Raw genomic sequence first — 144,179 nt, 5'->3', positions numbered from 1 at the left:
GACATGAGATTTATTTCAGAACCATAGTCCACCAAAGCAACTATTGGTTCTTCTATATCTCCTACCTTCACCAATACCTCAGTAGTTGCCCTTGCCCAATGCTTTCGAGTATAATGGCTCAAAGTTTCCATTTCCTTGTCACTAGAATCTTCGAAACGTACTCGCTGATTATACCCATTCTTTTCATTTGTTGGTTGCTTGTAACCAATATCAACCTCTTCTTCATCTCTACATATTCTTGCATCAATAGCATGACTCATTCCAGTTTCGCTCATTAATTGCCTCTTTCACTTAATGCTGTCAATGACAACATCATGAAACTCCTTCTTTGCAATTCCCAAGACTTCTTTCAATGTGAATTCCACCTTAGCGTTTAATATACGTTCTTCCAACACCCCTTTCAAATTTGTTGCCGCTTCAATGTCAGAAAGTAGCTTATAAGCAATTGATTTGCCCTTATCTTTTGTCTCCGTTGTTTTTTCTCCCAATGATGCTGAGGTATCCTTTACAGACAATTCTTGTGAAGCTGCCTCCCAAGCCTTGTCTCCTCGAGTTTGCCTCTTAAAAGAATTTCCTTCTCTAGTATCATCAAAATTTCCTCGTCTTTTTTCTTCCATCAAAGCTTCATGTTGGCTCTTAGCAATATATGCATGAACTGAAAGAGACTCAACAGGATCCTTCCAACCTGTTCTTCCTCGTATTGTAGCTGCAGTTCTCAATAACGCTTCTCGAGGTAATTTCCCTTCTTGCATTGTAGAAACGGCAGAAGCCCAAAACTCACTAGTTTCTGTACTTCCACCAATTTCATCATCTACTCTAGCACCATAACTTGCACTTTCTCGTACTACTGTTTCATGCTCTTTTAAGTAATCTTGAACCAATGCTCTCATTCCTCCCTTGCCAAAATTGGTTTGAAGAAGATCCTCCCTATCTTTCAATGCTATCTTCCCATCTTTCCAGCAAATAATTCCCTGCCGTATCATATTATTAAATTCATTGCAATCTTTTCTAGTGTGTGAAGCATCATCACACCAAATGCATCTTTGTACATATCCTTGTTTTGAAACATTCTTCAAATTATTTATAGAAGTATTCTCTTCAAGTCTTGCCAATTTGATTTGAAGATCTCGCATTCCTCGTATAATTTCTTCCATACCCATATCTGCTTTCTTTGACAAGGATGTCGAAGGTTGAACTGCAGGCATTGTCGGTGGTGTTGTACGTACTGGAGCTTTGGGTGCTTGTACTGTTTTCGAGATATTGCTCCTATCCTTCTTCCTTTCATTTTTTGTAAGCAACCCCACCGCATCTTCCACGTTCTTCCACTTCATTGTCAATCCTTCATCTTCTTCTTTGTCTTCAAGAAGGGGTTCTAATTTCTCTTGCAATTCTCCATCAGCAGCTTGAAGAAATAGATCAACTTTGTTCGGCTCCAATGTCAATTTTTCTACCTTTGATAATTGAGAGTACTGCCTCTCAAATTTCCTTAGTAGCTCTGTTGCTTGCAAATTCTTATTGGGCCGTTCAATCCATCCCAGAAACAGCTTCTTAGTAACGCGATCAGCATCTTGCAAGAAATATTTGTCTTTCAATGCATGTGAAAAATCCTCCCATGAATTCCCACAACGATCCGTAATCGATGTAAGGAGGTCCCTTATCTCTGGTATCGTGGCAAGTCCAAATAGTGCAACCATTTTCTTCTCAGAAACCCGATTTAATTCCATTTCACGAACATAACATCTTAAATACCTTGAAATATTCTTCCCATCAAATTGATCAATTTTATTGACCACTGCTTGCAATGCTTTGGTTGCCAAAGCTTCCTTTCGATCATTGCTTTGCTGTTTCTGCATTGACAATGAGAAGGCTTGAAACAAACTAGCAATAGACGGATCCATGTGCATACCTTGTCCTTTAGAAGACTCCCCACCAGAAACTTCTCCCAAAAATCCTTCAAAATTTTTATTTTCGTTTTCCATAAAAATAAAGATAAAATCAACCGAAATCCAATACCTTCCACCTCAAGCTTTCACGTCGGGTTCACCACTTATGTCGTATTACGTGCTTTCCTGCTCGAGAATGCGCCGGGCATCTGGCTGTAGAAGGTAGTATGGAGATTCGCCGATAGTCAAGCAGTCTATCAGTTTTTGACTGCTGGAATATAAACGACTGCAACAATGTACCGTAAATCTATACGGATGCTCATCGACTGCTTGTCGAAGTCTTTTTTTTTTTTGCCCCAGCCGATAGGTCTCTAGGCGTTACAGAGAACCCCGAACAATCCAAACTGTTAATCTTCAATACCCCTTTGTACTTACGATCTTGTATCCACTGACTGTCCTGTTAGATTAACCCAATAAATTTCATTCACTCCGCATACTCAATCCTATAGACACCCCTTTAATCCTTCAATCACAGACGTAACTCGATTTTACAAAACAGTCAAGAGTATTCAAACCCACTTCATTTAAAAATCCCGATTCACCATTACAACACTGACTTCAGCAGTGATTGCCTCAGTCTTCCCAAAACTCTATGAAGAAGAAAAATCCAAATTCTATGTCTTTCCTTCCCCGACCCGAAGCATGAAGCTCCTCTCTCTAATTCCCTTGATCTTCAAAAACCTCCAATTAAAACCGAACTGGTAACCTTGCAAAAGCTTGAAAACTAGCTTCCCCCCCCCGATTCCCCGAAAAAAAAAACCTCTCCCCTCAAAACTATATCCCCCCTAACCTTATCCTCTGAATTTCTTCAATCTTCCGTCTTAGATCCGGAATTGGCTCCCACCTCAAGCTTGGATCCGAAATTGGCTCTCGCCGTCAAGCTTTCTCCTCCGTTTTTACCTTTAAGAAATCCATTTACCGAAAACAACGTTCCCTGAAACGGCACAGAGAACAGGACAGCCTGAAACAAAATCGAACCCCGTAATCGGGACCACATTGAGTCGCCCGACCAATTCAGGTCCTATATTGGGAAAGATGCCAGTAGTAACCTGGATGTTCCCATAATTAGACTGCATTGGATTGACCGGCCAATTCAGGTCTCATATTGGATAAGAGGACCCGGATTGGATTATCGAAATTGGATCCAATTGGCTCCTCGAACCCGTCGTGTGAATTGGTCCTTCTCTTCCTGCTGACTCCCGTTATTGGAATCGAACGGAGCATTTCAGTATGCCCCGGCTGACTGTAATGGAGTGACTGAACCTGACCACTCAGTATTTGTACTGGAGTTGGTCGATGCTCCCAATATTCGAGGTAACTGAATATTAATAAAATTCCCCTTTCTTTTTATTTTCACTGTATACTCGTGTTACAACACGACACCGTCCTCTTAAACTCACTATTCTATAGACTATTAATCTATTTTACCAATATCTTATAAAAACGACCTAATATCTATTCTACAGTGTAATAGGGAGATATCTAGGTTTTGATACAAGAAGGTATTAGAAGTTAGTAATTTGAAGTTAGATAGGATTCTTATGATATATGAAGATCTACTAATCAGATCAAGGTGAAATTTGGCTTCGTGATAGAAGACTTTAGGATCAAGCCATATACCAATTTTGAATTAAAGTTAATAGTTAAAAAAGGAGAAATCGCTATTCGAGCATCTACATCAACTTTTAAGTTGGCAGCCAAGTGACATTAGTGTAATTTTTGGGCTTTTTCTCACAATCTGTAAGTTGGATTAGGCTAAATTTTTCTAAGCATATAAAAGACTTATAATGGCATTTATTTGCAAAATTTTGTATCAAATGGACAATTAAATTAAGAGTTACAACTTATCAAAGTTCATTGATTAAAGTTAGGATTTGTAAAGAGAAATAAAAATTGCTTAATTATGAAAGTAATAAGGCAATTAGATTTTATGTATACTTGAGGTTTCTAAGAAGATTATTTTTAGGAACTTTGTATTAGCTTTAAATACTTTTGAATTAAAATTTAAATTATATTCTTTTTATATGGACAAAATCTATTAGGGTTTCTTAGATATTTGTAAAATACAACTTTACCTTCTACAATCAAGTGCGCAGTGCATTTTCAAACAAGGCAATACATAATTTGACAATGTATACTTGATCTTAGAATTTTATACTTATTCTGTTAATATGTTCTTTAAATTTGTTACTACTTCAATATCAGAGAGTAGTTTATATGCTATTCTTTTATATTTATCTTTTATCTTCTTTACTTTTTCTTCTAATATTTTTGAATTATCCTTTATAGGCAATTCTTGTGAAGTTTCTTCATGATCTATTTTTTGTGAAGAATTTTCTTTTCTTATATCATCCAAATTTTCTCGTCTTTTTTCTTCCATCAAGGCTTCACATTGATTCTTAGCAATATATACATGAACTTAAAGAGCCTCTACAAGATCTTCTCAATTTGTTGCACCTTATATTTTAGCTGTAATTTTTAATAATGTTATTTGAAGATTCTTTTCTTTTTGCATCATAAAAATGGTCAAAGTACAAAATCTACTTGTTTCTATTTTCATTAAGTCATCATCTATTCTAGTACCATAACTTGTACTTTCTTATGTTGCTATACCATGTCCTACTAAATAATCTTAAATCAATGCTATTATACCTTCCTTACCAAAATTGATTTGAACAAGGTTCTATATATCCTTTAATGCCATCTTTCCATCTTTTCAAAAGATAATTCTTTGTTGCACTATATTATCAAATTCATTACAATCCTTCCTAGTATGAGAAATATCATCACACTAAATGCATCTTTACACATACTCTTCTTTAGAAATATCTTTCAAATTGGTTGTAGAAGTCTTTTCTTCAAGTCTTATCAATTTGATTTGAAAGTCTTGTATACCATGTATAATTTCTTCAACTTCTATATCTTCTTTCTTTGATGTAGAAGCTAGAGATTGGATAGTAAGCATTGTTGGTCATATTATATGCACTTGAATTTTAGGTACTTGTGCTACTCTTGGAATATTAACCTTGTCTTTTTTCTTCACTTATTTTGCAAGCAAATTCATAGTAACTTTATCATTTTCTCACTTTTTAGACAATCTTCTATTTTCTTCTTTATCTTTAAGAAGTAATTCCAATTTTTTTTGTAATTCTCCATGGATTGCTTGAAGAAATAATTCAACCTTCTTTGGCTCCAATGTCAACTTCTTGATCTTTGATAATTAAAAATATTACCTTTTAAACTTCTTTAATAGCTTTGTTGCTTATAAATTCTTATTAAGCTATTCAATCTATTTTAAAAATAATTTCTTAGTAACACAAATAGTATCTTTTAAGAAATGTTTTTCCTTTAATGTATGAAAAAATAACTTTCATGAATTTTCATAATGCTCCATAAGTGATATAATATATTTTTGCATCTTTGATATTGTAGCAAGTCCAAATAGCTTGATCATCTTCTTTTTGGAGACCCAATTTAATTCTATTTTCTACACATAACATCTTAGATATTTTGGGATGTTTCTTTCAACAAATTCATCAACTTTATTTATTATAACTTATAATACTTTGGTTTCTAAAGCTTTCTTGTAATCATTACTCTTTTATTCTTGCATATATAATGTAAAAGCTTTAAACATGCTTGTAATGGTTGGATTCACATATATACCTTATGCTTTAGTAGAGACTCTCCTAACAACTCCACTTGATGCTCTTTTTATAGCTCCTTCAAAACTCTTACTCTTATTATCTATCAAATAATAAAAAATAAAAATAATTAACTCTAATACCTCCTATCTTAAGCTTTCATATTGGATTAACTACTTATGTTGTATTACATGTGTTCTTACTTGAGAATGCATTGGGACCTAATTGTGGAAGGTAAGTAGAAATGCAACAATAATCCTATCAAGTCTAATAGAATCATAAATATATTTTAAATAAACCTTAATAATCCTAATCAAAATTTTATTAATGTAAAATAAATTTAAAAGAAGTTATAAAAGAAATACAAAAAAGTCCTAAATTAATCTCAAAAAAAAATTATACAAAAATTTAAAAATAAATATTTAAATAAATAATAATAATTTTAAATAAATATTTAAAGAAAAAATAAATAATAATAAATAAATACTAAAAATAGATATCTTAATTGAATCTTAATCAACTCCTAGATAAAATCTTAATGTAATTTTGATAAAATCTTAAATTCTAAATAAATCCTAAATAAACACTAATCAATCCTTAATCAAGTTATAAATCAAATCTTAAGAAAATTCTAATCCTAATCAAACTCCAAATCAAATCATAAGTCCTAATTAAACCATAGATAAATCCTAAATCAAATTCTATAGTAAAATGGAATTTCAACAAAAAATGATCAAACTATTAATATCAACTCAATATTTGCACACTTCTTAATATTTTAATTAAAAACAAGTACAAGAAAGATGAAATCAATCTCACTTATTAATCAAAAAAAAAGCAAGATAATCTAATCAGATGTTGAGCATCTTCCTACTCTAACTTGAATACTAAACTTCCAACACCAATACCTCCTTCTTGAACTATTAAATTGTTCTCAAATTTCACTTAAATGTTGAAAATTGAATCTAGTATTTATATAAAAAAATTCTATTTCAATCCAATTAACAAATTGCTAAAGATCTTAGAAACACTCATTGATCCTCAAACTCCAATGTCTAAGACCTCAACCTACAATAACCTTCACACACTTTGATCTAAATATTTGATTAACTTCAAAATTTGAACATACGTTTAGAACTAGCACACCAGCATATTATCTAAAATTTACTTGTATACACATTGCAAAACTTAAGAAAACCTCAAATTTGTAAACATATTTTTATTTTTCAAAATCTAAACTAACCAAGAATATTTCTATCTTCAAAAATTCCTCAAAAATTCAATATTGATAAAATTGACATAAAACCAAGGCCTAAAAATTTCTTCTTAAGTCTTCTCTCAAATGTCACTCTCTAAGCTTTCAAAAAATCTCAAAGTTATTATATGAGCATAGTTTTATGCCTTAGGATCTGATTTTGATACTAGTTGATAATTTGTCCTTTTCAAGTATCAATTTTTGATAATTTGAAGTTTTTCTTTATCCTATTGTTAACTTTTTTCTAAATATTCTTATATCAATTTCTTTTCTTATTTACTTTGATTTAGCTTATTTATGTCTCTACAAAGCAAATAGAAGTTCTTTCTACAAAAATGTAGTATTAAGTCTAAATCTTTTACTACCTTTCTATTATTTATCCTTATTTTTTTATTATATCTTTTTAGTAGGCTTCCTTATAATAACCTCCATATTTATATTTTTTACTATATAGTTTTATTATCACATGATAACATGGTAAATTATTTGCCTTTGGATCTAATGAGATAGGATGTGCGGATCCTAATGTTGTTGATCCTATGATTATCTTCACAATACCACATGTGCATTAGAACTTTAGGCCAATTTTTGTGCCAAGGGCATACTTGCCTAAATTAATAGAATTATTGAAAAAAAAGATGCAAATGAAGATTTTGGATCCTTTTTTTGTTTTATATTCTAATCATTGGTTTATAGTGCCTAAGAAAAATGGATCATTATGTTTTATATAAATGTAGTTACTATTAAAAATATAAATATAAGATATAAATGGATCATCAATAAATGTAGTTACTATTAAAAATATAAATATAAGATATTTAATAGATGAATTTACTGAATCATTTGTAAGAAGAGCAATTTATCCAATGGATGATTTATATTTGGGCTATAATCAATTTCAACTTGTATATGGAAATAGAAATCTAATAATGATGAAAATTCTACATAGATTACTTAAAATGTGTATTCTTCTACAAAGTACTATAAACTCAATTATACACATGATGAATGGTATAAACAAGGTATTAAGAGACTTCATTCTTGAAAAAACTATGCCTTTTTTAGATGATGTTTTTATAAAAGGATATAAAGAAGAAAAAAAAGATGAAACTTTAGATGAGAGGAGGTGTTGCTAGTATGTTGTTGATCATATGTAAGATTGTGTAAAACATTTATTGTAACTTGAAGAAGTTCATCTTACACTTTTGAGAGTAAAATCTACATTTGGAGTAGAAGAAGTTATCATTGTTGGATATATGTATAGATTTTATGGGAGAAAATTAAATCTAAGAAAAGTTGATGCAATTAGAAGAATGAAGGATATATGTAACTCTTTAACAAAAATATATAAGTTTTTAGAAGCTTATATATTTTATTGTATATGGATTTTTTATTATAATCATATAAGTGATCTATTGTATAAATTATTATATAAAGATTATTGATTTAAATAAAAAAAAAAACATATTAAAGTAATATAAAAGCTAAAGCTATTTTTATTGATATTTCTAATTTTAAAAGAATTAATTATGAATATAATAGATAAGTAATATTTATTATAGATATTAGTTCTATTGCTATTGAATGGACTATGGATGAAAATGATTCAAGTGAAAACAAATTTGCAATTTGATTTTGAGCTAAAGTTTTAAGTACTTATCAATATGTATATTTATAAGTTAAAAGAGGATTATGGAGGATTGTTTGACATATAAAAGCTAAAAAAGATTATTTGATTGGTGCAATGATAGTAAATAAACAAATTTCTTGCCATTGCTTAAAATGATTACTAATTGTTCAATACTACATATTGTAATGCTAAGATATATTGTTTATATCAAATCATTAAATTCAAAATTTAGGCATGTTGTTAAAAAGGACAATTTGGTGGCAAATATGTTGTCTTGAATAGCATATGAAAGAGAAGATGAGATGGTTGAAGACATTGGTGATGTAAGATCAAAATCATATTCAATATCAAATCTTAGCAAAGAAGATATTTTTTGAAGAGCTTTATGAAGAAAAATTATTGAATATTGATTATTTTTTGAATACCTTTATTAAACAAGAAAATTTATTTATGAAAAAAATTAAACAAATAAGAAAAAAGATACATGGATTTTTATTTTAAGTAGGGTTTTTGTAGAAGAGACCAAAGAATGGAATTTGGATATCACAAAAAGTGATAGGAAATATGGAAGAGCAACAAAAATTATTAAAAAACTTTATGATACTTTATGGATACAAAATTTGAGAATTTGGGCTACTTTTGTTAAATTTAAAGAGAAATCTTGGTAGAAAAATATATATTGAGATGTGATTTTATTTATAAAATTGTGTAAAACTTATCAAAGATATTCTAATATATGACATTGAGATAGGTTATATCCAATATATCTTTTGGCTATTTATTTTAAATGTATTATTGATTTGATTATTATGCCAATTAGATTATAGCAAATAAGATATTTTGTCTTGACTCATAAATATTTATCAAACCAAATAGAAGGTAGAGCATTGAAAACAAAGTCTACAGAATAAATTTGTAGATTTTTGCTTAAAGATATTATTTGCTACTATAGATGTCTAAGAAAAATCACTAAAAATTATAGAAAATTATTTGTACAAGAAGCTTATAAATTCTTTGAAAGATGTGAGATTAAGCTATCATTGACTATTCCTTATAATCTTGAAAAAAATACAAAATGTGAATATAATCACCAACCAATTATAAAAGTATTAGTTAAAGCTTGTAATAGAAAGGTTAAAAAATGGCCTTGACTTTTATTATTTGCATTATAGACTAATCAAACAACTCATAGTTTGATAATAGGACATATGCCTATTAAAATCATGTCAATTTAAAAACTTATTATGCTAATTGAAGAAAAAGTACTAACTTGGAGTATGCTACTATATGAAGATGAATTGATAAGAGTAGAACTTTTAGCTGTTAAAATTCAAAAACTTGAACAAAGACCAAAAGATGTATAAATAGTATTTGAAAAGTTTAAAAGGTAAGGTTAAAAAATAAGGCATGATTTGATAAGCAACATTAATTGAGACCTATGGCAATTAAAGAAGATAATTGAGTTTTGGTCTATGATAATAGCTTAAACAATCAACTTAGCACTTTAAGAAAGTTTTTTAAATAATAATTTGAATCATATGTAAAAATAATTACTTATAATAATGCAAATTATTCATTACAAGAGCTAGATGGAATAAGTTTAAAAATATTATTTGCATAGAAGCAAGTGAAGAAATTCAAGTGAAAAAAAAATGGAAATAAATATATAAGACCTTATTGAAGATAAAAATCTTTTAAGACAAGAAGATGATTTTGACTTGGATAGTTAAAATGATGATGGAAAATTAGATGAAGACACGAAAAACATAAATATGAATCAAAGAAGATTTTAATTATTTAGAATCAATCAAAAGATGCATAAGTTTAAAGACAGTGGATGTTGTGTAATAACATGACTATATGGTGAAAAAAAAATGGATGTTATTATAGAAGAGCCTAATAGAAAGATGTAATAAAAAATAATGATAAATTATAAAAATTTAATAAAAAATTTAGTATTAATATTTCTTTCTAGAAAAAACTTTTATTTACTTTATAGAAATATAAATGAGCCAAATCAAAATAAATAAGATAAAAAATTAATATAGATATATTCAAAAGAAATTTATAATAGGTTAAAGTAAAAATTACTTCAAATTATTAAAAATTGATACTTAGAGAGAATTGATTATCAACTTGGATCAAAATTAGATTCTAAGGTACAAATCTTGTACATATAGCAACTCTAAGGTTTTTTTTATAAATTAAAGAATAGACTTTGAAAGAAGACTTTATAAGATTATTTTAAATATTAATTTTGGACGATTTGAATTTGCAATGACTTTATAAGAGCTTTATAAAGTCAAGGTTATTTTTGGTGAGTTTAGTTTTGTGCAATAAAAAAAAATTTATATTTAAGAGAATTTTGTGAGTTTTGTAGTAGATCTATAGATGATAATTTGTAGGTTTGTGACTATAGTTTTTATTATTGCATGCTGTAAATTTAAGCATAATAAAATAGTTAGATTGATGGTTATTAAAATTCAAGTGGGTTGAGGTCTTGGAAATCAAGTTTTGAAGATCAATGAGGGTTTTTTAGATCTTTAGCAATTTTATTATTAGATTGAAGTAAAATTTATATGTATGTGAATAATAGACTTTGATTTCCAATATACATATGAATTTTGAGAATTATTTCATAATAGAATTCAAATATTTTAACCTAAGGAGATAAGCATTAAGATTGGAGAAGGAGACCAACCAATACTTGATTGTATTTTATGATTTATAATCAATTTGGTGTATATGCTCTCCTTCAATTTTTTTGTACTAATTTCTAATTTAATTTTTATAAGATGTATAAAATTTAAGTCAAATTTGAAAATTCAATAATTATTTATTAAATTTTTACTTTGCTATAGGATTGTTAAGAATTTTGTTTAAGATTTAGGATTTGATTAAAGATTGATTAAAATTGATTCATGGACTAGGATTTGGTTAAAATTTGTTTAAGATTTTATTAAAAATATTTAAGATTTTGATTAGAATTTTATTAGGATTTAGTTAAGATTTAATTAAGATTTTGCCTAAGATTTTATTAAAATTTGGTTAGTATTTCATTAGAATTTTATTAGGATTTAGTCTAAGATTTGATTAGGATTGATTTAAGATTTCATTAGAATTTATCTAGAATTTAATAGGAATTGGTTTAGAATTTTATTAAGATTTTTTGAAGGTTATATTATAATTTGGTTGAGATTCAATTATAATTTTTATTTTTAATATTTCTTTAAGATTTTTCTGATATTTTTTTAGAAATTTTTATTATAAATATTTTTTTAAGGATAATTTATGATTTCTTTATGATTTTTTTGTAATTTTTTTAAGACTCTTTTGGAATTCAATTTAAGATTGATTAATATTTTATAATTTAATTAGAATTATTTAAATATTCTATTAAAATTATTTGGATCTTCTTGTTGTAAGTTCTATTTTACTTTCTACATCCAATTATTTAGTGTATTTTTAAACAAACTTTATAAATTACAATAACATCATTATTTAGAAGGTACTTTAAGTCTAATAATTGTATATATGGATCATAGGAACTTCAAGTAGTTTATATTAGCATGTGAATTGAATCATTGCCATGTCTATTAGAGCATGTTTTTATTACGCTTTGATTTTAAGATCACTTATTAGTTAGAAAAAAAAATGTTAAATATTTTTTTAAACGTTTTTTATCTTGGATCAAAAGAAATAGATGTAGCTTTTGATCAACAATAAACTATTATTTTAAAGCTTGGCTTTCTATTAGTATTTTTTATATATTTTAAAAATTGAACTTAGCTGCTAATCTCACTATTGATTATTGTTAAAGAAACTTTAGACATGCAAATTTTGTATTTGGAAAAGCCAATAGAACTTCTTTCATTGAGTCTAAAGGCACCTCACCAAAGGTTGGGCCTCTTTGACTCAAGGGCCTAAAAAGTAGTCACATTATGATTCCATGCTATAATTAAAGGATCAATGTCATGTCATAATACGACTATATGGTAAAAAAATAAAAATATGGATGTTGTGATAGAAGAATCTAATAAAAAGATATAATAGGAAAACAAGGATAAATGATAGGAAGGTAGTAAATAGTTTTCTTAATATTACCTTTTATAAAAAGAACTTCTATTTACTTTGTAGGAGCATAAATACTTCATATAAAAATAAATAAATAAGATAAATAATATATATATATATATATATATATATATATGTTTATATTTCTTAAAAAAAATCAATACTAGGTTTTAAAAAATTATCTCAAATTATCAAAAATTAACATCCAAAGAAGATGGATTATCAGTTTGAATCAAAATTAGACCACAAGATACAAAACTGTGTATCTATGGCGATTTTAAGATTTTTTTGCTAATCAAAGAGTAGAATTTGAAAGAATTCTTAAGGAAAGATTTTTGAAAGTTGGTTTTATGTCATTTGGATCAATATTGAGGTTTAGAAGGATTTTCAAAGTTAATGATGTACTCAGTGGATTTAGATTTGAAGAAATAAAATTAAGTTAATAGATTTAAGGATTTTGTAAGTTTTTTAGTATATTTGTAGATATAAATTTGGAAATTTTTTATTTTACTTGTTGTAAATATATTTGAAAAATTTGAGATCAATCTAATTGGTAAATTGAAGCATATAAGAATTTTTTTGGATTACAATGTAAGAAATTGGAATTTAAAGGACTTGTAAAGATTTCAAGATAATTTTCAATTTGCTATTTGGATTAAAATACAATTTCTTTTCAAATAAAAATAACTTGATTTACAACAATTGTGTAAAGTTTGAAACTAATTGAATGATAAAAAGAAGAGATTATGGCTCGAGATTATTAATATTAAGGTTGGAGAAGGAGGTTGGCTGATACCTAAGTGGAATTTAGGAGTTATTGTCTATCTGGTTTGTGTAATTTTTTTCAAATTTTTTGTACTTATTACTAATTTAGTTTTTACTAATTTTATAAATTTTGAGACAAAAGAAATAATTCAATATTTTGTTATTAAATTTTTAATCTACTATAGGATTTTATTAAGAGTTTTTTGAAATTTGATTAAAGATTGATAATGATTGATTTGTGATCTGATATTCAATTAGAATTTTCTTAGGATTTTATTAAAGATTTGATTAATATTTAAGATTTTTTTAGGATTTCATTACAATTGGTCTAGGATTTAAGATTTAATTAGAATTAGGATTTGATTAGGATTTATTGAAATTTAAGATTTTATTAGGATTTCATTAGGATTTTATTAAGATTTAATTTAATATTTGATTAAGATTCATTATGATTTTAATGAAGATTTGATTTAAGATTTGATTAAGATTCAAAAAGATTTCAATTAGAATTAAATTAATATTTTTTTATTTCTTTGTTTTGTTAAGTCCAAAAGTAATCCATAATGTAAGCTTCTTCATTGATAGTATTGTATATCTCTTTGATGCACACATGGTTACATGTACATGGTTAGCTTTCTTCTAAGAGCTCTTCATACATCTAAAAAATCAAATTCAACTATCTATCTCACTATTTGTTGTTATCTAAGAACCTAAAGACATGATAATTTTCTATTTAAAAATACCAATACAACTTCTCTTGTTGAATCCAAAAGCACCATAACAAAGATTGATGTTGTAATGTAATATAGCTAATAGGTGAAAGAATAAAAAAAAATATTATATTATAAAAGATCTTATTTCAAAATATTATAAAAAAATTATCTTATAAATATAGATAATAGTAAAAAGATAGTAAAACTAAAAATATAAATATTACTTTTTATAAAATAGACTTCTGTTTATTTAATATGGTCACAAATAAGAAAAAGTAAGGTAGATTAGAAAAATAAAAAATACAAGCATATATAAAAGGAAATTAAGAGTTGATTTTAATTAAAAAAAATTACTGTAAGAAAATAAGAATTGATATTTGGAAAGGACCAATTATCAATTAATGTCAAAATCACACTCAAAGCACAAAACTATGCATCATGACAAGTCTACGATTCTTTTGCAAATCAAAGTATAGGATTTGATAGAAGACTTTAGAAGATTTTTTTGAGCATGGGATTTGAGAAATTTGAATTTATGATGACTTTATAAGAACTTTGCAAAGTCAAGGTTTTTTTTAGTGAATCTAATTTTGTGAAATAAATAAATAAATATATATATATAGATATATATATATGGAAGAATTTTGTGAGTTTGATATTAGACCTACAAGTAAAAAAATTTCGGTTTGTGATTATAATTGCTTTTATCATGTTCTATAAATTTGAGTATGATCAAATGGTTAGATTGAAGGTTATTGAAGTTCAAGTAGGTTGGAATTTCAAAAATAGGATTTTCAAGGTTAATGAAGGTTTCTAAGATCTTTGGAAATTTGTTAGTTGATTTGAAATGAAATTTATGCATATGAATATTAGACTTGATTTATAACATATATGTGAATTTTGAAAAGTATTTAATGAAAAAATTAAGAAATTTTGACTTAGAAAGATTGGCATCAAGATTGGAAAAAAAGGCTGGCCAATATCTAAGGATTTTTCTTCAATTTGATAAGTTTGATCTTCTTTAAAATGTTTTTGCTTATTGTTAATTAAGCTACTCAAAGGTGTATAAAATTTGAATTGAAATCAATGATTTAATTATTAGTTATAGAAATTTTAATTTTCTATAAGATTTGTTAATACTTTATTTAAGTTTTAAGATTGGTTTAAGATTTAGGATTTTATTAGGATTTGTCTAAGATTTATCTGAGATTTTATTAGGATTTGTTTAAGATTTGTCTAAGATTTTTTTAGAATCTATGTAGAATTTGTTTAAAATTTGATTAAGATTTGTCTAGGATTTGTTTAGAATTTTTTTAGGATTTAATTAGAATATTTGAAAGATTTTTCTAGGATTTGATTAGAATTTATCTAGGATTTGTGTAGGATTTGATTAGGATTTGTTTAGAATATGGTTAGGATTTTTTTTAATATTTGATTAGAATTTATTTAGAATTTATTTAAGTTTTGATTAGGATTTGATTAGGATTTGATTAAGATTTTTTTTAATTGATTTGGATTTGTCTAAGATGTTTTTAGAATTTAACTATGATTTATCTAAAATTTGGTTAAAATTTGTATATGATTTGATTAGGATTTGTCTAAGATTTGATGAAGATTTATCTAAAATTTGATTAGAATTTGTTTAGAATTTATTAGAATTTGTTTAGGATTTGATTTAAATTTGTTAAGAATATGATTAAGATTTTTCTAAGATTTGTCTAAGATTTTTTTGGAATTTAATTAGGATTTTTTAAAGATTTTTCTAGATTTTATTTAAAATTTGTTTAAGATTTGATTAAAACTAAATTAAGATTTACTTAGGATTTATTTGTATTTTTTTAAAATAAAAATAAAAATTTAATTGGACTTGATCAATATTTGATTATATTTATTAAGTTTCAATTATAATTTATATATGATTCTATTAGAGTTGTTAGGACTTGTTGTAGTTTTCTTTTATCTTCTACAACTAGGTGCTTGATGCATTTCCAAGAAAGATTTGACATAATATGACATCAAGTCCTTTTGGCTTAAGAACCAAAGAGTTATTGCATTGTAGTGTTGCACTATGTAGCAACTCAAGGTCACAATTTACTTTATTGCCAAATTTTGTATTGAAGTTTTGTAGTGTCTATAATTGTAATTCCATAAAGAACTTGTTACTTGAATTTTTCTCTAATCTAATTAAGAAAAATTAGAATGTAAAGACTATTTGTACATTTTTTTTTATTGAATTTTAATTCTTATTCATCTAGTATTGCAAAAATTATAAGAAAGAACATTAATATTGGTAGATAATAAGATATGATGTATAGATTAACTTAATGAGATGGACATCAAAGATTAAGTGTATTTCTTTCTATTAGTTTATATGCTAGAGATAGTACCATTAAATAGAAAATTTTATAAATATCTAATGATTTATTTAGTGGCATCCAAATTTCAGTTATAATTATGGTTTCTGTAATATTTGTATGGATTTTTCATTAGCTTAAAAGAAGACAAAAGAGTCTTTCAACATAAGACTTTTAAAATACTAAATTATAAGATTTAAGAAAATATCTAGTCTTTAGGTGAAAATTCAAGAGATTATAAAATAAAAAAAAATAATAAGTATAATCAAAGCTAATGCATACGCTATTACATTAAATAATGCTTATACATCTATTCTTATAGGTGTTGATCCTTCAAGGGCTATTATAATAAAAGTCTAAACTTTGATTGAAAGAAAGTAAGTATTTATTAGTTTTATTGTAGAATTAGTTTTAGTTATTTATTTACTCATTTTTACCTTAAACATGGTTATTATAAACATCTATTTATAAGATATCAAAATAGCTCTTGTTTTATAAATATAATACAAGTTGAACATAAATCATATGGTGATTGAAAGATTTGCATGGCAGTTATTCTACATTATCATCAAGTATTAAAAACACACTCATATCAAGAATTGCAACTTAAGTCTTAAATTCTCCAAACTTGTTATCGTACATATCTATTTTTCTTTTTTTCTTCCTTATAGTCTTTACATGTGTAGAAAATCTACCTCAAAGAATGAAAAGAGGCTTGACCTTTTTTCCTTTCCAATCACTTAAGTCTCTTCTTTTAGCTAAAGAATAAACTAATGTAGCAAGGGAAGGTTAGAGCTTTTTATCCTTTAGTTTTTAGAATAGACTCAAAATACAAAATTAAGAAGGAATCACTTTAAAGCTTTTTCTTAACTTCAAGGTATTAAAGAAATATTTCATCATTGCTCAAATAACTCTATTCCAATAGTAAATTTATTGCCATTATGATTAATTGCTTGTTTGTTTGCTTTTAAATAAAAATATATCCAACTACAAAAAAATAAATAAAAATAAAAATAAAATAATTAATTCAAAAAAGAGCTACTCTAAGTTAGCCACTGCTATGGAATATCGTGTTATCTTCCTTAATAGCATCTAGTAACTCTCCTACCATTGCATTGGCCATGAAAAACCGCATTGCTCTTCTCTTCCTTTTTTTGCTCTTTCACTCCCTACAACCAAGCAACCACAATATAATAGTCGTCATAATTTTTATTTATTTATTTATTTATTTATTCGTACCTCTTCTTCTTCTATCTTCATCTCTTGTTAAAGCTAAGCTTATTATATTACATAGAATTCCTTACCTATATAAGTTTCTAAAGAAACTCAAAAAATATCTCCATTAATCTTTTATTCAATGTCAATGCTTTTTTAAGCTAATATAAAGACTTTATATATAATTGTATAAAGATTTCTATGCTTTAATTGTAGTTTATATAATTATATGGTTTCAAATATAAAAATTAATTAAAGACTTTATACAATCATGTGACATTTTTTCAAGATCAAAAACTCCTTATCATTGACCTTATAAGCTTCTTTAGCCATTATCTATTCTTAAACAACCATGGTCTTTTGCTTCTATAGATTTTATCATAGATCTTTTAATTTCAAGTTCATAGGATTCTATATTAATAATTGTAGAATGATTTACCAAGATGGCATATTTTGTACCATATACAAAATCTATTATAGAAATAACTAAATTTTTTTTGCAAACATCTATTGCTATCATAGATTACCAAAGGATTTTATATTAAATAGAAAGATACAATTTGTATCAAGATTTTGGATAATTTTTTTTAGATATAGAAAGTAGATATAAAATTATCTTTAATTTTTTATTCTCAAATTAATAGATAAATATAACATGTTAATGAAGTTTTAGAATAGAATATATGATATATTATTAACCATCATTGAAATGATTAAATAAGTCTTTTAACATTGGTAGAGTTTGATTCTAATAATATAATATATTTTTCTATTCAAAAAATAACTTTTTTTATTAATTATGGATATCATCTATAACTCAATACTTTTTACTTTTCAAAAGTTTATTATCTTTTTGCAAAAGATTTAGCAAATTATTTATCAAAGCTACTGTAGAATGGATAGGATATTTTTTGTTTTACAATACATAGTATGTAGCATTAAGAAAACCTAATAAACTAATAAATGGATAGTTTAGAAGGTAGGTTGGATGATGTAGTCAGAAAAAGTAATTATCATTGGTTGTATAGTGGTTGGCATTTTGAGAAATGCATAAGTAGTTTGAAGAAGAAGTAGAAAAGGCCAGACTGTGACAATTATGAGCCAAGGTAAGCTTGGTGCTACCTCTTGGTTTCTTTGTTTTCTTGAAGAAGAAGAGTAATGGATAGAATTTGAATAATATGAAATAAAATTCTAGAATGAAAGAAAGATTTGATTTAGATGATGTCAAATGAAAATTTAAATTTATTATGTGCTGAATTATAAGTGGAGGATTAGAAAGTTGATAATAGAAGATATTTTTGAAGTATGGGTATAATTGGAAGAATTATAATACATTGAATATTGAGATTTAAGAAAAAGTCTGTGGAGTTTGGAATTGTGTGAAGTAGATTATTGGGAATGGCAGTTAATTTAGAGAATTCCATTGATTGAATTATAGAATATTTTATGCAGTCTTTTAAAATAGTATAGTATTACCTATTGTTATTATAAATTTGGAAAGGAGAAGAGACAGTGAATATATAAGATAGGATTATTGATTGTAATATTTTCTTTGATAGAATACTGAAGACATATAATGTTCTTGGCTATTTTAGTTGATCAAGAGACAGTTAATTGTGTGACCCTAATGTAAAAATTCATACAAATAGTCTTTTTCCCTGTTTGAATCCTTCTATACATATTTATTCCGATTAGATTAGTTTAGAATAAGTAAAATGACAATCATAGCTACATAAAATAATAAAGAGACAATTAAAAGAAACTTAAGTACAACAAAAGATCAATAGAAAGTCTATAAAGATCTATGCCATATTCTATATATGTCTTCTTGAGCCATATAAGTTAGTAGATATATTAGAAAGAAGACAAATGTCACTTTATCTTATAGAAGTAGACAATAATTAAGAATATAAGATTGAAGAAGTCCTAGACTCAAGGTGGCACCAAAATAGGTTGAAATATCTTATCTATTGGTAGAGATATGATATTAATGAATGTACATGAAACTTAGCCAAAAATATTGTAAACACATCAAAAAAAATTTGATATTTTTTTTTATTGATGACATCCATCAAAATAAAGATAAAGAGTAGCAATCATTTATTTCTAAAGAAAGAAATTTGAAAAAATATTATTTTATATCTTCTACCTTTGTTTATAATATTTTATATTTGTGATTCTAAAAATTTGAAGAAACAAAAATTATGATATTTAATTTAAGATCTATTACATACTGAGTTAACAAATAAAATGTTACAATTATTACAATCTTCTAAACAACATAATAGAGATGAAGACCTTCAAGAAAGACATGTTATTTTTAAAATAAATAATATAATAAAATATGTTTCATATCACAACTTTAGAAGAAAATCTTAATGATTTGTAGTTTAATTGGATATAGTAATGATCCTTGAAGATCATTTAAATATTTTTGGTTGAGGTTATCTATCAATTACCTACAAAGAGAGGAAAGATCAAAGTATGTGGCGACTACAATTTGTCACATCTTGGACTTCTTTAATATATGATTATTGTTTCTTAAGGAATTCATTTTTAGAAGAGAGATTTATGTCATGGATATATATAAATATTTATCAGGATTAAAAGAATTAAATAGAAATAATTAGAAATAAATAAATTTTATAATATCTCATAAAAAACTTCATAGATGTAACTTGACTTTATACATATTTGTAGATGATTGATAGGTTAAAATTTGGCCAACAAGTATGCTATATATTACATATATTAGCTACTTATAATAGAAGTTTGTCATGCAATGCATATGTGTGAGTATAAAATTTATTTTTTTAATCCAATTACAAGATGGCTTGAATTAAGAGTTGTTTGTAATGGACGTTGTGAAGTGAAAGTAGGAAGAATAATACCAAAAAAATAAAACATAAAATAAGTAGAACAATTGCAATCAAGCAATTTTACACTATAAAACTAGTCACAATCTGTTCACTAAGTTTTTATCCATTAAAAAATATAAAGTAAAAGTAAAAAAAATTAGAAATTTAATTTTTTTTATCTTTTCAATGGTATAATAATATATAAATCTGAGTTACTTTGAGTAAGTTATGAAGGATTGAAAAATAATAAGAAAATAAATAAAAAAATTAAGTAAATAATTTTACCTCAAGGATAACTTGCTTAAGAAATCACGAGTTTGAGCCTCACCTAGACTCACAAGTAGTGTATATGGGACTTTAAGAGAGGCCATGAGGCCATAGTCTTATCTTTCTAACTATCTTCAAGGTGCTACAACCTACATGGTATTTAAAAACTTCCAATTAGCCTAGAAGCCTAATGTGGCCTTCAAATCTTACTCCATTTCTTCATAATGGCTTCCGAAGTGTTAAAATTCATTTTTACAAAAGTCTTAAAAATTACTCTAAAAATACCTAAAAAATTCTAAATAAATTCTAAAAATTCCTAAAATATTTTTATAATATTAAAATCAAGTTGAAGCTATATTTTCTTATCTTGATACTTTTTATAGTAATAAAATCTATTTAAATCTACTATAAATCCTATTTTCTTGATAAATAACTAAAAAGATATGAGGTTCTTTTTCATGCTTCTTCTAATTATTAAATAATATTTATAGTTTTTTATAAGTAAAACATATAGATAAAAGGTCAATATAGATATTGATCTTAATACTACTACTCACTACTCAATAATAAGTAAAAATCCTAAATCAACTAAAATAATTGCCTCTAAGATTTATTAAGACTCCAGTTCTTCTCCATTAATACTATTTTCCTTCATTTAATATCCTCTAAGCACATCTTCACCTACAAATTAATTTTTTTTTAACTCTAAATGCATTCTTTTATCTTAAAATAATTAGTAAATCAATTTGATGATTTACACATGGCCACTATCTGGAATGACTTACAAAGGAGAAGAATCTAGAGTCAACCTTTTATAATGCTATTGAATAAAAAGAGGCTTTGTCTATGAAAGGTTTTAATAACTATCTAATACAAAAGTGAGTGAATTGTGACTAATCTAAGAAAATTAAAATAAGTTCTGTTTTACAGATATAAACAAAGAAGATAGAATAAATTCAAAATTAACTTTTAAAAAACTAAAAATTTTAGAAAAAAAAAATAGAACTAAGGCTAAGGATTAAAAAAGTGGTATTTTAGGACTTTTCTTTATTATAAGAGTATTTTAATATTAAGCCTGTAAGGCCTACGTATCTATTGAGTGTACAACATTGGTCTTTCCTGCACTAATACTAGCTCATTGGAATAGCCCATTTTTCCAACCAGATTCAAATCTGAGACACTCACTTAACAACCTCTCACATGACCAATACTTCTATAATTTTTGGATGTTTACTATAACACACACTCATAAAACCTATTTTTTTTTTTAGACATTCAAAAATTAAGTAAAAAGAGTTTAATTAAGTATTTTTTTTTTTAATTTAGAATATTTGTGATTTTTTTATGAGAGAATTAAATTAAAAGAAGGGAAGACAAATGAATACAATTATAGCTTATCTTTAATTCTAATATTTTATCTTTTTAAATTCTATCTAATCTTGATGATTTGTCACTTATAGGGTTGAATAAAGGTGAATTTAAGGATGAGTTATTTGACCATGTGTATGATGAAAATCACATTTTATATTCTTTACATCTATTTTTAAATGTCTTGATAGAAAAATCTTCTCCATTGAGTATTTGTAACCAAACTAAATTATTTGAAAAGACTTCTTTAATCAAGTAGGGGCCTAACTATACAGCATCAAATTTTTTTGAGAAGCCTAATCTTTTAGTATCTTATAAGAAGATCAATATGCTAGGCTTCAAGATTCTAACCTTGTATCATTTATCAAAGGTAATTTTTCTTCTTCTTTGAATTGCCTCTATATATTGAACACATTATCTTCTGGCTTCATTTAGACCTTATAATCATTCTAGCCTATCAATTATAGATTATTTAGTTGACAATCTTTTGGTCAATGCAATATAAAGGGAAGAAATTTTAAACTCGATTGATAAAATTGCTTCTATGCTATAAACTATAGAAAATAGGGTTGTTTGGGTTGTTACTTTAAATATTATTTTATAAGCCCATAAGGTTGCAAGAAGCTTTGTATTCCAATCTTATTTGAATGTTATCACCATTTTTTTAGAATATTAACCAAGGTTTAATTGGCCTTTTTCATATGTCTGTTGATTTAAGGGTGATAAGGAATAGTTTTTCTATGGTCAATTTTAAATTAATTGACCAAGTCTTCTATCACTTTATTTAAAAAATGCTAGCTTCTATTACTAATTAAAATTTTTAGACATCCAAATCTAATAATGATCTGTTCATAGAAGAATTTTACAACTTGTTTGGCATCGTTGGCTTTAATTACCTTTGCCTAAGCCCACTTGGTCAAATATTCAATTGCTACCACTATGTATTTTATACCACTAGTAGAATTAAGATGAACCTCTTCAATATAATCAATTCTCTATTTCTTAAAAGAAACTAAAGATAGAGACACATGGAAAAGGAGACTCATCTTTAAGTCATTCCTAACAAATCATTGACATGCATCACAAGTCTTGGTATATCTATGGGTAACTTTGAATAATATAGGCCAATAATAGCTATCTTTAAGGTTTTTTTTGGTTGATTAAGGTTCTTAAAAAATGTCTCCCACATGTACTATCATGACATGCCAATAGAATGGAAAGAATTTCTTTGCCCATCACACACCTCCTTAACATCTCATCAATTCCATGTCTATATAATTTGACTTCAATTATGGCAAAGTATCTATTATTGATTTTTACCTACTTACATTTTATTTTAGAAAAATGAGAAGGCATGGCTTGAGTTGTCAAAAACTTAGAAATTAATTCAATGGGAATTGAATTCAATGGGAATATAATCAATTAAGATGAACCTCTTCAATATAATTAATTCAATGGGAGTGGTTGAAATAATAAAGAAGGTTTTATCTATGAAGCTGTCATCAATTAGAGCTTCACCAATTTGTTTTGAAAATCTAGATAAATGGTATGCTTGCTTGTACATCTTTTCAAGCTTATATTCTATTATATAATCAAATTCTTCTAGTAGAAGCATCTATCTTGTAAGTCTATCATTCAAATCTACCTTATTAACTAGGTATTTGATCACCATGTAGTCTACAAAAAATACTACTGAGTTTAGAAGAAGGTAGTGTCTAAACTTCTTGACAAAAAAAACTATGGCCAGGCATTCCCGTTCTGTGGTAGTATAATTCTTTTTTGCAAGATTCAATTACCTACTTGCAAAAATTATAGGATAGTGTTTGTCTTTTTCCCCACTTGCTTGATATAAGGTACTTTCTATTGCTACGGATGAAGCATCACAAAGCACATTGAAGGGCAATGACAAATTTGGTGGTCTTAAGATAGAAAAGGTACTAAGTTTCTCTTTGAGGATATCAAATGCTTCTTGGCATTTTTTATTCCATTCAAACTTCATCTCTTTTTGTATTAGTTAAGTTATGGATATAGAAAGTATAGCATAGTCTTGTATGACTATCTGATACCACCCTATATATCCCATAGTCCTTTATACATCTTTTACCATGGAAGAAGGTTTTAATCTTATAATAACTTTGACCTTTTCTAGATCTGATTCTCTACCCTTTTTTGACACCACATATCATAGTAGAACTCCCTTTTGAATTGCTGGGAATATTTTGTTACAATTTAATGCAATCCGAGCTCTTCTATATCTTTGAAGATTAGCCCTTACACAATTTTGATGTATTTTCTTAGAAGAATGGGTGCTAAAATCATCAATGAACATTGTCATTCATTTGTGTAATAAATCTAAGAAGACATACGATATTGTTCTTCTTTCTGTCTCATAGAAATTGAATTAAAAAAGAGTAGAATATGATGTTGGATTATCTTAAGAGATATGCCCTTAATGTCTTTATAGGACCAAGTAAATACATCTCTATACTCCATGATTAATGATTTGTAACTTGTTAACTCATCCTTTTTTAATTGAATTCTCACTTTGATGAGTTTTGGATCTTCATTCTCCAAAGACACATCTATTAATTTATAGTCAAGGTTGTATACATGAGATTGTTTTGTGGGACTTCTATACAAATCATTTGGTATTAGTGGGTAGATGGCCATATCATTTCTAGCTATAAGACCACTAAAAGTTTGTATAAATTGTAGAGGGAAATTAAGGTCAAATTCTTCAATAATGTCTTCTAATTCTTGGCCTTAAATGCCATCAAAGTTCATCCTAAAGACGTCTTCAATTTTTATATCATCCACTAAAGTTGCTAAATTAACTTCTCCTTCAAATTTTTGCCAAGTAAAAAAACTATCTATAAAGTTGACATTCATTACTTCATCTCTACTTAAATTAGGGTGTTTTACTAATCATTGGATAAATTTCCCATCATCTTCTCAATTGTATAATTCGAGGCCCATGCAACTGAGTGAAGTAGGTTTCACTATCTTGTATTGAATCCACTCATTTTCTTCCAAATGAGCAAATCTTATTTTTTTCTTCAATTCTCCTTTAGATTGATGAGTGTGAGGTTCATCTTCATCAAAATTAATAGGAATTCTTTCTAATGGTAATCCTTGGAGTTGAATGAAGATTTTATAAAAAAAATTTAGGACTATAAATGATATGGGATTTTTTCGACTTTGATCAATTTTTGATTTAGCCACCCTTGGCCAAGGTCTACTTAGTAGTAATGGATAAGAATTCTTACTTGGATGCATATGAATAACTAAAAAAGTAAAAGAATATTTTTTACTATTGGTTATTATCCTACATCTATTAATTTAGCACAAAGGGGTGTTTTATCTTTAATTAGCTATGTTAATTATTTAGAAAGTAGAACCACTTATATTAAGGCCTAACTTCTCCTTCGTTTGTCTTAGGCATCAGTAGAGATTGCCATTACAATGAGTAACATAGTCAAAAAATTTAAGAAATTAGATCCAAAAAACTGCCAAAATATAGGAATTAGTACCAAGATAATATTAAAAAGAAACACTAGTCAGAATAGAGAACGAACAAAAGTAGGCACAACTCCTAAAAAAGGACCTACATTAGAGTAGAGCTACAATGAACAATCCTATCGAAAATATGGCGTGGAATCAACATAGAGCAAGAACGATTATAATAACAAATATATGAGAGAAGAAGTAGAAGTTGGAGATGAGCTTATAACAAAACAACAATACTAAGTATTTTAGACAAAGAATGCAAACTAATAGATAAGCTCTCCATAACTCCTTGTGAAATATAATAATACAAAAGACAACTTCAATAGTCCGGGTACATCTATAAGAATGTCTATGGGTAGTTTTCAATTCCAAGCATTCTACTTCTCAAACGCAAACTCAGATCATACCACCACATAATGATATAAATTATACAACAAAGACCTTATGCAACCATATGAGAAAAAAATTCGGCTATAAGAAATAGAATAGACAATCATACAAAATATCAATGGCGGAGAGGCCTCTATATACAAAAAGAACATAGAATGGATAATAGTCTTCAAACACCAGGAGGTCATGGAAACACTAGCTACAACAATAGAGGCACAGATCGCAGCAAACAATCATCTTGGTATAGAATAGCTCCATCTTGCCTCAAAAATTATAGCACCTCTACCCCTTAAACCTTTCATAGAGAAGAATGTTGCTAATAAAACTTTAGAGCTAGAAACAATATTACACAACTTTGTAGTGCAAGTCCACCACAACCTCAAACAACTCTTAAAGTCATGATGGGAGAACACTAAACAATTTATTCAAGCCCACCCTCAACTTAGACTGACTCACTATGCAACAATAGAGGAAGATCTAAGTTACATCATAAGTAAGCTAAAACCAAATACAAATTCCATCTTGAAAGTATGTGGAATCACACCCTAAGAGCTAGGAAATCCCAAGTTAATGCAAAATAGCATCAAAACAATTAATTATCTTCTACCACCCTCTAAAGACTACAAGATAATACAAATTACATACGTTGATAGGTCCTAATTGGGCATATTTATCACAATCCAATACCACAAGTATTCAGAGAATGTGCCTAAAAATCCTCCATCTAATATTCCAATCACTATCCACTTTATTGTGGACAAATCTTATAAAAAATTACCAATCAATTTGTAGAAGTCATATGGATAGACACCAAAAATAATTACAGGGAAAAAGCAATCGATCCTCGAGTATGTATTTTAATAAAAGATATGGACAAACTACCGACCAAAGTAAGAATATCATTCATGGATGGAATACAAATGAAATATCATATAGAATATAGTAATATGTCCATTCAATGCAATCATTACAAAAGTACTACACATCATGTTTGTAATATCTTCATTCCAAAACCAGTCAAGATGCATAAATAAGCAAGACCGACTAAAGTCTACAATCTAGAGCGAGAAGACACAATCGAGTCCAAGGACAACTAACCATATCAAAACATCCCAACCAATCTTCATAATGACAAAACATCCAAAAGCCTTTGATCAAGATTTATATGGCAAAAAAAGAAACTATCGACTACACTCATATCCAAAAAGCCATTATAAACAAAGATTAGATACAATACCAATAACATCTACCTTAACTTTTGGGCCATACTAGAGATACAAGATGTAAAGACAATTTCCAAAGGAGGCAATATTACACCTATTTTATTTTGAACATCACTAGACTATTTGATAGAGATCGTTATAACATCACAAGCAAAATGTAAAATATACCTCTGTACTGTAGACATCCAACATGTAGAAAGAAAGTACCAATAGTTTCTAGTAGGTGCCCAACTTTATATGACGAATACTGCAATGCAAGCCTTATGTAAGGAAGTAATCAATCATGTAATGGTCTGAAATAATATGGCTCTTGAGTCCACCAAAAAAAATACCGACCCAAGTATGGAATGGTACTCACTAATTCTATATAACTCAAAAGTAATCAAAATCAAACATCTCAATATTACATCAGAGAAAAGACTCAAAATTCCAACTAAGCTAGACCCCAAGTTACCACTATTATAGAGTTTACAAAGCTCCCTCTTGGCAAATACACCAAAATGTGAATGTAAAATTTACTTCTTAATCCAATTACAAAATGGCCTCAATTAAGAATTGCTTGTAATAGGTGTTGTGAAGTCAAGGTAGCAAAAACAACAACAACAAAAAAAAACAAAGCACAAAATAAGTAAAACAAGTGCAATCAAGCAATTGTATACTATAAATATAGTCACAATATGATCATTTATTTTTTATCCTATAAAAAATAAAAATTGAACATATATATATATATATATATATATATATATATATATATTTCTTTCCAATGGTATAAGAAACATATAAATCTAAGTTACTTTGAGTAAGTTATGAAAGATTGAAAAATAACAAGTAAATAAATAAAAAAATAAGTAAATAATTTTACCTCGAGAATAATTTGTTTAAGAGATCACAAATTCGAGCCTCACCAAGGCTCACAAGTAGTGTATATGGGGCTTTAAGGGAGGCCATGAGGCCTTAGTCTTATCTTCCTAACTACCTTCAAGGTACTACAACCTATATGAGACTTGTGCACCTCCCTTCTTATAAGAACTATACTAGTTGTTGGTCCTCCTATTTTCTACTAGTAAGTTCTATAATTTTGCATTTTTGACTTCACTATGGTATTTAAAAACATCCAATTAGCCTAAAAGCCTAATGTGGCCTTCAAATCTTACTCCATTTCTTCATAATGGCTTCCGAAGTGCTAAAATTCATTTTTACAAAAGTCTTAAAAATTACTCTAAAAATACCTAAAAAATTCTAAATAAATTCTAAAAATTCCTAAAATATTTTTATAATATTAAAATCAAGTTGAAGCTATATTTTCTTATCTTGATACTTTTTATAGTAATAAAATCTATTTAAATCTACTATAAATCCTATTTTCTTGATAAATAACTAAAAAGATATGAGGTTCTTTTTCATGCTTCTTCTAATTATTAAATAATATTTATAGTTTTTTATAAGTAAAACATATAGATAAAAGGTCAATATAGATATTGATCTTAATACTACTACTCACTGCTCAATAATAAGTAAAAATCCTAAATCAACTAAAATAATTACGTCTAAGATTTATTAAGACTCCAGTTCTTCTCCATTAATACTATTTTCCTTCATTTAATATCCTCTAAGCACATCTTCACCTAAAAATTCATTTTTTTCACTCTACATGCATTATTTTGTCTTAAAATAACTAGTGAGTCAATTTGTTGATTCATAATATGTGAAACTTGTCTCATAAATTTGTCAAGTGTTGTGCAAGTTGGATATATGTTGAAGGTCTTATATAATGTTGCTACATAGTTCTTAGTTAGATAGTATATAGAAATAAGAGTGATGCCTTCTTCACTCTTGTCAATATCTCTCTAATTTTTAATTTAGTCTTCATGATCTTTTATCTTCTTATCTTTAACAATAGTTATTCTAATTTTAATATTATACTAATTTTAAATAAATATTTATTCTTTTTGACTGACATAAGAATGTAATAAAGTTTTTTTTATTTGTGATTTGTATCCTTGATAATTAAATAAAAAATATCATTTGATTAAGATTTTTTGAATTATTTTGTATAAAATCCATATTTTTATAAAAATAGTTCAAAAATATATATAAAATTCTTTATAAAAAAATTCACCAGCTTGATTTATTTTATAAGAAAGTTGGACCAACTATCATTTATTTTAAAAAGAAAATATTTCTTTTAATTGGTCAATATTTTTTTTGAATGTTTCAAATAAAAAACAAAACTATGGATGTTAAAAAAACATCTTTAATGGTATTTATTAATACCAAGTGTATGCCAATATCAATGTTGATAGATTGAATTTCATTGAATAGATTGTATCAACTTCTAATAAAAGATTATTTAGGTTCTTTCTTAAAGAAATATAACCATAATTATAAAAGATGTGTTAAAACTTTTGATATATATAATATGGAGCATAGACATTCTAAATATATTTATTTTATATTTATAATTTATAATTATGCTATATAAAAATCTTTTTGTAAATTATATACATCTATGATAGACAAAAATAGTTTATTAACTTTATATGTCCAATTATATTTATATATGTATTGATATATAATGTCACAAAGATTTTATATTAAAATAAAAAGAAAAAAATGATTATAAAGATTAAATTCACAAAGACATTTGTACTTATTATAGACAATATATACAACAACATAACTTGTAGGCTTCCTTTAATATAATGCAATGACAATATTCTTTGGAACTACTATCATAGCAAGCATATGAGTATTTAATACTTTTTGTATATGTTGCGAGCAATGAATAATAGAATGTCTTCTCAGAAATGCAAGATAATTATAACTATAACTCCTATTTCAAATTAATAAGTATTATTATTTGTTAATATATAAACTACATATATAAGGCTCAAATATATAACTTGTTAATTACATAGCTAAGATCCAATGCTACACTATGTTGACATTAAATCTACTATAAGAGCAACCTCTATCTTTTTTAAAGACAATGCAGCTTCTATCAAAGCATTGTCAATAAACAACATAATTATGGGCATGTATAAATCTATCTAAGCTTTTTTTTATATTTTCAAATGTATCAAATGATTCTTTTAGTAAAAGATTCATATTGAGTAGATTTTTTTATTTTGGAATAGAACAATCTCAAAGTGGTTGATGTTTCTTTATTTCTTATCCAAATAATAGATATATCAATGGAGAAATGTAAAATTAAGATTGTTAAAGTATAATACGATGCACAAATTTAGAGTTGTAATAAACATTATAAACATATATCATTGTATTGTCAATTTTGAAGTTTTTTTGCTAATTATATTTTTATAATTGTATAATTTTTATACAACAAATAACCATGGTTATTATAATTCATCTTTTAATAATAGTTATAATAAAAAAGTACACCTTGACAATCTATTTTTTAATTTTTGATGATCAACTTAACAATTGTTGGAATTCATTTAACATTCTTCTTTAAAAAATTAATATTATAAATAAAATATTGATAAATATATAATTTAATTAATTATAAAATATAATAAATACTTAAATTAGATCTTTTATTATTTGAAATGATTTAAAGTTATTTATTAAGCAATATGGTTTTGTAATGTTTTAGCTTGAATCTATTTTGTATTATAATATATATCTATTAGACTATATATGAATATAAAGCTAAATTATAATTTAATTTATGTACTTACTAAAATTTCTTATTTTATACATATTATAATAAGACATATTATAATATATTATTTTAATTATAAAACTTATATATATATATATATATATATATATATATATATATATATATATATACTTTAATAAAAATGATAGTAGAATACAAAAGAAGCAAAAGAAAACTTATCACTTAAAAAATAACTTAAGGTCTCTAAATATATGATAAAATAATATTATACTTCTATCCATATAATTAAAAATCATTAAATATAATCATTGTAATTATTTAAGTTATAATTTTTTTAAAGTTTTTTATGAATTAGATTACATTTAAATAATTGTTCTTTGAAATAAATTATTTGAAACTCATAAAGGATAAAATTTGTTGTAATTAAAATTTGAAAGAATATTTTTGAGGATCTTGCTATAAAATATTTGTAGATAAAGAGATGATTCCTAAATTATAAAAATAAATATGTACAATAGAAGGAATGGATGAAAAAGAAGTAATATGGAGTAAAAAATATAAATACTTGTAAGATAATTTGGCATAGTAAGATGATTTTATAAAATAAATATAAATAGAATGTGTGATAAATAATAAATATTTTAATTCAAAGGCAAGAAATTAAAAAATTAACTTTGTCTAATGATAAAATTTATCAAATAAAATAATAAAATAGATATTAGATAGAAAGAAACAAGTTGGGAAAAACATAAAAGATACATTTATTATATTTATATATATATATATATATATATTTATGATTCTTTCTTCTAATTATAAATATTTATAATCATTTTATTACTAAAATAAAAATTAATGATTTTATAGCTTAATATAAATATAAAAATTAATAAAATAATTTTTTTTTAAAAATAATATAACAGAGCTTATAGTTTTGATAGAAATAATGAGGTTGAGAGGAACAAATTTTAATATTAAAATATTACTTTATTATATTTTTAAAAAAATATAATAAAATAATAAAGATAGTTTGTAGATTTGTTTTACTTTAAAGTTCTATATTTTATTTTTTTTAATATTATACCAATCAAAGCGAAATGAAATTTTATTTTGAAAACCTGGATTTAGTATTAATTTTGTAACGTTACAAGGATAACGTTAATTTGATAGATATACAAACTACAAACCAAAAAAATTATAATGTTTTATAGATTTTATTTATAGTTCTTATCATTATTATTTTGATTGCATAACTTAAGTAAATAATTGATTTTATTTCTTGTAATGTATATATGTAATCTTCTATTATTATATAACTATGTTTAAATTATTTACCAGCAATTTTACATAACATAGTAAAACTTAGATTTATATTTATATATTTTTTTATTTTTTTTTAATTTATAAATTTGACCATGCTTCTTTTTAATAAAATTCTATTAAATATCTAATTTATTGCATAAAAAATTTGTATCAAAATTCTTTTAGTTATTTCAAGTTGATATTATTAAGAAATTTTCCAAAGATATAATAAAAGTATTTTCTTTTAAAACCTTTTATCTTCCTTCTCATCAGTTTTACAATTTTTCTATTTATCTAAATAAATCATGAATCATATTCATTTTTTAAAAAAAATTGTATGTTACATACATACATGATTTTCTTAGTTTATTAATTTCTGCAGTTGTGATAGTTTATGAATGAACATATTTTTTTATTTTTTATGTTTTTCTTGTTTTAAAAATACTAATTATTTGTTGATTATAGATGTGACCAGTGATCAGCAGTGTCTAAAAAGCTTGACATGGTGTTGATCAACAATGGCTTAGAGGCTACTAATGACGGCAGAGGGCTTGTAGTTTAGGGGTTTCTATTGCTCAATTTGTCAAGCAATTGTGTTTGTTAGACAATTTCACTTTCACTTATTTTTTGAGGTGCCGCCTTGCTTTACATATGTTTAAAATTTGAGCTGATTTTCTCAATATTAAGGCAGGTCATTGTATCTTTTTCTGACTCCTTGACGTGAATTTGTTCACATTGACCATAATAAAACCTTTAAAGATGGTCATTAGTTGTGTGGAAACTTAATGTCAATGGTTTGCACTCATCTTAAACCTGATTTGTATTATTGATATGAAGGACAACATTGAAAGTTGCAAGATCATAACCAAAAATCCTAAAACTGTCGAATGTGGTGAATAACAAACAAGTCTCCAACACCATGCCACGAGAATGGCAAATGGGAAGGGAGAAGATAAACAAATGGAGAAAAACATGGTTTTGTTCTGCAACAATCAAAGTTCATGCATTTAAATTAGTTCAAAATTCAAAAGAATCGATGCTTATAAATTCTTTTTTCTTCCTGTACCTCTCAATGTAAATATATTTGCAACTAAAAATATTTCAAATGAAATATCACAACAATGAATACTATATTTTTTTAGCAATTTTCTAATAGAAATCTAAATCCACCAAAGAAAAACAATTACACATAAAGAAAAAATGGTGTATGTTTAATATGGGATGTTGTTGCTGTAATAGTCTTATTGTTAAACTACATTATAGTAAGTTTATATGTAATTAATACAACAATGGTATATATCTTCTATTATATATTTTCAAAGATTACATAATGATATTGCATTGAACAATAAAAAAAATAAAAAATAAACATAATTATACTTGTTCAAAAATATTTTTACCATATTTAGAACCACAAACATTTTATAAATATAAATCTTTATATTTAGATGATTTTTTTTAAAGAAATAATTGTAGCTTTTGAGATCCAATACAAAGACATTAAAATACATACATATATATATATATATATATATATATATTTGTAATTCACAGTAAAATTTCCAACAAAATCTTTCAATTTCAATGAATATGTTTTAATGGATTTAATATAAAGAATTGATGTAGGCACAACAATGTATTTCTAGAATTATTTTTAAAGTCACTTGTCTGAATATTTTCATGTGGTTAGATCAATAATGATCCAAACAAGAAAGCTCAGAAGAAAAGAAAAGAAAAGAAAGCTTGATTCATTAAGTGTTATCCATATAAATCCTGTCAAGTAATAATAATATTAAAAGAATTTAGGAGCCTTAGAAAAAATATTTAATTAGTTGAAATTATTATACAAATAAATGATTGTTACTTTCTAAGGAAATGTTATTTGTATATATTAATATATACATGAAACTAATAATCTTAAATGGCCACACATGACATTCAAAAATCCAGGTTGAGATTAATTTCTGGTAAAAGCTTTTATAGTTTTGTTTTTGTAAAGTTAACTTTTTGGTCTGTTTAATCTTTACATCCAAAACAGTTTTACACAACACAATGCAAGATGCGAACCAATCCTCAGAAGCTCCACATTTTTATGAAATAAAAGCTCAAACTTAAATGATCCAAGACGACATTAAACTACAAGAAGACAGCAGCTGGTACAAAAAAAAAAAAAAAAAAAAAGAAAAAAAAAGTAGAATAAATAAAAGAAAAGAAAAGCACACTAACTGCAGCAAAAGCCATTAATAATGCAATCCCAACAAGAAAACCCTCAGCGGGTCCAATGGAACCCAAACCAAGTTGCAAAGCGAACAAAAGAAGACTCAGACCCAACGGAGCAATAAGGAGCTCAGGAATGGAAGGTGCAGAGAGGATGAGAGAACAGGGTGGAATGACAAGATCCACTTCTGTGAGGGCACAAAACGAGGGATCCGCAATATTTAGAAGGTGTGCGGGTGGGGGGAACCGGAATTGCGGCAGGACGGGTCGGGCGCGGGGCCGCCGAGCGACGCGAGCGCGCGGCAGCCCCGCAGCCGGCGTCAGACGCGCTGCCACTTTGGATGGCTCCGGCGCATCGGCTCTAGCACGAAGTCCCCTCCTCCGGAGTATTGTGGCAGACAGAGCACGCTGCGGGTGCTGCTCGTGCTGCTGCTGCTCCTGCTGCCTTCAGAGTGTGCGCGCGTGCAGAGTCTGAGCCACAGGGACTATACCACAGCGGAGCCTTCGCCGTTCACTTGTGAGGCGCTGGTTGCTGGATGCTGTGCTGTTTATAGCCAGTTCTAGTGGGCGTGGTGGTGGGTGGGTTGCGGCGCTGTGAGGAGGAGGAAGAGAAGGAAGGTGGGTTTCTAGGGGTCGCATTGTGGGAACTAGACTGTGTTGTGAAGATGGGGAGCGTAGGTGGAAGTGGAGGTAGTGGGACGGAGGCGTGGGCGACGTGGGGGATGTTCTTGGGTGCAATGGGTGCTATGGGTGCCGGTGCATACTACATGCTGGTGATGACAGGCGCAGCGGAGCGGAAAGGCAAGCGGGCTGTGGATTTAGGAGGTGGGAGTATCACCCGGGAGCAAGTGAAGAGCAGTTACCAGAAATACGCCTCGTTTTTCGAGAAACCGAAGCAGATCGAGGCGAAGGACAACGTGCCGAACTTCGTGGATACTTTCTACAATTTGGTGACGGATATCTATGAGTGGGGGTGGGGGCAGAGCTTCCATTTCTCGCCTGCGGTGCCTGGGAAGTCGCACAAGGAGTCGACGCGGATACATGAGGAGCGTGTGGTGGATCTGCTGGGGCTGAAGCCTGGGGAGAAGGTGTTGGACGTGGGATGTGGCGTTGGCGGACCCATGCGGGCAATCGCGGCGTACTCGCAAGCGTTTGTGACTGGTATCACTATCAACGACTACCAGGTGGAGCGCGCGAGGAGCCACAATAAGAAAGCAGGGCTAGATAGATTGTGCGAGGTTGTGTGCGGGAACTTCTTGCAGATGCCTTTCGAAGACAACAGCTTCGACGGCGCTTATTCCATCGAGGCGACGTGCCATGCACCGGAGCTGAAGGATGTATACTCGGAGGTGTTCCGGGTGCTGAAACCTGGTCACCTGTACGTGACGTACGAGTGGGTGACTACCCCTCTGTTCAGGGCGGACAATGCTGAGCACGTGGAGTGCATTCACGGCATTGAGCACGGGGACGCGCTTCCCGGCCTGAGGAGTTACAAGCAGGTGGGCGAGATTGCGAAGGAGGTGGGGTTCGTTGTGCTGGAGGACAGGGACCTGGCATTGCCACCCGCGAAACCCTGGTGGACCCGCCTGAAGATGGGGCGTTTGGCGTACTACCGGAATCATCTGATGATCGCGTTGTTGTCATTCCTGGGTATTGCTCCGAAGGGCGTGGTGGATGTGCACGAGATGCTCTTTAAGACGGCCGACCATTTGACCCGTGGAGGGGAAACAGGGATCTTCAGCCCCATGCATTTGCTGTTGCTGCAGAAGCCAGAAAAGAGCTCGTGAGGGGGGAAATCGTGAGTGAAAGCTGACTGGCGCTCACACTCGCCGTGCCACGTTTTGATTTCCTTCTGTGTAGTTCCGGTCCCAGTAAGTGGGAGAAGGAGGGAGCCTTGTGATTGTAGCGTCAGAGTGGGTGGGTCGCCATCGGCTCCACGGGATGTGGTGCTTGAAAGCAGGGGCCGACTTGGTGCTGATGACATTCATGTACGAGTTGATAACTGGAGATTGGTAGAAGGGAGCAGTACACTCTTTTTGAAACTTCCTGGGTCGGGATAAAGACGCCGAAGGGGGATGGATCGTTCCATGCAATGCAGGGTAGAGAAATGTGAGATGTCCAACGTAATTGCAGCAGACCGCTGCGGCTTTGGGGCTAGCTGCATGTAGCAGCTCGGAATGAAGTGGAGTATGCTCAAGGCTGAGGAGTGCCCAGCATTAAATTGTAAACCATTTTTCAGAGGGTGGGTTTGACCCGAGTGTATAATCTAGCGCGGCCTTGGATGGCATGGCATTGGCATCAATTGATTGTTGTGATGATTGCTAATTGCTGACGATCAGGGTAGAGTACTGGACAGCAGTCGCAGGGGCATTTTTATTAGCAGCTACTGGTGAAGGATTGCTAAATGCTCTCTTGGAATTGAAAATCATGTCTTCATGTAGCGTGTGAGTGACATTTCACAAAGTTTTCCATGGTGTGTGGAAACGTACGTGGAGAATCGTTTTGGATTGGTTGCATTTGTCGTGCCTCCCCCCCCGCTCCCCCACACAAAATGGCAATTGTAACCTGTGAAACCTGTGCCATGCTGCTCACCTAAATGTGAACCCGAAGGCTGCAGCCCCACGAATTGCTCACGAAAACTGGGTCTAGTTTAGATTTGAAACCCAGATAGGCACAGCGCACAAGCGATTTTAGGAAACAAATACTAGTTATGTATGGTGGTGGAATTCGGAGTCTTCAAGATCTTTCGGGTCTCAGATGAAATAGCGTGTGTATTGCCAAATCCTATAAGGAGTGTGGGTGGGTAGAGCCGAAATTTTGTTTCAACGACAGATTTTACAGGCCTTACAGTTGTGTTTCTACCTGTTCTGTTATAGCCGTGTCAAAGATCTCGCAGTAGATCTTAAAGTTGACGCTCTAGACCCTCTGCAATTGATCATTCTGAACGCAGTGCTGTACCACATATCGTTTTGTAATTGAACAAAGTTGAAGCTTGTCACGCCGTGTAGCTTAAAACACTCTAACAATCAGTTTCTCATGTTGACCAAAAGCAGTACATTGCACGTGCACAATCTGTTAGGAAATCAGTACGTTGTAGGTGTGTTATGTTAGTTTCGGAACGTGCATTCCTCTAGGTTTATTTTTAGCAATAAGAAAGCAAAATTGTAGTTTGCTCTTGGGTCTGAAGATTAGACTCACAGCAGTTTGTTGGTGAGCCATCCAGCACAATTTATCTGGAATCTGTTTTAGTGTCTTGGCTCTTATGGCATGAGAATGTGGAATGATGATGTTAGATCAAAACAGTTTAATCTGGAAATGAGATTGTAATGTAAATTACTTTGTGATTGCGAGTAATACCACGCAACTTACATCTTCATTAATGATATTCATTTTGAACAAGATTACTTAAAATAATAGAGTTTTTCTTACTGTCTTCAGAGCTGTTTTCCTCCTACAGATTGTTGATGAATAAGAATGTATTTGTGGAATATCATAAATTGCATTCATAAATCATGTTTCTAGTAAACTGTTTGAAAGTTCTGACAACAATCAATGTCATCACTGAGGTAAATATTTGATGTGTTTTATTGCTTAACTTAGGACAGTTTTATACTATCCTATCAAGTAATCTGGCACATTATCAAAAGAACCTGTGATACCATACCTTCACATTCCTTGATTCTAAATTTTCGTAGGAACATAGAATATGACGACAAATATCTAGAAGTGTTGATTACTAAGTAAAAATCTATAGAATTTGAATTTGTTTGAATTATATCTTTTGAATTCACTTGATATTTTTTAAAAAAATCATGTAAGTAGTGTTTTTACTATTTTTTTAAAGAATATTGTATTATTTACCTGATTTTTTACATTCATTAAATAATGTTTTTCAATAAACGAAATGTTTATTCAGTATTTTCTTTTCTAGCCAATCGAAGAAAAAACATTTCTATCTCTACTTGCAAGAATAATACTTGACTTATTATAAACACTCCTTATATTCTAAATTCCACTTTAAACCAAGTTGTATAGATTTTCCATATCTCTCTTTATTGTTGATTTTATCCCAGAGTACTTTCATTCTTTTGGCAGTTTACTAAACCACAGTCTCCACACCATTTTTGAACAACTCATCTCTGTATCTGTGGTCTTTTCATCTAATTCACTTGTAGACGAATGGTGTGCAATGAACAAGAGCTAATACAATATTTTTAATTAAGGTCATTAAATTTCTTATTTATAATAATTGTAATTAGCTTATTCAACAATAATTCATTTTCATCGTGTTTAACAATAATAATTGGTGCACTCTCTCACTGTACACCTTATATATTTTCCCACACTTTTGTAATTCACTGTTAAATAAATGTTTCTTGTAAACCTTTGCACTTTTACTTCCTCGTATGAGTCTAGCTTCACATGTCGAAACTTTCCTCTAGTGTCCGTGCGTCCGGATGTTAATGATACATTTATTTCTTCAATGCATGTCTCGATGTATGTTTCATTTTGTGCACAGTTTACTAGGTCTTTTATTGTGACAAAAAAAGCAGGTTCAAACATTGTGTTTTGAAATGGTGTGGTGGATAATTCAGTCTCAAGGATCGTCTATTCAAAGAAGTTGCAAAGAAACAGCAAGTGATTATAAGTATGATTTGCAATGATCCTCTACAAGGGTATGGTGGAATAGTAAGGTGCTGGTGATGCAGGATTAGAGGCAGTGGTGGATCACGTCCATCAAAATATTCAGAAAGAAGATTCAGATTCATAAAAAAACTCCAGTAATAAACTGAGAACTTTCAAATTCGACATAGTCCAAACAAGATAAGCGGCACTAAGAAGTACATTAACAGTAGAATGCACACAAACTGTATCTGAATCAGAGAAGACTCTAATGTCATACATATTGAAAAGAATGATCCAGAATATTGTCTAAGCTACTGGACAATGCCACAAAATCTTGTGTACAGCTTTGTCTTCCAACTTATTTGATTAAAAGAAACAGGGACGTAATGGTCTTCTATCTTGGCTCCAGTTTCTGTGTAAAGTTTCTCAACTATTTGATTGAGATTTTCTGGATTTGCTGAGAGGCAACCCGCTCATGGTGGTCTGCTGAGAAAGTCGTACTTGAACATTGGAAACGAGATTTGAGTCCCATATATGGATAGAGTTAAATATCTGACCTGGAGCTCTTCATTCAAAATATTGAAGGTCTTCCGCAGATCTTTGGACTCCTGTATCAAAATCAAATTCTCTCTTTGGTTCAATGAAGCTATCACTGACAAGTATATACTGGTAGGTCATCGCACTAGAGCACAAAGTTTTCAAGAATCCCAATGCATTGCAAAGTCTGATCTTCCTGATCGCGTGGGATTCTCTCTGCACTTTGAAACTGATTTGTTGCAAATAGTTAGGATGCTGCACCACTCCTAATTAGATAGGACTAGGACATCTGTTAATTGAAAATTCCATTATACAGGAGATAAACTGGTAGCCAAGGTAGATGAAGGCCATAAAACATCCTAAAATACACACAACACATCAGGATCTCCAACATTACCAGCAGTGATTTCTGTAGATAGTTTCCTAAGGTCTAGTACTGTTTTTTAGGAAGTGGATTAACTGATCTCTTTTCCTGTTTTTGCACGGGAACCCAATGTTACTAGACTGGGAAGAAGGATCCGTGCAAGTTGTTTATTCCTTTGTGCATATACAAAGGCATTCCTCAACTGCAATTTTGTTACTAACGTTTCTAAAAGAGTCCCTCTGAGATTGTCGCCCACCTGTTTATAAGTCCCTTCCATGTATCGGCTTTCAGCTCATTTACTTCGCAACACTTGCCGAGGTTAATAACCTCTTCCATCTTGAATTCATCAGTCTGGGTGGGTTCACCCTTTGACAAGCTGAAAATATCTCTCCTCGAACGGCGAGTTTCGGGAGCGAAAGCATGTTTTTCCATTTTAAATGAAAGAGAAAATGGAACCTCTATTTTGATTTCTTCTAACAGTCGACCATGGGTAAGATTTACAGATCTCAGTTCTCTCGATGAATCGGCACCACTTACTGGTATAACATTAACGTCCCAGTCACCAGCAACGTCCACATCCAAATTGTCTACCACTGCAACCTATTCCATTTCTGGCTATATCACACGGCGACGTGCTTCTTCTTAGCCTCCAGTGTCAACATCCCCTGATTCATGTGTCACAAGCATCGCCAGAGATTTCTGTTTCATTCATTTCGTATCTTTCGATTGACGGCACGCCTGTTCCATGACCATTGAAGCAAAAAATGACGAGCACTTATATTGTTATCAAAATAGCATGTCTCACATGAATACACTTGTTGAACGCAAAAGTGATTTCCTAACGAAAACCCAATTCATAAACACCACCTACTAACGTCTCATGTTGCTTATAGGACATGCAACAATTCAAGCGTCTGAATTCCCTGTCTAATACGTGCATCTGGCTCAAAACAATTCAAAGCTTCACCGAAGTGATGCAGCTTATCCTTTAAAGAGTACTATCTCATCAACCATGCACTGGAAGATGACCAAGTTAAAACCCAACAATGCGGGTAGAAGGTCTTCACAAATCAGAAAACTACAAGGGTCAGCATCACAATTTGAGCATCTCTTTCATGAAATTGAGAAAGGAATTTCCACCCACAACCCATAAATCCTGACCTTAACGTTCTTACTGTCGTTTTCCATAGGCTTTTGTATGTGCATAATCTCCATCGTCGTCGTCATTAACTATCTCAACGTCGTCATTCATATGGTCATCCTCACTGTCAATACTGCTACCGTAACTGTCGTTGTCACTCCGCCCTGTCGCACCATTAATGATCCATCGGCAACTCATGAAAGTGGAAGCACTAGGAATCCTAAGAGTACATCACGGATCATGATAAAAACAAAGAGGATGTTAACAAGAAATCGTTATTTTGGGTAAATGTTCGATTACCTAGTTCCACTGCGACGAACACCACTATGTGAGCTTTCCGAATCACTGCCGCTAGAGTTTCTGGAATTGCTGCTTTCGATGCCGACATCGTTTGCTAGTCTTGCCTCCACTTTCGTGTGCTCGGAACAGACTCCTTTCCTTCCCTTTGAATTTCACCTCCAATAATCTCTACCTAGTCTCTCTCATTGTCACTCCCACTAATTGGCTTTGTATTAGGCTTTGTTTCATCGGTGGCAATTTTGGTTTCAGTGTTTTGAGCCGGCGTGGTCAGGATATCTCTATTCTGATCTGGCTGAGGCAGGTTAGAACTTCTCTTAAGTTTCATTAACTTTTCGTATTGCATGACTTATGGCATACATATCTATTGGCACTTACGAGAATCCGCCATCCTTGGCGAAAGGCAGACACTAACATACCAAGCCCAAGAATCATTATAGGACCATAAGAATGATCAGTTTCTTCAATTTCTACTTACCTTTCTCTGTAAGGGGAGGGTAAGGAATATGCCACTCCCTCCAGTACATGCTTTCCCGGTGTGTGATGTGATGGAATCTACAAGGAATTAGCATACATTGTGATAGATCATAATCCAACTACACAAACAAGAATAGATCGAAGGCGGACAAAATTCTAACAATCCATTCAATCCAAGGAGTACCATTCATTGTTTCAGACACACCACGGCAAGCAACAAGAGGATATCCTCTGGTTTCCTAAGAACATTCAAACTTCCCCAACATGTAGATGTCATATACGCTCACGGCTCAAATTGCCTTGTCGATAGTTTTCTTTTCATGTTTGCCATTTGGCTTTAATTCTCTAAGAGGTTTTTCCACTGCCTGTACAATACCTAGAGCATCAGAGACCTAAGCCTCACACAAGCTAACTCCAAAGGCGTATTATTTCAATTAAATAAAACCGGAACGGGACAATGGACTTGGTAGTTCCACTGACGCTGGTGCAGAGGGACAAACAGAGCTTCGGACTGTCATAAAATCAGAGCAAAAGATAGATGCGATAGGCAATAATGACTTTCATCACTTGTCGAAACCCGATGTTCCGGAACTGAGATCTGCTCCTGGAAGAGGTCTAGACGATGTTGTTCCGGAGCCACTTGGATCCGAAGAATCCTGTTCACATATATGAACCCACCACCATCAGAACTCTAAGTCGCCATATCTTAGCATAAGACTCACAACATGATTTTGAATTTGAATTGCGATGTAGATGGTAAAAGCACAGAGGACACTTTTCTTGCGCAGGTTTGGGTTGAAGTAGCACTGGCTTAACCAAGAATTACGTAACACAAAAAGATTAGGAGCAAGTCTTCAGTTCTTTTTTCTCTCTCGAACAACCCCACATGTAAACAACTTTCCATTACTTTAAGTAAAATCTTACATGAACATCCGCAGTGGAGTCTCGCAATCGGCTCATGATTCGGTCTTGCAAACGCTGAATTTCAAGGTGCAGGCTGTCAACCACATTGGGATCATCATCCAAAATTATACGGTATGGACCTTCTCTCAATGTTTGCATCGACATCCCTTCACCTCCACTCCCAACGTCGCCCCTGCGTTCAAGTTGGAGTTGCGTTTCAGGTTCACTCCCATCCGTCATAAATCCAGGCTGATCTGTAATATGCCCTAGTGTTTTAGGCCTCGTCATCGACACAAGAGCAAACGCCGTCTCCTGATCAGGTTGCGATATATTCCCTCTCTGCTGCAACACCGCTGAACGGCTTTCTTGACCCAGAAACACAGGTTCGCTTAGCTGCAAGCCCATTTCACTACTCGAATCCACAAGCACTCGCTCCTGTGCCCCAGATGACAAACCCATGTGCGGCGATGAAAGAGATTCTGCTTCTTGGAATGGCAAAATCTGCAAGGCCACACCCTCAGCCGAGTCTGATGAGTTCAGAAGAAAATGTTTAGCATCTGTGCCTTGACAAGGTTGAGATTTGACGCAGTCGGATATGCCGGATACGGATCCTGGAACTACACCTTCACCAGTTGGCGCATCCTCCCGTTGGCCGTCTTCGGCAAATGTAGTTAGAGGTTGCACTGCACATTCATTACATGATCGCTCTGTTTGCATCATTGCGTCTCCTACTGCTCCCGAGGTAGCACGAGCACTTTGGCGCAGTTTCTGTTGTTGTAGTGCGGTCGAGGCATCACCGAATTGGCTTTTGAACTCGTTAATTTGGAGAGAGTACAAGCCTCCTTGTGGGTGAGCACCCGCATCGGGATATAACTGTGGTGTTGCAGACAAGGAGGTTGAACTTGGACCAAACGTTCTCGACTTCAGGGCATTTTGTTCTGCAATTCGAGTATTAAAGTGTCAAAAGGTAGTACTTGATAAGTGAATCATATCCAAAATAGATATGCAATTGCAGGTCGGAAAAGTGACTGTTACAACAGTTTAGTATGATCCATTAAAATGCAAAAATCCCCATACCACCACTCTTAGTTGATGAATGTATGACACACAAGAATGTACTGATACATGTCATTAGAGGAGCGTACCAGTCATTAGCTTTAGCTCAAACTCCAATCTTCGTACACTGCCTTCTTTGGTATCCATGGATACCTCTAGGTCTTGTAATCTCTGTCGCACTTTTTGCACCTGCAGCACCAATTTCATAAAAACTTGTCCATTCTTGCCTCGGGAAAGACTAATCTTCTCAGTTGAAGTACTTTCGAAGACAGCTATATTGCATGCAAAAAAGGTTGAGAGGGCAAAGAAATTTAAAATCTCAAAACTGAAATAGACATGAAGCATTTCCTCAACAGATTGTGCAATATAGAAATTTGGAGATGATAGGATAAGAGCTGGCACATAGAATGGTCTATACCTCTTGCTGCTTATTGCAAAGCATGCTCTCCAGCTCTCGAACTCGATTGTCTCTACTTTCAACTGTTTCACTCAAAGTGCAGTTGGCCACTGCTAACTTGCGTTGCACCTCTTCTAACTCCAACTCACGCCTCTGTTATACGTTAATATATACACAATTACTAGATGTTGAAGTTAAGATATATCATCGGCAACAATGATAATATAGGTACATGCTTACTCACTTACCCGGCAATTTCCTTCTAAAGTGGCAAATTGGCTCTCTCGGTCCTCCAAAAGTTTCCTCAACGATCCAGCAATCGCAAAAGCGCTTGTGAGTTTCTCATGGGACTCATCAGAGGCCCCTTCAAGTCTCTCAGCTGTTTCTTTTAAAGCCTAGGATATCGTTAAACCCCAACAAACCAGTTAGATGAAACCAGAGAAACGACTGTGGAGACAATAATATCACACAATCGCATAAACATGCGCAAGTTGAAAATTTCCGAAGCACACCTTGGCATAAGAATCAACTTGAGAAGTTTTTTCAACCAATTGGGTGCGAAGATCTTTAAGAGCCTGTTTCAAGTTTTGTAGTTCTAAGGTATGGTGAACTTCTTCGGCAGTGTCCTCTGCATTCTTCATTTGAAGCTTTTTCTGTATTCAAGCGGTTTCAACAGTAGTGTTGGTTACTACTTTAAAAATCATACATGTTCAAAACATTAAGTAGCAGAAAATTGTGCATGAGAGTTTGCACAACATGCAAAAATGAACGAAATCCTTGCCTTGAGGCTATGAATCTCAAATTCGAGCTCCTCGTTGTGTGACTGCTTTTGCTCAATTTCGCCACGCATCGAAATTTCAAGCATGGTACCATCCTCTAAGGAACGATGAAGATCCTTCTCTAGTTTCTTCTTGTCATAAACTGAGGTCTTCAGAACCGCTATTTCCGATGATATTATGTGGAGGCGATCAATCAGTTGAAGGTTCTCCATGTCCACTGTGGTCAACTGATGTTTCTGTTCTTGAAACTGTGACTGCACAATACACAAAACAATTTCTCATGAAAACATGGGCAGAAATTAAGATGAAATAACCTTAACGTCCATTAATAAAAATCATCTTTCATGTTGTCACTACATTAGTAACAAGTAGACGCCCCAAAACTAGTTCTCCTACTCAAATTAATAGCAATCGTGTCACGATACTCCAGCTACCTTTACAATATTGAGTATATGAACAAAGCCCAGGTACTTGTTTAGTTGCTAGTTTTTGGAAGGTCAAAAAATCTGAACTAGATCAATTACTTCAAGCCATGTTGAAGAAATAGATCCAATAGGATTTCACAAGCTTGCCAGACGCTTAAATTTACTACTAAATGCGATGCTTATTTCCTTTCGGGGGACAACTAACACATACATACCCAAGAATGAGAGAACTTACAAGAAAAGAATCATCTTCAGAAAACATTGTCAATATTAAGTGTTTTTGGAAATTTGGCTTAATCACACGAACTTTCTTCGTACAATGACCTTCATATATTTGCTTCACTTGCAAGCTTAAAGGGTTCCTCCGATACATTTGTGCAATCATGCTAGTTCAAACACTTTCTCCTTACTAAAAGTTCTCCTTCATCTTAGTTCATTACAAAGGCATATGTTTAGTGATAATGAAATTCAACAACACTTGCTAAAAAGCTATGTAGTTTAAAGATTTGTTCACTGTGTATCTCAGACCACTCTTGAGTAAGGGAATATCGTAAATATCAAGCATGAATGACGTATGAGGGACGGTTGCTTATGGGCATCGGAGAAATACACACCTGCACTTCCAAAATATCCTCCTGATATTTAGAATTTGCTAACAGAAGGCCATCAACAGTTGCATGCATCCAAGCGTGCAGAATTTGGAAAAGTACAGTCCGACAGCGACGAGTTGTTAATAAGCAGTCCAACTGGCTGGCCTTACGCTTCCATGCAATTCGCTCCCACCACCACTTCAATATCACTTTTGCAAGCTGTGCAGATAATTATTCATAATTAATAACCCCACGCAGGAAGTGTAATGCAGCAGCTGAATTCTGCTGCTAATGTAATGAAGAGTCACTTATTGGGCAAAGATCAGTTTGAGCTACGAAGGCAAAACGCTTCAAAACAAACTAGCTAATGGTTTTACCTTTTTCTGCCTCCTGTTTCTATATGTCACAGCCCTGAATTCCTGCTTTTTCCTGAACAGACACGAAAGTAATCTGTAAATGACTAATTTTGTCTGCTGTGTGGGTAATTTAAACATCTTTGACAAATTCGTTGAGTTCTCTTATAAACAACCAAAACTCTACAAGGAGACATAGAAAGCAGTAGTAGAACATGATAATTCTTTTAACCAGTTAAGGGACAAGCAGCATTTCTGCGTGAATATTCTTGATTGTACTTTTCTTCTACTTAAATGGAAGAGGTTAGTATTCGTCTTGTTGTTCAAATACCATGTATCAGGCTAAAAATTACTCTATCCTGCAGGTCCTTTAAGAGATTGAATCTTACTTTATGGATTTGTACACATGATAGTCTCGCCAAAATACCATAGCTGCCCTTGTTAGCGCTTGATTTACTTCTGTTGTGGCTTTGTGTTGTGCCTTCTTGTAATTGACATTCTCTCTCCAAGTTCGAATACTCTAAAATTTGAATAAGGTATATATATATATATATATATATATATATACACACACATACACATATGTCCAAACGCCATGGCAATGATAATTAGAAAATTCTGAAATACTGATATGGCATAGTTTAGTAAAGTATTCACAAAATAAAATGTTCTTGAACGAGTGAGTCAAGCTCCACGAAATGGAGCTTGATTATCACAATCGAATAATTATCTCGGGTTCCGACAAGAACTTTGTAAAGAACTGACCAACTCGAAGGAAATGGGACTGCCCACAAAAACCACTGCTTCAATTTGAATGTGTTGATTCAGGACATGAACAGTTTAAGTCAAGAAAGGTGAAGTTTTGCAACCATGATGGCAAGAGAGCGAAGATACTGCCGGAAAGCCATTTGCTTGTAAATTTGCATGTGCATCTGATGCTGCATAAAATTGCGCCAGCACTGGAGTGCTAAGTGCTTTAGTCTGTGTGCTCTATATTCCATGGCTTGAGAATTGCGTAACTTGAAGGTTTTAATTTCAATTGTGTGTTGTCGCCACCTGCATCATGGCATCAGGAAAGATTGTTCAAAGTTGAACTGCAGTTTTGACTTTATCCAACCATTTGATCAATGTAAGACTTGACTTGTGTGGAGTCGTAAGGGGTAACTTGTCTGAAAGACGATGGCACCCATCTAAGGTCACTCTTGATTGTTTAGCACTGGAGAAATAAAATTTCCAAGAAGTTCAATCGTGCAATTGACCATCAATGAAGCTCTAAAAACTAAGACACCCATGAAAATGAAATAAACTCTGAAAGGTTCATCCAGAATCAAAACAAGTGTAATCCTACAGATATACTACTACGAACTATCCTGCAATTCTTAAATTATCATTGCATGCGGATCCATGGCAGAGCTCACACAAGGAAAAATAAAAGGAATAATTGAATGTGATGACCTGGCAGAAAAGCGTCTTAAGCACCAGTTTTTCCTAAAACTGGTTGCTTCATCATTTTTTAGGCGGGAAACCCATTTGACATGAAGCATACATCGCCATGCAGCTACAATTTGCTTCATTGTCATTTTATCGATGTGTGCCTGCACGACTGCAAATTTCAGCTTCTTTGGTCGCGCATACGTTGTAAGCCAGCCTTGCCACGAGACAAGATACCGACATAAAGAAGTTTTAATGTGGTGCCTCGAAGCTTTTTCCATGTGAACCTTCTCTTCTTTCGGCGGAAACTTCCAGAAACGGAGAACCTGTAACCATTTGCGAAAGCAATTCTGCAGGCATCTCTGATGCCAATAATTCAACGCCATTACATATCGCTCTGGACTGAGGCGAACATGGAGGATATAGGCCATCCATGCTTGCATTGCATTAGTCACTGCACGTTTTGATTGCTTCTCTAAATAGATACGATAATTGCGTTCAGATACCATGCTCAGCTTCCATTTTTCCCAGGATGTACAAAATGCTGCCTGCAAATCTCATGCGACAGGTTCGAAACGAGTGATAGTTAACGTTCGCTCAGTTCAACTTTTTTTTACCACTGTTCATACGTTCATGGCATCGAGCAGAAATTAGACGAAGTGCTTGTGAAGAAACGTAAATGTATAGCTCTAAAGAAATGGATAACAGATTTCTGACAAAATCCTTTTGTGCTCAATTTCTTAAAAAGAAAGAAGTCCTCAGTGAAAGGATAAAAAGGCTTATCTCTAACCATCTCTCCTAAATACATCAAAACATGAGTTCTCGCTTACCAGATAGGTAGAAACCTACTGTGAGGGATTTCCGCAAAAGTATATACCTGGCATTGAGCTACATTTAGTTGACGTAGTATGCATGAGCGACAAGTGGCCATCCGCAACAAGTAAAAAACCTTCTTGCAACCGGTATGTTTGTGCTTGCTAATGGCTCGTACCATGTTCGCTCTGTCAATGCATTGCTCCCTGACTCCGTTTTGATAATTTGAGAAGGCTCGACGTGTCATTGCTCTTCTTCCCATTCTATCCAATTTTTGATCCCATTGCTCCTGTATTCAAATGGGGATAAGTTTGACAAGCTTTAGGAAAATTCACATTGACTACGAGGGTTCTTAAGGGCTTGTAAACAAATGGAGCTTTTAGTTTGAAAATCGTTAACTAATTCTTCTAAACATTATTGCATGCCAACAAAATCTAGACAGCTTCGAATTAGATGCTATTTTCTCCAAGTACAATTCACAAGTATGAAAGATAATATTCACTAGCATGAGGTCCAGAGATTATTATGGTTCCAAACATGGGAAGAACAAGCAACAAGATTACCCTCCAACCTTTGAAAGCAGTTCTTGAAGCTCTCTACTATAATCATCAGCTTTCTTCTCTAAGAAAAAAGTTTCCTCCGCTATCTTTGAAAGTTGTTCCTCCAGTTGGGCCTTCACTTCTAGAGTGGATGACAGTTCCACCTGCATAGTCCCAAAGGAAAAAGTTTGAGTACTTCCACTTATTGCATTGAAGAAATGGTAAAAATAAGTATTCACATCCTCCATATTTTGCTCAGCAATAAGTAGAGAAACAACAAAGATCATATCTGCGTGGATAATAACCTGGAGGTGATTTACTTTCTCCTGAGCTTCAGCCTTAGTCCGCAAATCTTCACCCATGTTCTGGATGCGATTTTGCAGAGCGGTTCTCTCACATTCAAACTCTAATACTCTTACTTGTAGAAGATTCTCTATGTCCTTTTTCTCTTTTTCAAGGCCAGTTGCCCTGGCAAGACATCACTAATAACAATCTGAGACTTACAGGTAAAAATGTAAAACACAAGTCCAGTTGTTCAGATCGTTTACACGTCGGAACCAGTAAAGGCTTGAAAGGCTGAAGAAATCGACAGACAGATCTGGTACGACGGCATCGAAACAGAATATATACTTGGAACCTCTCAAAACTAAAAGCAATTGAAAACCTTGTACAGGACTCTAGTAAGTGTATTCAGCTCTACCTTTGAGCTAATCGCCGCTGCAGCTCAAGAGTCTGTTCCATATCTTCATGAAGAGTGTTCAACTCGCTCTCAGCTCTCTCCACATTTTCATGATTCTGCTTCATGTAAAGCTCCAGCCTGCCACTTTAAAACTGTCAAAAAAATGCATTCATGACCTGTCATGACCCTTTGAGAGAACCGAAAGGATCTGCGGGTTCTCTAAATGTAACCCCATCCTATATACTAGCCCAGGCCCGTATTGACAATTGATGATACTAAAAATCGCGGAACTTCAACAGATCATACAGATTACTCGCCCTCGTCGCCGCCACCTTCATTACAACTGTCCCTACTGGTTATGTACAGATAGATACAACTAACAATGTCCACTGCAATGTGTTGTTAAGGGCACGTATTTCATAGGACATATTTTTCATCAGCCAAAACGAGTATGCCTCGTTATCTACACTGAACTGCAAATGAAGGGATGGTGAAGAGCGATGCTGCAAAGGCGAAGATGGGAACCTTTCACGAAGCTGTTGATTGATACTTTGCAACCGTTGCTCACCGTCAATGTGAGCGTCTAGATCCATTTGCAAAGCAGCCACCTGGCGACGTAAAGTGGCCGCATCAGAAGCTGGAGGCACCATCAAACCTTCCGCCCGCAGCCGGGGTCCAGCTCGAAGCGTCGACTGATGTTGACCAACAGGTCCAGCATTATGTCCACATCCCGGACCCGTTCTAGTGAGGGAGCTTGCAGCGGGGCCTTCACCAGGCAGTCTGCTAAAGGCCACTGTCTTGTTCGCCCCTAGAGGGCTTGTTCGGCTCGACATCCCGGACATGCTCGAACATCCAAAATTGTTTGGCGGAGCCTTTCCTACTTCACCTTGTCCCTGTGATTCTCAAAGTGGTAAGATAATAGCTAAAGCAGGCTAATATTTTTAGAAGCTAAGATGGCCAAGTCATGTCAGACCGGGACCTTAGTTATCACGCCTTGTATTTGCACACAGCTGAATTTTGCTTATTTCATGATCAAAAAATATAAATTAATAGAAATCCTTGAAAAGAGAACACAATAAAGTAAAATGCATTTACAAGAATCCCAGATGTTCGACAGATTACCGAGTGGGGAGAATGGTATGGACTCCGGGAATTCGAGGGTCCAGACTGTGAATGGAGATTGTCCATCGCTTCATGTGTGTGCATCTGAGTTTCAGAAACAATATCTTAATTGTCTAGGAAAGCTCCCATTTTCCTCCGAGACTCCGGTCAGTTCGGCTATTGACTTTGGAAATTTGGCATGACACTCTACAAACACAATCTCGTGTGAATCAATTCTTTTTCTACCGTAAATATCGTCAATCTGTTATAGACTCTAATGCTCATGCTCCCAAGTTGAGGAGCAAGGGTTCAACCTTCGCTTAGTTTGTGAGAGGTTTAACTGAAGTACACGAGAAAAAATATAAAATAAAATAAAATAAAATTGTGCTGGGCATTCTAAGAAAATGCAAACATCGATGTTTCCCGATCAATCCTCACTGCCAACATATTTATCACGAAGACGTATACTCCATTCGACAGCAGCTTCAGCAATGGATGAACGTTATAAAATCCAATTAGAACAATGGTAACCATGAAAAGCGATAAAATAACAGTGCGTCGCACAAAATCTCCCCAACTACAAACCTGGTCAACTGAAACGCGACGCTGCATACCGTTCTATAACATCACCGTTTCAAAACCTCACGCATCGGAAGTCGCTAAATCAACCCTGCACCAGCTGTCGTAAGACTTTACAATTTCTGCACACTTTGTAAAGACACAGCAATTCTCCTCTGCAAGCTTTTGAAAAAAAACACTGCAATTGGTAAAGTGCACTCCATTCGTTCGTGTCAATCCAGCTCTACGTGATCAGAAGTATTCTACATTAAAAGAGATAGATCCAAAATCATCAATCTCCTGACTCGCAACAACTGATTCCCCGCCAAAACCCTATCCATCCATACTCCTGACAATCTGGTTACTCGATATCATGCTCCAACTCCACCTTCACAACAGACACCACACTCTTCAATACTCTCGGAAGGCGGTCTCATTCCGCTTGCCCCGACCAAAAATTCCATGTCCGCTCTCCAATGTCGTCATCCTATTCGGCGAACGATTTTCACAAAACGACGACAATATTAATACATAAGTAGAAGACCTGCACACACATTTGCGGCGTGGTCCCCCATTTGTACTCTACGTAGTGACGGACGTTGCAATGACTGATCGATCACTCATGCAATTGTAGTTAACTCGACGGCCAATGAATGTGTGATGAATTCAAGAGACAATGACGATCGTTTTTAAAACTAATGAATCAATTGCCGAAAATAAGCGGCGGAAGAGACAAGTCGAACGCGGCGGTTAAGCCATGGAAAGGCGAAGGCATCTTCCGGCGATCAGCACGCAAATTCTGCGTCAAATTCTGGCTCGGAATTGTCGATGGGTTTGGAGATTGAGCGGGAGTTGAATCTTGGAAGGCCGATTTGATTGTGCAGGCTCGGACCAATCCAAAAATACATGATATAAAAAAATAATTATAATAATATTACTCATATTGTTATTATAACAATCTGCTATTGATAATGAAAATTATTATAAGTATATGTATTTATAACTAAATACAAGAGTCATTACTAAGCGAAAACAAATATTAGAAGAAGAAAAATATGCACAAATTTCAATCACAACACACTACGTTTCACTTCCATTCATTTACTCACTTCTTTGCCTGCTTCTCCCGAAGCTTGCAAAAAAAAAAAAACCCAACATATATCTCCACATGCAAACCAACAAATATTGTCACACCTTCTATTGTTTGAAGAACAGAATTAGCGTTAATAAACTCATCAAAGCAAGCTGCTTTCCTCATTTAAAAAAAAATAATCCTGTTTTTTTCAAACAGTTGACACCTCGTTTTCTACGCCCATGTCGGTGGTCTGATGCGTGTACCGACATGGGCATTCCGGAAACATGAATCGTATGTCGGAGAGTGCGCAGGAGACCTAGTGAAAACGAACGTCCCTCGGTGGTGGAGCTTTCGGAACAGAGAGAGAGATAGAGTAGTGGTAGTTGTGATAATAACTAATCAACCTACTGCTGCTGGATCTGCACAATGGGTACAGACACAAAGACTGTGTGTGTGTGTGTGTGGCTCTGCATGGAGCTTGAAACGACGTGCTGGTTGCAAACCCAACAACTGCCGTTGTCAGCCGGCAACTAACTTCTCGTCCTCTTCCCGTGACTTTTCTGACTGGCGCCGAACAGTCCATTCCAGGAAGCAGATTGCAATGAGACCCACATTCGAAAACATCTCGGAAGATGAGTGATCCTGATAACCACGATTAACAAGTCATGGTTATAACTAGATAGATTGGCCATCTCCTCTGCTGAAAGGAGGATAAAACGCTGTGCAGTGCCTCAATACAGTAAATGGAGAAATGAGGTGTGCTAAAGTTCGGTATGCCTTGCATAAGAGTGTAGCTTGATTCAGCGGTTGCACTAACTTTAGCTTCATCCTCATGCTTTCCATTTTGTAGTGCAGAGCCTCAGATGCGGTGCGGACTGTTCCTGCAAAAGGCCGAGGGGTTATAAAAAAAAGTCTGCTGTAAGGTGAGCCGTTGCTTTGAACAAAAGCATGTATACAGTCGATTTGTCGCTATGACTAAACATCAGACGTAGCGATTATATTTTGTGATTTGAAAGGGGTTTTTATATGCAGTTCTGGAGATGAAGCACCATGAGCCATCTCTGCGCTTCGGCGGGGACGAATTCCAGTGGGAGGAAGTTCTGCTCACACGTGTGGCTGGCGCAGATGCTGAACTACAACACAAAACAGACGTTCTTCAAGAAATCCTGGGACATCCTGGAGATAGCCCGGTTGCAAGATTTCCGATGCCCCAGATGGAGAGCCGAGCTGAAGCTTATCCCTGCGCCTCTGTATCTGAGGGTCTGGCTGCCGACACTGCCTGACACGGTGCGCAAGGAATTTGGCCAGATCTTCCGCACAAGACCTAATTTGGTTCGCCCCTGGGCTTCCAGAATGAAGCACATCTACGGAGCTATCACTCATCAGTTTGATAGTGTCTTCGCCGTGGAGGGACGGCATGGAGCCAGGCTGCTTGTGTACCAAGACCGCGACGTAACGCAACTCAACGTGTTCTGGCCCTTGTTTTATTACGGTCCGGGGGAGAACCAGAATCAGCAATACATGGACAAGCTCGAGTACATGGAAACGAGGTGGGCAACGATCAATCCGAGCTACGTTACAGGTGGGACTAGACCAAGGACTCCTCGACCCCGAAGGAAGGAATCTCTTCGGTACTGCTGTTGCTGCTGCAGCACTGAGGAAGAAAGTTGTTGCGACTGCCATTGCCACATGCAACGCAAGTGTGGGTTCGCTTGCAAAAGACAGTGTAAATGTTACTGCCACACGACAAAATGTTGCCAATATGTAACACATCGACGGAGAATATGCACACACTGCGATTGTCATCTACATGCGGCGAACTGCGAGATGTTGAAGAACTGTCGGTGTCGGTGCCTCAAGGATGCGCAACTGGAACAAGGCTGGATTGGTGTTTTGCAATAGGTCTTCATCACCCTCAGCTCCACCAAAATACACACTCGCCAGTTTCATTATTTGCACAATCAAAGATAAATAGACAACTTCTGAAGAAAAGACGAAGCTTTTTCCTGTGTCGGTAAACCAGATCGAACAGACAGATATCGAAATTTTTACGAATACATAGTATGGCTGTAGATGAAGTTCGTGAAATTAGAAGGTTGATTAGTTCGTGTTATGTTTTCAGTGTGGATTGTTGTAAAACAATGTAAACGTCAAAAAATAAAAAAACCAATCATTGATTTTTTTAAAACTAAAGTAAGTTTAAATATATATTAAATAATCACTACTTAAAAAAGTTTCTCAATTTAAACAAATTTTTAAAGGTACAATCTTAAATAGGTTTTCTCAAGGAATTAACATATGTATAACAGAATATATTAAAAACATATCCAATGTTACTTGTAAATCTAAAAGAACAAAATGCATATTGTTAAATGTTAAAAATACTAGAAAGTTTGAAATAAGGCATGAAAATGTAAGATGGGTGTTGACAAGATTGAAGGTTGTGAAATAATTAGGCTTTTTTAGCTTCTTGTATTTGCAAAATTCTAAGAAAAGCTTATTTAGACATAAATCTTACCTAACAACACTTGTAGATCCTCACATCCAAAAAGAATCTTCAATATTTTATATAAAAATGTTGGAATTAAATCAATCTACTTCTACTAACTTTTATTTACTTAAGTAACCAACATAAACACAATATTAAGCAACAATTTAACATGCATAACAAAAAAAAATTAAACAAACCAAACTTAATCTTTTTAAAGTAAAGAAAATATTTTTGGATTGATCCCAGCCTGCACGTTCAAATCTGTTCTCAAACAAACCAAAATCTTTCCTACTTTAAACTTTTGATAAAATTTATAAATTATCATGAGTAATGATAAATTTCAACTCTCTTTCACAAAAAATAAAAATAAAACTTATGAATGAAAAGAATTTATTGATACATTATTTTTTATTATAATGTAAAGTAAGAACAGATTTTGGTTTGTTTGAGATCATTCTTACTTTAAAAAACAGATATATTTATATATATACATAGTGATATAAATTAAAAACTAAAGAATATAGTGATTATAGAAATATTTAAGAATTGAAACAAGACATACATGATAATTTGTTTAGAATGATTTAAGATAAGAAAAAGTGGTTTAATTGAAGTAAACTGATGTAAACTAATATTATTATTTTAGAAAATAAAAAATTGATTTATTTAAATACCAATTCAATAATACAATTAGAATCTCCTGTTGTAGTTCAGGAGTAACATTTTCTAATTCTTTTGGAAAAAACAATGGTGAAAAACACAGAACTGTAGAAGAAATGCATCATCACATTATTCAATTCACTATCTTATTATATTCATCATAAATTGAATAATCCTAAAACATAAATATAAATCAATCAATATTATGTAGAATATCCCATGCCAAATAGAAAACTTCCAATTCTTCAAGGATTGAACAATCTTCTTACATTTCTAAAAATGATATTTTAGAATAATTCAATTGAAATATGTTGCAAAAAAGTAATACAAAAACTCAACATGCAATGAGTAGAAATTTATTAGATCTGTTGTTATTTAGAATAAAAATGGACAAAATTTGCAAAAACAATTCAGACATAAATTCATTGAAATCTCTATCTTGTACATGAACATGTGTCTTTATATACTCTTTTGTATTTGTGAAAGAGATAAAAGATTTAGAGATGTCTATGCAAAATTAAAGTACGAAAATATCAAAATATAGTTCGAAAAAATAAATAAATAAATAAATAAAATCGAACCTTCCTTTAAATATATGTATATATATATATATATATATATTTTTTTTTTGGCCAATGTGAAGTTTAACAATCCACTGAGATGCTCATTCTTCACATTAAGAAATTTTAATCCTTAGTTTTAATATAGTGTTATGAAATAAAAATATTCAATTTATATTTTAAACAATATTTTAGAATCTAAAAAGCACATGAGTTTTGTAAGTCATGCTCTAATTTTATGATATGAATAGTGAATTGAGATTTGTAAATTGGAACCAAGTCAGCAGGTATTTGATTATCAGTTTACTTTTTTTCCATCTCATTGAATTTGAAATCTTCATTCAAAATTGTAATTGAAATGTATAATTACACATGGCTGATAAATGCCAAGTAAGATCATATACACTAAGATTGTTGAAATAAATTTGCATCTGAGTTCATGATTCATACAAAAACAATTCATCTCGCCTCTTCTTTTATGCAAATATGTGGCTTTTCAATAAATCAAATAAGAACGAGTTTTAAAAATGTATTCACGAAATAAAATCACAAATTATGTATGATAATAATGTTTGAAATTTTATACATACCCAAGCCAAGAAAAAACAATTGATATCTAGGCAAACAAATTATCAACATACGTTTGTTAAAAATCAACAAATACAAAATCCCATTAAATCAAAAAATCTTGTGAGTACAAAAAAAAAAAAAAAAAAAAAAATCATTTTGGAATTGTTGATTTCAACTCACATTCTTATTCTATCAACTATGCATATATCTTATGCGGTCACTAGTGCACAGAGAATTCAAGATGAGCAAAATCCTAATATGTTTTGCAAATGTAAAAAATCAAGAAATTGTTTGAGAGCACCACAATCATGGATCAATAAGTTATTTGTGGGTTCAATCTAAAAGTCTTCTTTTTGAGATTATGTCAAAACTTGCAAAACTTTGCTCCATTCTTCATGACATTGAAGCCACCACAAGTCATTTAACTCAAGGGATTTCTTTTGCTCAAGAGATTGCAAAATCTGGACCCATCTTAATTGAAGAAATGACCATGCATTTGAAATGGGTAGGTAACATGTACACCATAGTTTTACGGCGTGAAGCGATGGTGAAAGATCTTAAAAAAGAAATCCATCGGGCTCTAAATGTACAACCCGAGGTTCAAAGAATAATGAATTGGAATGTACAAAAACACGCGCAACCCGCAAATGATAACACAAGCATCCAAGACTGTGACTTTGCTAAAGATATAAGGCTTGTCAAAATTGGACAAACTTATGTTAGGGTTGTAAAATTCCATTTTGATATCAAAAAGATAATACGTGTTTCCCAGCATTTGCAAAAATCGCCAACTTACAATAAAAAAAAATTAACACAAATTTATTCTAACTTCAAAGCCAAACCTTGTTTATATCATCCAAAAGAGAAAAATGATCAAAATCATGAATGTCTTAACCCATTTTATAATTCTCTGGATCCCAACATGGAAATTTCACCACGAAATTGAATTAAATAAAATTATTGTTTCATGAAAAAATGTTCATCTGACATGGAAAAGTTTGTTTTTGTTTTAGATATTTTTTCTGTTTTTCAAGCCATTTTTTGACCGATCGCTTCTAAACGTTTTGAAATGGTAATTGAAATCACAACATCAATTTTTGTTGCAACATTTTCCTTTTTTAAAATCTAACTTAAAATTTTACTACATAAGCGTGTGCCTACATTTGATTATTCTATTTTTGTTTGTGCATTTAAACTAGATTCTATCTAAATGTAAATAAGACAGCATGGGATTATTTGCCCCAAATAATTTTAATTTGTAAACATTCATACATTTATATAAATTAAAATCGCAGCTTCACCAAATAATGCTGTACAACATAATGGTTACAATATTTGTGTGCAACAAGAATGGAAGAAATCATGTACAATACAGTTTTTTGACAATTCAATTTTTGGATAAATCCAGTTAAGACTGTACTATCAATTCTAGTACTATACTTAAACAAGTTTTGCTTTGGTGTGAATATTTGCCAACAATCCATAACAGAAGTTGCAATGAACGGTGTAACAGTGGCAACGAAGTTGAGTTCTACACAGAGTTGGACATTTTTGCTCATGAAATGAGTTAAAAGAATTCACGACTTATTATTCACAATGAGAAGATTTATTTTAACAAATATCTCTCTGTAATTCAACATGTACATAATTATTGCTTAGATAACAACAAAGTTAAGTTGGGGAGTTTCTCACTGAACAAGGATTTTACAGCGAACTCAAAATGCAATTCTAAGACCATTAATGTAGAAAAAAAATCTCTCCCACTGGCTATCACTTTAAGATTAACAGTTTCGTCAAATTACAAAATTTCGTGTAGACGTTTACTTCCTGTACATGAAAGAAATAGTTTCATGGGCTGTAGAAAAATTAAATTATTCTCTTTCACGACATAGACAATTCTGGTCTCTTACCATTCTCTTTCCGTTGAACAACGATAGATTCAGTAATGCGCATATGGGAATCCCATAAAAATAATCCCGCCGTAAAATTGTTTGCCTAATTGTTTTCAAACTTTATTTTCTAACTGAAAGCATAAATGTAAATGTATCCGATTACCACAGAATTTTTGTGCTTCAATTGTTTATACTGACCAAGGTAATCGGCGGACAATTCACATAAGTTAACTAACACCTAGTGATATCGGTACTTTTCGTTACTGCTTGCATTTTAAAAGCTTTCTAAACAATCAGTTTCGTTCGTATACACCTACTGATAAATAAGAAATTGTTATAACCTGTTACATTATTCGTTAAAAAAATAAAAATAAAATGCGCTAACAAATTCAGTTACGAGCAAAAATCAAAACTTCTTGGGCTAAAACCATTCTATGCATGCATTCCAAGATTTCGTCCTTGTTCCTTTTTCGTCCAGTGTGTTACAAATTACGTAGGAAAAATCGAACTCCCTTGGCAGCTCCAACGCTAGCTATACCAAGTTATGGAGCAGGATGTTACCAACAAGCAAAACAGCACCCCTTTGATACTCAGAAGAAGGCCAGAGCAGGCAAGGAATAATGGCATTACCGGATGTCCCTCAGGCGCTGTGCTCAACATACATAAGAAAACGGAGTTAGATCATGTTGCATGCTGGAAAAACTAACAGGAAACAGTGACTGAAACAGTGCAGCTCCCACTGATCGAAGTGTGTAGGAAATCTAATCAAGAAACAAGTCTCAAGCCCAGTTCATGCGAAAACTAGTTGGAAACAGATGAGCGGACCAGAAACATAGAGCGATTAATCAGCACAAATGACAGCCAAGAGAAATTGGAGGGGAGAGTAGAGATGATGCGCAGGCGTGCGAGTGTCCAGAACTGGGCAGCGATTGCGGTTTCACGTCTGGTACTCAAGTTAGTGCCCGTCCCTATCCGCCTGAACAGAGGAAAAGTAGCAGGTGCGACTGCAAAGCTTCAAGCATCGAAAACGCACTGCCTTGGACCCCCTAAGCGAGTGCGGTCCCGGTGCTCGCATTATTTCTTGCACTTGACGGTCGCCACCTATATGCTCACTGACGTTCACACATCCCAATATTGTTTCATTTTTGTTTTTGTTTTGTTTTGTTTTTTGTTTTTTGTTTTGTTTTGTTTTGTTTTGTTTTTTTTTTTTTGTGCTGCTCATATACACGATAAGCACTGCATCAGTGCACCCAACATGGCACAAGCAGACAGGATAATTTCACTCCTTCCTGGGGCTGAGTGTGCATGGTGACGTTTTAACCGTAACCCCATCACCCACGCCAATTTGTGGCAGCGCTCACCCCCCCCCCCCCCAGGCACCAGCATGCTGCAACCGCAGCAAGCTGCAGCACAATTCCGAGTGCTGAGCGCCCCAAATCCAGACACGAGAATCACCTCCACCGTCGACGAGAGAGCAACGTGTCGTTAACCGTTAACCTCTAGACTGCATCAGCTCTAGACAACCCCAACGAGGTGAAATCCCATGTGAGAAAAGTCCAACCGCGAAAATGACACTTTTCACAAGACCCCAAATGCTTACATCTAGACACCCACATTACGTTAAGACTAATTGTCATGTGCATCAATCCGCAAGGAATAAGACAGCTTTGTCGCACGGCCTTTATAAAGCATGATACATGTCACCCCATCTCGGTTAGCTCAGACATGCACCACCGCAGAAACCTGGAACACTCTACCAAGACTTCAATTCAGACCTCTCTGACCCCCGGCAATTCGACTCATGCCACCTAGGTCAAACCCACAGCACAACTCAGACGGCCCACCTACCTATTCCACATCTTGGCTATTCCCAGTCCTTGATTCCACAAGAAAATAAACTCTTCGACAATCAGAGCGCCTTGGATCCCCTGTTCCTTGGTCCAATACACAGCCCGACGAAATAGTAGTGATCACCGACTTGCCGCACAAAAGGATCCACCACTGCAACATCAATCTACATCCCCTAACAATAACAACTTGCTCCACATATAACAACCTACTTGCGAAGCACGCAAATCTCGAGACAACTATAAATGAAAACAATCTTTGGAGGAACTGCTCCGTTCAGCCCATAAAAGCCATGCTTTTCTGCAACCAGTCAATGTACACAAACAGTTAAAAAGCATCACCTACTTACAGCCGATCACCTAGGTCTGCAACCGCCCCCATCTTGCGGAACAAGTCACAGTTAATTCTACGGAACCAGAAGGGACAAGTATGGTTGCTCACTTCGCTACCTCTGGCCTTCCACTCAATAAGGACGAGACCGATATCCACCACCATCCCGTCTGTCAGGACCACCACCCCCGCGCTGCCCACCCCGATATCCACCTCCGGCCGGAGGTGGCGGTTTTGGAGCTGATTTCGCAGCCATCGCAACTTTTATTTTGTGCCCTCTCATTTCATAATCGTTAAAAAACCCTCCCGCCGAGTGTGCTGCGTGAGGATCTTCATAGCTCAACACCGCATCTCCCTTGTTCTTCCCACTTTCATCTTGATAGATCTTGATGTTGTACGGCCACTGATCCTTGTAACCACGCTTTTGTTTCACTCTTGCTACCTGTCCAATACCACCAAAAAGTTCCTGTAGTTCATCTTCTTTCACATCTAGAGGCAATCCTGAAATATAGATTCTTGCATTATCGCAACTGTCACCGCAGTTCTCATCACATTGCTTTACAGGGACGTCCTTAGAACCATCCACCGTGATGTCTTCTCTTGGTTGGGCCCCGTACCCTCCGCCGCGGCTTTCATATGCTCTCCCCTGCTCTCTATCGTGGCCCCTTCCACCATATCCTCCCTGGCCACCTTCGTCATAACTGTTTCCACCACCCTCCCTCCCACCGTAGCCTCCTCCTCCGCCTCCTGCTGCTGATTGAGGCTTCGAGGCTTGACACTTATTACATTCCATCCGTCGTGCAAAATTCACGTTCCCGCAGCCCGCATTCAGGCAAGTCCAATCTCCGCTCCTGTCTCCGCTTCCACCTCCTCGTGAACCACCCCGATCATGCCCACCGCCACCACCATACCCTCCCCCACCTCCGCCACCACCATACCCTCCCCCACCTCCGCCACCACCATACCCTCCCACACCTCCGCCACCACCATAACCTCCTCTTCCTCCACCACTTCCGTCACGAAAACCACCCCGCTGGCCACCCCCAACCCCGCCTCGCGAGCCTCCTCGATCCCCTACAGCACCCCCTGGTCCTCCGCCATCGCGATATCGGCCACTCCCTCCCCCTCCTCCATAACCCGACATAACGAAAAGCGCCTGCTGCACGCCCACTGCTCAGATCAATCAACCATAACCTGACATGAAAACCCGATGCTTATGAAACCAATGATTGGAAGAAGCGTATGATTCTCCATTCCATCCCTTTGAGGAAAACTTTGCAAAGAGCGTCTTGCTTATCCGAAGAGTCACAACTATGCCTCCACCAGATTAAGCTCATTGCAATCTTACGTACTATAAACGTAGACATACTTGTTAGGAACTTTCAGCTGGTAAAACAAACTTCGAGTTTTTAATTGAAGACTAGTGCACGTTTTCCAAGACGCTTACTACCAAATGGTCTGCCAAACCGAAGTTTAACGATCTCGGAACCCCACATACATCAAACACACTAGAATTAAAAATTGAAAAACTAAAAAGTCGACAATCCCTCAAAATCCCAAGCTACACACATCACACACACACAAAAAAAAAAAAAAAAAAAAAAAAAAAACACGAACCACTAAGAACAGGGAATCTGTTGCAACTTGAGCGCAATCTCCACGCTCGTCGTCCCTCTTTACCTCGCACGAACGACCTTTAACAACATCGTTGCATGAGATGAAGAGTCTTCATGTTGGACAGATCAAAACCCTGCTCTGAAAAATATTCGATTGCAAAAGAAAAATACGTAATCACAAGTTGGGACCCCGAAAAAATTAAAATTAAACAAAGTCCGCGTACCTTGAGACGTTGCTGCAGCAGGTAGCGCAGGCAGTGCAGGAAAGCTTTGCCTGTGTGTGTGTGTCTGTCCCTTCGTTTTTCGTTTCGCTGGGGACAGAGGAAAACTACAACAGATTCGGGGCTGGTACGCAGATTGGCAAAGAGAGCATGAGTGCCGAGATCCAAACCCTAAAACTCTGTAGCACTCGTTCCCTCCCCGCTCCCTCGTTCCCTTCCACGTTCCCGGATTGAGTTCTCTTGTGCGGTCCTCAAGTTCCCTGTGGGGGGAACTCTGTATCGCATTCACACCGCCAGTCCTAAATTGGGATTCAGATTTTTATGGAAGCGCTGATGTTCTATTTGGATCCATTTATTGTCAAATTAAACTATGGGAGTTTAAAATTCTTTGGACGAAGTTATTTATATGCATGCTAATTACTCTAATAGGTAATAAATAAATACTTTGTGAAAATGATTTTTTGCAATCAAATATTGATTATTATATTTCCAAAATTACAATATCCAATATACAAAATGAAAATATTTTTAGAATCTTAAATTTTTATTAAATTTTAATTAATTAAAATATATATTATAAAAAAATATTCAATAATTAATGATCAATTTGAACTTATTATTAAGTCTAGTATAAAAAAATGTTATTATAAGATGACATTTTGGTAAAGATTCCTAAATATGCTTACTATTCCTTAAGACATGTGCATGAGTGTTTTAGAAAAACTACTCCTAAATTGAATCTTGTAATTAAACATTGTATTATAAATAATTATCTATAAAAATAATATATGAATATAAAATTTTGCCTTTAATTGCCATTATATCATCTTCTCTTTTTATTTTAGATGGTGGCAAAGAAAGACAAAACCTTTCTACTCATATACACATATATATATATATATATATATATATATATATGTATAAATTCCTAAAGATTAATAAATTATAGATATTCTATATTTAAATTAATCAAAATAGAGCAAAGTAAGATCATTTTTTTAGTAAAAATATATATCTATTTTTTGAAATAAAGTTAATATAAGATATTTCATGTAATGTGGCATTGGGTGCCAAACCTTGTTGGATTTGTATTAATTAATTTGATTTAGTGGTTTTTATCTATTTAGCTTTTATATTAGTTGACTTTGTTAGTGTCAACTAGAGTTTGAAGACTTATGTAATGAAGCCTCTTTAATTTAACATTCTTGTCAAATTAAGACTAATGATTGATTTTGAGAGAAAAAACTTGTATTATAAGAGTTTGCTTGACTATGGTAATTTAGCTATTTAATAAAGCTTTAGGATTTTTTCACTTATACTTATATTTGTGGATTCTCCCTTTCTTGTATAAAAAATAACTTGACTTATTTGTGTATAAATTTATCATCTTTTAGTTGACAAGGATGTCATTTCTTCTTCAACTTATAGTATATCAAATTAAAATAGAATAGATTTTTAAAATAAATTAATTATTTTATAATTTTTTAGAATAATTTTTTTGAAATTATTGTGTTATTCTAATATTGTTTTTGGATATGAAATTGTGCTGCTATAATATTGCAATGCTAATTTTGGATGACAACATAATTATAATAATTATAGTATTAAGGTATAAGGTTATGATGTGAGGCAAGGTGCGACATATGATTGTAGTTGAGGTGCCAAAGTTGCAGCATTAGAAGCTTGGAAGCAAAGACATTGGTGGTATCTTCAGATTTATCCATTATCTTGGATTATCTTATACAATAAGTATTCTTATTTTTAACAATGAATCTTTTTTGAAGAATAAGAACTAGATTACTTCTATTGAATTTGGAAAAATCTTTAGTACAATAAAAGTCAACATATTCATAGCTTCTATCAAGTACGAGGTTATTTTTGTAGCCTTATAATATCTTTATGTCTAGAATCTACTTACATTTTGTATTAAAGAATAGCAATTGCTTAATAAGTTACTCAAGTATGGCCTAACTTGACAAATTTATTGAATCAAAAAATAAATTAGCAAGAATTGGTAACATTCAACAATAAAAGATGACAAACAACAGTGATATATGGCTATAAAAGCTTGTGCATGATGATAAGATCCACAATCAAAGTACAACACAATCACAAGAGCCAGAAGCAATCATAAGAGTCATATGATAAAAAGAGTCAATGCATGATTATAGAGCTTAAATTTTTTAAAAGTAAAACAAAAATAAAAAAACAAAAAATAAAACAACAATAACAACAATAATAACAAGATGTCCAAAATTCTTGAGTGTCAAATTTGGAAGTTCACTCCAAGAACATATGGAGTCTAAACTTCACTATTTTTGCAACATTCTTATGTAGAAGATATTCAAAGATGCCAAAAGGATTCTTAGTTTTTGAATTTGAGATTATCTAAAGCATTTAAGTGATATTAATTTAATACCATTTATTTTTTTAAAGTGAGTTTTTCTTTTCTTTTCTTTTCTACATTTCATTTTGGATTGTAATTATAATTTTATTTTATTGCCATAAGTATTGTACTTTGTAAGTATCAACCTTTGATGGATGTCAGTTGCTTAGTTTACTTGTGATTTTTGTTTTTTTATAGTTGAGGATAAAGATTTAATATGGATGTTTGGTTTTTTTTTTTTTTTTTTTTTTTTTTTTTGGTATCTCTCTTTAGTTGCAAATATCATTTTGAAAGGGTTTTAAGTATTGCCCCATTTTGTATTGCAGATATTCAAGTAGTCATTTTTGCATTGAATAATAAGAATTGATATTACCAAAGTCTTTCATTTCACTACCTAGATAGTCACCATATTCAAACTTTGAGCTAGCAATGGATACTATCGAGGCTTTTTAGCACATTTTAATATTGGAAATTACTAGAAGACTTTGAAACTTAGATGTAGACACATTTTATAAGATAAATGACAATCCACACTGCATGGTGAAGGATTGATTCTTAAAACAAGTTGGAAGAATTTTCTTGTAAGATTAAAAAGCTTATATTTTAAAAATAGATAAATAAAAAATACCAAAAGTCTCCTATTTTCAATAAATAGTGTGCCTTTGAACTACTACTTTAATATTTGAAGCATGACATGCTTCAAATCAATAGAAGATGGAATGATGAACTTTTACTTAAATTATAAGAGATAGAATTATATTAAAATATAAAAATAGATCTCATTTGAGTTCTTAAAGAAGGTGTGATTTCTAACTTAATGTCAATGATAAATAAAGAAGAGTCACTAAAAGCAAAAGTTGTAACATTTTTAAAAGAAGCCAAAAGAAAAGGAGTAGTAATGGACTTAAATAGTATTCTATCCACTTTATCACAAATGATTCAAAGTATAAAGGTAACTTTATTTCTAAGAAGAGATCCAATATCATTTGAGCCACTTTAAATATTCATTAAACACTTAGAAAATATATATGAAGGTTTTAGGCATGATCCAATATAACTTATTAAAGACTTCCAACGTAAAAAGAAAAAGATATTTTACATATAATATATACTTATTTGGCCTGGTTTACAATAGAATCAAAAAATATATTTACAAAGATCCAACTTGTCAAGATTTTTTTATCTAAGATTTATAAGAAATTATTGAACTTAACAACACCAAGAATTATTCTTAATTATAATAAAAAGATAATTCTGGTACAAGCATTTATTAAAGTTGAAAAGTGTGATAGGACCTTTTTCAACATAATGCTACTCATATGGTTGCTTAAATGACAAATGTGATTAGGCCTAAGAAGGTTGCAATTGCCAAAAGCAACTTGATAGAAATTCAACTTAAAAAGACTATGTATTATTAAAAAAATGATAAATTTGGCCACACTAAATATAATCTCAAATATTTCAAGAAGAAAAAAAAACTAATATATAAAAAAGCCTATATAAAAAAAATGGCTAAAGAAGAAGAAAAATCCAAAAATAAATAATTAAAGTATATTTATTATGGTAAATTCAACTACATTGAGGATAATTACTTCATTTTTCATCCAAACAAATAGCCTACTTTGAATAAGAAAAAATATTAGAAGCTAAAATTGCCAAACTCAAGAAAAAGATTCAACAATGTAACATCATTAGGCTAAATCACTATATCTTATATAAATTCTAGAATTGGAGCAAATCTTTCAATTTCAAATAATTATATATTTGGTATATCAAGAAAAATGGCAGTTGCAATATTTGCCTATATAACAACAAAAAATATGGCACTTATCATGAATGAGATATCAAAAACCTTGTATGAGTTAAGGACACAATCTGAAAGAGGATACATAAACTTGTAGAATCTGTATCAAAAGGAAAGGGACAAAATAGAAGAAAGTATGTATATTCAAGGAAGAATTGGAATGACTATTCACAAAGGCTAGAAAACATAAGACTCATGAAATGAGACTAAAAGCAAGAAAAGAATTGACAAGAGTGAAGAAGGCCTCACTATTACTTCTATATATACTACTTAACTAAGAAATATATAGCGACATGCTATAAGACCTCTAAAATGCATCCAACTTGTAGAATACATGTCTAATTTGCAAGACAAGTTTCCTAAGTATGCACCATATATCCAACTTATATTACAAGTGGTCAACATGTTGATACGTAGCCTCCTTGTTGGCCAAGTTTTCAACCTATCAATTACCTATAGACATGTATAAAGGCAAAGTAACATCTATGAAGCTTTGTCACGGACATACACAGTTAAGCCAATAATTATATATATAAATAGGTAGAAATAAGTAAAAATAGGTAAAAGTAAGTTAATTCTATAGTATTTGATATGGAAGTTTTCTAGAAGTTTTATAGATGCTGCTTTGACTTTATAGGTATCTTTAATTGACTTTTTGGGATTAAAAATGTGATCAACAAGTTGGCCATGTGCCATACATGTTGTTAGCTTGAAGACTAAGCTAACTGTATGGCCCACACGTAGAAAAACTTGCCTTGTAAGTCAAGACATGTGTACTACAAAGTCAACACATATTGGAGGTCCTATAGAATGTTGTCATGTAGCTCCTAGTTAGATAATATATATAGAGACAAGACTGAAGCCTTCTTCACTCTTGTCAACTCCTTTCTTACTTCCAATCTAGTTTCAAAGGTCTCTAGTTTTCTTGGCTTTTGGCAATAGCCATTTCAATTTCTTTTTTAATATACATATCAAGTTATTTCTATTTTGTCATCTTTCTTTGAGAGAAGTCTCACTTGTTTATTTGTCTTTATCATGTTCTTGTCCTTAACAGATTAAAAAGACTACACTTACAAAATTAGAGCTTTGTCTAATCTTCATTAAGAGTGGATTATCCATTTTTTTTATAAGACATAAGCATATTAGAAGTTGCGGATTACCTTCTTCTAAACTGATATTGTCTTTAGTATTTTCTTTGTTCTCAAGTCCTCTCTTCTATTTGTCTTGAGCGATATTAGACATCTTCTCTTTTTTAAGTGTTATTATAGTAGAACTTGTTGAAATAAAGAGTGCAATGGCACAAATACAAGAGCAATTGAGGGAGTTAATGATTGCGATGCATCAATTCAATTTACCACTACAAGGAGCAACAAGATTGGCACGAAGTGAAGATATAGAAATGATTGGAGCTGCTTCAATATCTGCACCAAATCATGTACCTTCTCCTATGGTGGAACGCCCTTCGAATGTTTGAGAATCAAGAATTGTCCTATCCGAGAAGTTTGATGGCACCAGATCAAAGTTTAGAGGATTTATCAATGAAGTATAATTTATGATTGAACTTCAACCCCAAAGCTATCCAACTCCAGGATCACAAGTTAGATTCATTAGTACGCTTCTTTTGGGTTCAACATTATCATAGTTTTCATCTTTTCTTGAACGACGAGATTCAATATTGGATAATCTAGAAGCTTTTTTGACGGAATTTTGATCCATGTATGGAGAACATGATGCAATTTGTGTTGCAACCAATAAGATCCGTATTTTACGATAAGGTAATCAATCAGTAACGCTGTATGCTTCAGAATTTTGACAACTTGCAATTGATATCAAGTGGGATGATGCTGCACTTATTAGTTAATTTCTCTACGGATTACAATATGAGGTAAAAAAATTAATGCTCAACTTACTTGATCCTCAAACATTGAATCAAGTAATCGACTTTGCTGTGAAGTGAAACAATCGCCTTTTTAAATTTCGATTGGAGAACCGTACAAGTAGACCTCAACATTAGTATAATTTAATGGCAACACTAATACCTCTTCAACACATACATTCAGAAATAGAGGATATGCAAATTGATAAAATACGTTTTAAATTTCTTATTGAGCAAGAAAAGACTCGTCATCGTCAGGAAGGATTGTGCTTATATTGTGGAGAACCTAAGTACACTGCTCAACATTACCTAAAGAAGTGACGCAACAATAAAATGAGGAGTACGGCGATCAAAGGAGATAGCATGTCGGAAAACAAATTTGTCCAGCTACAATAGGGACTGTGCGGCTGGAACCTTGTACAACGCCTAATGAAGGTCCTATCCTCTCTTCAGAACCCTCTCCATGTTTTACAATAAATATTATTCTAAGACCTAAACATCTCAAAGCCTCTACTTTGCTAGATTCAAGAGTCTCAATATGTTTCTTAGATGAAAATTTTGCCAAAAGACATAGCATATTTTAGTAAAGAAAACTAAACCTGTTCATGTAGAAGTCATAGATGGTTGTCCATTGTCTTCAGAAGATGTTATTCATGAAATTCTTCTTATAGAAATAACAACTAATGGTCATAGTAGTTTTGTAATATTTAATATCATTAGATCTCCTTCAAATCTAGTCATTTTAGGTTTATCATGGCTAGTAAAATATAACCCTAAAATAGATTAGACTTCTTGTAGTCTTGACTTTTTTGAAAGTATAACTAAGAGTATAGTTAATCAAGTATAAAGTCATAAGTCTAGTATAATTAAACCTATATTTGTAGGTGTAAGTACTTTCTTACATGCTGCAAAAGAAAGATCACCTTGTGTCATTTATGCCACACCTGTTTCTACTGGTAGAAAGACTTCAAGTGGCATTCCAAGCTAATATGAAGATTTTTAAGATTTATTTGAGAAAAAGAATGTGAATACTCTTTCAGAACACCACTCCTATGACTGCTCAATTGACCTTCAAGAAGGAGCACAACCGCTATTTGAACCAATCTATAATTTATCTCAAAATAAGTTGGCTGAATTCAAAGAGTATATTGAAGAGAATTTGGCCAAAAACTTCATATGCCATTATAAATCTCCAGCAGGAGCTCCAATTTTATTTGTGAAGAAAAAAGATGGATCATTGCAGATGTGTGCTGATTATCAAGGACTCAACAAAATCACTATAAAAAATAGGTACCTCCCTACCTTTGATATCTGGACTTCTTGATCAATTTAATCAAGCTAAGATCTATACAAAAATAGATCTATGGAGAGCATACAATTTGGTATGAATCAAACAAGCAGATGAATGGAAGACTGCATTTTGAACAAGGTATGGACCGTTTGAATACAACATCATGCCTTTTGGACTTATAAATGGACCAGCAATATTCCAACATCTAATGAATGATGTCTTTCAGGAGTTTTTAGATGATTTTCTTGTCTGTTATCTAAACGACATCATAATCTATTCTAAGAACTTAGAAAAATATGAACTTTATATTCGCCAAGTATTACAAAAACTAAAAGATGTAGGACTCTATGCCAAAATAGAAAAGTGTGTATTTCACACTACTCAAGTCAACTTCTTAGAAACATCATTTCAAATGATGGACTTATGATAGATCCTAAGAAAGTTCAAACTATTATGGATTGGAAGATCTCAAAAACGGTAAGAGATGTCCAATGTATTTTGGGATTTGCCAACTACTATCGGATCTTCATCAAAGACTTCTCTCAAGTTGTAGCTCCACTTACACGTTTGACTTACAAAGACAAACTTCAATGGAATCAAGAAGCAGAAGTAACATTTGAAGCTTTGAAGACAACCTTTCTTTCTGGACCAATCTTGTATCGCATCAATTTTTTTAAGCCATTTTTTATGGAAATAGATGCATAAGACTTTGCTTTGGATGCCATATTGTTAGAAATGGGAATAGATAATAAACTTCATTCAATAGCTTTTCATTCCAAAAAATTTTCAGGAGCTGAGATTAACTACAAGATCTACGACAAAGAACTTCTTGCAATCATGGATTCGTTTCAAGAATGGTACCATTATTTAGAAGGTGCTTCTAGTCCAATCACATTATATATGGATCACAAGAACCTTGAATATTTTATGTCAGCACATGTTTTGAATTGTTGCTAAGTCCATTGAAGTATGTCTTTGTCAAGATTTGAATTCAAGATCACTTATTGACTAGGAAAATAACAAGGTTTGTCAGATGAACTCTCTAAAAGATCTTACCTTGTACCAAAGGAAGGAGATGCTACTTTTGATCAACAACAAATAATTCTCTTGAAGCCAGAGCATCTTCATCTTCGAGCAATGAAATCCACACTAACTATTGATTCAACTTTCATGAAGCAAGTTCAGTCAAGTTTGTCTTCTGATCTTCTTATTCGTGTTATTAAGGGAAATCTTTCAAAGTCTCATGATACTTCCAAGTTTCAATTCAAGAAAAATCTACTATATTTTGAGAGACGCCTATATGTTCTAGAAGGTGAAGCTCAATGATGTGTTCTTCAAGCTCGTCATGACTTTTCAACAGTACGACATTTTGGGTGCAATAAAACTTTGGAATTAATATCCAGGGACTTTTGGTGGCCACAAATGTAGAAAGCAGTCAAAGATTTTGTACAATCTTGTGATATTTGCTCAAGATCAAAAATTCCTCGTCATCTACCTTACGGACTTCTTCAACCATTACCCATTTTAGAACAACCATGGTCTTCTATTTCTATGGATTTTATCACGGATCTTCCAATCTCAGGTTTTTATGACTCTATATTTGTTATAATAGTTTATTTTACCAAGATGGCATATTTTGTATCATGTTCAGAATCTATCACAGGTGAAGAAATAGCTAAGCTCTTTCTTGACAATATCTATTGCTATCATGGATTACTCAAGGATATTATATCAGATAGGAGAACTCAATTAATATCAAGATTTTGGCGGACTCTTTTTAAGATTCTAAAAATAGATATAAAACTATCTTTGACATTCTATCGTAAAACTGATGGCCAAACGGAGCGTATTAATCAAGTTTTGGAGCAGTATTTAAGATGTACCATTAACTACCAACAAGATGATTGGACAACTCTTTTGACATTGGCAGAGTTTGCTTACCATAACACAGTACATTTTTCTACAAAACAAACACCTTTCTTTACCGATTATGGTTATCATCCATGACTTGATACTTTTGACTTTTCAAAAGTTGATAATCATGCTGCAAAAGATTTCGCAATTCATTTGTCAAAGCTACATGCAACGATGAAGGCGCAATTAACAAAAGCTCAAGAACAATAAAAGGTCAATACAGATGTCTATCGAAAGGAACAACCACCATTCCACATGGGTCATAAGATATGGTTACTTTGTCGCAATATCAAGATAACTTGTCCTTGAGACAAGTTAGACTATCAAAGGCTTGGACCATTTTTTATTTCTACACAAATCAATCCAGATGTATACCGTTTACACCTATCGGTGTCGTCTTATAATACAACTATATGGTGAAAATATAAATGGAAAAGATTTATTAATATTTAGTCATCTTGGATGTTAGAAGCAATGGCCAATTCTAGTGCCAATATTTAGGAGCTAGTTAATGTCACCCTATTACAAGCTGTACCACCGAACATGACAACAGGGTATGCTCCACCAGCATCATCGAATCAAGTACCTTCCATACCAATGGGACAATCAAGATCATTTTTTAATCCTACATGGAATAAGCCTGGTAGGTATATATCGATAGAAACACCCAATATGCTTGATGAGGGTGCAAGAAGATCACTTCGTTGTTTTCGTTGCAAACAGATTGGTCATTATACTAGTGAATGTCTTAATCCCAGATCTAGTGATAATTACGCACCAGTATGTGGGAGTAGCAAGTAGTCGGGACATACTTATCAACAATGTAATGCTCCATTCAATTTCAATAATCGAGATCAGTAAATCCAAAGTCAGGGAAAAATTAAGGAGATAAATCAAGGTCCTTAAGATTCTCCAATAAATTGGATGGAATGAGTCCGAGCCATTCTTATCAAGAGTCGGTAAAAGAAGATAGGACCAATTCAATATTCGAGTGAGTCGGATGTGAAGGACCAATTTGATCCAATTATAGGGACATCCAATCTAGGTCCTCTTACGGGCCTCTTACCCAGTATGAGACCTGACTCGGTTGGGCAATCCAATGAGGTTCCGCATACGGAGGCTTCAATTCCATTTCAAGCTGTTCTATTTTCTATGTTGTTTTGGCGAAACGTCCTTTCCATGGAAAGATCCTTTCAGATGTGGAAATTCAATGGATGCAGATCTATTGTTCCTACTCCAAATCTAAGGCCGAAGAATAGGCGACCTCATGAAATTAAAGGAAAGGAGAGGAAAAAAAAGAGGGCATTCGGAGATCGAGATTTTGGGATCGAAGAGCTAGCTTCAAGCTCCTTCGAAAGGTGTAGAATTGGGTTTCATAGGATTTGGGAGGACTTTGCAATCGTTGCTCAAAGTTAGTGTTTGTATTGGTGAATTGGATTTTTGCAATAAAATAAAGGCTAGTACTCTTGACTGTTTTGTGAAATTAGAGAGACATCTGTGGTTGAAATTTTAGAGGTGTTTAGATGGTTGAGTATACTAAGTGCATGCAAAAATTTGTGTTAATCTTACGGTTGTCAAGGAGAAGAACTCGATGAAAAAATAATTCAAACAAGTGAGCATTCACTCAAAGAGAGGTAACAAAATATATATAAACAAGTATATATATTGAAAGAGAAACTGGAATGGGTATTGCCAAAAGACAAGAAAACTAGAGACCCTTGAAACTAGACTAGAAGCAAGAAAAGAATTTACAAGAGTGAAGAAGCCTTCACTCTTGTCTCTATATATACTATCTAACTAAGAGCTACGTGGCGACGTTCTATAGGACCTCCAATAGGTGTTGACTTTGTAAGGCACATGCATTGACTTACAAGGCAAGTTTTTCTACGTGTGGGCCACATAGTTAGCTTGATCTTCAAGCTAACAACATGTGTGGTACATGGCCAACTTATTGACCACGTTTCTAATCCAAAAAGTCAATTAAAGACACTTATGAAGTCAAAGCAGCGTCTAGGAAGTTTCTATGAAGCTTCTATATTAAATATTATAGAATTAACTTACTTTTATCTACTTTTACTTACTTCTATCTATTTCTATATGTAAATATTAGCTTACATGATTATGGCCGTGACATTAGCCCCCCTTCTAGAGACGAGTTCCACGACGAGCGGTCATCATATGTTGAGGAAATCTATGATGCGACGAATTGTATTTGCCACATACTCTGATCTCTGTTCTCTTCAAAGATGATTGATAGGGCCTCTCAACCATCGGTAGTGTCCCATACTAGGGCGGGAAGACCACCTAGTTATTTGATCATTGTTGAGGCCTTCGTAACTTCCTTCAAATAGAATATTTGGAACACCATCAAGAGTTGTTCCTACCTCTAGCAAAATCACCAAACATCGGGAGTCCCTTTCCAAATCGTGATACCAAACGCATTGTATCTCACCATTTATTTGAGAAAGAACATGTCGTTCTTGAAGATCTTCATCTTGATTGCGTCATCTTGAAGGTTGTGACAATCGTAATGTCTCGTCCGGTGTCGTATTACGTGCTTTCCTGCTCGAGAACATGTCGGACGTCTGGCTGTAGAAGGTAGTATGGAGATTCACCGATAGTCAAGCAATCTATCAGTTTTTGACTGCTGGAATATAAACGACTGCAATAATGTACCGTAAATCTATACGGATGCTCTTCGACTGCTTGTCGAAGTCTTTTTTTTTTTTTTTTTTGCCCCAGCCGGTAGGTCTCTAGACGTTACAGAGAACCCCGAACAACCCAAACTATTAATCTTCAATACCCCTTTGTACTTACGATCTTGTATCCACTGACTGTCTTGTTAGATTAACCCAATAAATTTCATTCACTCCGCATAGTCAATCCTATAGACACCCTTTTAATCCTTCAATCACAGACGTAATTCGATTTTACAAAACAGTCAAGAGTATTCAAACCCACTTCATTTAAAAATCCCGATTCACCATTACAACACTGACTTCAGCAGCGATTGCCTCAGTCTTCCCAAAACTCTACGAAGAAGAAAAATCCAAATTCTATGTCTTTCCTTCCCCGACCCGAAGCATGAAGCTCCTCTCTCTAATTCCCTTGATCTTCAAAACCCTCCAATGAAAACCGAACTGGTAACCTTCCAAAAGCTTGAAAAACCCGCTCCCCCCCCGATTCCCCTCTAACCTTATCCTCTGAATTTCTTCAATCTTCTATCTTAGATCCGGAATTGGCTCCCGCCGTCAGAGCTTAGATCCGAAATTGGCTCACGTCATCAAGGCCTTCTCCTCCGTTTTTATCTTTAAGAGATCCATTTACCGTAAACAACGTTACCTGAAATGGCACGGAGAACAGGACGGCCCGAAACAGAATCGAAACCCCGTAATCGGGACCACATCGAGTCGTCCGACCAATTCAGGTCCCATATTGGGTAAGATGCCCGTAGTAACCTGGATGCTCGCGTAATTGGGTCAAATTGGTCTTTGCGTCAGACTGGCTGAGGCCCGTAGTAAGACCTGGATTTTCTCGTAACTAGACTGCATTGGGTTGCCCCACCAATATAGGTCTCATATTGGGTAAGAGGACCCGGATTGGATTCTCGAAATTGGATCCAATTGGCTCTTCAAACCCGTCGTGTGAATTGGTCCTTCTCATCCTGCTAACTCCCGTTATTAGAATCGAACGGAGCATTTCAGTATGCCCCGGCTGACTGTAACGGGGTGACTGAACCTGACCACTCAGTATTTGCGCTGGAGTTGGTTGATGCTCGCAATATTCGAGGTAACTGAATATTAATAAAATTCCCCTTTTTTTTTATTTTTTATTTATTTTTTATTTTCACTATATACTCGTGTTACAACACGACATCCACCCCCTCTGAACCTGTGCATCCTCCGGTATGTACCAATTTACCCAATTGCTGTTTGATTCAGAATATATCCCCTACGTCTTTGTCCAGTTCGTCTTCGTCACCTTCATTATCCAAATCACTTTCATCTTCTTGATGCGGAATCTCTATACCTTCATTAAGGTCTTCCATATTCATCTCTGCGTGTCTTCGTTTAAATATTTTTATTCGCTTCCCTGCAATTGGTATTTTCAATTTTGTACCATCTAACTCCCGTAATGAGTAAGTCGCATTATCATGAACAGTTGTTACAACATATGGTCCAAACCAACGTTTTGAAAATTTCCGCAAAGTACTATGTTGATTATCCAGACTATTGTCATAAACAAATACCCAGTCACCTTCCTCGATTGCTTTTGGTCTCAATCAATGTTGCTTATCGAATCGCGCCTTGTTTTGTAGCCTTGTTCTTTTTAACCTTTCCAATGCTATTTGGACATCTTCCGTTCTTTGCTCCAATTGTCGAATCCTAATAGCCAGAAGTTCTTCTCTTGTCAATCCATCTTCCCATGGTAGCATACTCCAAGTAAGTACCTTTTCTTCAATCGGCATAATTGGTTTTTGACCTGTCATAAGTTCTACTGGCATATATCCTGTCACCGAACTATGTGTTGTTCGATCAGCCCATAATGCAAATGACAAAAGCTGTGGCCACTCTTTAACCTTCCCATTACAAACTTTAACCAATGCTTTCACAATCGGCGGGTGATCGCATTCGCTTTTCGCATTCCCTTCCGGATTATAAGCAGTAGTCAGTGATAGTTTAACTCCACATCTTTCAAAGAACTTACGAGCTTCTTGTGCATTTAATTCTCCACGATCTGCAGTGATTTTTCCTATGCACCCGTAACAGCAAATGACATCTTCAAGCAAAAACCTACAAATCTCCTCTGTAGATTTTGTCCTCAATGCTCTTCCTTCTACTTGATTTGATAAATCTTCACGAGCTAAAACCAAATATCTCATCTGCCATAACCCAACCGGCATAATAACCAAATCAACAACCCATTTAAAATGAATAGCCAGAGGATACGTAAGATGAAGACCATCTCGATGTCGGATATTAGAATATGATTGACAGATTTCACATGACTCTACAAATGAGAGCACATCTCGATACATATTTTTCCACCAATATCGTTCCTTGAGTTTAGCAAAAGTAGCCCAGATTCCTCTATGCCCTGCCCATAAACTATCATGAAACTCCTTTAATAATTTTAGTTTTTCTTCCCTTTTGCCTATCACTCGTTGTGGCATCCCAATTCCTTTCTTCGGTCTCTTCCATAAGAATCCATCTCGAAGTAAAAATCCATATGCTTTTTTTCTTATTTGTTTGAATTTTTCTGTAGACCAATTCCCTTGCTTAGACAAGGTATTCAAATAATGACCAATATCCAATAATTCTCCTTCATAAGCTTCTTCAAGAAATAGCTTGTCTTCTCTGTTGAGATTTGATATTGAATAAAATTTCAATCCGACATCATCAATGTCTTCAACCATTTCGTCCTCCCTCTCGTATCTTGCTCGAGATAGCATGTCTGCTTCTAAATTGTCCTTTCCAGTGATATGCTTAAATTCTGGATTTAGTGACTTAATATAAGCAACCCATCTCAACATTGCAATATCTGGCGTTGAACAGTTAATAATCATTCCAAGCAATGGCAAGCAATCTGTTTCAATTACTACTACTGCCCCAATCAAATAGTCCTTTTCAGCTTTCATAGCCGAAACGACTCCCCAAAGTTCTCTTTTGACTTGCGAATATGCACGCTGACGAATACTTAAAACTTTAGTCCCAAATCGAACTGCAAATCTACTCCCATTCGAATCATCTTGACCCACCGCCCATCCAACGGCAATTGGACTAGCGTCTACAGTAAGAATCACTGGTCTATTGCACTTATAATCAACCTTCCTCAATATTAGAGGTGACATCAATAATTTCTTCAATCTTTACATTGCCTGAATATGCCTTTCTTCCCATTCAAATCGGTAACCCTTGCGTAACAGTTCATATAATGGATCCGCTATGTGAGCAAAATGAAGGATCCAGATTCGATAAAATACACATGCACCCAAAAACCTGCGAACCTCTGTTAAAGAACCACAATCCTCTTTCATCCTTCCAATTGCATCAACTTTAGTCGGATCTGGTTTTCTTCCGTAAGATCCGCATAAATGTCCAACAATTACAACCTCTCGCACTCCAAATACGGACTTCATACCCGATAATGTAAGATGAACTTCTCCAAGCCGAGTTAAAATCTTTTCACAATCTTGTATATGATCAACAACATATCTGCGACACCCCCTCGTATCTAAAGTTTCATCCTTGTCTCCTTCTCTGCACCCCTTTATAGGAACATCATCCAGAAAAGGCATAGTCTTTTCCGGAATAAAATCTCTCAATACCTTATTCATCCCATTCATCATATGCGCAACTGAGTTGGTCGCGCCTTGAGGAAGAGTGTACATTCTAACCAATCCAAGCGGTGTCCTCATCGTTGTCATATCTCTACTTCCTTCGGCAAGTTGAAATTGATCATAACCTGAATACAAATCACCCATTGAATAGATCGCCCTTCCAGCAAACGCCTCAGCAAATTCATCCACAATAGGTCCAATTCCTGCATTCCTGACAGTTACAGCATTCACCGGCTGCATATCTTGAATAAACTGCAGTGACCCATTCTTCTTAGGTATCGTAAACCATCGACTAGAATACGGCGCAAATGAAGGTTCTAATATTTTCATCTTTATCTTTTCTTTCAATAGTTCCACCAATTTAGGTAAATGTGCCCTCGGTACTGGAATCGATCTTAGATTCCAAGGTACATGCGGTACAGTGAAGATAACCATAGGAATTATAATACTTGGATCCACACACCCAATTTCATGAGATTCGAAGGCAAACGATCTACCTTGTTTAGCCAACATCTTTTTGAAGCAAGTAATTTCCTCCGGCAATAAAGAACCATCAGAACCAATCTTCAATTCTTCAAAAGTCTCTTCAGTAAACTGATGTCCAATACTCATTGGATCTCTTAAACTTGCTTCTTTTGATGCTTCTCCCATTTGTTCTTTAGAATCCTCTGGTAATGGTCCGGCAACAGGCTTTACCTTCTTATCTGCCGTTTTATATCTCGTCTCTACTGTGACTTCTGGTGCTTGAAAAGATTCAAGCATGGTATAAACCTCTCTCGAATGAATCTCAACAATCTTATCATTATCCCCTAACCCAATAGATGTAATCAATTCCAATGAATCTTCCAGCCCATTTTCTTCATAAACACCCAAAATCCTCTCATCATCTTGCAATGTACCTATCTTGCGTAACTGTCCTTCAATATCATATAATCTTTTTCTTTCTTTTCTTTTAAAATCATCAACTTTCTTATACATAATATTTCCATTCTCCAATATACCAATAAAACTCACATCAAAGGCACCTTCATCTCGCGAGAGTACCTCCTCTTTTGTACCTCCATAATCTCGCTTTACAGTGGTACCTCCCCAAAATCCTTAAATCCTTTAACAATCTTTGGCAATGGTTTCTCCCTCAACCTATCTCGATTCCGTTCATGGTTAGGAGGTACTGTTAGAAATTGTACAGCTTTCCTCCCATCTTCGCTCCGTACCCTTGCATAAGCAGAACCATCGTCAAGTACCTTTGTTTTCATTCATGTTGCCGTGATATAAGGTTGTCCTAAAATCAACGGATAAGACGTTGTATCTTGAACGAAGAAATGTTGCTCCGTCACAACATCCCTAATCCGAATTTTGACATCTGGACAAGCTCCATATAATTCGCCTTGTGTGTTATTAGCTGCTCATATTACCCATCCATGTTCCATATCAATTGGCCATTTTTGCTTCTTATAAAGATCTTTAGACATGAGATTTATTTCAGAACCATAGTCCACCAAAGCAACTATTGGTTCTTCTATATCTCCTACCTTCACCAATACCTCAGTAGTTGCCCTTGCCCAATGCTTTCAAGTATAATGGCTCAAAGTTTCCATTTCCTTCTCACTAGAATCTTCGAAACGTACTCGCTGATTATACCCATTCTTTTCATTTGTTGGTTGCTTGTAACCAATATCAACCTCTTCTTCATCTCTACATATTCTTGCATCAATAGCATGACTCATTCCAGTTTCGCTCATTAATTGCCTCTTTCGCTTAATGCTGTCAATGATAACATCATGAAACTCCTTCTTTGCAATTTCCAAGACTTCTTTCAATGTGAATTCCACCTTAGCGTTTAATATACGTTCTTCCAACACTCCTTTCAAATTTGTTGCCGCTTCAATGTCAGAAAGTAGCTTATAAGCAATTGATTTGCCCTTATCTTTTGTCTCCGTTGTTTTTTCTCCCAATGATGCTGAGGCATCCTTTACAAGCAATTCTTGTGAAGCTGCCTCCCGAGCCTTGTCTCCTCGAGTTTGCCTCTTAAAAGAATTTCCTTCTCTAGTATCATCAAAATTTCCTCGTCTTTTTTCTTCCATCAAAGCTTCATGTTGGCTCTTAGCAATATATGCATGAACTGAAAGAGACTCAACAGGATCCTTCCAACTTGTTCTTCCTCGTATTGTAGCTGCAGTTCTCAATAACGCTTCTCGAGGTAATTTCCCTTCTTGCATTGTAGAAACGGCAGAAGCCCAAAACTCACTAGTTTCCGTACTCCCACCAATTTCATCCTCTACTCTAGCACCATAACTTGCACTTTCTCGTACTACTGTTTCATGCTCTTTTAAGTAATCTTGAACCAATGCTCTCATTCCTCCCTTGCCAAAATTGGTTTGAAGAAGATCCTCCCTATCTTTCAATGCTATCTTCCCATCTTTCCAGCAAATAATTCCCTGCCGTATCATATTATTAAATTCATTGCAATCTTTTCTAGTGTGTGAAGCATCATCACACCAAATGCATCTTTGTACATATCCTTGTTTTGAAACATTCTTCGAATTGTTTATAGAAGTATTCTCTTCAAGTCTTGCCAATTTGATTTGAAGATCTCGCATTCCTCGTATAATTTCTTCCATACCCATATCTGCTTTCTTTGACAAGGATGTCGAAGGTTGAACTGTAGGCATTGTCGGTGGTGTTGTACGTACTGGAGCTTTGGGTGCTTGTACTGTTTTCGAAATATTGCTTCTATCCTTCCTCCTTTCTTTTTTTGTAAGCAACCCCACCGCATCTTCAACGTTCTTCCACTTCGTTGTCAATCCTTCATCTTCTTCTTTGTCTTCAAGAAGGGGTTCTAATTTCTCTTGCAATTCTCCATCAGCAGCTTGAAGAAATAGATCAACTTTGTTCGGCTCCAATGTCAATTTTTCTACCTTCGATAATTGAGAGTACTGCCTCTCAAATTTCCTTAGTAGCTCTGTTGCTTGCAAATTCTTATTGGGCCGTTCAATCCATCCCAGAAACAGCTTCTTAGTAACGCGATCAGCATCTTCCAAGAAATATTCGTCTTTCAATGCATGTGAAAAATCCTCCCATGAATTCCCACAACGATCCGAAATCGATGTAATGTGGTCCCTTATCTCCGGTATCGTGGCAAGTCCAAATAGTGCAACCATTTTCTTCTCAGAAACCCGATTTAATTCCATTTCACGAACATAACATCTTAAATACCTTGAAATATTCCTCCCATCAAATTGATCAATTTTATTGACCACTGCTTGGAATGCTTTGGTTGCCAAAGCTTCCTTTTGATCATTGCTTTGCTCTTGCTGCATTGACAATGAGAAGGCTTGAAACAAACTAGCAATAGACAGATCCATGTGCATACCTTGTCCTTTAGAAGACTCCCCACCAGAAACTTCTCCCAAAAATCCTTCAAAATTTTTATTTTCTTTTTCCATAAAAATAAAGATAAAATCAACCGAAATCCAATACCTTCCACCTCAAGCTTTCACGTCGGGTTCACCACTTATGTCGTATTACGTGCTTTCTTACTCGAGAACGCGCAGGGCGTCTGGCTATAGAAGGTAGTATGGAGATTCGCCGATAGTCAAGCAATCTATCAGTTTTTGACTACTAGAATATAAACGACTGCAACAATGTACCGTAAATCTGTACGGATGCTCTTCGACTGCTTGTTGAAGTCTTTTTTTTTTTTTTTTTTTGCCCCAGCCGGTAGGTCTCTAGACGTTACAGAGAACCCCGAACAACCCAAACTGTTAATCTTCAATATCCCTTTGTACTTACGATCTTGTATCCACTGACTGTCTTGTTAGATTAACCCAATAAATTTCATTCACTCCGCATACTCAATCCTATAGACACCCTTTTAATCCTTCAATCACAGACGTAACTCGATTTTACAAAACAGTCAAGAGTATTCAAACCCACTTCATTTAAAAATCCCGATTCACCATTACAACACTGACTTCAGCAGCGATTGCCTCAGTCTTCCCAAAACTCTACGAAGAAGAAAAATCCAAATTCTATGTCTTTCCTTCCCCGACCCGAAGCATGAAGCTCCTCTCTCTAATTCCCTTGATCTTCAAAAACATCCAAAAAAAAAACCGAACTGGTAACCTTCCAAAAGCTTGAAAAACCCGCTCCCCCCCCGATTTCCCTCTAACCTTATCCTCTGAATTTCTTCAATCTTCTATCTTAGATCCGGAATTGGCTCCCGCCGTCAGAGCTTAGATCCGAAATTGGCTCACGTCATCAAGGCCTTCTCCTCCGTTTTTATCTTTAAGAGATCCATTTACCGTAAACAACGTTCCCTGAAATGGCACGGAGAACAGGACGGCCCGAAACAGAATCGAAACTCCGTAATCGGGACCACATCGAGTCGTCCGACCAATTCAGGTCCCATATTGGGTAAGATGCCCGTAGTAACCTGGATGCTCGCGTAATTGGGTCAAATTGGTCTTCGCGTCAGACTGGCTGAGGCCCGTAGTAAGACCTGGATTTTCCCATAACTAGACTGCATTGGGTTGCCCCACCAATATAGGTCTCATATTGGGTAAGAGGACCCGGATTGGATTCTCGAAATTGGATCCAATTGGCTCTTCAAACCCGTCTTGTGAATTGGTCCTTCTCATCCTGCTAACTCCCGTTATTAGAATCGAACGGAGCATTTCAGTATGCCCCGGCTGACTGTAACGGGGTGACTGAACCTGACCACTCAGTATTTGCGCTGGAGTTGATCGATGCTCGCAATATTCGAGGTAACTGAATATTAATAAAATTCTCCTTCTTTTTTTTTTTTTTTTTTTTTTTTTATTTTCACTGTATACTCGTGTTACAACATGACACCGGTAGGTCAGCAAATGAAGGCTCTTGAGTTAAATCCGTTGGTTGTTGGTTCTCCATCTCCTGAGCGCCACTACTACAACGAAGCTACGAACAAGAATTGAAAGTAGAATGTTATCTCGCCTAGATGTTGTTTCTTTTATAAAGAAGATTTTCATCTTGATTTTGATAGATGTCGTCGATAAAAAGCCTCCACCGCCTTTGCTGCATTTGCAAGATTCTTCATTGGCTCCCATGTGGGTTCACTAATATCATATCCGCGCCAATGGACAAGATATTCTATTTTATTTTGACGTCGCCTTGAATCTAAGACTTCTTCTACTTCAAACTCTTCATTATTGTCCACTTCTATAGGAGGAGGTGGAGCTTGTCGTCTTCTTGGTATGTCCACTGTCTTGTATGGTTCAAGAAGAGACACGTGGAATACTGGATGGATTTTCATTGTCTTCGGTAGATGTAAACGATATGCAACTTGATTGATTTGTACAGAAATAGAAAATGGTCCCAGCCTTTGATAGTCCAACTTGTCGCAAGGACGAGTGGTCTTGATATTACGACGAAGTAGCCATACCTTATCACCCACATTGAGTTGTGGTTGCTCCTTACGATATACATCTGCGTTTATCTTTTGTCGTTCTTGAGCTTCCTTCAATTGTGCCTTCATTATTGCATATAACTCTGACAACCGATTTGCCATATCTTCTGCTGCAGGATTATCAACTTTTAAAAAATCAAAAGCATCAAGTCGTGGATGATAGCCATAATTGACAAAGAAAGGTGTTTATTGCGTGGCGGAATGTACCGTATTATTATAAGCAAACTCTGCCAATGGCAGAAGGGTTCTCCAATCATCTTGTTGGTAGTTGATGGTACACCTTAAATACTGCTCCAAGACTTAGTTTACGCGCTCTGTTTGTCCATCAGTTTGAGGATGGAAAGCCGAAGATAGCTTTATGTCCACTTTTAAAATCTTGAAAAGGGTCCTCCAAAATCTCGACACAAATTGAGTTCCCCTATCCGATATGATATCTTTAGGTAATCCATGATAGCGATAGATATTATCAATGAAAAGCTTAGCTGTTTCTTCACCTGTGATAGATTTTGTACATGGCACAAAATGTGCCATCTTGGTGAAACGATCTACTATCACAAATATAGAATCATAAGATCTTGAGCTTGGAAGATCTGTGATGAAATCCATAGAAACAGAAGACTATGGTTGTTCTGGTATAGGTAATGGCTGAAGAAGTCCGTAAGGTCGATGACGAGGAGTTTTTGATCTTGAACAAATATCACAAGATTGTACAAAGTCTTTGAGTGACTTTCACATTTGTGGCCACCAAAAATCTCTTGATATGAGTTCCAAAGTCTTATTATATCCAAAGTACCCTGCTGCTGGAAAGTCATGACGTGCTTGAAGAACACATAAATGTGCTTCTCCTTCTGGAACATATAGGCGTCCTTCAAAATATAATAGATTATCCTTGAACTCGAACTTAGAAGGATCATAAGACTTGAAAGAATTATTCTCGATATCATGAACAAGAGGGTCTGAGGACATACTGGACTAGATTTGCTTGAGAAAAGTTGAATCAACAGTCAATGTTGATTTCATTGCTCGGAGATGAAATTGCTTCGGTTTCAAGAGGACCGTTCTTTGTTGCTTAAAAGCTGCATCTCCTTCTTTTGGTGCAAAATAAGAACGTCTAGACAATGCATCGGACAAACCTTGTTGTTTTCCTGGCCGATAAGTGATAATGAACTCAAATCTTGACAAAGACATACTCCAACTAGCTTGACGACCATTCAACACGCATGTTGACATGAAATACTCGAGATTCTTGTGATCTGTATACACAGTGACTGGACTAGAAGCGCCTTCTAGATAATGACGCCATTCTTGAAAGGAATCCATGATTGCAAGAAGTTCTTTATCGTGGATCTCATAATTAATCTCGGGTGCTGAGAATTTTCTTGAATGAAAAGCTATCGGATGAAGTTTGTCATCTGTTCCCATTTGTGATAAAACTGCACCCAAGGCAAAATCCGATGCATCTGTTTCCATAAAAAATACCTTGGAAAAGTCAACATGATATAAGACTGGTGCAGATACAAACGATGTCTTCAAGGCTTCAAATGCTGCTTCCGCTTCTTGATTCTATGGAATTTGTCTTTATTGGTCAAGCGTGTAAGTGGAGCTGCAACTCGTCAAAAGTCTTTGATGAAGATCCGATAGTAATTGGTAAATCCCAAGAAACATTGGACATCTCTTACTGTCCTTGGAATCTTCCAATCTATGATTGTCTGGACTTTCTTAGAATCCATCATGAGACCATCATTTGAAATGATGTATCCTAAAAAGTCAACTTAAGTAGTGTGAAATACACACTTTTCCATCTTGGCGTACAATCCTACATCTCTAAGTTTTTGTAATACTTGACGAACATGTATTTCATGCTCTTCAACGTTGTTAGAATAGATCAGGATATCGTCTAGGTAACAGACGACAAAATTGTCTAAGAATTCACGAAATACATCATTCATGAGATGTTGAAAAGCAGCTGGTGCATTCGTGAGTCCAAAAGCCATGACATTATATTCAAAATGTCCGTACTTGGTTCGAAACGCAGTCTTCCATTCATCTCCTTCTTTGATCCGTACTAGATTATATGCTCCTCTTAGATCTATTTTTGTATAAATCTTAGCTTGATTCAACTGGTCAAGGAGTCTTGATATCAAAGGTAATGGATACCTGTTTTTGATTGTGATCTTGTTGAGTCCTCGATAGTCAACACACATTCGCAAAGATCCATCTTTTTTCTTTACGAATAGAATTAGAGCTCTTGCTGGAGATTTTGAATGGCGTATGAAATTCTTCGCTAAATTCTCGTCAATATATGTCTTGAGTTCAGCCATCTCATCTTGCAATAAACTGTAAATTGGTCCAAATGGTGGCTGAGTTCCTTCCTTGAGGTCGATTGAACAATCATATGGGTGATGCTCAGGAAGAATATCTGCATTCTTTTTTTCAAAAATGTCTTGATAATCCTGATATTGACTTGGAATGCCACTTGAAGTCTTGACGCTTTCAGAAATAGGTGCAGCATAAATAGCAAAAGTTGATCCTTCTTTTGCTGCGTATATAAATGCTTTTGCACCTATAAGTACGGGTTTTACTATACTAGATTTATAACTTTTTACTTGCTTGGTAGAACTATTAATAATGCTTTGTGAAAAGTCAAGTTTACGAGAATTCCAATCTATTCGAGGGTTATATTTTTCTAGCCAGGATAAACCTAAAATAACTGGATTGGACGGGGATTTAATTATGTTAAAAGCTATGTAGCTAACATGACTGTTTATTGTTACTTTTATAGGGCAAGTTTCATGAGTGACATCTTCAGAAGACAAATGACGGCCATCAATGACTTCTACATGTACTGGTTTAGTTTTCTGTACAAAAGGTATTTTATGACTTTTAACAAATTGTTCATCTAAAAAACATGCTGAGGCTCCCGAATCTAATAAAGCAAAGGCTTTGTAATTCTTAGGTCCTAAATATAATTCTATTATAAAACAAGAAGAGGGTTCTGAGGAGAGGATAGGACCTTCATTAGGAATTGTACAAGGTTCCAACTGTACGGTCCCTATTGTAGCTGGACGAATCCGTTTTCCGACATGTTGTCTTCTTTGACCACCGACCCCTCATTTTATAGTTACGTTGTTTCTTTGGACAATGTTGAGCAGTGTGCTTAGGTTCTTCGCAGTATAAACATAATCCTTCTTGACGACAATGAATTTTTTCTTGCTCAGTTAGGGATTTAAAACGTACCGCGTCAATTTGCATGTCTTCTACTTCCGAATGTACGTTTGGCAAAGATGTTGATGTTGCCATTGAGTAATAACATTGAGGTTCCCGTGTACGACTCTCGGATCGAACTTCAAAAAGTCGATTGTCACATTTTACCGCAAAATCGATTGCTTGACTCAAAGTTTGAGGATCATGTAAGTTGAGCATCAATTTCTTTACTTCGTATTGCAATCCATAAAGAAATTGACTGATGAGTGCAGCATCATCTCACTTGATGTCAATTTCAAGTTGTCAAAATTGTGAAGCATACATTATTACTGAGCGTGTTCCTTGTAGCAAAATTCGAATCTTGTTTGTTGCGACACGAGTTGCATCGTGTTCACCATACATAGATCGAAACTCTGCCAAAAAAGCTTCCAAATTGTTCAGTATTGGATTTCGTTGTTCAAGAAAAGACGAAAACCACGATAATGCAGAACCAGAAAGTAGAGTGCCAATAAACCTGACTTGTGATCCTGGAGTTGGATAGCTTTGCGGTTGAAGTTTACTTGCTAATTTTACTTGATTGATGAACCCTCGAAACTTTGATCTTGTACCATCAAATTTCTCGAGTAAAGCAATTCTTGGTACTCTAGTGCTTACAGGATGTTGTACATTTGGAGAAGGAATGTGATTTGGTGTAGATGTTGAAGCAGCTCCGATCATCTCTATATCTCTACTTTCTGCTATTCTTGTTCTTTCTTGTGTTGGTGAATTGAGTTGATGCATCGCAAGCATTAACTCCCTCAATTGTTCTTGCATTTGTGCCATTGCACTCTTCATTTCAACAAGCTCTGCCATAATGATACTAAGAAGAAAAATTTGTCTGATATTGCTCAAGACAAAAGAAAAAGAAAAGACTTGATAACAAAGAAGATACTAAGAACAATATCAGTTTAGAAGTGGGTAATCCGCAAACTTCTAATATGCTTATGTCTTGTCAAGAGAAAGGGGTAATCCACTCTTACTCAAGAAAAACAAAGCTTTGATATTGTAAATGCACTCTTGTCAATCTGTCAAGGAGAAGAACTCGATGAAAAAACAATTCAAACAAGTGAGCATTCACTCAAAGAGAGGTAACAAAATATATATAAACAAGTATATATATTGAAAGAGAAACTGGAATGGCTATTGCCAAAAGACAAGAAAACTAGAGACCCTTGAAATAGACTAGAAGCAAGAAAGGAGTTGACAAGAGTGAAGAAGCCTTCACTCTTGTCTCTATATATACTATCTAACTAAGAGCTATGTGGCGACGTTCTATAGGACCTCCAATAGGTGTTGACTTTGTAGGGCACATGCCTTGACTTACAAGGCAAGTTTTTCTACGTGTGGGCCACATAGTTAGCTTGATCTTCAAGCTAACAACATGTGTGGCACATGGCCAACTTATTGACCACGTTTTTAATCCAAAAAGTCAGTTAAAGATACCTATGAAGTCAAAGCAGCGTCTAGGAAGTTTCTAGAAAGCTTCCATATTAAATATTATAGAATTAACTTACTTTTACCTATTTTTACTTACTTCTACCTATTTCTATATGTAATTATTAGCTTACATGATTATGGCCGTGACAACGGTACAGTTAGAGGATATTTGATCATTAGTGTAAAGAGATATCAAAAGTTGGCATATTGGAGTTGTTTAGGATTTTTGTAATATCTGAGATCTATCAGCTAGAATAAGGTGAATTTTAATGTGATAAGTTGAGGACTTAAAGGCAGAGCTGCACACAAAGTTTGAATGAGAATTAATGATCAAAGAAGGAGAAATTACAAGTTAAAGTTCCTCATCAACCTTCTAGGTGGCGATCAAAGGACTTCAGGATGGATTTACGGTATTTTCTTGAAATTTGTAAGTTGCATTGGATTAAACTTCTTGAGCATTTAGAAGACTTGTAGAGACACTAGTGGTAGAAATCTTAAAACAATCGGACAGTCAGATTGAAAATTACAACTTGCCGAGACTTGCTGTCTAGGATTAAGATTTAAAAAAAATAAAAAATAAATAATAGAATAAAAGAAATATATGAAATAAAAATAAAATAACAAATAACAAAAGAATCTATGCTTATAATATCTAGAAGCTATTAAAAATAGTGTTCTAAGTACTTTGTATTGGGATTAAGCTTTTACATTGAAATCCAAAATAGTTTGTATTTAGATGGTTGAAACCCACTAGACTACTTGGATACTTGTAAAATATCATTTTATCTTCCATAGCCAAATGCTCGGTGTGTTCTCAAGCTAAATAGCATGTTATACAACACCAAAGTTAATGAAAATCCATCAAGTATTCCACGTCTTTCTTCTTGAACCATACAAGATAGTAGACATACTAAGAAGAAGATAAGCTCCACCTTCTTCTATAGAAGTGGATAAAAATTAAGAGTTTGAAGTAGAAGAAGTCTTAGATTCAAGGCGGTGCCAAAATAAATTAGAATATTTTATCCATTAGTATGGATATGATATTAGTGAATACACATGGGAGCTAGTAAAGAATCTTACAAATGCAGCAAAGGCTATGGAGGCTTTTCATCGATGACATCCATCAAAATCAAGATGAAAACCTTCTTAATAAAAGAAACAAGATCTAAGCAAGATAACATTCTACTTTCAATCCTTGTTTGTAGCTTCTTTGTAGTTGTGATGCTCAGGAGATGGAGAACCAACAACTTGCGGATTTAATTCAAGAGCCTTCATTTGTTGACCTGTCGGATGAGACATTATGATTGTCTCAACCTTCAAGACAATGCAATCGAGATGAAGATCTTTAAGAACGACATATTCTTCTTCGAATAGATGGCGAGATACAACGCATGTGATATCACGACTTTGGAAGGGACTCCCAATGTTTGGTGATTTTACTTGAGATAGAAACAACTCCTAATGGTGTTCCAAATATTTTATTCGAAGGAAGTTATGCAAGCCTCAACAATGATCAAATAATTAGGTGGTCTTCCTGTCCTAGTATGGAATATTATCGATGGTTGAGAGGCCCTATTAATCATCTTCGAAGAGAATAAAGATCAGAGTATGTAGCAAATACAATTCATCACATCATAGATTTTCTTAACATATGATTATCGCTCCTCATGAAACTCGTCCCTAGAAGGGAGGTAATGTCACTGACATACGCATGTAAGTCAATAATTATATGTATAAATAGGTAGAAGTAAATAAAAGTAAGTAAAAATAAGTTAATTCTATAGTATTTGGTATGAAAGCTTCCTAGAAGCCTTATAGATGCTGCTTTGACTTTATAGGTGTCTTTAATTGACTTTTTGGGATTAAAAATGTGGTCAACAAGTTGGCCATGTGCCACACATTTTAGCTTGAAGACCAAACTAATTTTACGGCCTATATGTAGAAAAAATTGTGTTGTAAGTCAAGGCATGTGTCCTACAAAGTCAACACATATTGGAGGTCCTATAGAACATCACCCTATAGCCTCTAATAAGATAGTATGTATAGAGACAAGAGTGAAGCCTTCTTCACTCTTGTCAACTCTTTTCTTGCTTCTAGTCTAGTTTCAAGGATCTCTAGTTTTTTTGGCTTTTGACAATAGCCATTTCAGTTTCTTTCTTAATATACATATCAAGTTATTTTTATTTTTTCATCTTTCTTTGAGAGAAGTTTCACCTGCTTCTTTGTCTTTATTATGTTCTTGTCCTTGATAAGCTTTTAGGAAGCTTTCCACAAGATATTATCATATTTATTCACTTTAATTTATTTTTACCTATTCTTATTATTTAGATAATTATCAAGGTAAATATATATGTTCATGATATTATCCCATCTTCTAAAGACGAGTTCCATGAGGAGCAGTGATTACATGTTGATGAAATCTAAGATGTGCCAAACTATATTTGTCATGTACTCTGATCTTTATTTTCTTCAAAGATAGTTGATAGGTCTCTTCAACCATTAATAATGTCTTATTCCAGAGCAAGAAGATTACTTTGATATTTGATTATTATTGAGGTCTTCTTAACTTCTTTCAAACAAAATATTAATAATATTATCAAGAGTAGTTCCTACCTCCAAAAGTATCACTAAACAGGGGGAGTTCCTTCCAAGGTCGTGGTAGTAAACATGTTGTATCTTGCCATTTATTTAAGAAAGAACATGTCATTTTTTAGGATCTTCATCCTGATTTTTTCATTTCAAAGGTTGTAATAGTCACAATGTTCTATCTGATAGCTCAACAAATAATAGCTCTTGAGTTGAATCTGTTGGTTGTTGGTTCTCTATCTCTTGAGCACTAAAAAATCCAAAGAAATAATGATATAAGTTAGAATGAAAAATCCATTCGACTTGCTTTGCTTTATAGCAAAGAATTTTTTGACTCTTCATCTTGGTTTTGATAGATGTCGTTGATGAAAAAATTTAAATTTGGCTGATGTATTTGCTAGATTCCTAGATGGCTTCCATGTACATTCATTAATGTCATATCCATGCTAATGTACTAAATATTTTAACCTATTTTGGTGCCACCTTAAATCTAAGACTTCTTTCACCTCAAATTCTTCATTATTGTCTACTTCTAGAGAAGGTGGTGGTATTTGTCTCCTGCTTTATATATCCATTGTCTTGTATGGCTCAGATAAAGACACATGGAACTTAAGATGGATTTTCATAGACTTTGATATGTGTAATCAATAAGCAATTGGATTGATCTATTTATAAATAAAAAAATGGTCTAAGACTATGATAATCCAACTTGTCATAAAGACGAATAGTTTTAATATTACGATGAAGTAACCATACATTATTTCTTACATGGAATTGAGATTGTTCCTTGTAATAGATATCTGCAGTGGATTTTTATCGTTCTTGAGCTTCTTTTAAATATGCCTTTATTGTTGCTTGTAGCTTTGACAATTGATTTGCTACATCTTCCACCTTAGGATTATCAACTTTTGAAAAGTCAAAAGTATCAAATCATGGATGATAACTAGAATTAGCAAAGAAAGGTATTTATTGAGTAGAAGAATGTATCGAATTATTATAAGCAAACTTTGCCAATGGCAAAAAAATTATCCAATCAACTTGTTGATAGTTGATAGTATACCTCAAATATTGCTCTAAAACTTGATTTATCTATTTTATTTATCCATCAATTTGAGTGTGGAAAGCCAAAGATAGTTTTATATCCACCTTCAATATCTTGAAGAAAGCTATCTAAAATCTCGATAAAAACTATGTTCTTTTATCTAATATAATATCCTTTGGTAATCCATAACAATGATAGATATTGTCAAGAAAGAATTTAGTTGTTCCTTCACTTATGATAGATTTTGTACATAGTATAGAATGTGCCATTTTGGTGAAACAATCTATAATCATGAATATAAAATCATATGAACTTGAAATTAGAAGATTCGTGATAAAATCCATAGAAACAGAAGACCATGGTTGTTCTAGTATAGATAATAGTTAGAGGAGTCCATAAGGTCAATGATGAGGAGTTTTTGAACTTAAACAAATACCACATATCTGCACAAATTTTTTAACAGCCTTCTATATTTGAAGCCACTAAAAATCTCAAGATATAAGCTTTAAAGTCTTATCATATCGAAAATGTCTTACTGTAGGAAAATTGTGACGAGCTTCAAGAGTACGTAATTGTGCTTCTCTTTTTGGAATATATATGCATTCTTTGAAATAGAATAGATTCTCTTTAAATTCAAACTTTGAAGTATCTTGAGACTTAGGAGAATTATTTTTAATATCATAAACAAGAAGGTCTGAGAACATACTTGTTTGGATTTGATTAAAAAAAATCAAATCAACAGTCAATGTTGATTTCATTGCTCAAAGAGGAAATTATTTTGGCTTCAATAAAATTATCTTTTGTTGGTCAAAAGCTGCTTTTCCTTCTTTTGGTATAATTATGAGCTCTCAATTATACTCTAAAATTTAAATTTTTATTACTTTTCTATTTTATGATAATTGAGATTATTAGATTAAGATTTATATAAGTAGAATTTAGTTTTATAGAATTTTTAGGATTACAACCCTTAATGATATAAACTATAGCTTAATTCTTTAAATTAGGTTAATTAGGACTAAAGTGATAAGAATTAGAAAATTAGAATAGTAACTTAATTAATTTAATAATTTAGAGGTTGTTAGTCATTACTATGAGGGTTGACTAAATGCCTATGAATGCACTTATAATCATTCACATGATTTAGGAGTTGGAATTATAATTCTTTAAAAGATTTAGTGAAGTTAACAATGATAATTTTGAGCTTTTTTCTAAATTCGACAAATTCAAGCGGCATGGTGGTTCTTTTAATTAATGGGAGTCTTTTCAATGCAATGGTGGCATCAAATTTACCCTGTGGATTGAAAAAAATAAGATCAGCAATCTTTCCTTCAAAATACAAGTGAAGCAATGAAATTTAGATTGTCTTAAAATCCAATAAAACAATCTAAATTTTTAGTGAATTTCTAAGTGAAAAGGGTTGGTCGCCCTAGCAATTTGGATCATTCAACTTTAAAGGAGTAATTCTCACGATTAGATCATTAGATTGCAATGAAATTTATTGAATCAAGAGCAACTTCAAGTTAGCCTTGTAATAAGCTAAAAATCATTGAAATCAAAATTAATTATAAATTTTGGCAAATTTTGGAATAGAAGGAGGTCGTTGCCTTCAATCCTTGTGTGTTGTCAAGGTATCTTTGCTTCTACCTCTCTTATTTTATTTTTATTATTATCTTCATAATGACTTGTAATCTTCAAATTTCACATTTTGGCTAATAAACTTTAAGTTTTAATTTTTAACCTTTAATATTTTCACTTTAACTTTTAATTTTATTTTTTAAACTTAACTCTTAATTTCAATTTTTTAACTTAACCTTTTAATTTTAATTTTAACTTAATTTTTTAAATTTAAATTTTAACTTTAACTTTTGACTTTAATTTTTAATTCAAACTTAATTTTTTATTCTTACGGTCAATTATTAGTAACAACTTAGTTAATTATTTTTAATTTATTTGCATAATAAATTTCATTTAAAATTTTAATTTAATATTGGTAACCATTGCTTGGAAAGCATTAATTTGAATTGAACTACAAACATCTACATTTAAATTAACTCAACAATTTCACAATTGGAAGTCCTTCTATTCCACCCTCTAAACTTGTTGTATGGCGTCAATTTAATGAGTGGTGAATTTGGGGCTCACAATAAGATAAGCACATTTAGAAAGGACATCAGAAAAACTTTGTTTTTTTTTTTTTTTTTTTTTTGTCATTTAGTGATATTAAACTCAAATCTTGACAAAGACATGCTTCAACAAGCTTGGCGACAATTCAAAATAGGTACTAACATGAAAAATTCGAGGTTCTTGCAATCTGTATATATTGTGATTAGACTTGAAGGGCCTTCTAAATAATGATGCCATTCCTTAAAAGAATCTATGATTACAAGAAGTTCCTTATTGTGGATCTCATAATTAATCTCGACTTTTGAAATTTTTTTTGAATGAAAAGTTACTAGATGAAGTTTGTCATTTGCTCTTATTTGTGACAAGATTGTACCCAAAGCAAAGTCAGATGCATTTGTCTCTATAAAAAATTCTTCAAAAAAGTCAATGTAATGCAAGATTGGTGTAGAAATAAAAGCTTTTTATAAAGCTTCAAATGATGCTTCTGCTTCTTTACTTTACTTGAGCTTGTCTTTACAAATTAAGCATGTCAGTGGTACTGCAACTTGAGAAAAGTTCATAATAAAGATTCGATAGTAATTGACAAATTCTAAAAAATATTGTATATCTCTTATTGTTTTTAGAATCTTCCATTCCATGATTGTGTGAATTTTTTTAGGATCCATCATTAGACCATTGTTTGAAATGATGTATCCTCAGAAGTCAACTTGAATAATATAGAATACATACTTTTCCAACTTTGTATACAATCTCATATCTCTAGGTTTTTGTAACACATGATGAACATGAATTTCATATTCTTCTACATTTTTAGAATAGATTAAAATGTCATCAAAGAAACAGACAACAAAATCATCTAGAAACTCATGAAAAACATCATAAATAAGATGTTGAAAAGCAGCTGGTACATTTGTGAGTTTAAAAGGCATGACATTATATTCAAAAAATCCATATCTTGTTCAAAATGCAGTCTTCTATTTATCTTCTACTTTAATGCTCACCAAATTGTATGCTCCTTGTAGATCTATTTTTATATAGATCTTAGCTTGATTTAATTGATTAAGAAGTCTACATATCAAAGATAGAGGATATTTATTCTTGATGGTAATCTTGTTGAGTCCTTAATAATCTACACACATTTGTAATGATTTATCTTTTTTCTTCATAAATAAGATAAAGACTCCTACATAAGATTTTGAATGGCGTATGAAATTCTTGGCCAAGTTCTCATCAATGTACTTCTTGAGTTCAACCAACTCATTTTGTCATAAACTATAGATTGGGCCAAATAGCGACTGAGTTCCTTCTTTAAGATCGATTGAACAATTATATGGATGATACTTTGAGAGAATATCTACATTCTTTTTTTCAAAAAAATCTTATAAATCTTGATATTGACTTGAAATTTCACTTGAAATCTTTCCATCATTTAAAATGGATGTGGCATAAATAACAAAAGACAATCCTTCTTTTGCAGCATGCAAAAAAGCTTTTGGACTTACAAATACATATTTGGCTATAATAAACTCATGGCTTTCTATTGAATTAGAAAAATTCTTAATGATATTTGAAAAAAGTCAAATTTATAAGAAATCCAATCTATCACAGGATTATACTTTTTAAGCCATAATAAACCTAAAATGATTGGATTAGATCGAGATCTAATTATATTAAAAATTACATGACTATTATGATCATTTATTACTACATCTATAAGAAGTATTTTATGAATAATATCTCCAAAAGATAACGGACAACCATCTATGACTTCTATGTGTACAAATTTTGTTTTTTGTACTAACTGTATATTATGACTTTTAACAAATTCTTCATCTAAAAAATAAGTTGAGGCTCCTGAATCTATTAAAGAAGAGGCTTTGTGATTATTAGATCCTAAAAGCACATCTATTATAAAACAAAGAGAGGGTTTTGAGGAGAGAATAGGACCTTTATTAGGAATTGTACAAGATTCAAGCCAAATGGTCTTTACTGTAGCAGGACAAATTTGTTTTTCGACTTGTTTTTATCTTTAATAGTAGTACTCTTCATTTTATAGTTGCATCGTTTTTTTGGACAATATTGAGTAATGTGCTTAGCTTTTCTATAATATAAACATAGTCGTTCTTGATGACGATGAGTCTTTTCTTGTTTGGTAAGAGGTTTTAAACATACTGCATCAATTTACATGTCTTCTATTTCCAAATGCTTAGATTGAAAAGTCATTTGTGTCATTATTGAATTATAATAACGTTGAGGTTTCCTTGTGTGATTCTCAAATTGAAATTCAAAAAGTCGATTATCACATTTCATAGCAAAGTCAATTGCTTGACTCAATGTTTGAGGATCAAGTAAATTGAGCATCAATTTCTTTACCTCATATTGTAATCTTTAGAGAAATTGGATGATGAGTGCTGCATCATCCTATTTGATATTTGTTGCTAATTATCAAAATTGTGAAGCATATAATATTATTGGTTGATTATCTTATCTGAAGATATGAATATTATTGGTTACAACAAAGATTGTATCATGTTCTCCATACATAGATTGAAACTCCACTAAAAATGCTTCCAAATTATCCAATATTGGATCATGTCATTCAAAAAATGATGAAAACCATGATAAAGCAAAACTTGAAAGTAACATTCTAATAAACCTCACTTATGATCTTTGAGTTGCATAACTTTGAGGTTGTAGTTCAATCACTAGTTATACCTAATTGATGAATCCTCAAAACTTAGATCTTGTGCCATCAAACTTCTCAAGCAATCCATTTTTTGGTTCTGTGAAACTTGAATGATGTTCCATTGTAAGAGCAGTAGTATGGCTTGGTATAGATGTTGAAGCAACTCCAATCATCTCTATATCTTCATCGCCTAATAATCTTGTTGCTCCTTATGGTGGTAGAGTGAGTTGATGCATTGTAAGCATTAACTCTCTCATTTGTTCTTGCATTTGAGTCATTGCATTTTTCATTTCAACAAGCTCTGCCATGCTAGCACAATAAAAAAAAAAAAAAAAAAAAAAAAAAAAAAAAAAAAAAAAAATGTCTATTCTCACATAATACAATACTCAAGAATCAAGATTTTTTTTTTTTTTAGAAACAATATTAGTTTAAAAGAGGATAATCCGTAACTTCTAATACACTTATGTCTTATTAAGAGAGAGAGAGGTAATCCACTCTTAATCAAGAAAGGACAAAATATTGATATTATATGTATAATCTTGTCAATCTATTAAGTACACAAACTAGAAGAAGTTACATAAATTCGTAGAATTTGTGTCAAAAGAAAAATGACAAAATAGAAGAAAATATGTATATTCAAGGAAGAATTGGAATGACTATTGCCAAAGACTGGATACATAAGACTCTTGAAACTAGACTAAAATCAAGAAAGGAGTTGATAAGAGTGATGAAGGCTTTACTATTGCCTCTATATATACTACTTAACTAAGAAATATGTGGCGACATGCTATAGGACCCCTAATACATATCCAACTTATAGAACACATGTCTAATTTGCAAGGCAAGTTTCCTAGGTGTGTGCCATATGTCCAACTTGTACTACAAGTGGTTAACATGTCGACACATGGCCTCTTTGTTGGCTAAGTTTTCAACCTATCAATCACCTATAGACATGTATAAAGACAAAGCAGCATCTATGAAGCTTTTAGGAAGCTTTCCACAAGGTATTATCATATTTATCCACTTTGACTTATTTTTGTCTATTCTTATTATCTAGATAATTATCAAGGTAAATACATATGTCCATGACAATATAGCCATGAGAATAATCATAAAGAACTTAATATTTATATTTGATTGTCATTATTATTTGGCCTTGTATATATTTGTTTTACAACAAGACCTTCTATTTCAACTTCAATATAAGATAGAAATACTAGTATTAAAGATAGAACATATACTTTAGTTTACAAAGTGTTAAATATGCTTATTTTTTTTTTAGTATTGGTGTATTGGCTCCAAAATTTAAACCAACATGGAATTTCTAACTAGCTGATAAAATATTGGAAGATAAAAAATCTATGTCATCTCTAGAGCTGGCTCAAGCATTCAAAAAGCCTTCAAAGAAGGAAGTTTTGATTAAGTTGCAAGCAAAGCTTGCAACTAAAACTATTGATATTTTTGATAAAGGTCATCTAAAAGAAACAAACATAAGTTCTTCATTTGAGATTATATTGGCTACAAAGATAGCATATTTGTCAAACATTGCAACTAGACCTACTTGAAAATATTAAAACGTGTATCTATATTGATGTAACATTGGATGCCAAATTATGTTGGATGTATGTAAATTAGTTTGGTTTAGTGGTTTTTCATCTACTTGACTTTTTCTATTGGTTGACTTTATTAGTGTCAACTAGAATTTGAAGATTTAGATAGAGAAGCTTCTTTGATTTGATATTCTTGTCAAGTCAAGTTCTGAGAGTAATTTTGAGAAAGAAAGCTTGTGTTGTAAAGATTTGCTGGGCTTTGGTAATTTAGACATTTAATAAAGCTTTAGGATTTTTTCTACTCACATTTCCACTCTTAAATTTTCTTTTCATATTATAAAAGATACCTAGACTTAGTTGTGTGTAGATTCATTATCTTTCCTTAAGAGTATATTAATTCTGCATTTTTATTTAGTTTGAATACTTTATAATTAATTTATGACACTTAATGTATTGTGTATAATGATCTTTATTTTCATGACAAACAAATAAAGTAATGTCTTATATTAAAAGAACTTACTTATTTATAATAAAAAAAAGAAAAATATTTTATTTTTATTTTTTTATAAAGAATAACAATAATCAATATTAAAAAAAATCAACATTTTTAATGTATTATTGTACTATTTGAATTTTAGATATTTATATTTAATATTTTATAAAATATTTTATAAAAAATTTATTATATTAAATATTTTTAAACATAGATTATTTTTAAAAAAGACATATTAAACATAAATTATAAAATAATAAATCATATGCAAAAATTCCAAATTTACATTTAATTTCTTTAATAAATTATATAATTTAGATTCATATTATTTTTTTATACTAAAATACAAATAAATAAATATATATATATCTTTAAAATTTTATTTTCTCAAGATAATAAATTTTGATTTTTTAAAAATATATTTCAATTATTTAATTAAGTCCAATATACATTATAGTTAAACCTTCTTGCTTAAAATTAGCCAATACACAAAGCCAATAATTAGTATAAAATCATAAAGAATTGCAAGGTGAATCTCTTCTTCTCCCATGTCAAGTTTCTTTAGATGATATATATATATATATATATATATATATTTTACCACACTTTTGGTTATTTTTCCAAGTTAAATGCATAATTTGATAAAAATAAATTTCTGACATAGAAAAAAAATCTAAGTTTTAGTATGTAATGGTCATCATTTAGACACAAAATAAGAAATCAATTTATATAATATAATATATATATTTTTTGTTTTCATATTCCTTCTCAGTAATAACAACGTAATCATCAAAAAGTATTCAAATAAGAATGATACTACTGTGTGTACAGGGGGTGTCCATTCTATAATAACAAAAGGGGGTGTCCACCTAGCAATTCCCAAATCTTAATACATTCTTTTTAACTGTAAATGATTGTTAAAATCTTTGAAACGAAACATGAACGAACTGTGAGGTGACGTGGACGAGCTTTCGTCGTCGTCTTCTTCTTCGAGCGGGGGACGAACTCAAAGGGCTGTCGTCGCATGGAGCTGTGAAGCTCTGTCGTCGTCGTCATGCCCCAACTCAGCCCTAATTCTGTGCTCGCTCACTCTCTCTCTCGCTTTTGCTTTGCTCTGTGCTCATCAGATTCTCGTCTCTGCCGCCGTTGCCGCTCCCCTTTCTCTTCCCGCATCGCTTCTCTTTACTCTTGTTCCTCTCATTCCCTGTCTACTTCTTTTATTTTTTTTTGTTTTTGTTTTATTTTTGTTTACTAGTGTACTGAAGTTTCTTTCCATGGAGCCCGCTCCAGCTTCCTTGAAAGACCAAGGCAATGCCTGTTTCAAGGCCGGCAATTATCTCAAGGCCGCTGCTCTCTACACTCAGGCTATCAAATTAGACCCGGAAAATCCTGCTCTCTACAGGTTATCTAGCAACTCCCAGCATCTCTCGATTCGGCATCCGCGTTGCTGCACATTTTGATTAGCAAATTGTCTGTCGTGACACGAGGGGATCCGCTATGTTTTTGAGTTTTGAGTTCTCTCTGAGATGTTAGGTAACGGTTGTGTTGGTGATTATTTCTTTGCAGCAACCGATCGGCTGCTTTTCTGAACTTGATGAAGTTAACCAAGGCTCTCGCGGACGCAGAGACGACGATAAAATTGAAGCCCACTTGGGAGAAGGTTCTGCCCTCTGCTTATTTCTCCCGATCATAGTTCAGTCTCTTCTGGTAGTGTTTGTTCTGTATTGCTTTTGCAGACTTTCTTGTCTATGCATTGCCTCGCAGTGCTCAACTGCTTGTACCCTGTCGAATTCCTGTCGTTCACCTTAAAGAATTAAAGCAGGGTGGTTGTGGTTGGATGCACGGGCTAGGGTTTCTTCAGGAAAGGAAGTGCCTTGGAGGCTATGGAACGCTATGACGAGGTAATATTTAGATCCGCTGCTTCACTGAGGTCGTTTCGCGATTAAACCTCGTTGTTCTAAGTTTTGAATTTTTTCGACACAGGTCTTGCTCCAGCATTTTCTTTATTCGTGTTTGAAGATGCCCATCACAGACATTTTCCTGTCACTGTAACATCCGTCTCTCACTTGTCAACAGTCTTTTGAAAGTTTAGATTTCGTTATTTAAACCGGAACAGTAGAACATTCTAGCTGATCAAGATGCTGCTGCCCACGAATTTCAAACCAAGGTCTTTACTGTTGAACGCAAGATTGGTTCGTAGGTTATGGCACTTCTAGGGTTCACCATTTATAAGTGGGTCCGCTTCTACTTATCCTATACCCTGTTATTGTCAACAAAACAACTACTTTTACTCCTTGTGTTTGTAATGATCGCAATTCAATGAGATTGTCTACTTTTGGTTGTAGGCTTTGGCTACGTATCGAGAAGCTTTGGCTCAAAACCCTAGCAGTTCTGAAGTTGCTACTAAAGTCAAAAGGCTAACCCAAATAGTGCGAGATAAAAAGCGAAGTCAGCAGGACAAGAAAGGAGTGGAGTCGAATGGGTCTTCAGATGTGTCTCAGCCTGATGCCCAACGACTAGATGGGGTAAATTTTCTCTTGCCGCACATCATGCTCATTAAGTAGGGAGTATGCCTACGCTGCTGCTTGTTACAATGGAACTAACGGAAACGATGCATGTGGGTGTTGCAGGTTGTGGATGGGGCACTTCCTCCAAGTACTTCAGATGAAATACGAAAATTTGCCAAAGAAACTGTTGCATTAGCCTTGAAAGAGTGGAATGATAAAAATGGAACAGTAGATGCTAATGTCCGTTTGTGCCTGGGGAAAGATGCGACTAAGGAAACTGTACCCAATGTCGCTGTTGAAAAGGTATTGTTGAAGTTAATCTATGGACCTGTGTCGAGTTGCGAACAATCGAGGTGAATGCTTACCTTGAATGGTAACACGTGCTCGTTCTACAGATTATCACTGTTATACCATTTGCCGAAGTTGTAACAGTAAGATAAGTGCATCGTATGAAGATGTTTAAACTACTGAAGTAATTGGATGTTTGGTTTTGAAAATTTAAATTCGGACTTCGTTGGTGATCTCGTTAAAACTATTATGTTGAAATGTGAATTAAATTTTTATGGGGTGTTCCTTCAGGCATTTGAATCCCCCGACACTTTAAACAGTTGTGCGGGATTCTTGCGACAGTATGTTGTTGAATCATCCGCAACGGCTGCGTGCCTTATTGTGGCAAAGAAGAGCATTGCATTTCCCCAGGTGATCTGATGTGTGTTCCAATACTTCGGCTTGGTGTTAACCGCAGTTGACCTAATAGCGAGAGGATGCAGTACTTGGCATATATTTCTATAGGTGACCCTAATATCGTAATAATTGGTGATGTGTGTTTCTAGTTTCATGGTGTCCGAAGTATCTGCATGGGCATCACGTACTCATCACGTGGGTATCATGTGATAGGTTTGGAAAGGATCTGGATCAAGGAAATGGGTGCACGGAAATAGCAATGGGTTCTTCCTGCAATTAGAGACTTCCACATTTCGGCGGTTGTGGTTTGTCCCGAGCACAGTCGAGAATGGCCGTAACACTTGCAGGTGTGCTGTTTATTCGAACTTTTGTGTTTCAGATACATTTAGCGTAAATCTTTTACGTGGTATCAGCCGTATGTGTGAATGACTAGGATCCCTGCCGATGAGAGGATTAGACACTACCTTTTATGCTGAGCTTGATGCCGCGACATTACGCCCTCATTGATAGCGCACCAAGTTGCTGTTTCTTATCAATTGAACCTGCGATCTTTGTCAGACTACTGTAAATGTCGAATCCTTGACTTACAATTGATTTTGTTGTTTGCAGAAATTTGGAGCCGCTGGATGTCGACTCACACGCTGTTCTGCCTCCATTGTTCAGATAGTAGAACATGATCCTGATGGGATTAGTCTGTTTTTATACAGCTTGTCTCAGATACTTTTAAAATGCTCTACAACTGCCATCTGGGCAATCAGATCGAGGACACCCACTTGTACGGCACATGTGCTCTTAAATTTGGTTAGGTTTGTACCGGATAACATAGCAGTTTTTTTCTTTTCTTTTTGTATCAGAAAATTGAATAAAATATTATATTTTTATTTTTTACTAGAACCATGGCAGCCGTCCAATTGTCTAGCTGGAATGCTTGGAAATCGGAACGTTTCTTGTCGTTGACTTTTTATATTGTAAACACCGGAAATGGTATCATTATAGTTATATGAGATGCTGAAGCAAGCAGTAGCTCTTAAAATCCTTCAGGTTTGAGCATCTATGTAGTGGATGCCGGACATGGTTTTTTTTTTTTTTTTTTTTTTTTTTTTTCTCTGTATGTCCCCTGCTATAACCATACACAGAAATATAAAAAATATATTTTAGTGTTTTATACATGGAGCTTTATTTATTGAAATTCTGTGATTTAATGTGTTATTTTAAACCTTTTTGGATGCATTGTTACCTTTCTTAAGCTTATCTATGTTGTCCCTATTGATTGTGGTACTAGCGATGTGCATTCAGCTTAATGTTTTTGCTAAACTACTCCATGTCACATTCAGAAACGAATAGCAGAGCACAAGTTGCATGATTTTTAACGATCCAAATGAAGACAATGGAACAATATTTATCTTACAATGCTCCTCACATGTGGATGTAATAGTTTATCAAATTTTCCTTCAAAATTCAAGATTGCTTATAATCATTCTTAAGGAAAATTTCTCACAGTGAAAAATGATATAATCTGAATTAAATGTTAACTATCTTCAATCTAATTTGCGTGATAACACATATACCATTTCATTACAGAGGACCTTATAGATAAATCATAGTAAATATTTATTTCAGCTAATGTGTTTTAATGATATTTAATGAAATCTTGTCACTATTTTTTTTGTACATAAATAATATTAATGTTTCTAAATAAAAATGAATGAATAGTATTTCTTTTCCCACAATGTAATTTACACCTCAGAGAACATGTTAATTCATTTTATTTATGTTCTAATACAGAGCTTTCATAGGTTACACATCACCAAAACATTATTTGCATTTTATTCAACTAAGAATTTTTAAGAGAAAAACTCTATAAATGTGCATCAAATTTGTGTAACAGTTTGGACGAGGTGTGCATAAAATAAATTTATTGAAAAATAGATATAAAACTAACCATTATACTTTGGTTAATTAAATAAATATTTAAACAAATAATCACAAGACAAATTTGGAATATTTTTTAAACTCTTGATAAAACTTTGTAACGATTTCTGAAAATTTGTGTAACATTACCGAGAGCCAAAACTTTATTTTTAATTTATGAAGTTGCTTATCATGAAACAACTTTGCAAATAGCTTGGTCATAAACTTCAATTTAGTAAAGAATATATATATATATATATATATACATACACATAATAAATTGGTTAAAAAGTACTATTCTTTTAGCAACAAAAATGAAAAAAATATTAAAAGTAGAAATAATGAAGATGTAATCACTTGAAGTTGGAGCATGCAAAACAATGAGTGTTCTTAAATATTCCTATTACAAATATGTCCTATCCAGACAATGAAAAAGAACTTCTGGATACTATTACAGAAACTGATTTTTTTAAATCCAAATTTGTAAAATCCTTATACCATCTGATTCTGTGATTTATTGATATATTTCAATCCACTTCAGAGCATACCCTGAAACAAAAATAAATAAATAAAAAATAAAACAATATGAACCCCATCTTATCCACACTAGGTGTATGTGGTACATGTTCCGAAAACAAACCGAAGTTTCATTAGCAACACAGACAGGTAGCCCACGGCATTGAAACCCACACTACCATGCTACCATAATTCACAACTGAATAACTGTATTGCTCCCATGCCCTAGTCTTATTTTGAAGTCCTCAAGGTTCGACCTCACTGAACAGCACTGAAAAGTGGCAACTGGTTGTGCATATCTATTTCGAGGTGGGCTCGGATGCATCCGTAGCCTTGGCTTTGCTCTTCTCCGATGCAGCAGTTAAGGAAGTGGCAACACCATCTCCATCTCTCACATTGATCTTACGAACCTCCGGTGACTTCATGGTGAGCTTGGGTATGGTAATGGTCAACGTCTCGTTGGTTACATTAGCTTTGATCTGCTCCAGGTCTGCGTTCTCTGGCAACTTGAACGTCCGCATGAAGGTGCAACTTGCAGGTTTCTTCTCCGTGCACTGCGAGTCAGACGAACTTTCACCCTCCTTGGTACCCATTTTGGGCTCGCTGTTGTGACTGAGGTAGAGAGTTCGATCTTCTATCTGGATGTTCAGCTCCTCCTTCTTCATACCTGTACATGTCGTAACATCATGTCATATATAGCGCACACAAGGGTAGTGATGGTTGCACTCCATGGACAACTTGTGTCGAAGAATACAACAGTTATTAATAATACAACAGTTGGGGGAAATTAAGTTCTGGACCGAGGTGTAGTAAAAATGTTAGTGGCTCACCAAGAGAGTTTCCCACCCATACATACCTGGCAGGCGAAGTTTGAAGGTGTGAGCCTCAGCTGTCTCATCCCATCTCAGCATACGAAGGTTGTTGTGCAGGGAAGAACAAGGGCTACTCACTGGCGCACAAGGCTGTCTTTGCAGCGGAACTTTGACGATAACCAGGTCGGTGAACATGAAGGTCGGTTCAAGCGTGAACTGGTACGCCTGGCGCACCCTCGCCCAAACCACGGTGACAAAACCAGAGCCATCTCCTAGACTGCAGAAAAAACGTGATTTAGCGAAAACTTGGCTGAGAATTCGACGACAGTGAGCTCGATCACAAAAACAATCTAGATGGAAGAATTATGCTCAGTTTCTCACAGTGCAGAAGTAAATAAGAGCATGCGAAAGCGATCCAAGATATGAAGTTGGTTGATCACAGTGATACATTTATACGGAATGTAAAGGATGGCGAGGCGTTGGATCCTCCAGAAAGACCTAGAAGAGGTTGGAAGAATCGGTGTCGGTGCACCCTCTGCAGCTGATTTTCCTCGTTGCTTTCAGAACAATTCACCACCGCTATTTTGTTTTAGTGCAGCGTGGAAATCGGAAATGAGTTTCCCATTTGAGGGATTTGTTTTTTGGCGAAGCTTATTCTGTTGTTCTATGCATGAATGGCCTGGTGGGTCATCTTAAAACATATTGTTGTTGTCAATTGAGGAGTGAGGGCCAAGGCTGAGACGCCTTTTGGATGCTTCCACATTTCTCTACATCATTCTGTGACACACTTGATTCATTGCTGCTTTAATTCAATAACAAGAGGCCGAGCAAAGTACTTGTTGAGGAGATAATTCGGTTTTCTTTAAAGCATTTTTTGACTCATTCTCAAAATTTGATACAAGTTATTGGTTTGATGTTTTGATTTTTTGTAGTTATCAAACATAGGTGGAAAATTTGAATGCCATTCCATTTTTAGTTGGAATATAAGTTGATTGTTGAAGAAGTCTTAACAGATGTATTTATCTTTGTTTGTATTGTGGATGGCTTTTTGGTATTTGAAATATGAGCCTTTAAATGCTGCCTATATGTACAAATTTTTATTAAACTTGGATTCATATTTCTTTTAAAGTTATGAAGAGGTATTAGCAATGGATAGGAACAATTTGAGAATGTATTTTTATCAGTAGAACAATTAGAGTTTTTTAGAGGTTGATAAAGGAATAAGATTTTTATAGAATTTTAAAAGATTTAGATTTAAAAAACTTAATTGGTACAAATTATAGAAACTTCTATAGATGGCGTTAAAGCCTTAGATAAGATCTTAGGGAAGGAAAACTCCATTGTAATATCATTAGAATAACTCAACTGATTAGAAATGAATTGCTTAGTATTAAAATATTAAAAAATTATTAACAAAGAGACTTGTTTTATTTTCATATAAGAAATTAGTTTATTCTATTTCATAAATGATTTTTAAAGATAGGAAGTTTGAAATTTTAATTATATATTTTAAAATAATATCAATAATTTATTTTTTACTTTAGTTGAAGAAAATTAAATTGTTATCTATTTTGGTTTTAAAAAATTATGAAAGAAAAGGTAGTATGTTGGCATTACTAACTGTGATAAAAATAGATACTATGCTTTAACTTAAATATAAGAAGCTAAATTTTGACTTTCAAAAGAGATTATTAGAATAAACAATATAATTTTTTGTTTGTTATTTACACTAATAGATTTTTTATATATTGGTATTACTAACAAATTTTATTTATATCAGATGATGCTTATTTGATGACTTGCATATTAACACTAGAAATTTTGTTTCTAGTGTATACACATTATTAATAAATGAGATGTTAAACTTTTATTTGATATGTAAATAGAACTTTAAATTCTTAAAATTAAAATAAAATAAACCTCAACTTTTAATTTCAAATTAAAACTTTATACTATTAGAATTCAAGTATCTTTACAATATAAAAAGTAAAGTCTATTTAGTAGTAGTAATAGCATTTTTGTGTTAAACTGATAATAAAATAAAGCAAAAAATAATATTTAAATAATTAAATTTAAAATATGACATGATATTGACAAATTTTTATAGTGAATAATGTCTAATCTAATAATTTAACTCTCATATTTTTTTAGTTTTTAGCCTACAATAAGAGTTTGTAATTTTTCTAAAATACTATACATTAATCTTTTAAAATCAAAACCAATCTTCTTATCTTTTTATTTAAATAGATATTAAAACCTAAATTTTAGATAGAAAAAAATGAAAAAATAACAGATATTCTCATTTTAATTATAGAGAATTTAATATAAATTTTTAGTGTAACAGTATGCATAAAATAAATGTTTTAAGAAGCGTGAAAAAAGATCTTTAAACAAATACTAAAAAAAACATAGCAATAGATAATATAGAATTTGAAAAGAAATAAAAAATCACATGAAATAATTTTTTTTACTGAACAAGTAACAAAATAAGATGATGTTATCCTTGTCTTAAAAATTAAATATTTGCAAAATTAATATAAAAATAATTAATCTGTAAGGGTTGAAATTAATTTTTTTATAATTCAACTATTATTAAAAAAACATCATTCAAATAAAATAGTTGAATTATAAAAAATTATAGTTTGTGGGATATGGTCTTATGTTTTATTTTTGGTTTTATTTATAAAAATTAGCTTCTTATACTATAGTTAATTCTTAAAATTGTAAGGCATTATTATAGTTTTTTTTTTTTTTTTTTTTTTTTTTTTTTTAATCTTATTTTTAAGTGTAAATACATGGTTTAGTTTTTGTATTATTGTGTAAAGGTTATACTGGTTTTATTTGATATTAAATTCTAAGAATTATATGATTTTATTTATATAAATAATGATTAATTAGATTAATGTTTTATTAGTGATACATACATGTAAAGAACAAGTTGAGTGTAAAGATGGTTTGTGAAATGAAAAATGGATACTTATTTAAAATCATTATTTCTCTAGATGCTGCATTATAAGTTAAATTGAAATAGATTTTATTGAAATAAAATATAATAGAAGATGAATAGTTTGTTGAAAAGATTAGAAAGTCAAATGATGGAGAGTAAAGGTATTCAATAAATGGATTATATTATAATGAGAATAAAATAGGTAAGGAATTAATGAATAAGAAGACAAGAAGAAAAATAATAAAAATAAAAAAATAATTCTATTTTTCAATTAAATTTTATTAAATCAAATAAGTTAAAATTATAAATAGAATTAAAATAACCCAGATTTATATCTAAATAATTTAGAGATGCATATTTATTTTTACAAATATGAAATAATTAAAATATTTTATTTCAAATAATTTGAAATTATTTTAAAAATATATTATTGTAAGAAAAAAAATATAGATGTTGCACATTGTAGAATTTTTAGTGAGTTGAAGATAATATAATATAAAAAATTTACTTTGAATTTTAAGTCAATTTTACTGATAAATAGAATCAGCCATTATATTATTTTCATATTTTTATATGTATTTATCTATTATTTAAGTTTAAAGTTAATAAAATAATAAAGATTATAAGATATTAAAATGTAGGAGGTTCAATCTTAAAATTAAAGTATCAAGGGCCTCATTTTTGCTAAAGTTTCTTTAAGTGTGTATATATATATATATATTCTTGTATTATAAGAAAATATTTAATATTCCTATTATTATTCCTAAAAAATAATTTTTAATTTTTTTTTTCAAAAAATAGAAGTTGAATGGATGACTCAATTATTGTGAGTAAAAATTAGAGTTAAAAAACCAAATTCTAAAAGTATTTTTAACTTAAGATTAGAAATAAAATATTTTTATGTTTTATCATTATAATTATATAATTTATATGATTGATCATCATATAAACTTTAGTTTTTAGTATCTCAAAAAAATAAATTTCTTAAATATTTATATTTGAAATTTATTATTAAATATTATTTTCTGAAATTTAGTATATTAAAAAAATCTTATTTTGTTTTTTTATTTTAAATATTTGATTTAAAATGGAATACTTTCAATTATTATATAATAAACTGCCAAAAAAGATAGATTCATTGACTTAGATGTTATACAAGAATTGAGGCATTTTATTCTATCTAAATTTTAATTTTAAGTAACATTTAAATAATTACAAAAAATTTCAGTTTTTATAATAAAAATCAATTTGATTAAATCATGATTAGTTGGAAACATTTTTATCAAGTTTGTAGACTAGTATGCAATAAATATTATTTCAGAGTTGTGAATCCAACATTCAAAGTTATTTTTCAGATTATACGTTTTAATTTTTTTAAGTTAATAAAAATCATAGACCAATGTCTTGTTTGATAAAAATACTACATTACTTGAAGTTCATAAACTAATATTCAAGAGGCAATTACAAGAGGATACATCTTCTTGCATGTTCTAAAATAGAAAGTAATTTTATTTTCTTAAATTCATGAATAATATAAATAAATTTTTTATTATAAATTTTGGTGAAAGCAGCAAGCTTTGTATTAATAAATTCATTCAAGCCTACTTTGAAATATTGAATGTTAAATATAATTTCTTTGCTTACTTATAATTTTTTTTTCTTTTATATTATAGTTGAATTTTTTCAAACTAATATTATATTTGTTAAAAATAAATATATGTATATTTTCAAAATATCAATGCAATCAGAAATGTGATTTTTATGTATAGTACTTAAAAATTTATTAAATAATAATCCAAAGATACTATTTCAAGTTTTGTAAATTAAAAAAAAGTTATTGATGATAACCGCAAATAAATTTAAACAATATGGTAATTCTTAGTTTACAAGAAATGATTGAATAAATAAAAAATAGTTATTTTTTTGAATCAGCCATATATACATCATTTTGAATTCTTAATATAATTATGTTGTATGAAAATTGTTAAAAATAAAATAAACTTCTTCATTTACAAATAGTACATGTTAATAAAATGGAAATTAGAATCTTTAATTTTTTGGTTTATGGATATACATACATACAATTATAATTTTGATGTTTTTATTTTTTAAAATTTTTAATTTTTGTGCTTATTTTAAAGTATTTTATTTATTTAATAAAAATAAAAAATATATTTTAATATATTTAAGCCGAAAAATATGGATAAGAATAAGAATTAAATACCAATTTTTAGCAATTTTAAAAGTAGACAAGAAACACAACTAGGAATCTAATAGAGGCCTTAACGTTGTATTTTTTTTTCTTGACTAGGAAGCCGACATGTTTGAAAGGGTTATCTTGGCATACTTGGTTAGTTCTAAAACAAAGAATGGATTACCATTCAAAGTTTTAGGAGGTCTTAGTTAAAAGTTTAGAGAGTGTGTAATAAGCAAGTTTTGATTATTATATTATCAAGATTCAAATTTTCTTATATGTGCATTCATGATGTAATTTTTAGATGGAGTAAATGTTGATTTTGATAATTGTATTTTAAAATTTGCGCAAAAAAAGAAGATTCAGTCAAATTTCTTGAAAAAAAATGTACAGCTAATTGAAACGTTAAGAACCATTTTTAGTAGTTTGAATCTTTTATTTTCATCCTAAGCTCTTCTATAGAACCATATTGGTAGAAATAGAGAATTTTCTACTTGTTTGTTTGTTGCTCTTATACTACTTATTATCAAGGATATGATTTTTTTTTTTAACAAAAAAAAAAAAAAAAAAAAAAAAAAAAAAACTTAATACATTCTTGTATTACTTGAAAAGAATAGATATTTATTCAAAATTAATATAATATTGAAACTAGAATGGTTATTGCCAAAAAACAAGAACATAAATGTGTCTTTAAACAAGACTAAGGACTAAAAAGGCATTGACATAAATGAAGAAGGCTTCACTCTTGCTCCCATATATACTATGTGTATAGCAATTACATAACAATGTTCTATAAGCTACTAACATGTGGAACATGTAGCTAACTTCTTGGCCAAGTTTCTAACCTACTAACCAAATTCAAACACATATAAAGTTAAATATGCATCTATAAAGCTTCTAAGAAGCTTTGCCATAAGATAATATCAAATCTATCTATATTTAACTACTATCTAATACTTCCTATCCAAGTAAATGTGAATGTTTGTGACACCTATTCAACAACAATATTAGTAGCTGAAAGAACATATCAATCACCTTTGAGAAGAATAAAGATCAAACTGTGTGGTAAATACAATTTGCTATATCCTAGACTTTATTCATATGTAATCATTGTTCCTTATGGAACTTGTTTCTAGAATGAAAGATGATGTAATGTATATATATATATATATACATATATCAACTTAGGTATTTACTTAGATAAGAGAAATTACATAGAAGTAAGTAAATTTGATAATATCTTATGAAAATCCTTCTTAAAAGTTTTATTGATGCAGATTTGACTTCTTAAGTGTTTGTAGGTGATTGGTGTTATGGATATGTATAAGTATTCTAGTAAATAGATATATGATTAGATAGAAGTAAATAAAAGTAGATAAAAGTAGGTTAATTTTATAAGACCTTTTAGAAAAGTTTCCTAGAAGCTTCATAGATGTTGCATTGACTTTATATATGTTTGTAATTAATTGATAGGTTAGAAACTTGATCAAAAAATTAACCATGTATTGATAGCTTGCAATTATGTTGTGCTCATATAAAAAACTTGCCTTGCAAGTTAAAATATGTATCTTGCAAAGTCAACACGTTTTGGAAGTTTTATAGGACATCGCTATATAGCTCCTAGTTAAGAGTATATATGGAGATAAGAGTGAAGCCTTCTTCACTCTTATCAATACCTTTTTAGTCTTTAGTCTTGTTCCAAGACTTTTTAGTCTTCTTATTTTTTGCAATAGCTATTCTTGTTCAATATTATACCATCTTTGAGTGACTTTTTAGTTCCTTTCACTGAAACATGAGTGTATTAAGGATTTTCTTTCCTCAAGATTCATATCCTTGATAATTTGACAAGAGTGCTAATCTACTATTTTTATCTTATTTTTGAAATGAGTAAATTATCTCACTTTTATTGTTATATTTTAAAGGTTGTAGACTATCTACCTTTAAATAAATAAATAAAAAATTAACATTGATATTTTCTTTAAAAAGAATGGATTATCCCTCTTTGTAAAAATTTTTATTAGAAGTTACAGATTATTATTTCTTAATTTAATTTTTGAATTTATTTGAATTATTTATTAAAAAAAAGATTATAGATGCTACTCTTAGCAGAAGTGAGAATAGATTTGTAACTATTGCAAACCTTCATGAACTTATCAATATTCTAAAAGTCAAAATATCACGTATTTTCAATATAAATCATTGAGGTACTATGCCTATACCTATGGAAGAAGTTCAAAGTCTGCAATAAGAACTTAAGTAGTAGAAGGAAGTAAGTAGATTAACCTCACAACCAAATCCAGGGAGTTTGGCTTCTATAAATATGACATTGACAAGGATTAATATACTTGAGAAGTTTGATTGAATAAAATCAAAATTTTTAGGATTTTTACAACAATTCAAGCTCTATCTAAAATTACATCCTTTCTAATATCTTGATGGATTTACTCAAGTCAAATTTATAGGTGCACTTCTATCAAGAAGTGTTCTCTCTTAATTTACACCTTTAATGAGAAGATATTTGTAATGTCTTTATGATTTGAATTCATTTGTAGAAGTGTTTATGGCCATATTTCAAGAAAGTGATTGAAAAAGAGTAGCAAAAACCAAGTCCTTATCTTTGCAATAAGGATCATGGTCAGTTACCATATATTCTGTAAAATTTTAAAACCTTACTTGCGATGTGGACTAGAATGACAAAGCCCTTATCAAACAATTTTGATATGGATTAAAAGATAGTATCAAAGACTTGTTACTGACAATAGCAAAGCCATAATCTTTGGAACAATATCAAGATTTCCAAGATGCTTTTGAAAAAAGATGGATCTCTATAGATGTGTGTGGATTATCAAGGACTTAACAAGATCACCATCAAGAATAGGTATCTTTTATTTTTGATTTCAAGACTTTTTGATCAACTAAATTAAACAAAGATCTATATAAAAATAGATCTATGAAGATCATATAATCTAATTTGCATCAAAGAAAGAGATGAATGGAAGATTATTTTTTAAACTAGGTGTAGACATTTTGAATATAATTTCATGTCTTTTAGACTCACAAATGTACTCGTTTCTTTTTAATATCTAATGAATGATGTCTTTTTTGAGTTTTTTGATATTTTTGTTGTCTGTTATTTGGATAATATTTTTATTTATTCTAAGAATACAAAAGAACATGAAGTTCATGTTTGTCGCATGTTACAAAAACCAAGAGATGCAAGATTATATGCAAAGATTGAAAAGTGTGTATTCCATACTATTTAAGTTGACTTTTTGGGATACATCACTTCCAATAAAGGTATTATGATGGATCCAAAGAAAGTCCTTACTTTCATAGATTGGAAGATTCGAAAAACAATAAGAGATGTGCAATGCTTTTTGGATTTTGCCAATTATTACTAAATCTTTATCAAGAATTTTTTTCAAGTTGTAGCTCTACTTACATGTTTGACTTGTAAAAACAAACTTGAGTAGAATAAAAAAGCCAAAGCACTGTTTGTTGGTTTGAAGAAGGAATTTACTTCTGCACCAACTTTGTATTGCATCAATTTCTCTAAGGTGTTCTTTATGAAAATAGATGCATCAAACTTTGCCTTAGATGCAGTATTGTCACAAATAGAAACAAATAACAAACTCCATTTTATAGTTTTTTATTTGAAGAAATTTTTAGTAGCCAAGTTTAATTATGTGTTAGGGACATAGTCCTTAGACCTTTCTAGAGATAAGTTTCTAGAACCTTCTAGAAAGAAGTCTCTAGAAACTTCTAGAAGATTCCTTGAATATTCTCTTAGAATATTCTTCAAAGATTTCTTAAAGATTCTTTGAAGATTCCCTAAAGATTCCCTTAGAAGGATCTAGAAGATTCTTAGAATATTCTAGTAGATTCTAAGAAGTTACTTGAGAAGCTTTCTAGCTCTTGGGTAGTTGCTCGAGAAGCTTCATAGTTCTTCGGAAGCTTCTTGATGCGCTTCCTTAGAACCATAGGCCAGTAGTATATATAGGAGTCGAGGCTGAAGAGTTCTTCAGTCTCGACAACACATCTCTTGAAGCTCTAGCTCCATTCTCTTGGCGTTGCTCTTGTACTCATCTGATAATCTAGTTCTTGTCATTTCTTCTTCAACTTCTTGTTTAGATTTCTTGTTTGTATTTTTGGTCCGTGACAGTTTGTCGAGACTACCTTTATCTTAATATCAGAGCTCAATCCTTCTTGTTTGAGAGTGGATTACCCCTCTTCTTAAAGGTATTCTAGCGCTTTAGGGGTTGCGGATTACCTTCCTCTAAACTGATATTTTCTCAATCACAATATCAGAGCTTAGTTCTTTGAGGTAGAGAGTGGACTATCCCTTTCCTTGGAGATACTTGAGCGTTCTAAGGGTTGCGGATTACCCTCTCTTGGACTGATATTAATTCCTTCTTTTTGTTTAGCATAGCTAGTAAAAAAGACTGTTAACATCGATTTCAGAGCTTTGCCTTCTTGATAGAGTGCGGATTACCCCTCTTCTCGAAAGCATTGAGGCATTTTTAGAGGTTGCGGATTATCCTCCTCTAAAACTGAAATCGTTTAGTGTTTTTTTTTTCTTTTTTCCGAGTAGGTTTTAGTGACAGGTAGTGCTACAATTTTCTCCAAGAGACTTAGCAATTTCTTCTTCTCTCAAAATTTTAATCCATCTATTCTCTAAATATGGAAGTAGACCAGGTCATAGACAGTGCATCTCTACAAGTAGACAATAGAGTGGCAACTCTTGCAGATCTTCAAGCTCTTATGAATAGTATACGAAAGAAGATTGCATTTCTTCGCAATCCAAGTAAAGAACCTCAAATTGATCTAGTGACCAAAGAAGCTAGACGCGAAATTCATAGCCTACAACAAGAGATTATTCGACTGAGAGAAGCAAGACATGTGTCACATACGACCCCTATGGATACTTCAAGGATTAGTATGAAAGAACCAAAAGCGAGTATGCCAGACAAGTTTGACGGAACAAGAGCCAACTTCCGAGGTTTTGTGCAACAAGTACGCCTTTACCTACGCCTATACCATTCTCGTTATCCGAATGGATTTACCCAGGTTGCTTTCATAGGTACTCTTCTATCAGGAAATGCTCGCTCTTGGTTTGCTCCACTATTGGAGAAGGATTCTCTAATATTGTACGACCTAGAGGCTTTCATAGAGAGACTTACTGCAGCGTTTGGAGATAGCGATCGAGAAAGAGTGGCTGAAAGAAAGATACAAAATCTGCGACAAGGATCACGTTCTGCTGCAATCTATGCTGCAGAATTTCAACAGCTTACATGTGATCTTGATTGGAATGATAAGGCGTTTATGACACGATTTCGATATGGATTGAGAGATGATGTCAAGAACTTATTGATCACTATGCCTAAGGCGGATACTTTAGAAGAACTTATATCTCAGGCAATTATTTGTGACAACCGCCTCTTTGAATTACGACAAGAAAGACGATCAGGCTGGAGAAATGATGGAACATTTGCTACATTTTCAAAAGGTCCAGAGAATCACTCCACAGATCCTGAACCCATGCAGATTGATGCGGTACGTTTCAAACCCCTCACAGCTGAGGAAAGGAAGCGACGGTTTGAACAAAACTTGTGTTTATATTGCGGAGAAGCGGGCCATAAAGCTGTAGATTGTCGGAAGAAACAGAAGCCTCAAACAATAAGACTCAGGAGTACAAGCATGCAGGAAAACAAAGATGCCCAGCCACAATAGGGACCGTGCGGCTGGACATCTCAACATCCAAAATTAATCAAGGTCCCTTTCTCTCAGCTCAACCTTCAGATTGTTTTATGGTACCTTTACATCTGGGTATTCAAGAACTACAAGTCGATGCTTTATTAGACTCGGGTGCATCCGCTTGCTTTATAGATGAAGAGTTTGCCAAGCTTCACAATATTTCTCTTGTAAAGAAACTTAAGCCTGTCCATGTAGAAGTCATAGACGGACGACCATTGTCTTCGGGCAATGTTATCTATGAAACTAAACCATTGAAGGTATGTCTTGAAAACCATGAGAGCAATATTGTGTTCAATGTTATCAAGACCCCTTCATGTCCTATCATTTTGGAACTATCTTGGCTTGATAGATATAATCCATTGATAGATTGAAAGTTGCGGAAAGTGACATTTCCAACAAACTCCTTGAAGGCGGAATCTGCCAAGACAATGTCTAGAAACAAATCCTTGTTTATAGGTGCAAGGGCTTTCATGAAGGAAGCCAAGCAAAATACACCTCTTGTCATCTTCGCAACTCCGACTCGAGAAGATGCAACTCCGACTTTGGTTATTCCAAAGCAGTATGAAGAATTCAAAGATGTCTTTGAAAAGAAGAATGCTGATATGCTGCCAGAGCATCGACCCTATGACTGTGCCATTGAATTGCAAGAAGGAGCACAACCACCTTTTGGACCAATCTACAATTTGTCGCAGACGGAGTTGACTGAGTTGCGGAAGTACATTGACGAGAATCTAGCCAAGAACTTCATCCGTCATTCGAAGTCGCCAGCTGGGGCACCAATCTTATTTGTGAAGAAGAAGGATGGCTCACTACGGATGTGCGTGGACTATCGAGGTCTCAACAAGGTGACAAAAAAGAATTGCTACCCACTGCCTTTGATCTCTGGTCTTCTAGAACAACTTGGGCGTGCAAGGATCTTTACAAAGATTGACCTAAGGGGAGCTTACAACCTTGTGCGAATTAAGGAAGGAGATGAATGGAAGACAGCGTTCCGAACAAGGTATGGCCATTTTGAATACAATGTCATGTCATTTGGTCTTACTAATGCTCCAGCGGTCTTTCAACACATGATGAATGACATCTTTCGAGAGCATCTAGACGATTTTGTTGTCATCTATCTAGATGATATTTTGATATTTTCTAAGAACGAGGAAGAACATGAGAAGCACGTTCGTCTGGTACTCAAAAAACTACGGGAGCGAGGACTCTATGCCAAATTGGAGAAGTGCTTATTTCACCAAACTGAGATGGAGTTTTTGGGATTCATCGCGACTACGGAAGGCTTGAAGATGGATCCAAAGAAGGTGGAAGCAATCATGTCTTGGGAAGTTCCGAAGACGGTTAGGGACGTACAATGTTTTCTTGGATTTGCTAACTACTATCGGATCTTCATCAAGAATTATTCTCAAGTTGCTGCCCCCCTCACTCGGTTAACATGTAAGGACAAGCTCGAATGGGGACCTATCGCAGAAAAAGCATTTTAAGATTTGAAGATGGTATTTACTACAGCTCCAATCTTGGTACATCCGGACTTTACAAAGGCCTTTTATTTGGAGACAGATGCGTCGGATTTTACTTTAGGAGCTGTACTTTCACAGATGGGCGTAGATGAGAAGCTCCATCCAGTTGCGTTCTATTCTCGAAAATTCTCTGCTGCTGAGATCAACTATGAGATCCACGATAAGGAACTCCTTGCTATAGTAGATTCTTTCTAAGAGTGGCGCTACTTTCTCGAAGGAACTGCACATCCAGTGACCGTATATACGGATCACAAGAATTTGGAGTATTTTATATCGGCTCGGGTTTTGAATCGACGTCAAGCCCGGTGGAGTATGTCGCTATCTAGGTTCGACTTTGTTATTACTTATCGGCCTGGAAAGCAACAAGGGTTGTCCGATGCATTATCAAGGAGATCATATCTCGCGCCAAAGGCTGGAGATGCAACATTTGATCAACAGTGCACGACATTGTTGAAGCTAGAGAAATTTCGGCTCAATGCAGCTATTGTACCAATTGATGCTGACTTCCTCAACCAGGTACGGGCCGCAACCATTGAAGATTCTCTAGCCCTTGATATCAAGCAACATGCTAGTGATGATAAATTCAAGATGGAAGGAGATCTAGTATATTTCGAAGAGCGGTTGTATATCCCAAAAGGGCCAACACGACTCCGAGTTCTTCAATCTCGTCATGACTTTCCAGCTGCGGGACATTTTGGATTCAATAAGACCTTGGAACTTATTTCCCGCGATTTTTGGTGGCCTCAAATGTGGAAGGATGTGAAAGATTTTGTTGTATCTTGTGACATTTGTTCAAGATCCAAAAACCCTCGACATCGACCTTATGGACTTCTACAGCCATTGCCTATTCCGCGCCGACCATGGTCTTCGGTTTCCATGGACTTTATTACGGATCTACCACCATCGAATTCATTTGACAGCATTTTTGTTGTCGTAGACCGGCTTACAAAGATGGCGCATTTTGTCCCTTACAAGAAGACATCGTCAAGCGAAGACACAGCAAGACTCTTTCTTGATAATGTGTATCGATATCATGGTCTACCAGATGATATCGTATCGGATCGAGGAACCCAGTTTGTGTCAAAGTTTTGGAAATCTCTTTTTGAGATATTGAAGGTGGATATCAAGCTTTCTTCGGCATTTCATCCTCAAACGGACGGCCAAACAGAACGAGTGAATCAAGTTTTAGAGCAATATTTACGTTGCACCATCAACTATCAACAAGATGATTGGGCCGCATATCTACCGTTAGCCGAGTTCACATATAACAACACCCTTCATGCGTCAACTCAATAAACGCCATTTTTTTTCAATTATGGATACCATCCGAAGCTTGACTTATGGAGTTCGTCAATGATGAACAATCCGATAGCTGAAGGATTGGTGAAGGAGCTTTCGCAGCTTCAAACTACATTGAAGCTTCAATTGCAAACTGCCCAAGAATCTTACAAGGCGTCCGCGGACAAATTTCGGAATCAGGCACCTAAATTCACGATTAGAGACAAAGTTTGGCTGCTTCGACAAAATATTAAGACCAAGCGGCCATGTGACAAATTGGACTATCGAAGATTGGGACCATTTGTTATCCAGAAGCAGATCAATCCTGTAGCGTATCGTCTGGAGTTACCAGCTACTATGAAGGTACATCCTGTCTTTCATGTTTCTTTGTTGGAGCCTTATCGAGAATCGTCTTTTCCTAGAAGAGTACAATATCCACCACCTAGCATAGAAATAGAGAACCACGAAGAATACGAGGTGGAAAAGGTCCTGGATTCACGGCAAAGACGGGGTAAATTAGAATACTTTGTGCATTGCAGCGGTTACGATATTAATGAACGAACATGGGAGCTAGCCGAAAATCTCGCGAATGCGCCACAAAAGGTACAGGAGTTTCATCGACGATATCTTCAGAAATCCAAGCCGGTTCGACGATAGCTTCTTACTGAAGCTTGTTCATCCAAAAAACAGAAAAGAGGAGAAAGCACCACCAAAATCCATAGTTGATGTAGTCATTCTCTCCAAGATAGCGTAGAACTTTGTTAGTAGCCCAAGTTTGTTCTTATCGTTTTAGCCTTTGAATATGGATAGCCAAGATACTACACTTGTCATGTCATCTCAAGCAACTAGCTCACGAAGACGACTGCGAGATGAAGAACCGCCTGCACCACGACGACGTCAAAGGATTCCGAGCAACAGATCGCTGGTGATTGTATTTGAGGTCGAGCCTGCCTACAATGGTCAGCCAGAAGGAGTGTTTGCAGGATAATTTCACAATGAAGACATGGAGGTTCATGCTTGGTCAGAAGTTGAAGGCGTGGGCCACTACCGTTGGCTTCAAGGACCATTGAATCACTTGCCTCGTGAACAACAATTGGAGTTCATAGCAGAGGTTATGCGACAGATCTTCATTTTCTTGCATTGGTATTGACTGACGATAACATTGCTTCTCGGAGACCTCGAAGCTAAAGGAGGAGGTGATGTTAGGGACATAGTCCTTAGACCTTTCTAGAGACAAGTTTCTAGAACCTTCTAGAAAGAAGTCTCTAGAAACTTCCAGAAGATTCCTTGAATATTCTCTTAGAATATTCTTTAAAGATTTCCTAAAGATTCTTTGAAGATTCCCTAAAGATTCCCTTAGAAGGATCTAGAAGATTCTTAGAATATTCTAGTAGATTCTAGGAAGTTACTTGAGAAGCTTTTTAGATCTTGGGTAGTTGCTCGAGAAGCTTCATAGTTCTTGGGAAGCTTCTTGATGCGCTTCCTTAGAACCATAGGCCAGTAGTATATATAGGAGTCGAGGCTGAAGAGTTCTTCAGTCTCGACAACACATCTCTTGAAGCTCTAGCTCCATTCTCTTGGCTTTGCTCTTGTACTCATCTGATAATCTAGTTCTTGTCATTTCTTCTTGAACTTCTTGTTTAGATTTCTTGTTTGTATTTTTGGTCCGTGACATTATGAGATTTACAACAAATAACTTCTTGCAATTATGGATTCATTTTAAGATTAGCATCATTATCTAGAAGGCGCTTCAAGTCTAGTCATAATATATATAAATCATAAGAACCTCAAGTATTTCATATCAGCATAAATTTTGAATAGTTGCTAAGCTTGTTGGAGCATGTCTTTATCAAGATTTGATTTCAAGATCACATATTGACTTGAGAAATAACAAGGTTTATCAAATTTTCTTTTTAGAAACTCTTATCTTAGACCAAAAGAAAGAGATGTATCTTTTAATCAATAAAGAATAATTTTCTTGAAGCCAGAGTATTTTCAACTTTGAGCAATGAAATCAACATTGACTGTTGATTTGACCTTTGTCAAACAAATTCAATCAAGTATGTCATGTGATCCTCTTATTCATGATATCAAGAATCTTTCTTCTAAGTCTCATGATGTTTCAAAGTTTGATTTCAAAAATAATCTATTCTATTTCAAAAGATATCTATATATTCTAAAAAGAGAAGCATATTTACATTGTCATGTTGTGATTTGGCTACCATGTGAAAATAATATATTTATATATTTAATGTATAATTTACTTAGTAACATGGTGAAAGCTATTTTATTCTATTTTAATTGATTGTAGAATGTAGTTAAATTACTACTTTAAAAGGAAGTTCTTTAAAATGATTGCTATTAGAATTTGTATAACTTTATTTTCTTTTAATAGTGACTTTGAAGTTGATCTTATTAGTAGTAACTTTTAAATATTTAGAGTCACTTTTGTTAGATATTGGTGATCCTTAAAGTCTTATTTTGTTTCTTTTATATGGTGTTTAGGACATGTATTGTATAAATCTTGTAAAAAAAAGAATTGAAGAGGGATTTTTGGTAGCAAAAAAGGTAATTAGGGCACCCATATGAATGAATGGAAATAGATGATATAAATCTCCATTCCTATTAGTCAAAAATAATAACCAATGGACATTAAGGAGGCTATCCGAGGCCATATTCGGTATTAGGGTTATACTTTTGAGCCACTCAAGCTTTTGGAGGCTAGAATCAATAAGCTTAAGTTTTTCGCTATGATTTTGGAACAAGTTTTGAGTCAATTGGAGTTTTTATGAAGGAGATATAGGTACTCAAAGTCGAGGTGTCAATTTTGTACCTACTGTCACTCTTTTGGATATAATACATGTGTATAGAAAGCAACAAAGGATCAAAAACTAAGATTGGAGAGAACACTTTCTTGGCTATAATTTTTGCATACTATTTGATGGATTCTAAGTTGAGATAAAGGTAATATTAGAAGTTGAAATCAGCACTTGTAAATCTAAGGATAGTAAATAATCCAATTCACTAGTGGTTGTATTTTGAGCTATATCTAGAGCAATTTGATGAGATTTTGGTTCAAAATATCCAAAAATATATGTAATCATATTAATAAATTTTAAATAAATTTTTTTTGGTATTTTTGTTTTGAATTTTTGAGATATAAGAAAAATAGTTTTTGAGTGCTTGTAGATTAGGATTTAGAGTACTTGCTAGGGTTTTAAAGATGTCAAAAGATTGGTAATAGATTTAAAGTTTATTTTTTTGTAGTAAAGCTTAAGCATAGAATCCATATCAAATATAAATTTTTGAAAAATTGAATGGTTTGATCAAGAGATATAATTTCTTAAATTCAAGATAAAAACATCTTTGCAAGAAAAATATATTTTGAAGGGATTTTATTACAATTTGAGCATTTTATACAAAATAAAGGGATATTTTTTTGAAATTCAAGACTTTATATATATATTGAAGATGGATATATAGAGCTATGGTTAAATTTTGATATAAAGATGACTTTTTGAAAGGAGATTATAGATTTTCTTTGAAATTATTAAAAATCTAACTTACAAGCAAATGATTAGTTATGATTTGGTATAACCAAGAATGTTAGGAAATTCTTAGATATTTTAAAAAGCCTTATGTACAAATCTTCTTAAATATAGAAGGTTTTACTAGTATGATATCTTTTTGATGTTGTAATATTCATTTGTCTTTTACTTTAAAGATTAAATAACTTATTGGAGCTTGGCTAATAAGTTAAAATTAAACTCTCTATAGCTATATACCCAATATATTTCTAAATAGAAAACTATGCAATATGACAATATGTTCTTCAAGCATGTTACAACTTTTCAATAGTTGGATATTTTCGATACAACAAGACTTTAAAGCTTATATCTAGAGATTTTTAGTAGCCACAAATGTAGAAGGCATTAAAAGACTTTGTGTAGTCATGTGATATTTGTTTAAGATAAAAAATTCCTTGTCATCAATTCTATAGACTTCTCCAACTATTGTTTATACTTGAACAACTATGGTCTTCTATTTCTATAGATTTTATTATAAATCTTTAAGGTTCAAGTTCATATGACTTTATATTCGTAATTGTAGATTGCTTCATCAAAATGGCATATTTTGTACTATGTACAAAATATATTTTAGGTGAAGAAAAAACTAAGCTTTTCATTGACAATATCTATTGCTATCATGGATTGCCAAGGGATATTATATTGGATAAGAAGACTCAATTTGTATTAAGATTCTAAAAAATCCTCTTCAAGATTTTAAAGGTGGATATAAAGCTTTCTTTGGCTTTTCATCCTCAAATTGATAGGCAAATAGAATGGATGAATCAAGTTTTGGAGTAGTATTTGAGGTGTACCATAACCTATCATGAAGTTGATTGGACAACTTTTTTGCCATTGATAGAATTTGCATATAATAATTCGGTACATTCTTTTACTCAACAAACATCTTTTTTTTACCAATTATGGTTATCTTCCACAACTTGATACTTTTGACTTTTTAAAAGTTGATAATCATGTGGTAGAAGATTTACTAAATCATTTGTTAAAGTTACATGCAACAATAAAGACGTAATTCAAGGAAGCTGAAGAATGACAAAAGACCAACGTGGATGCCTATAGCAAGAAGCAACCACAATTCAATGTGACTAAAAAGGTATGGTTATTTCATCGCAATATCAAGACTATTTGTTCTTATGATAAGTAGAATTATTATAGGCTGAGATCTTTTTCTATTTATAAAGAAATCAATCTTGTTGCTTATAGATTACATCTACCAAAGTCTATGAAGTTCCACCCTATATTTTATGTATCTCTTTTTGAGCCATATAAGACAATGAATATATCAAAAAGAAGACAAATACCACCTCCTCCTATAGAAGTAGATAATAATCAAGAATTCAAGATAGAAGAAGTCTTAGATTCGAGGTGGCATCAAAATAGGTTAGAATATCTTGTTATGTAAACTTACACGAAAGCCATGGATATGATATTAGTGAATTCACATGGAAGCCAGCAAAGAATCTTGCAAATGTAGCAAAGAGAGTTGAAGCTTTTTATCAATGACATCCATCAAAATCAAGATGAAGAATAACAAATCTTTTTTGTAAAAGAAATAAGATCAAAAGAAGATAACATTCTATTTTCTATCTTTTTTTTGTAGCTTCTATGTATTTGTGACATTAAAGAGATGGAGAACCAAAAACTAGTAGATTCAACTTAAGACCTTTTATTTGTAGACTTACCAAATGAGATATTATAATTTTCACAACCTTTAAGATGACATAATCAAGATGAAGATCCTCAAGAATAACATGTCCTTCTTTGAATAGATGGCAAGATACAATGTATTTGATATCACAACCTTGGAAGAAAGTCTCGATGTTTGATGATTTTATTAAAAGTAGGAATAGCTCTTGACAATGTTCTAAATGTTTTATTTGAAAAAAGTTACAAAGGCCTCAATAACAATCAAATAACATCATGGTCTTTTCGCCTTGGTATAAGACACTATCGATGTCTGAGAGGACCTATCAACCATCTTTAAAAAAAACAAAGATCAGAGTATGTGGCAAATACAATTTGTTGAATCTTAGATTTCTTCAATATATGAAGACTGCTTTTCATGGAACTCGTCTCTAGAAGAAAAGATGATATTACGGACATATATAAGTACTCTAATAAATATCTATATAATTAGATAGGAGTAGATAAAAGTAGATAGAAGTAGATTAATTTCATAAGACCTTTTAGAGAAGCTTCTTAAAAGCTTCATAGATGTTGCTTTGACTTTACATATATTTGTAATTGATTGATAGGTTAGAAACTTGGTCAACAAATTAACCACATTGTCATGTTATAACACAACTATATAGTGAAAGATGATAATAGAGATCTTATTATAGAAGATCCAAGTTAAAATATAAATTAAAAAAATATGGATAAAAGATAGGAAGGTAGTAAAACTTTTAGTAGTAATATTATTTTTTTAGAAAAGTGACTTCTATTTACTTTGTAGGACCATAAAGAAGGCGAAACAAAATAGATTAAAAAAATAAATGATACAAGCATCTTTGAAAGGAAGTTAAGAGTAAATTCTAGTAAAAATTATTTAAAAAAACTAGATATTGATGCTTAAAGAAGGCCAGTTATGAACTAGGATCAAAACCAGACCCTAAGGCATAAAACCAAGCCTCAACAAAGATTCAGGAATTCTTTTGCACATCGGTGTTGTACTGTAAATGCTTACAGTATGTAAAAATTAGTTAGAACATATTATATGTTAATAAATCTAGATGTGTGTTAGAGTGGCTAGCAGATTAAATTAAAAAGAGTTGGTATAAGAAACTTTACTTTGTTTCTTTACTTTTTTTGATTTTGACATTAAAAATATATATATATATATATATATATATAAATATAAGACCTAAATGTTTAGTATGAAGCCTTGGGAGAAGGTGGAAGCCTAAGGATGAAAATCTAAACTAATAGGAGGCTAATTGAGAGGGATAAAAGCAAAGCTTGGTTGGATGAAGGCAAGGAATGGGGAACTTCATCCCTATTGGTCGAATACCATGCCCAATAGGCTTCAAGGAGGCTGCCCGAGGCTTTATTAGGGATTAGGGTTCCTCTTTTGAGTTCATTTGGAGATTGTAAGCTAGGATTATAAAGTTTAGGATTTGGGGTATAATTTGTGTGCAAAAATTAGAGGATTTGGAGTCAGAATGAAAAAGTTATAGCCGTTTGAAGTTAAGGTGTTTATTTAAGACATACTATTACTCTTTTGAGAGTACGAGGAGTTTTACAGCAGATTTTGAAGATCGGAAGATGCGTCTGGAACGGCGATTTTAAGGCCTACATCTTTCACGAGAGAATTATTGCTTTTGGAGTTCATATGAAGGAGTTGTAAGGAGTTGAAGGCGGTGCTTCAAAATCAAAGGCAGTAAGTAAGCAGTTTTGTTTGTAGTAATAGTTGGAGCCATAACTTGAGTATTCGGATGAATTTTTGGCTCAAATTTAATGGAGAATGTAAATTTTGTGTTAAGAAGCTATAAATACAAATTTCGTGGCATTTAAGCTTATATTTTGTGAGATATAAAGAAAATTACATGCAGATGTATAAAGACAAGGGTTTGAAGCGACTGTTAGGATTTTCAAGATATCTCAAGATCTGCAACGAATTTTCAGTTGAAATTTGTATTAAAAGTTAATAAGAATACATCAGTACCTCATGTAAAATTTGAGTTTGTTTGGACGGTCGGATTAGGAGATATGAGGTGTTGAAGTTCGGAAAAATCTCCACATAAGAATAAACAAGGTTTTAGAAGATTTTATCATATTTTGGAAGTTGTGGGTTACTTGAAGATTGTGTTTTTGGTGTAATTACTCAAAAGGGAAAAATTATACAAAAACTTAGGGCTTTCCTTATTTTCAAGCTTGATTGAATAATTAGTGACAGCCAAAAGTTTAGCATTTTTTTGAGGCAAACTCTCTCTACTCCGACATTGGAGAGTAGGATTTGGTTAGGATTTGATTTAAGATTAGAATTTGGTTAGAATTTGATTTAAGATTAAGATTTGATTAAGATTTGATTTAGAATTTAGAATTTGGTTAGGGTTCGATTTAAGATTTAGGATTTGGTTTAGAATTTGGTTAAGGATTTAGGATTTGATTTAAGATTTAAGATTTGATTAGGATTTAATTTAAGATAAGAATTTGATTAGGATTTGATTTAGGATTAGAATTTAATTTAGAATTAGGATTTGATTAGGAGTTGATTTAGAATTTAGGATTTTATTAAGATTTGTTTAAGATTTAAGATTTAGTTAGTTTTTGGCCTAAAGTTTAAATGAAGTCGAATAGAATTTTAACTAGAATTAAATTAAGATTGAATTGAGATGTATTTGAGATATATTTGTGATCATTTTAATATTTTTTTAAGATTTATTATTATATCTTTGTAATTCCTCTAAAGTTTCTTTGAATTTGATTAAAGCTTGCTTAGCATTGTAATGGTGTAATTAGAATTTAGTTAGTGTTCTATTAGAGTTAAGATTTTGTTGTTGCAATTTCCATTCTATCTTCTATAGCCAGGTGCCTAGAGCATTCTCAAGCAAGACTTCACATATTACGATAATGTATTGGTAGCTTGGAAAACAAGCTAACTATGTACTATTCATATAAAAAACTTGCCATGCAAGTTGAGATATGTATCTTACAAAGTCAACATATTTTAGAGGTCCTACATGACATTGTCACATAGCTCCTAGTTAAAAGTATATATTAAAACATGACCAAGCTATTTCAAAAACTCAATATCCTTCTATTCTACAACAATATAAAACCTCATCACAAAATAGGATAAAACAAAATTGAATGGAATTAAACAGAAAAGGGCATGAAAGACAAACTGAGCAAATAGAAATAGAACAAAACAAAACTAAACAAAAGGATGCAAAACCAAACTTTATTAAGAGAAAGGATTTGAAGCCATATATCACCAGATGCCCCAAAAGGCCTTGGCAAGTCCTATTTATGCCTTGTTCTACTTTCTTGGACTTTCTACAATATTCCTAAGTAATGAGCTCTACCTAGATAATTGCATTAAATTATTTTTTTTAAAAGGTTCCATGATAGGTCTCATCTAGATAACTACCCTAAGTCTTTTCTAAAAGGTTTCATGATGGACCCCATATATATAATCATCCTAAATTCTTTCTAAAATATTCCATGATGGATCCTATATCGTCCACTAACCTAATGTCAATTCTAAAAACTTCCATGATTCTATCTATCTATACAATTATCTTATCCGTACCCTATTATAGTTAATCTTTCTCCACTAAAGTGGAACATCTTTGTTTTGCTCTTGATGATATCTCAAAATTATTTCTTGGCAATAGGTGAGGTTTTGTATAGGTTCCCATGTTGCATCGTCAATGAAATAACCTTTTCTAAGAACTTTATACTGAAGTTGTAGACGTCCACTGCCACAACGAAGGTAGCGATGCTCCAAAATGCTGTCTATTTTATATTCTTCTTGGTCATCAATTGTAACTGATTGTGGTAGTTGATGTTGATCTGAAAAGGACTTTGGCTTGATATAAAATTCCTTTAATTGTGAAATATGATAGATTGAATGGAGCCAAATATGTCATAAAAGCTTGAGGTAATATATGATATCAGAAATAACCATATAAATACGGAAAGATTCAAGCCACCAAGGTGCTAGTTTACAAATTTGGATTGATGTAACAAGTGACAAGTTGGCATTGAAGAATAACATCTGATCATCCGCTCAAAAGATCTTGTATTGTCGATGGTTATCAGCATACTGCTTCTGTCAATTCTATGCAATAAGGAGGCGATGCTATGCCTCTTATAAGGCCATTGTAAGTCATTGTATAAATTCTTCTATTGTTAGGTTGTTGGTATTGATAGAAGAATAAAGAATTACTTACGTAATTAAATACTAATCAATATTTAGGAAAAATAATAAATAATCGGTACTTGCTTGAATACTATCATCATAAGCAAACTTCAAGGACATCAAGTATTCATTCCATTCATTATGATGAACCACTACAAATACCCGTAACATATCTTTTAAAGTCTGATTTGCATGCTTTATTTGCCCATCTGTTTGGAAATAAAAGACTGTAGACATGACAAGTCGTGTACCTAGTAGCTTAAATAAAGCTTGCCAAAAACTTTCCTTGAAGCGAGGATCCCAATCTAAAATGATGATATGAGGTAATCCATAATGACAAAAAATGATATCAAAGAATATTTAAGTAAGCATTGAGGCATTAATATCCAAGTGAATCGTAGCTAAGTAAAGTTGCTTTGAAAGTCAATCTACAAAGAGGTCAACCTTAGTATGGTTATGAAACATCTACAATAAATACATAATGAGATCTATAGTCACCTACTCCCAACATGCCAAAGATAGCAAAATTGGTTGCAATAGTCTAAGAGATGTTGCATTGCATACTTTGTTACATTGACATGACTTGCAAGAGCATACAAAGGCTTAAACATCACAATCCAAACTTGTCCAAAATCATGTCCTTGAGATCCATTGTCGTGTTGTAACACGAGTATACCGTGAAAATATAAAGAAAGAGGACTTTTATTAATGTTCAGTTACCTCGAATATTGAGAGTAGCAACCAACTCCAGTGCAAATACTGAGTGGTCAGGTTCAGTCACCCCGTTACAGTCAGCCGAGGCATACTGAAATGCTCCATTCGATTCCAATAACGGGAGTCAGCAGGAAGAGAAAGGACCAATTCACACGACGGGTGAGCCTGGTTCAAAGAGCCAATTGGATCCAATTTCAAGAATCCAATCCGGGTCTTCTTACCCAATATGAGACCTGCATTGGTCGGGCAACCCAATGCAGTCTAATTATGGAAAAATCCAGATCTTACTACGGGCCTCAGCCAGTCTGACGCACGACCAATTTGACCCAATTACGCGAACATCTAGGTTACTACGGGCATCTTACCCAATATGAGACCTGAATTGGTCAGGCGACTCAATGTGGACCCGAGTACGGGGTTTCGATTCTGTTTGAGGCTGTCCTATTCTCTGTGCCATTTCAAGGAACGTTGTTTTTGGTAAAAGGATCTCTTAAAGGTAAAAACGGAGGAGAAAGCTCTGACGGTAGGAGCCAATTTCGGATCTAAGCTCTGACGGTGGGAGCCAATTTCGGATCCAAGACGGAAGATTGAAGAAATTCAGAGGATAAGGTTAGGGGGAGAATAAGTTTTTGAGAGTTTTTGAAGAAGGAGAGAGCTAGCTTCATGCTTCGGGCGGGGAAAGAAGACAGAGAATTGGGTTTTTTTTTTCTTCATAGGGTTTTGAGAAGACTGAGGCAATCGTTGCTGAAGTTAGTATTGTAATGGTGAATCGGGATTTTTAATGAAGTGGGTTTGATTACTCTTGACTGTTTTGTGAAATCGAGTTACGTTTGAGATTGAAGAATTAAAAGGATGTCTATAGGATTGAATATGCGAAGTGAATGAAATTTATTGGGTTAATCTAACAAGACAGTCAGTGGATACAAGATTGTAAGTACAAAGCGGTATCGAAGATTAACAGTTTGGGTTGTTCGGGGTTCTCTGTAACATTTAGAGACCTACCGACCAGGACAAAAAGGACTTTGGCGAGCAGTCGAAGGGCATCCGTATAGATTTATGGTGTATTTTTGCAGTCGTTTATATTCTAACAGTCAAAAACTGATAGATTGCTTGACTATTGGCGAATCTCCATACTACCTTCTACAGTCAAACGCCCGACATGTTCTCGAGCAAGAAAGCACGTAATACGACACCGTTTTGGAGACTTTTCTCATCTCAGATGTCTAGATATTGGCATGTCGAGTCCTTCCTAAAGTATGTGCATTTGGAATTTAACATTATTGGGTACATAAACTTGTTACTTTAAATAGAGAAAGCCATCACCAAAAGTATAATCTTGATATTATATATTGTCTACTTTTAGTCAATTGCTAATCATCTTGAAATAAATATCTTGTTATGTAGCTTCCTTCCATTATGCCTCTTTAGCTAGATTTGAAATGATATTACTAATAGTAGCGACCTTTGCCTTGTCTTCTAATTCATCCTTCAAGTTTGGTCTCCTTGATAAACTATTTGGGATAGTATGTTGTTGCCCTTGCTTATACTCAAGCTGAATATCAAAAAACTGCAACTGTTCTTTTCAACAATGATGTTATGATTTTATATTTTTCAGATGCAAATCATGTAGTAAGGATCGATGGTCAGTTTGAACAACCATTGGCTTTTCCAATAGATAGTATCGCCACACCTTTGTGGCATATACAATCACTAATTGCTCTCAATCACATGTAGAGTAATTGCACTTTGCCCTTCTAAGCTTGTATAATTCATATGCCACATGTTGAAGGTCTCTACTAAAGTCTTGTTGAAAGACCACTCCAATAGCAAAGTCAGAAGCATCAATATCAAACATACAAGAGAAATTAAGATCATACGGTTGTAATATTAGAATACTAATGAGTGCTTCATTTTTTTGTTCTAGTTTTCATTCAAATGAGGCACCTTTCTTCAATAGATTTATCAATAAAGCACCAATGTGAGAAAATTGCCAAAAAAAAATAGCGATAGTATTCAATAAGGTCTAAAAATAAGCAAACTTCAAAAGCATCTTGGAGGTTGGCCAATCTTCTATTTCTTCCACTTTATTTTGCTCCATACACATGCCTTTGGAGGACACCATATGTCCCAAAAAGATCACCTCTGACTTCCAAAGTTCACATTTTGATTGTTTGTAATAAAAGCAACTATCTTGTAATTGATATAGTACCTCTCATAGGTATTGCTCATGCTCTTCAAGATTTTTATTATATATAAAGATATTATTAATGAAAACAACTACATACTTATCTAAAAGGTCTTGAAATAATCTGTTTATGTGATCCATAAAAGAAGCTAGTACATTGATGAGGCTAAAGGATAAAACCAACCATTCAAAATGTTCATAGTATATATATAAAATATCGTCTTTTCTACATCCTCTCTTGCAATAGGTATTTGCCAATGGCCACTCTAAAGATTTAGTTTATTAAAGATGGTCATACTTCAAAGTTAGTCAAGACAATTATCCACACGTGAAAGTGGATATGCATTTTTAACAGTCTACTTATTGAAATCTTGATAGTCGATGCAAAGGCAAAATCAACTATCTTTCTTGGGTACAAAGAGTACAAATACTTTTTATAGTAATGTGCTTTCTCGAATGAGGCTTTTCTCCAAGAATCTGTCGAATGTCTTTTACAGCTCTTCAAATTCTTTTGGTACTAATCAATAAATTGATCAAGTTATTGATTTGGCTCTAGGCAATAATTCTATTTGAAAGGAGGCACCTCGATCATGAACTATGCCACTAGGTAGGTTGGTTGGAAAGCTATCCTAATACTCTTATATGAATTATTCTGTCTATTTTATTCCTTTGGCTATCTTTTCCACCATTAACAGAAGATTTAGAACCACCATATATATTGATTGCTCATACTGTAATTGCTTCTTCATAAAGGTCATTCTTATAAGTAAGTCTTTGGTTGCAGGTTATCTTTCTTCTTTACTTGATGTGGAGGTGTAAAGAATCACCTTGCTTCTTCTATCTTTGAAAGAGATTGTCCTTGCTATCTTATAAACTTTCTTATTTTCCATCTCTAGCCATGGCATACTAAGGGTAACATCATACTTTAGCTTTGTTACCTTGAATCTCTCTCTTAAGATATAAGTGACTATCAATTTCAAGGTTTCTCCTTCACATATCTCACTTAATATGTTTTCTTGGTCATCTACAAGGTATAAACTTCTTCTCTTAATTTCCTTGGTTTTAATTCAAAGTTGATTAGAGATTTCAATTGAGATGTAATTTTCTGTAGAGCTACAATCTATAAACACTCGACATGGTTGTCCCCTTAATAGTCCTATTAGATGCACTAGTCGACTCTTTTTATAGTTGTTTAAGGCTATGCCATTTGTCTTTGAGAGACAATAGTTACTCCCAGTATTGGCTCTAGATGCCTTTACTAGGGAGCTCCATTTTCCTACTTTAAGTTATTATTGGCTTGGTGAATTTTGACACTATAAACCTGCCTTATCTTATTGATACTTGCACTTTGATGTTTTGATCAACCTTCGATCTGATGGCCTAACTTTTAATAATAAAAACATAATCCTTTTTGCACCAATATTTATTATATTTGTGGTGTCAATGATTCTTATAAGGCATTAATCTGCATTGGCATTGGTTATTGTGCCGTAATACTAGATAGCGGCATAGGACTTTGTGCTATAGGTCGTGCTCTATAATTTCTAAGATCTATAGCATCGACCCTGTCTACAATCCGAATTGATTCTTTGAATGTTTGTGGATCTTTTAGCTCTATCTTTTACTGGATTCTAGATTTCAAACTTTCTAGGAATCGATCTATCATCTCTGCCTCCAAAATATTGTCAATTTAGAGATATAAGGATTTAAATCAAGAGACATAATCTTGTATTGATCTAGCTTGTGTATGATTTGTCAACTGATTGTAAGCTATCTTTTCTACATTGATGGACCAAAATTGAGTCCTAAACTCAGTCTCAAACTCCTTCTAGTCACAAAATCTACCTTGAGCTCCATAACTTTGAATTCAATATTGCTACCAAATAGATGTTGTATCTTTCAAATAATTGGTTGCATATATAATTCCTTCAATGCTATTTGCTTTAGATAGTTGGAAGTATTGTTGCATGTTGAAGAGCCATTGACATATATCTTCTTATCTTGAAGTTCTACAATATGTATTAGGCTTACTAAATTTCAACCTAATAGATGTTGACTCTCTTGTCCTCGAGGCTTCAATTTGCCCTTGCAAAGTAGCTATCTAGCCTAAGAGGTGTTATATTTGAGCCTCCATTTGGAATTGTTCTGCTATATCTTTCATATTGTAATTTCTTCGTTGGACTCTACTATTATAATATCTTTTTACTTCTTGATTGATTTTTTAAGAGTAGCTCATAGTAGCTTCAATACAATATCTAATGTGACCACAACAACTAACTTTGGACTAGATGATAACTATTGACATGCTACCAAAACTCAACAGTCTAATACTTGCTTTGATACTAATAAAATAAGACCAAGCTATTTCAAAAATCCAAGATCCTTTTATTCCACAATAATATAAAACCTCATCACAAAATAGGACAAAATAGATAAAAAAAAAAAACTAAATAGAGCTAAATAGAATAAAGCATGAAAGACAAACTGGACAAATGGAAACAAAACAAAACAAAATTAAACAAAAAGATGCAAAACCAAACTTTATTAAGAGAAAGGGTCTGAAGCTATATCTGACCAAATGCTCCAAAAGGCCTTGGCCAATCCTATTTATACCTTGTCCTACCACCTTGGACTTTTTAGAATGTTCTTAGGTGGTCGGCTCTACCTAGATAACCACCTTAAATTCTTTTTCTAGAAGATTCTATTATAGGTCTCATCCAGATAACTACCGTAAGCCTTTTCTAGAAGGTTCCATGATGGATTCTACCTAAATAACCACTCTAAACTCTTTCTAGAATGTTCCATGATGGATCCTACTTGGTCCACTAACCTAATTTCAATTCTAAAATCTTCCATGATTCTATTTATCTATACAATTATCTTATTTACACCCTGTTATATATATAGAAGCAAGAGTGAAGCCTTCTTCACTTTTGTTAATGCCTTTCTAGTCTTTAGTCTTATTCCAAGACTTTCTAGTCTTCTTATTTTTGGTAATAGCCATTCTAGTTCAATAGTATATCATCTTTGAGTGACTTTCTAGTTTCTTTCAATAATACATGAATCTATTAAGGATTTTCTTTCTTTGAGATTCATGTCTTTAACAATTGGTTGGTTGAAAACTTAGTTAAAAAATTAACTATATATTGCACATATTGACTACTTGCTTTATAAGTTGGCTATATGGTGTACATAGTTGAAACTTGTATTTTAAATCGGTCATATGTTGAATGACTTATATAATGTTATCACATAGTACTTGAATTAGATAGTATATAAAGAGATAAGAGTGATGTCTTCTTCACTTTTATCAATTCTTTTTTTTTACTTCTAGTCTAATTTTAAGAGTGTATAATTTTTTTTTGTATTTGATAATAGCTATTTTAATTTCTTCTTGATTGTACATACTTTCTCATTTCATATATATCATCTTTCTTTAATATACAACTTACCTATTAATTACATTCTTTAAGTTTTTTTTCTTGATACTTCATCCTATAAAAGTAGATAACAATCAAGAATTTGATATAAAAGAGGTTTTAGATCTATGATATTATTAGAGAAAAAACTATACTTAGTAGAATTTTAAATATTTTAATTGAGTAAAGTTTTAAAGGCATCAACAAGAATTAAAAAATATGGTGGTCTTTTTGTCTTGATAGGGAATATTGATGATGTTTGAAAAAACTAATCTACTTTTAAAGACAATAAAGATCAAAATATGTAAGAAATATAATTTGCTACATCTTAAACTTCTTCAACATGTGATTACAACTACTCATAGAACTTGTCATTAGAAGGAGGGATAATATCATAGACATTAATATTTATAATAATAATTAAAAAGATAAGACTTGCACACATTTGTTTTTTTTTATTTTTTATTATTTTTAGCTATCTATCTATCTCTCTATATTATATAGTACATTTTCCTAATATGTCAACCATTCCAATCATAACCTAGTAGGTAGTCTCATGATTGAAGTAAGTGAACTTGTGAATACACTTAGACAAACAAGCACGCATACAAAGGATCAGACTTGCAGTTTGTGGGAATAGTTTCTTTACATAAGTTTGTGGGAATACTTAATATCAATAATTACATGAACACCAAAGATGAAGTTTTAAAAGTATTCACAGCTATAGTATATATATACATATATAGTATGCATATATATATATATATATATATACACACACTTATACAATCAGGTTGTACAATCATGCAATATACATCATAAATCATAAATCATGCAATATAAAGCATACTTGGGTGTGTAAAACATTTGTATAATATTTTTGCTTTCGTCCTCTCTCACTTTACGGCCAAAGATAACATCAGAATTTATAATTCTCTCGAAAGTTATCGAAAATAGGTATTGAAACATCATGCTGGGATACATTACTCCCTCCATCCATTGCGCGCAGCACCACACCTTCTGCCCGAACCCTCGCCTGGATGGATGTCGTCAATAATTGCGACGTCCATCCATGCAACTATCCATTCATTCATTAATCCACGCGACTTCGTATTTCACGAAGTTTCTCGAGCTGGATGTTTGTTGGGAGGTGCAATGTCGGTACTCTGGGGATGTAAAGCGCACATCGTCACAGATGATGAGCACCCATTTCCAATTCTCCATCGTCAAGCGCCAGGGGTGGAAATATTTCGACCATCTCTGACCTCTTGAGAGCTGGACCTTGCAAACCGGCATCGACATCCAACAACTCGGCATGATTTGGCATTGGTGGCAAATGCTCTGTCCTACGTAACACTTTCTCCTGATCAACAGCTATGCCTGCACCACAACCCCTAATGATGCCGGCAATGGTTTCAAACACGTCCGCCGCATATCGAATACTGATCGCAGTCACTCCTCGTAACCAACCTCCACAATCGGGGACTTGCAAGGTTGTCATGACTACACCTACATCACGTTCACGATTTCAATCAGCAAGTCTACAGGGCCTGTACTGCTTCAGAAGCAAACAAATTTGAACTCGAATTACATAGTGGTGAGCTCTTTCAATACATGTCCATCGATCCTGTCAATCGAAACTTGTGTGTGGCTCAAGTACACGTCCATGAACGACACGATGAATGTCAAATGAGCTAGCCCTATGGTGCTCGCACATATCAAAAGACAACATTTGTAGAGTAAAAAGTGTAAACCTCCGTCAAATGATAGAACCTACAGATTCAGTATACCCTCAAGTCTCACTCGTATATAAAAAAGCTACGATAGCTCCAGAAGTTTGGCAAGCAAATGGTAGACAAGTTCAGCAGAAAACATAGCATCTGGCGGTACGAGAACTTGTTGCCATTCAGATGGTCAATGATCATCAACTGCAAACTCTGGATCCAAAGTGGATACCTACAAACAACTAGCAATCTGGTCACCTCACAACGCACAAACCAATTGAAAAGAGACAAGGCTCATGACGCATCCTCGTTTAACTCACTATCAGAGTAGCTCTCATCATGGCCTCTCCAAAATTATAGTTTGGATTGGTGGACAGTTAGGATAAGCGCCGATCCTACCATCGACTCAACCACGGTGCACAAGGGCATACTTCAAGAGTGATTTTATCACTGTTGAAGGATTTCATTCCCATCGAATTAGCAGGAGATGAAATCCTTCAAGTGCCCAAGGAAAATTCTCCTCGTCCGCCTCCGCCTACAAAAGATGAGTAGATCATCTACTCCTTCTCATAAGACCATCCCACCATTTTGTCATTGTTCTGCTCCTTCTAATCGTGATTCTGCCACCATTACACTTGCAACCATGAGGTGCTTGCTTTCCAAAGTCTCTTCATATCAATTATGTATGAGGTGTCCAAGCATCACACCTTGTCACCTTGTCTAGGAGGCACAACCCTTGCAATTGAATCCTATTAGACAATATAAAGTGAAATGCAAAACAAACAACAATAATAGTATAGTTGAAGATACAAAACTTATATCCTAAATCTATAAAGTTCTAATATGGTATTAGAAAATCACTTTGAGAACTTAGCAAAGCATGTTCCATAGAAGAAGTAATTAGAAAATTCACAAGAAAGAAGCTTTGTTGATGACGTTCTTCAAAGAAACTAGGATACTATTAAACCTCTCTTATTATGAGCATGGCTGAAATAGCCTCACTACCAAAGAATGGCCCAACTTTGATGGCCTATGATATTAAATTTGGAAACAAAAAATCTTAATGAAATTTGATATGGAAGATATTTGGAATCTAATTTTAGAGATTGAAAAGGAATTGACTCCTATCCTAAAATCAAATTCAACATTATCAATAAATCAAAGTAAAATACTCATATAAAAGATGCAAAATCAAATAGTACTTTCTGCCATATGGGATTATTGTCACAAATATACATATTTACTATGATATTTATCTATATGATTAAGTAGAAGAAAGTAAAAGTAGATTTATTTCATAATATTTTTTAGAAAAGTTTTTCAAAAACTTCATAGATGTTGTTTTGACTTAACATGTGTCTATAGTTGATTGATAGGTTAGAAACTTGATCAATAAGTTAACCACATCTTGATAGCTTGCAGAACAAGCTAACTATGTGGTATATATATAAAAAAACTTGTCTTACAAGTTACGATACATGTCTTACAAAGTCAACACATTTCAGAGGTCTTACAAAATAATGCCAAGTATCTTCTAATTAAGAATATATATGGAGACAAGAGTGAAGCTTTTTTCATTCTTGTCAATGCCTTTGAAGTCTTTAGTCTTGTTTCAAGGCTTTCTAAACTTTTTATCTTTGACAATAGTCATTCTAGTTTAATATCATATCACCTTTGAGTGACTTTCTAATTCTTTTGAGTCACATAAGACTATATTAAAGATTTCTTTCTTCAAAATTTATATCTTTGAGAGTTTGTCAAGAGTGCTAAATTATTTTTTATGTCTTGTTTAAAAAATGGATAGATTATCCCATTTCTATTGTTATATTTTGAAGGTTGTTGACAATCTATTTTTAAATAAATGACCTTATTTTTTAATACTAATTTTTTTTCTTAAAGAAAGTGGATTACGCCTCTTTGTAGAAGCTACTTGAGAAGTTTTCAAGCTCGTGGAAGTTGCTTGAGAAGCTTTTTAGCTTGTAGAAGCTGCTTAAAAAGCTTCCTAATTCATAGAAGGTGCTTGAAAAGCTTCTTAGTTTGTGGAAGCTACTTGAGAAGCTTCCTAGCTTGCGGTATATATAAGAACCGAGACTGAGAGGATCCTCAGTTTCGAAAACACACCTCTTGGAGCTCTAGCTCACCTCTCTAGTGTTGTTGTTGTTTACATCTGATTAATCTAGTTCTTGCCGATTCTTCTTGAGCTTCTTATTTAGATTTCTAGTCAGTATTCTAAGTTCGTGACACACATATCTTATTACATTAAATATTACTATGCTATTATGATATTTAATTGCTACATCTAAAAGAACAATCTTATGCATAATTTATCCAAAAGATAGCAAATGACCATCTATGACTTCTATATCTATGGATTTAGTTTTCTTGAGTAACAGTATTTTTATTTTTTGACAAAATATTTGTTTATAAAACAAGCTAAGGCTCCTAAATCTATTAAAGCTAAGACTTTGTGATGATTTGATGATAAATAAACTTCTATTGTACAATAAGGTGAAAAATCTAAAGATAAGAATAAGACCTTTACTAAGATTTACGTAAGATTGTAGGTGCATCATCTCTATTGTAGCTTAAAAAAACTTGTTTTTTGACAAATTATCTTCTTTGGCAACCATGGTTCTTATTTTGTAGTTGTATTTTTTCTTTGAGTAATGTTCATAAGTGTGTTTAGCTTCTCCACAATATAAGCATAAGCCCTCTTCACAATGTCAAATATTTTCTTACTCCGTAACAAATTTAAAATATATTGTATCAATTTGCATTGGTTTTGGCCTTGATTAATAAGTTTATAAAAACCTAGAAGTTGTCATCACTATTTGATTTTTTCCTCTCTAGCCAAGTATTTGTTCTTAAAATCTTTCAAATAATTGATTGTTGTATGAAATTACTTGAATAATAAATTATTCTAAAGATTTTACATTCAATATTATTAATAACAAATTTTTGATATTATTCTTTCATCTATGTCAAAATTGATTGATAAGAGCTTTGTCATTCTAGTGCATGTCACAAGCAAGATTTTGGAATTCAATAATATATATAATGGCTAACTATGATCTTTGCCATAAAGATAAGAGCTTAATCTTAGCTACTCTTTTTTGATCTTTTTCTCTTAATGTGGCTATAAACACTTCTAAAAAGGAATTCAAATCATAAATGAGTCACAAATCTTTTTCTATTAAAGATGCAAACAAAAAGAGAACACTTCTTGATTAAAGTGTGCATATGAATCCGACTTGAATGAATCCATTAAGATATTGGAAGGGATGCAACCTTAAATAGAGCTTATCTTGTTGCAGAAATCTTTGAAATTTTGATCATGTTCCATCAGATTTCTTAAGCATAATAATCCTTGTTCTCAGCATACTTATAAAAGTAAAACTTCTTGGATTTGGTTGTAAAGTCAATCTACTTGCTTCTTTGAACTACATAATTTTTTGATGCAAACTGTGAACTTCTTTTATAGGTGTAGGAATAGTACATCTATATTTTATATTAGAAATATATAAAATTTCTATTCTTAGAATATTAATAAATTCATGAAGATTTATAATAATTATAAATCTATTTTTACTTTCCTTGAGAATAACATCCATAATTTTTTTTTCTATAGATAATTCAAATAAATTCAAAAAGTTAAATTTATTTTGAATTTAATAGATGGGAACTAATTCAAATTAGGTTTGAAACTCACATGTATCTTGCAACGTAATTTTTCCATCTTTCCATAAAATTACTCTCTGTCACAAAATATCAACAAAATCTCCACATTCCTTATGAGGATGCTCAATACTATCACACCAAATACATCTTTGTATATATCTTTGTTTTGATGCAAGTTTGATTTCAAGTAATCCTTCTTTCTCCTCTAGCTTTGCCAATTTGATTTGTAAGTCTTTCATTCCTTTTACCAACTCATCAATTGGATCTTTTTGTGGTACAATTGTAGACATAGGAATTAGAATAATACTTACTAATATAGTAAGTTTTGGCAGTTGCTTATGAGGTATTGTAGTTGGTGGAGGTCTAGTCACTTGCCTTACTACCACCTTATCCCTTCGATACTCTCTTTTAGCAAGTATGTCCACAGCTTCAGAGATTTTCTTCCAATCAGTAAGAAGTTCATTGTCCTTTGTATTATCTTCCAATAGTAATTCCAACTCCCTGTATAAATCATTGCTAGCTGATTGAAGAAATAACTCCACCTTGTCATTTTCAAGTGTAAGCTTTTTCACTTAAGACAATTAAAGAAACTGTCTTTTAAATTCTTGGAATAACTCTGTTACAACCAACCCATTATTAGATTTATTGATCCATTTCATAAATGATTTTCTTATCACTCTTTTTGTATCTTCCAAAGAATACTCTTCTTTTAGCTCAAGGATAAAATCCTCCCATTTTTTTCCATGAGTTTTAATAATTCTCTTTATACGCTCACACAGCTTTGGTATAACTACAAGCTCAAATGTTAGGATCATATCTTTCTCCAGCACTTTATTGAGCTCTATCTCTTGAGAATAATACTTAAGATACTTGAAAATATTTCTTCCATCAAATTGATCCAATAAACCAACAACAGATTGCAAGGCTTTAGTAGCCATTGCTTCCTTGCGTTCCATTGCTTGTTGTTGTTGCATAAAAAGTGCAAATACTTGAAATATTTGAGTTGTAGTAGGATCAAGTTGCAATGGAGATTCCCCAGTGTAATTCCTACTACCACTTCCTTGCCCCTCTTCTATAATAGAAAGCCAAAAATATTTCTTCAAAACTCTCTACTCTAGAAATTTTTACGTCGAGTTCATCAGATTTGTCATATAGCATGATTTGCTATCTGGAAATATACTAGGTATCTAGATATAGAGAATTTAGCTTAAACCTTTATATGAATCTTATTTTAACCTCCCAAAAATTCTTTATTTTGCATAAAACTCAAAATATAACAAAATCCCTTCAAAACATATTTTTCTCGTGAAGGATTTTTTTGTCCCAAATTTTAGAAATTCATAACTCTTGATCTAGGTTTTTAGTTTATCTCAAATTTATAGAATAGGTAGAATTCACCCTTAAATTTTATCAAAAAAAAAAAAAAAAAAAAAAAAAAAAAAATGTAAATTCACTCCTGAACTTCTGACATCTAAGAATCTCTAGCAAACGCTCTAAACCCTAATTTACAAACACCTGAGTACTATTTTCTTAATATCTCAAGAATCCAAAATCAAATTTTATCAAAATTATGTACAAAATTTATTAACATGAATTTACACATTTTTTCAAATTTTGAGCTAAAACCTTTTCAAATTGCTCAAGATATAGCTCAAGACACAACCACTAGTAAATCAGGTCACTTACTACCCTTAGATTGCATGCTTTGACTTCAAAATCCAATAACTCTTTCATTTCAACTTGGAATCCAGCAAACAATATGTAAAAAGTATAGCCGCAAAAGTTCTCTCTCTAATCGCAGTCACTAATCCTCAATTGCCATTTGTACACATGCGTTATATCAAAAAGAGTGATAGTAGCTCCCAAATTAACACCTTAACTTTGAGTGCCTATATCTCCTTCATATAAACTCCAAATCATATAAGATTTGTACCAAATCCATAGCTAAAAACCTAAACATGCTGAAATTAGCCTTCAAAGCTCAAATGGCTCCAAAAAACTAACCCTAATTCCTAATATGGCCTTAGGCAGCCTCCTCAAAATCCATTGGTCATGATTTTTGATCAATAGGAATGGAGATTTTCATCATCCATCTCCATTCATCTATATTGGTGCCTTAATTACTCCCTTTACTACCAAAATCCTTTTTCAATCCTTTTTCTTGTAAGATTTATATAATTTATGCTCTAAACACCAAATAAAAGAACCAAAATAAGTTTTCAAAGATCACTGATGTTTAATAAAGGTGACTATAAATATTTAGAAGTTACTATCAATCAAAACCAATCTTAAAAGCCACTATCAAAAGAAAATTAAAGTTATAAAAATTCTATAGTAATTTTTTTAAACAACTTCTTTTCAAAGTAATAATCAAATTATATTCTATAACCAACTAAAATCTACTAATATGGCTCTCGCCAGGTTACTTAGTAAATTATATATTAAGTACATAATTACATTATTTTTATATAGTAGCCAAACCACAACACGACAACGGATTGCTTAAAGATATTATATCAAATAAAAAGGCTCAATTTATATTAAGATTTTAAAAAATATTTTTTAAGATTTTAAAAGTAGAAATAAAGCTTTTTTTAACTTTTTATCCTCAAAGTGATGGACAAATAAAACAAATGAATTAAGTTTTAGAACAATATTTGAAGTGTGCCATCAATTATAATCAAGATGATTAAATAATTCTTTTATTATTGATAGACTTTGCATAAAATAATTTTAAATATTCTTCAACTTAACATAAAAAAATTTCTCTATTATGGTTATCATCCATGACTTGATACTTTTGACTTTTCAAAAGTTAATAATCCTACAATAGAATATTTGGCAAATTATTTATCACTGCTATATGCAACAATGAAGGTGTAGTTAAAGGGAGGTTAAGAATAACAATAGATTAATGCAGATGCCTATCATAAAGAATAATCACAATTCAATGTGAATGATAAGATATATTTACTTCATCATAATATGAAGACTACTTGTCTTTGTGACAAATTGGATTATTGTAAGCTTAGACCTTTTCTTATTTATAAACAAATCAATTTTGTTGCTTATCAATTATATCTACCAAAGTCTATAAAGACCCATCTCATATTTCATGTGTCTCTTCTTGAACCATATAAGATAATAACTATCTTGGAAAGAAGACAAATGCTATTTTCTTCTATAGAAGTAGATAATAATCAAGAGTTTGAGGTAGAAGAAGTCTTAGATTCAAGGCAGTGCCACAATAGGTTTAAATATCTTATTCATTACTATAAATATGATATTAATGAATGCACATGGGAGCCAACAAAGAATCTTACAAATTTAGTAAAGAAAATTGAGGCTTTTTATTGACAACATCTATAAAAAAAAAGATGATGAATAGCAAATCTTTGATATAAAAGAAACAAGATCTAAGAAAAATAGTATTCTATCTTCTACTCTTGTTTGGTATTTTTGTACATTTGTTATATTAAAAAGATGGAAAATCAAAAACCAACAGATTCAAGTCAAGAGCTATTATTTACTTAACTACTAGTAAAAATATTACAATTATTACAATCTTCAAGACAATGTAATCAAAATAAAGATCTTCAAGAAAAAATTGTCATTTTTTGAATAAATGAAAAGATATAATGTATTTGATATTACAACTTTGGAAGAAACTTTTAATATTTGATGATTTTATTAGAGGTTGAAACAATTCTTGATAATGTTTCAAATATTTTATTTGAAAGAAGCTACAAAGGCCTAAACAATGATTAAATAAGAAGGTGGTCTTTTTGCCCTAGTATTAGACATTATTGATGGCTAAGAGGACCTATCAACCATCTTCAAAGAAAAGAAAGATTAAATCATGTAACAAATATAATTCACCGCATCTTGAATTTTTTCAATATATGATGACCCCTCTTTGTAGAACTTGTTTCTAAAAGAAAGAATAATATCATAGAAATATA

The 144,179-nt window shown here is 32.8% G+C and overlaps 7 protein-coding genes across 11 annotated transcripts; 3 read left to right on the top strand and 4 right to left on the bottom strand.

Annotated features, from left to right (window-relative positions):
* Positions 1–34,742: 34,742 nt before the first annotated feature.
* LOC112294817 (24-methylenesterol C-methyltransferase 2) lies at positions 34,743–36,810 on the top strand. Its single transcript, XM_024545693.3, has one exon. The coding sequence runs from the start codon at positions 35,040–35,042 to the stop codon at positions 36,159–36,161; it is 1,122 nt and encodes a 373-aa protein (XP_024401461.1). The 5' UTR covers positions 34,743–35,039; the 3' UTR covers positions 36,162–36,810.
* A 2,309-nt stretch (positions 36,811–39,119) lies between these two features.
* Positions 39,120–41,803, bottom strand: LOC141046400 (uncharacterized). 3 transcript variants are annotated; one of them, XM_073540067.2, is made up of 4 exons: positions 41,343–41,803; positions 41,063–41,206; positions 40,158–40,639; positions 39,120–39,766 (listed from the first exon to the last, which is right to left on the bottom strand). In XM_073540067.2, the coding sequence occupies exons 3-4, from the start codon at positions 40,331–40,333 to the stop codon at positions 39,568–39,570; spliced, it is 375 nt and encodes a 124-aa protein (XP_073396168.1). In that variant the 5' UTR covers positions 40,334–40,639; positions 41,063–41,206; positions 41,343–41,803; the 3' UTR covers positions 39,120–39,567. The 3 variants fall into 3 exon arrangements, with proteins under 3 accessions (XP_073396168.1, XP_073396169.2, XP_090100128.1); XM_073540068.2 differs by having other exon boundaries at positions 39,120–39,608; XM_090244002.1 differs by having other exon boundaries at positions 39,120–40,639.
* A 286-nt stretch (positions 41,804–42,089) lies between these two features.
* On the bottom strand, positions 42,090–52,529 carry LOC112294309 (uncharacterized). 3 transcript variants are annotated; one of them, XM_073540065.2, is made up of 19 exons: positions 51,468–52,529; positions 50,904–51,089; positions 50,307–50,674; positions 49,803–49,919; positions 49,408–49,570; positions 49,135–49,266; positions 48,628–48,852; positions 47,775–48,298; positions 47,189–47,375; positions 46,709–46,839; positions 46,344–46,395; positions 45,991–46,185; positions 44,954–45,205; positions 44,685–44,825; positions 44,421–44,567; positions 44,194–44,325; positions 43,865–43,964; positions 42,741–43,657; positions 42,090–42,472 (listed from the first exon to the last, which is right to left on the bottom strand). In XM_073540065.2, the coding sequence occupies exons 2-19, from the start codon at positions 50,985–50,987 to the stop codon at positions 42,380–42,382; spliced, it is 3,960 nt and encodes a 1,319-aa protein (XP_073396166.1). In that variant the 5' UTR covers positions 50,988–51,089; positions 51,468–52,529; the 3' UTR covers positions 42,090–42,379. The 3 variants fall into 3 exon arrangements, with proteins under 3 accessions (XP_073396166.1, XP_073396165.1, XP_073396167.1); XM_073540064.2 differs by having other exon boundaries at positions 50,904–50,987; XM_073540066.2 differs by lacking the exons at positions 50,904–51,089; positions 51,468–52,529 and having other exon boundaries at positions 50,350–50,485.
* A 5-nt stretch (positions 52,530–52,534) lies between these two features.
* On the top strand, positions 52,535–54,708 carry LOC112294365 (uncharacterized). The gene is made up of 3 exons (XM_024544690.3): positions 52,535–53,271; positions 53,371–53,438; positions 53,548–54,708. Exon 3 carries the CDS (start codon positions 53,566–53,568, stop codon positions 54,415–54,417), a length of 852 nt encoding a protein of 283 aa, XP_024400458.1. The 5' UTR covers positions 52,535–53,271; positions 53,371–53,438; positions 53,548–53,565; the 3' UTR covers positions 54,418–54,708.
* A 5,618-nt stretch (positions 54,709–60,326) lies between these two features.
* On the bottom strand, positions 60,327–100,094 carry LOC112294861 (uncharacterized). Its single transcript, XM_024545794.3, has 4 exons — positions 100,012–100,094; positions 62,707–63,002; positions 62,484–62,560; positions 60,327–62,022 (listed from the first exon to the last, which is right to left on the bottom strand). Exons 1-4 carry the CDS (start codon positions 100,092–100,094, stop codon positions 61,000–61,002), a joined length of 1,479 nt encoding a protein of 492 aa, XP_024401562.2. The 3' UTR covers positions 60,327–60,999.
* LOC112294123 (uncharacterized) lies at positions 99,987–103,006 on the top strand. The gene is made up of 8 exons (XM_024544316.3): positions 99,987–100,323; positions 100,488–100,581; positions 100,772–100,822; positions 101,267–101,446; positions 101,552–101,731; positions 102,008–102,127; positions 102,326–102,459; positions 102,722–103,006. The coding sequence occupies exons 1-8, from the start codon at positions 100,196–100,198 to the stop codon at positions 102,777–102,779; spliced, it is 945 nt and encodes a 314-aa protein (XP_024400084.1). The 5' UTR covers positions 99,987–100,195; the 3' UTR covers positions 102,780–103,006.
* A 1,696-nt stretch (positions 103,007–104,702) lies between these two features.
* Positions 104,703–105,802, bottom strand: LOC112294707 (17.8 kDa class I heat shock protein). Its single transcript, XM_090244000.1, has 3 exons — positions 105,733–105,802; positions 105,396–105,628; positions 104,703–105,206 (listed from the first exon to the last, which is right to left on the bottom strand). The coding sequence occupies exons 1-3, from the start codon at positions 105,753–105,755 to the stop codon at positions 104,839–104,841; spliced, it is 624 nt and encodes a 207-aa protein (XP_090100126.1). The 5' UTR covers positions 105,756–105,802; the 3' UTR covers positions 104,703–104,838.
* Positions 105,803–144,179: the final 38,377 nt, after the last annotated feature.

Source organism: Physcomitrium patens, chromosome 17 (assembly GCF_059467195.1).
Source record: "Physcomitrium patens ecotype Gransden chromosome 17, ASM5946719v1, whole genome shotgun sequence".
In the NCBI taxonomy this organism is placed as follows: Eukaryota; Viridiplantae; Streptophyta; class Bryopsida; order Funariales; family Funariaceae; genus Physcomitrium; species Physcomitrium patens.
The sequence above is the reverse complement of the archived record's forward strand: the minus strand, read 5'-3'. Positions and strand labels throughout refer to the sequence as shown.

What these genes read in the sequence shown, in the direction of transcription:
- LOC112294817 (XM_024545693.3), top strand. Translation starts at nt 35,040, where the DNA reads ATGGGGAGCGTAGGTGGAAGTGGAGGTAGTGGGACGGAGGCGTGGGCG.
- LOC141046400 (XM_073540067.2), bottom strand. Translation starts at nt 40,333, where the DNA reads ATGGAAAAACATGCTTTCGCTCCCGAAACTCGCCGTTCGAGGAGAGAT. An exon ending in TGGAAGGGACTTATAAACAG is followed by an intron (nt 39,767 to 40,157) that starts GTGGGCGACAAT and finishes GCAACAAATCAG; the next exon opens with TTTCAAAGTGCAGAGAGAAT.
- LOC112294309 (XM_073540064.2), bottom strand. Translation starts at nt 51,494, where the DNA reads ATGCAGCGTCGCGTTTCAGTTGACCAG. An exon ending in AGGATATTTTGGAAGTGCAG is followed by an intron (nt 45,206 to 45,990) that starts GTGTGTATTTCT and finishes TGTATTGTGCAG; the next exon opens with TCACAGTTTCAAGAACAGAA. An exon ending in AAGTTGATTCTTATGCCAAG is followed by an intron (nt 44,568 to 44,684) that starts GTGTGCTTCGGA and finishes ACGATATCCTAG; the next exon opens with GCTTTAAAAGAAACAGCTGA.
- LOC112294365 (XM_024544690.3), top strand. Translation starts at nt 53,566, where the DNA reads ATGAGCCATCTCTGCGCTTCGGCGGGGACGAATTCCAGTGGGAGGAAG.
- LOC112294861 (XM_024545794.3), bottom strand. Translation starts at nt 100,094, where the DNA reads ATGCGGGAAGAGAAAGGGGAGCGGCAACGGCGGCAGAGACGAGAATCT. An exon ending in AAGCAAAAGCGAGAGAGAGA is followed by an intron (nt 63,003 to 100,011) that starts GTGAGCGAGCAC and finishes ATCCCAATTTAG; the next exon opens with GACTGGCGGTGTGAATGCGA. An exon ending in TGCTGCAGCAACGTCTCAAG is followed by an intron (nt 62,561 to 62,706) that starts GTACGCGGACTT and finishes ATGTTGTTAAAG; the next exon opens with GTCGTTCGTGCGAGGTAAAG.
- LOC112294123 (XM_024544316.3), top strand. Translation starts at nt 100,196, where the DNA reads ATGGAGCCCGCTCCAGCTTCCTTGAAAGACCAAGGCAATGCCTGTTTC. An exon ending in TGAAGCCCACTTGGGAGAAG is followed by an intron (nt 100,582 to 100,771) that starts GTTCTGCCCTCT and finishes TGCACGGGCTAG; the next exon opens with GGTTTCTTCAGGAAAGGAAG. An exon ending in AATGGCCGTAACACTTGCAG is followed by an intron (nt 102,460 to 102,721) that starts GTGTGCTGTTTA and finishes TGTTGTTTGCAG; the next exon opens with AAATTTGGAGCCGCTGGATG.
- LOC112294707 (XM_090244000.1), bottom strand. Translation starts at nt 105,755, where the DNA reads ATGCTCTTATTTACTTCTGCACT. An exon ending in CTCTTATTTACTTCTGCACT is followed by an intron (nt 105,629 to 105,732) that starts GTGAGAAACTGA and finishes TTTTTTCTGCAG; the next exon opens with TCTAGGAGATGGCTCTGGTT. An exon ending in CTTCAAACTTCGCCTGCCAG is followed by an intron (nt 105,207 to 105,395) that starts GTATGTATGGGT and finishes CGACATGTACAG; the next exon opens with GTATGAAGAAGGAGGAGCTG.